General features: G+C 43.1%; 1 protein-coding gene across 2 annotated transcripts; it reads right to left on the bottom strand.

Moving 5' to 3' along the window:
* Window positions 1–47,214: 47,214 nt before the first annotated feature.
* On the bottom strand, window positions 47,215–139,927 carry PTPDC1 (protein tyrosine phosphatase domain containing 1). 2 transcript variants are annotated; one of them, XM_030206051.1, is made up of 10 exons: window positions 139,903–139,927; window positions 113,807–113,899; window positions 94,154–94,325; window positions 87,731–87,811; window positions 87,415–87,533; window positions 80,701–80,838; window positions 61,904–63,162; window positions 57,999–58,184; window positions 50,921–51,031; window positions 47,215–48,238 (listed from the first exon to the last, which is right to left on the bottom strand). In XM_030206051.1, exons 2-10 carry the CDS (start codon window positions 113,889–113,891, stop codon window positions 48,125–48,127), a joined length of 2,265 nt encoding a protein of 754 aa, XP_030061911.1. In that variant the 5' UTR covers window positions 113,892–113,899; window positions 139,903–139,927; the 3' UTR covers window positions 47,215–48,124. The 2 variants fall into 2 exon arrangements, with proteins under 2 accessions (XP_030061911.1, XP_030061910.1); XM_030206050.1 differs by lacking the exon at window positions 139,903–139,927 and adding an exon at window positions 139,716–139,805.
* Between the last annotated feature and the right edge of the window lie 4,252 nt (window positions 139,928–144,179).

Here is a 144,179-nt window from a genome sequence, read left to right as displayed (position 1 = left end):
CATCTCTTTAACTGCATGCTGTACTGTCGTCCCGTTTTTGGCGCCATCAATTTCTATGGGGACAAACTTCGGTTTAGCACACCACTGATAACAGCAAGATTCGCTTATATGCATGGTTTTAAGACCACTCCTCTGCAGGAAAGACTCCACATAAGCGCACGCATGGAATATGGACGCTGATTGGCACATGAGAAAGGGGTAGTAAATTTGAAATCTCATTGGTTAACTGCCACAGGCAGAAGAAGAAAAAGAATGTTGTTAGAGTGTACACTGGAGTCATCGTCGCGCAACTATAAGACTAACACTAGCTGAACGAATAGAAGTTCTTAAAAAATTAGAAAATAAAGTCAAGCATCTATTGCTAAAGAATATGGTGTCAATCCCAGTCAAATTTCACGTATCTTGAAGCAGAAAGATCAGCTTCTAGAAGACTGGCAAAACAATACAAATCCACACAGGAAACGTAAATGGGTGGGAAAAGCTGCTCTTCGGTGGTTTTCTCAAGTCAGGAGCAGACAGTTTCCTGCTTATGGAGAAAGCTAATCAGCTAGCTGAAAGTCTTGGATTAACTGAATTCAAAGCCACTGTTGGATGGTTGGAAAGATGGAAGGAGAGGAACAACATAAAAGTCAAGAAACAGCATGGTGAAAAACAAGACGCTGATGACTTTGGTGCTGAAAATTGGGTTGTTTCAGTTCTTCCTACCATCTTGAACGAGTTTGCAACTCGTGACATTTTCAATGCTGACGAAAACGGTCTCTACTGGCGAGCGACTCCTGATGGAACACTTGCATTCAAACAAGCCGAAACTACAGGAAGTAACATTGAAGGACCGACTGAAGATCTTCCTTTGCTGCAATATGGACGGGAGAAGTTGGAACCACTCGTCATTGGAAAGAGCAAACAGCCCAGTTGCTTCAAGAATGTTAAGTGACTTCCTGTGTCATATGAGGCTAACGCAAATTCATGGATGACTGGGGAAATTTGGAAGCAGTGGCTAAAGAAGTTAGACACTAGAATGCGGGTACAAAAGCGTCAGATTTTGTTGCTTTGGGATAATTGTCAGGTTCTCAGGTTCAGAGCCCGCGGGGCTGGGCTCTGGATCAAACGTGAGCCCTTGGGCTGCTGACGAGGAGTGACAGCAGCAGGCAAAACCCACCAACCAACGCTGGGCAAGCACACCGACACCGGCAGGGACTGCAGGCACCGCCCAGCGAGCCGGAACACACGGACTGGAACACTGGACTGGAATTCCCCGGACTGGAGGACAAAGGACTGGAACCCCCCGAACTGGAACACTGGACTGGAATCCCCCGGACTGGAACACTGGACTGGAGCACACCGGACTGGTCCACACAGCTTCACCTGCACTTAGCTACTAAGCCCCCCAGGAGTTGAGCTCCTGGGTTCGAGTAGCCGGCAGGACTTACTGGATACCGGATGACACAGGGACCAGGACTGGAAACAGAAGTACTCCTAAACCTAAACTGATCTACGTGCTCCCAAGCCCTAAACCAGCAGGAGTGTTCCTAACAGTAAACTGACAAAAGGACTTCCTAAGCCCTATACTAAACAAGAGCTCCTAAGCCCTGCTCAAGAAAGGGACTTCCTAAGCCCTAAACTAACAGAGCAGGGAACTAAACACAAAGCTAACACAGGTGCTACTAAACACTAAACACACAGCAGAAGTGCTACCACACACTACAAAGGAAAGCAGGGAAGCTACACACCTACGCAGATCAGGTGCTTCCTAAGCACTACACTAACAAGCTAAACACAAAACCAACAAGCTTCCTAAGCACTACTCTAGCAAGCTAGCTACAAAACTAACAAGGTGCTTCCCAAGCACTACCCTAGCAAGCTAGACACAAAACTAACAAGGTGCTTCCTACAGCACCAAAACCCAAACAGCAAAGACTGCAATGCTCCCAAAAGCACAAACACCAGAAGTACTTCTAACAGCAAAATCTGTAGTGTTCCTAATAACACCAAACCCTGAAGTACTTCTAATAGTAACAGAGCTTCCAAAGCCCTACACACAGCAATGCTTCCAAAACCAAGAGGGAAAAGCAGGAAAGCTAAATACACAGACACCAGTGCACACTGCACTAACACTAACCTGGACCTTAGCAAAAGCAAGCAGGGAAACTAGACACAAAGTCAAAAGTGCACACTGCACCACCCTACCTAAAGCAAACACCACCGTTGCAAAGGCCCTGAAGGAAACACCACCACTTCCTTATCAAGGCCCTCCCTGATGATGTCACACTCCCTAGCCCCAGGCAACAGCACACTGACCCAGAGAGGCCCAACCCACACCAATGCAAAACCGTGAAGCACTTGAAGCCAGTACACCCAAAGACAGGTAGAGCTAACTCAGTCCACCCACACAGCTGTGGTAAAGTGAAACAATTAGAGTCATGCTGCTGGAAGCTGCCAGCACAGAGAGAGCCAGCTAGCTGCTCAGAAAGGACAGACAAAAGAAACAGAAGCCAGCTAAGTTGACCACCAGGAAAGAGGTAAGTTTGAGAGGGGTTATGACCACAATCATAACAATTGTGCTGCACACAGTGATGTCAGGCTGTCTAACGTCAAGGTGGTCTTCCTGCCACCAAACACTACCTCTCTGATCCAACCTATGGATCAGGGCATAATAGCCAATTTCAAACAACATTATTGGGCTCTTGTGCTACGTCGTCTGATGAGCGTTATGGATGACTGGACTGGCAAAGATAAACATGCTGTTTAACTGGCTCGTAATCTATCACTGTTGGAGTCCCTACATATGCAGAAAGAAGCCTGGAATCGTGTTACACAGGCAACCATTGTGAACTGCTACAAGCAGGCAAGCTTTAAGGATGTGGAAAGGGATGAAACAGATGCAGCTGTTGCAAACGTGTCAGATGAACAGGCTATTGACATCCCAGCCGGTGTTATTGAAGAGAAGTTTCATCAATACGTAGCTGTTGATTACGATCTACAAACAGCTGACGACAGCACTTATGTCCAGATATGCGCCTACACACACGCCACAGCTGATGATGAAACAGATGATGAAATGAGCAGCGAGGCACATGCTGACGAAATTCAACAACCTCCTGTGACTTTTGCAAGAGCGCTTGAGAGTCTCAACACCGTGCAGGCCTATCTGGAGGTCACTGGATGTCAGTGCTGACAGTTTTTACCGTCTGGAAGACGTAGTCTATGGAACTCACAGACACAAGAGTGTAAAGAGGACTATGACCGATTACTTCAAGTAAGCCTAACGTCAGTTAACGGAGACTTATACTGTACGTATAATAAACAGTACTGTACATATGTTTATTAGATGTCAAGCTTCTTTGGAACACAACAGTTAAGTGCACGCTCCGGTTAACTGCATGTATTTCTTTGGTCCCAGACCCTTGCACTCGGTTTGCGCTGTATTTCCATGTAATTTGTGTGTCCCCTTTTTGAAAGGGTGAAAAATCAGATTTTGAAAACTTCAGCTTGGAAGAGAGACGGCTGTGGGTATATGATTGAAGAGCCCTAACCTGGACTGGCCACTGTTGGAAACAAGATACTGGGCTTCATGGCAATGCTTATGAATGTTATGCAAGGACCTTAAATTGCATACTATCATGGATAGGAAGCCAATGAAGGTGAAGTAGTAGTAGAGCAAACAATCAATTTTGTTTCACAACAAAAAATCCCGAATGATGCATTCTGAACAGATGTAGGCAGCAGCAATTTGAGTACCTGATATATTTTAATAGTCTTTTTGTGAAGCCACTACGGCATAAAGTAGAGTTAACTAGGAAACATGTTCAAGTTCCGCTAGTGTGTTTAACTCACCATTTGAAATCAAAAACACAAAAGTTATATCTATAATCCAGCAATAAAAAGGATTCCAGAGACCTACAGCGACCCTACTTACATCAGACAGGACTAAGGACATGTGAGTAACAAATCTTCCAATAATTAGGTCAACAAATTGCACCATATACATGTAATCTATTTTACATAGAATATTATTGAAACTAAGATATCCAGGTTAGGTTTGACAGCTTCCATGTGTAGCTGTTCCATTTTACAAACCTAGATGTGTAATCTGTCAATTAAATATTGAAATGTAATATTCTTCATAACATGGGTAAGGATTACTCAACAGATTCCCCCATGTAAAACTCTGGCTGAAACAAGCACTTCTTAAAGATCTGTGCATGCCTTTAAGATGGTGTAAAATCCAACAGAGAATTTTTTTCCTTAGTGTACATTCCTTGTAAAATGGAGAACACCAATGTTAATTTCTGTCCCACACAAGGCAAGCTCAAGCCACACATCTTTGAAATCTTTGCATCATGTAGTTCTCCACATGTAAAACAGCAACGCCATTTACACAAAAAAAATCAAAATAGCTGAACCAGTGATCACTAGGAAGCGAAGGGTTGTGGTAATTGTAAATTCTTTTCTGAGAGGTACAGTCACCCCCATCTTTTGGCCAGACATGATGTCCACAGAGATGTGCTGTTTGCCTGATGTCAAGATTCAAGACATTATAGAATGCTTACCGAGACTCCTCAAGACTATTGAACATTATCCCATGTTGTTCACCCATGTTAGCACAAATGATACTGCTAGGTACCCCTCCGAACGTATCAAAAGTGACTTCATGGCTCTAGGAGGGAGTCTGAAGCAGGTGATGTTCTCATCGATCCTCCCTGTTGAAGTTCTAGTGGCTCCGCTGGCTGTTTTCAATGCTTCTCTAGAGTCAGGAGTGGTCCTAGAAAACTAGAGAAGAGCAGATTTTTTATTTTTGTTACATTTGTACCCCGCGCTTTCCCATTCATGGCAGGCTCAATGCGGCTTACATGGGGCAATGGAGGGTTAAGTGACTTGCCCAGAGTCACAAGGAGCTGCCTGTGCCTGAAGTGGGAATCAAACTCAGTTCCTCAGGACCAAAGTCCACCACACTAACCACTAGGCCACTCCGATGTGGTTCCTCTCCACAAAAGTGGAAGTATGGAAGAGGTCTGGAACTACAGGCCAGTACGTCTGACTTCTCTGGTAAGTAAATTAATGGAAATGCTTTTAGAACAGAGGATAGAGAGGTCTCTGGAATCAAATGGATTGCAGGACCCGAGGCAGCATGGTTTTACTAGAAGGTGGTCTTGTCAGACTAATCTGATTAACTTCTTTGACTGAATGACCAAACAGCTGAATTTAGGGGGAGCACTAGATGTGGTGTACTTACTATCAGTAAAGCCTTTCACACAGTTCCACTAAGGCAACTGATAAATAAACTAAGCGCCTTCGATCTAGACCGAAAAATCATTAACTGGGTTAGGAACTGGTTATGTGGTAGAAAAGAAGGTGGTAAATGGAGTTTACTCAAAGGAAAAGGATGCTACCAGTGGTGTACCACAGGGATTTGTCCTTGGTCCAGAAATGTTGCGGAAGGGCTGTTGGGGAAGATTTGGCTCTCTGTGGAAGACACAAAACTGTAATATGATACACACCCCTGATGGTGTGGATATCATGAAAAAGGATCTAGCTGAGCTAGAATAATAATCGAGAAATTGACAATTAAGATTTAATACTAAAAAAATGTAGTCGTGCAGCTGGGCTACAGAAACCCAAGGAAACAGTACCATTTAGGAGGAGCAGTACTTCTATGCTGAAAAAAGAGATTTGGGGGGGGGGGGGGGGGTGATCATTTCTGATGACCTTAAAGTGGTCAACCGGGTAGAACGGCGATAGCCAAAGCCAAAGCCAGAAGAGTGCTAGGGTGCACAGGAAGAGAAATGGCCAGCAGGAAAAAAAAAAGAGGCGATATACAGTGTCCCTGTATAAGGCTCTGGTGAGGCCCCTACTGTGTGTAATTCTGAAGACTGCACCTTCAAAAAGATATAACCAGGATGGAGTCAGTCTACAGGGTGGCTATTAAGATGGTCAGCAGTCTTCATTATAAAGCATATCGAAAGAGACATCAATATGTATACTTTTGACGAAAGATGGGAGATAGAAGATATGAACTGAGACATTTAAATATATCCACAGCATAAATGCACAGGAGAGAGGTCTCTTTCAACTGAAAGGAAGATCTGGAACGAGAGGGCATAAGATGAAGTTGAAGGGGGATAGACTTATAAGTAATCTAAGAAAATATTTCTTTACAGACATGGTGGTGGATGCATGGAACTACCTCCTGGTGGAAGTAGTAGAGACAAGGACTGTATCTGAATTCAAGAAAACGTGGGACAAACATGTGAGATCTCTCAGGAAAAGGAAGAGATATCAGATAATACGGCTGGGCAGACTGGATAAGCCATATGGCCTTTATCTGCCATAATTTTCTCAGTTTCTATGTGATCTCCACATATAAACAGTGGCAATTACATGTGTAGATGCTTCTAAAATAAACCCCCATAGGGGCTTCACCATTTCGGTCCTGAGTGCCTATCATCTCCACCCCTACCCTCCAGTCTACTTGGTAGCAAATATGAAAAAACAGAGCGGAGGTCCCTCTTCAATGTAAGTTAATATACAAGCTTAAATGTAACGTTTATTATTCAGCCCTGGAAACTAATGCTACCTGTTTGGAGTATGTCTGTTTTAAATAATTATAATGCCTGCTTAGCTATATATTTTGCTCCATTCATATGTGAGTACGGTATTTTTTTTTATTCTCTGCCCCAATCTGTGTCAGCTACATAGAAATAATGGACCACAAAGCCTAAAAAAAAAAAATGGCTAAAAATATCATCACTATCAGAGATTACATTTACCACAAACTTAACATTATCTGTAACAGTTCCGCGAGGCTCAATTAGAATTTCTCTTTACCGGTTCACTACCAGCCCCTCTTGAAGCCCAACTTATCTTTCACAATTTATTGCTCCCTATAGCAACATATTTCTACAACAAACAGAAACAGTCAGAGGCTCCCAGATGTTTTACAACCCACCCAAGTAAGCATGAAACAGATATCTTACTCTTTAGAAAGGCTGTATTCATCCTTTTAGCAGATCAACCCGTTATTTCCCGCTCTCCCTTCCCGTGTACTGGCCGAGCTTTTGCCGCTATCTCCGGGGTGCACGCTTCTACCACCCAACCCCCAAGGCCAAGGTCTCCCCTTCCAACAAACATGATAGCGGAAGTGACGACGACCAGAGAACTGACGGCTCCCTTAACCAACCAAATTACCAGCGTGACACTCACTCAACAACCAGACAGAAGCCGGGGGCGGGCAGAATTGACACTGATATGTTCGAATTAAAGAAAAAAAAAAGGGGGGGGGGAGAGGAGCCTAAAACCCCAAGAAAAGCTGCTGCTGCAGAGTGTACGTAGCGTCCATCTCGATGAGGCAGTCCCTCCAAAAATAAAGGTCGGGTAGAAAGGCGGACTCGGAGCCATAGAGCCTGCACCCCCCCCTCCCCCCGCCATTTCACCAGCTTCCCGCCACACGCCACCCCAACTCAGCCTGCAATTCAACCGTCCCGCTCACGTCCCCTCCGGTCTACCATAACTACCACCAGGCAGCGAACCCGGTGGCACGGCTGGGAAACTTTTCCACCCCTCGCAGAGAGAAAATGGCGGTTTCGGTCTCCCGGGTGAGGAGGAACAACAGAGACCAGGGTGGACCGTCGATACAACAGACAGCACGCTGCTTCCGAAGCTCTATCACCTTTCTCTACGCGCCGCCGACGACGACTCGGCCACCGCCCTTCTCACCTGCAGCAGCTCTGTAGTACAGAGTAAAGTAACCCGGAGCAGGAAGAACCCGGATGTAGCTGTCAGTGGAGCCCCCTAGGGCTGACTGAGTTCACGGGAACTCCAGCCCCGCCCGTTAAGAGAAGAAGGGGCCGAACCGGGGATATTGTGTTCCAGCCTTCTACCAGGCTGTAAGACAGTTGTAATACGTGCTGGAATACAGTATTTTTCAGACTTGCTTTTTTTTCGGGATCAGCTGGAAGAATAAGCCTCTTCTGAGGCCGGCCTGGCCCAACCATTAGTTAGACTAGGCAGTTGCCTAGGGCAGTCTTCTGGGGGCTGGTAAAGAGGAACTATCAGTAAAGAAAAATGTCCTGTTAGACAACTCGAAGAACATCAGTATATTTTATCTTCAGGAAGAATGGGAAAGCCATCAAATAGGAACATAAAAATTACCTCTCTCACAATGTCATTCATAAGTTTAAAAAATAAACTCCTACTTCTATAGAATATACACGTTTCTATATTTTCTGCCTGCTTTCTTTTTTAACTACTTTTTAGGATTTGTTTACTAAAGTGTGTTAAGCGCTTAGGGCCCCTTTTACCAAGCTGCATCAAAAGGGGGCCAGCGCTGGTATCTGTGCATGTTTTACATACACGCCAAGGCCTCCTTTTACCGCAGCTGGTAAAAGGGAAGTTTAATCTTCCTACAGGAAATGGGCGGGCGGCAATTAAATTACCGCCATTCATTTGAGGTGGCACGCGGCAGTGCCTGATTGTACGTTTGGGAAGCTCGCCAGGTGCCCTTGGCCTGGATTGACCGCTGTCGTGGACAGGATGCCGGGCTCGATGGACCCTTGGTCTTTTCCCAGTGTGGCATTATTTATGTACTTATGGGTACACTCCAGCACTACAAAAATAAATACATTTTTGTAGCGGCAGAAATGACAGTGCGCTTGGGGTAGGAAGTACTGCCTGGCTGCTGCGGTACACCGGTGGTACTTCCTGTACAATGAGCGGTAAGCCCGTGTTGGGCTTACCGCCACTTAGTAAAAGGAGCTCTTAATGCATATTTAGCACATGCTATCAGAAAAAATGTTAAACATTTTGCAGTAGTTTACGTTTGCTAGCCTGCATGTTTATTGTTTCAAAATATTTTTTGGAGGGGGCATGGCCTAGAAGAGGATGTTCACTTCAAATAGTGACAAAGCTGGAGTCAACAAAAAGAATCTGATGCGTATAACTCATGAAGATTCGTGTGTAGTTGTTTGTTTACACTTTCAAACAACAATAGAACCAGGGGACACAAGATGTAGCTAGAATATGGCAGATTTAAAACAAACAGGAGAAAGTTTTTCTTTCCTCAGTGTGTAGTTGGACTCTGGAACTCGTTAACCGGAAAATGTAGTGACAGCAGCTGACCTTACGGAGTTTAAAGGGGGTTTGGACAGATTCCTGAGGGAAAAGTCCATTGAACATTATTAAAAATTATTTTTTTAATGTGTTTTGCCGGGTTCTTGAAACCTGGATTGGCCACTGTCGGAGACAGGATGCTGGGCTTGATGGACCCTTGGTCTTTTCCCAGTATTTGCGGGGCTTATGTTCTTATGCTGATGTTCAAATTTTCAAAGTCATCAGTTACTAGTTTAGGTGAAACGATGGAGCAGAATGAGGTGGAATTTATAGTCAGAGGGTGGGCATTCCTGCATTAGCGTGTGCTAATAACACACAAGCTAAGTAACTGGATAATGCAGAGCTAATGCTAGAGCACTTAGCGCCTCCTAAATAGTAGGGGTAAGCACTCCTGTGTTAATTCTTTGCAGGTGCAGTATGCTAATGGGAACATTAGCACACGGCCTGCAATTAAAATGCCCTAAAAAAATGCTGTGTTTAATCTGGGTTTAGCTGTAGGAAAGTCCCACATTAACCAGTGTTAAATCCAGATTTTGCCGCAGCTTTGTAAATTGACCCCTTTATAATCTATCAAAAATATCTTCTTTATTTAGAAATGTGTACTCATCGTATGACGAAACATTTTGACTAAGCCCCATGGCTGATAAATTGCACTATTAATATTCCCTTTAAGGACCAGATTGACATAAGCAAACATTTTCAGGTACATTGCCCTCTTAGAACTACATACTATTATGTAATATAGTAACCTATTTATGTAATGAGCTGAAATTTTATGCATTACAGAACACATTTGAAAATGTTTTCATGGAATGTTTAAACTACAGTGCCATCAATCCCCTTAATCACTTTTGACACCTCCACCCCCAACACTGAGCCTGCAAATAGGTGGGAAAATGTGGGATACAAATGTAACAAATAAATAAACATACATATCCTCTCCACTTTGCCCATATCATAGTAATATAGTAAATGGCAGACACTCTGCACAGGTTCCACTTCTTCATGATTAAACACTGGTATACGTAATTTCTATGTATCCAATTTTGGGGCACAGACTGTAGAAGTCTGAACAGCATTGGTTCTACTTCCCAACTACTGGATTTGCTGTCGAAACTCAGTCCAGCCTTGATCCTGATCTGCCTTTGCCATTTATGAGATCCAGACCATAGAAGTCTGCCCAGCATTGGTCTTACTTCCCAACCATTGAAGCTGCCATCAAAGCTCATTCCAGCTATGAGGTCATTTGAGTTTTGCTCTAATTAGATTCCATCCTTTTTCTATACAGTGATCCTCTATGTTTATCCCATGCATTCTTGAATTCCATCACTGTTTTTGTCTTCACACTCTCTCGCAGGAAGGCATTCCAGGTATCCACCACCCTTTCTGTGAAAAAGTATGTCCTGATGTTGCTCCTAAGCCTTCCACCCTGCAACCTCAACTCATGACCTCTAATTCTACCACTTCCCCATCTCTGAAAAAGATTAGTTTGCATATTAATACCTTTTTAAGTATTTAAACATCTCTGTCGTATCGCTCCTCCCTCATCACTCATCCAACCAGAAACATTACCAGATCATCTTGAACATACCTAAACCTCCACTACCCAAACTGCAAAGGACTTAAATACAAAGCAGCCTATGCATCCAGCTTCTCCTACATAAGCACACAACTATGGAACGCATTGCCAAAAGCTGGGAAAACAACATACGACCATCTAAACTTCAGGAAATCATTAAGAACCAACCTGTTCAAAAAGCATACCCCACCGACCCAACATAACCACCTACACACTGCAACACAGCAAAACCAAAGATCGTAATGGACACTATACAACCTTCCTCTCCTCGATCCCCACTGCACCTGAAACACATGTCCCTCTATTCGACTATATCACCTTGTATTTGTTTCTCTACCGGACTTGGCGAATGCCTTTACAGTATTATGTAAGCCACATTGAGCCTGCAAATAGGTGGGAAAATGTGGGATACAAATGTAACAAATAAATAAATATGCTAAAGAATTTGTGTGCTAAGGTTATAGAATACTGACTAAGCGCTTTGATTTAGTGCCAATTAACATTGATTATCACCAATAATTGGTGCTAATTAGTCAATTAAGTTACAAACAACCTTTGATATTCTGTAACTTGTACACACAGGTTTGCGCACTGACTAAATTCTATACATGGCATCTGAAAAATCAGCGCCAAAAATATTTCCACATCAATAAAATGGCCTTATTTCAGGAGGACCGGTAAATGGCTGTTTGCTAAGCAAAATATTGTTGCGCAGCCATTTACAGCTGGAGCTTTTATCTCCTTCTATTTAGGAGGTGGTAAGGTTTCCGGTGCTAAGCTGATGGTATTTGGGCAGTACGCAGCACTGGCCGATTATTGTCAGGCAATCTCCCCAGCACTAGAAAATAAAAATGTATTTTCTAGCGCCAAAGTGGCGGGCTACTGCTGGGCCTCTGTGTGAGCACAGTTTTAGATCTGATTTGCCACGCATCAATCCCACACTACCCATTCCGCCTTTTAGGAAAAGGGCCCCTTAATACTTCAGTAGGCCAAACCTTATTTTTCAGTCACACATGATCTGATGGAACCAAAAACAGCAAGATGCACCTATAAGTTTAATGTTCTTTATTGCAGAAAACAAGAGAAACCAAACATGGTGCTAGCAACATTTTGCCCTATGGGTTGCTTCAGGGGTGCAGACCAAACTATAACACAAATATATAAATACAGATGAATCAATGATAAGAAAATTAATAGTCAAAGAGATGACTAACATTCAAATAAAAGAATAAGTCAAATAAAACTCACATCTTAACAAAGTATAGTAAAAGTTGATACATATGTGAAATTCACAATACTAAAAACAAAGGGGATCTTTTGCTAAAGAGCAGTGTGTGTTGTCTGCCATAGGACCCATTTTATTCCTATGGGCTAAAATTTGCAGTTAGCACGTTTTAACAAGGGATTTTACCTTGTGCTACCTGCAAATTTTACGCAGCACTTCACGTTTCTTATTCATATTTATTTTGCAGGTTGTGCTCTTAATGTTATCATTGGCGTGTAGTACCTGATTAGAGTATAATGAACTTGCTGGCTAAAGTGTCTGTGTTCACGCTCGCTCTGCTACAAAACTCTGACACATTTTTGCGGTAGCCTGTTCGCACATAATTGCACGCTAAGGGCTTAAAACCCTTTAGTAAAAGGGCCCCATAGTAAATATACCCGACATAATTTTTACAACATACCTGACATAATTTTTACAACAGCTATTCTTATATCACAGTACTCTAACAATAAAATAACTTTTTAAAAGCTCAATAAAAACCTTTATCGCGACAGCTTCAAATTGACTGCAATGCAAAAGCTACATATTTATACAATTTCAAATAAAATATGTCACAAAGATTTTTCAAAACAAAACCTAATTCAGATCTTATTCAAAATGGCTCAATCTGACTCCAACCCTGAGCTCTTAATACAGTGTGCAGTGCCATTCTCTATCTGAACATATTCAATCAAAAATAACAATTTCTCGACAAACCTTTTTATGTGCTAGTCACTAAACCATCAGCATTACATCCTGGAGCATTAGCGTTTCTCCAAGGTCTTCCAGCAGGTCACTGCTCCGGTTTTATCCAACCCAGATTTTTTTGTGTGTAATTGCTCCTATACTAGGCTAAACTCTGCAGGACAGGGGCAACTCCATATTGAGTTTGTCTCTCTTCCCAAGTGTGAGTCCTCCAATGGGAGGGGTGGGGTGAATAATCTGTCTGAAGCCAAGACATAAACTGATTTTATGTAAAGTAATGAATCACAGCTGGAGGCTGAAGTGGTCTTTCAGCATGTATTCAGTGATACAATATGAGGTGACTATAGCAGTGCAAGATAAGTGATAATACTCAGTTTTAGTTACAACCAGTCCAGTATATGAAAAGCTTAACTTTTAAATGTTTTCTGCATGTGGTTCTTTTTGTCTGAGACTTCTCAGGCTCTGTAAGTGAATCTCTTTTGTCCCTTAGATGTAGTGCTTCACTAATTCCACTTTCTCATTCTATTCTTTACTTTTGCATCTCATAGAAGCTTCCTCCAATTTCTTTTCCAGGAGAGCCCATTTTAGGAAGCTCTGAGTCATCCTCTCTCTTTTAGGTACTACTTTAAAAAAATACATATTCTTTTACCTTTAGGCATATAGGGATCCACCCTGGAAGGTGTGGAAAATATAAGAAGTGATCTGGCAAAGCCTGAAAAATGACCTATAGTTTGGCTGCTAAGATTTAATACTAAAAAAATGCAGGGGCAAGCATTTGAGCTGCAAAACCCAAGGAGAGTGATTCAGCATAGGGGGGTGAGGTTGCTCTGTGCAGGATCTGGAGTTGATCATATCTGATGATCTTATGGGGACTAGGTAGATAAGGTAACAACAACTACAAAACAAAGAGATGCTTGCACTTCATCAAACAAGTTTTCTTCAGGAAGGGAGGGGTAAGCAAAAATTCTTTTTTTTTTCCATTACATAAGTAAAATGAAGGTTTCTTAAACTGTAATTCTGATTGTATTAATCTCTACTGCTTTCATGCTCTAAGCAAAAGTTTAGAATTTAGGCAAGCACATAGGCCAATTCTCAAAACAGCAGCAAAAAAATAAAAATGAAACAGGACTTGGTGGACTGCAAGATATCTCAGGATTAGGCCTCCAAAGTTGCACTGCCTGTGGTCTCTGTTGGCCACTTAAATTGCTCAGGAATGTTGCACAACTATCTGGAGAAATGTGTCAGTTTTCTGGAGGTTTAATTCTGTGCATCATTTTTTTCACACCTCCTGTATTTTGCACAACATGTCTCTGTATTAATATATTCAAGGAACCGGATGCAATGCAGTTGTTTTATCTTAACAAAAATCTCTAAATGCACAAGATTACAAGCTGAAAAGGAAAGTTAATTTCTGTGGTGTTGAGAGTAAATGAACAAAACAAACTGCACTGGCTGACATATAAGTGGTCTCTGGGCCAGTTCACAATGTAGGATGTGAGATTTTCTGCTGCGTTTGTACATTTATTTAAACACAGAAACTGATGAAATTCATTATCAGCTTCAATACAATATGTGAATCTCATCCCTGTTTGTATGTGCAGTTGCTTTTCTATGGGGCCCTTTTACAAAGCTGCACTAGTAAATGGCTTTGTGCACCCTTTCTAGTATGACTGTAAAACAGCCTTTTTTGTCCATTTGTTTCATTTCTGTTTGTGTGCTAATGTTACCATTAGTACCAGCCATTTGAAAAAAATTAACGTGGGAGCCTTACCGCTTCCTATTTAGGATGCGGTAAGGGATCATGTGTTAAAAGGTCTGCATTAATCAGTGCAGTGGTTCCCAAACCTGGTCCTGGAGGCACCCCAGCCAGTCAGGTTCTTGGGATATCCACAATAAGTTATTTGCAGGGCTTTTTTTGAGGGGGTACTGAGTACCGGCACCTTTTCCATTGTCTGCTACAATTGACCCATGGACCCCAAGTTTTAATGAAAGAGCTCGGGTTCTACACACCAATTCTGCCTTGTCATAGATTCTGTGACTGGTTGCAGGGGGCCTGGCTATTGTGGGGTGGGTTCCTCAGTGATTACCCAACCCCTGAAGGGTGGCCTAGCACTTGAGTACCGGCACCTTTTTGCTAGAAAAAATGCACTGATTATTTGCATGCACCTTCTCTACTATATGCAGATCTCTTTCATGAATATTCATTGTGCATATCCTGAAGACCTGACTGGCTGGGGTGCCTCCAGGATCAAGGAACCACTGAGAGAGTGAATGGTAATGTCAGCACATTAGCCGGTTAACACTTCCATGCTCTCTCTCTCCATTCATTTTCTGCTCCAACAGACCCACTCAAAAAACTAAATACCATAAGCTGAGTGCACACAGATGACAAAATTGATGCAGAAAGTTTTAACGTGTCCCACATTAGACATTTTTGCTATGTTAGGTGTACATTAGCAGCTTATTAAAAGAGCCACTTTATCACTATATGGAAAACTGGGTTAAGGAAGCACACTGAACACAATTTGATTGGGGTATGATGCCTAACACAATTGTCCATATTTCAGGTTACACACTTGGGCTCATTTTCGAAACAGAAGGACGCCCATCTTTCGACATAAATCAGAAGATGGACGTCCTTCTCACAGGGTCGTCCAAATCAGTATAATCAAAACCCGATTTTGGACGTCCCCAACTGCTTTCCGTCGCAGGGACGGCCAAAGTTCAAGGGGGCGTATCAGAGGTGTAGTGAAGGCGGGACTTGGGCGTGCCTAACACTAGGACGTCCTCGATCCATAATCGAAAGAAACAAGGATGTCCCTGATGAACACTTGGACGACTTTACCTGGTTGTGTTTTTCTTACGACCAAGACACAAAAAGGTGCCTGAAATGACCAGATGACCACCGGAGAGAATTGGGGATGACCTCCCCTTACTCCCCCAGTGGTCAATAACCCCCCCTCCCACCCTCAAAAAACATCTTTAAAATATTGATTGCCAGCTTCAGATGTCATACTCAGCTCCATCACAGCAGTATGCAGGTCTCTGGAGCAGTTTTAGTGGGCACAGTGCACTTCAGGCAGGCGGACCCAGGCCCATCCCCCCCCCCCTACCTGTTACATTTGTGGAGGAAACAGCAAGCCCTCCAAAACCCACCAGAAACCCACTGTACCCACATCTAGGTGCCCCCCCTCACCCGTAAGGGCTATGGTAGTGGTGTACAGTAGTGGGTTTTGCGGGGCTCAGCACACAAGGTAAGGGAGCTATGTACCTGGGAGTAATTTATGAGGTCCACTGCAGTGCCTCCTAGGGTGCCCGGTTGGTGTCCTGGCATGTCAGGGGGACCAGTGCACTACAAATGCCGGCTCCTTCCACAACCAAATGGCTTGCATTTGGTCATTTCTGAGATGGATGTCCTTGGTTTCGATTATCGCTGAAAATCAGAAACGACCAAGTCTAGGGATAACCATCTCTAAGGACGACCACATTTCAGGATTTGGGCGTCCCTGGCCGTATTATCGAAATGAAAGATGGACATCCATCTTGTTTCGAAAATACGGGTTTCCCCGCCCCTGGATGGGAACGTTTTGTGAGGGCGTCCCTTTCGATTATGCCCCTCCACGTCTCATTTAAATATACTCAAAAACATTTGTGTGACCCATCCTAAGAAAACAAGGAAAAATGGATAAATATACTCAAAAACATTTGTTTGACCAATCGTCCTAAGAAAACATAAGGTTAAAAAAGGATAAATAAGAAAAAAATGTATCTTGATTGTTCCTTACAATTTCCCTTATTAGCTATATATGACTATGGTCTATAACAGAAAGGCTTCCAGATTACCTGTCCATTGAAATACTTTTATCAAGTGCCCTAAAGGACTATTATACTTTATTGGCTTGATTATGATTATAGGGAAATATAGCTGCAGATTTAGGGGAGAAGTTATCAGCATGGGCTACTGTTAAGATGGGTTATTTTACTGTTAACCCCAATTATAATTAATTAGGTCTCACTGCATCAAATGGGACGCTATAGAGTAGTTACTTACCTGTAACAGGTGTTCTCCGAAGACAGCAGGCTGCATATTCTCACAAGTGGGTGACGCCACGTCGGCCCCGGAGGATTTTAAAGCAAAATCTAAAAATCTCTTCTACGGCGTTCTGTCGCGCGAGCGATCGCACTGCGCATGTGCGCACACCTCTTCCCGCTCGCTGTGCGGACACGCCCCTCAGTTAAATCCAAAAGATGGAGGAGACAACTCCAAAAGGGGAGGTGGGAGGGTTTGTGAGAATATGCAGCCTGCTGTCTTCGGAGAACACCTGTTACAGGTAAGTAACTACTCTTTCTCCAAAGACAAGCAGGCTGATATTCTCACAAGTGGGGTATCCCTAGCTTCCAGGCTTACACAACACAACAAACAGTGGTCAATTGGGTCTCGCAACGGCGAGGCCAGAATAAAAATTGACCTGAAAAGAAGAAACATCTAAATGAGTGTAGCCTGGAACAGAACAAAAATGGGCTTAGGAGGGTTGGAGTTGGATTCTAAACCCCAAAGAAGTTCTGCAGCCCCGACTGCCCAAACCGACTGACGAGTCGGCTATCCTGCTGAAAGCAGTAGTGAGATGTGAATGTGTGGACTGATGACCACGCCGCAGCTTTGCAGATCTCTTCAATAGTGACTGATCTTAGATGAGCCACCGACTCAGCCATGGCTCTAATTTTGTGAGCTGTGACATGGTCCTCTAGAGTCAGTCCAGCTTGGACAAAAATGAAGGAGATGCAATCTGCTAGCCAAGAAGAAATGATGCGGTTTCCGACAGCAACTGGCATTAAAAGAAATAAACAACTGGGCGGACCGTCCGAGGGAGCTCGTCTGCTCCACGCAAAAAGTGCGCAGCTTGCTTTCGCCAGGGCTTGTAAGATGAGGGAGAAAGAATGTTGGCAAGACAACTGACTGGATCAGCTGGTACTCTGATACCAGCGCCAGTAAGAACTTTGTCTGCATGCGGAGAACTACTCTGTTAAGATGAGAAGTAAGGTAAGGCGCTTGAGCTACTAGAGACTGAAGCTCACCGACCTTACGAGTTGAAGGAACAGCCACTAAGGAAAACGACCTTCCAGGTCCAATACTTCAGATGGCAGGAATCCAGTGGCCCGAATTCAGCTTGCAACAGCTGGATGAAAACGACATTGGAACCCCAAGATACTGGATAAGGAGTGATAGGAACTCTGACCGAAGCATAAGAGCCAACTGTCAAAATTATTGGGGGTGCTAAGCCCAACAGAAATAATCTCCCCTAGACACATACAAGGAATTCTCTCAATATTGGGGGAGAAATAAACCTCTCGTGAAGTGGACAGCTAAAGGCTGACCTTTCACACGTTGATGATAAGCTCTTATTGCACGAAGATGAATACTGACAGAGTTGGTCTTGAGACCAGACTCAGACAGGTGTAGAAAGAACTCAAGCAAGGTCTGTATAAGACGAGGCAGGATCTAGGGCCTTGCTGTCACACCAGACGGCAAACCTCTTCCATGAAAAAGAATAACACCTCTTTGTGAAATCTTTTCTGGAAGCAAGCAAGAGTTGGGAGACACTCTGGAAAACTCAACGAAACCCACACTCTCAACATCCAGACCGTGTGAGCCAGAGATTGGAGGTTGGGATGTAGAAGTGCCCCCTCGTTCTGCGTAATGAGAGCTGGAAAACATTCCAACTCTAGAAGAAGAGGGAATCCTATCTGACGCAGCTAGAAAGGAGCAATCAGAATCATGGCTCCACAATCTTGCTTGAGAATCAGCAAAGTCTTTTCCACCAGATGTATGGGAGGATACGCATACAGAAAACCTGTCTCCCAAAGAAGGAGAAAGGCATCCGATGGTAGCCTGCCGTGAACCTGCAGCCTGGAACAGAACTGAGGGACTTTGCGATTGGACTAAGTAGCAAAAAGATCCACTGAGGGGGTATCTCACTTTCGGAAGATCTTTCGAACTATAGGCATGCTCAACAACCATGACTGTAGCATTATCCTGCTCAGCCTGTCGGCCAGACTGCTGTTTACGCCAATTAGATAAGTGGCTTGGAGAAAACATGCCGCGTTGCGGGCCCACCGCTACATCTGCATGGCATCCTGACTCAGAGGGCAAGATCCAGTACTCCTTTGTTATCGAGTGCATCACAACCCGATTGTTTGGTTGAATTAAAATAATTTGGTTGGATAGCCAGGAGGGATGCAACCTTCGTCAGCAGCTTTTGACTGAGTAAGGTGGACGGGACGCCTCAGAATCAAAATGGAGAGAATTAACCACCTCTGAGGCGAATTCCGAAGACTGGCGAACAGTTGGGTTACATCCTCTAGATACCCTAAACTTGATACCACTGGGAAGCTAGGATGCACTGAGCGGATGTCATGTGCAAAAGTGCCATGGGAGTTACATGAACTGTGGAAGCCATGTGTCTAGAAGTCTCAATATGTACTGTGCTGTAATCTGTTGAGACGGGCAATCATCGTGTTAAGGGAACACATGCACTCCCAGTCCATGAAGATACGCTGCAACAACAGCCAGGCACTAGGAAAAAACATACTCTGGATGCAAAGAGAGTATAAGTATACTGTAAATCCAGAGAGCATAACCAATCGTTTTCCTGAAGTATGGGAAGAAGGATGCCCAGGGAAAGCATCCTGAACCAAAATCTGTTTAGGCCCCTTATGTCTATGACGGGACGCAACCCACAAGGAAGGACCTGGAATAGAATCTCAACCCTTCTTGCCCTGGTGGAAGGGGTCGACTGCATTGGCGCTGAGAAAAGCAGAGAGTTCCTCTGCAAGTACTCACTTTTGATGGAAGCTAAAGGATTAAGCTTCCAATGAACAATGTGGAGGGTTTGATTCCAGATTGAGAATGTATCCTAACCGGACTATTTGAAAAAACCCACCGGTTGGAGGATAAAAGAAGTCACCTTTGGTGGAGAAAATTTAAACTTCCCCCCCGACAGGCAGATTGGCCGGTACGGACATTTTTTTTTTTTTTTTTTTTTTATAGTGGCTATGCTGAATTGGAGCCAGTCAAAACCCCTCTCTGGTTCTTGGGGAATAGCTGCAGGGGCCTGATTAGGTGCACGCCGCTGACTAGAACGAGCGTGCTGAGGCATAGCCTGAACCGGCTGTCGAGAAGTAGGAGTATAGGTACGACCCCTTAAGGCACAAGGAAAACTACTCTTCTCTCTAAAGAACTTCCAAGATGAGGAAATGTATGCACAGCATATCTACAATTTTCTGCTGAGTCTCCTCCTCCAGGTGAGAGGCACACAGTCATGAGAGTCTGCGCATCACTGTACCTAGAGCAGAAATCTAGGTGTTACATTACAAGTGTCGAAAATGCCCTTGGACAGGAACCTGCGACACACCGTGTGCTACCTGACCACTTGGTGAAAAGGTTTAGCCTACTCCGGTGGGAATGCTCGTAAAGATCTGACAGGACTTGATTTTGGACGCGATCATGCCAGCCTGGTATGCCATTCTCCAAAAGAGGCTAAGGATGTATGCTCTGGCCCCGGGGGTGCCGAAGTAAGTTCTTAGAACTCCTACCTGTTCTGAGTGGCAGAAGACTCAGGTGAAGATGGTAGTCCAGGACCTCGAGCATCTGGACATTGGGATTCACAATCTCCACCTACTACGGGGTCGAGAAGTTGCCCCAGTAGGGTGCGAACACCCATACCAGAGGCAGCATCGGTGAAGGAGACCAGGTGAAAAGCTAGATGCCGCAGGAGGCGGTAGCACCCATGGCATCCAATGGTACCCATGGTCCCGAAGTCAAGGACAAAGTCTGGAAATGCAAGGGAATCGAAACCAGACTGCTAGACCATGGCACCGACGGTACCGATGATACACATGGTACCGATGGCCCCCGGTACCAATGGTACCCATGGTACTTGGTACCGATGATAGTCATGATATCTGGTATCGATGGTACCCATGATACCTGGTACCGATGGTACCCATGACATGTGGTACCGATGGTACCCATGATATCCGGCACCAACAGCACCGACGGTACCGATGGTACACATGGCACCGACGGTGCTCATGACACCTGGTACCAATGGCACCCATGGCACTGATGGTACCTGGTCATGATATCTGGTATCGATGGTACTCATGTGCCGACGGCATCCATGATACCTGATACCAATGTATCCACGGTACCGACGATACCTGATACTATGGTACCGATGGTACTCATGATACTCGGTACCGATGGGCGATGATACCTGGTACCGATAGTCGATGGTGCCCATGATACCTGGTGCCGATGGTGCCCATGATACCCGGTACCGACAGCACCCATGGCACCGATGACACTCGGTATCGACGGCACCCATGGTACCGATGATACCCGGTGCCGACGGGACCCATGGTACCGATGATACCCGGTACCGACGGGACCCATGGCACCGACCATGGTACCAATGTTCCTGGTACCGATACTCCTCGGTACCGACGCACCGATGATATTCGGTACCGACAGTACCCATGGCACCGATGATACTCGGTACCGACGGCACCCATGGTACCGAAGATACTTGGTACCCGACAGTACCGAAGATACTCGGTACCGACGGTACCCATGACACCCGGTACCGATGATACCCAGTACCGATGGTATCCACGGCACCGATGATACCCGGTACCGATGGCACTGATGATACCTGGTACCGGTGTATCGACGTCCAATGCCAGGATACCTCCATAACAGAGGGAGCAACGCTCTCGGCACCGACTGATGTCTGAAGCCTGGATACCTCCATAACAGAGGGAGCAAAGCTCTGGGCATCTCCTTTGGGCATCCCTGGCAGAGTAGAATACGTCTCGTCTTTGAGACACTACTTGCGCTTCACAGGGAGATGATCCGGCCCAAGACACATCTGCCGATGCGCCCGAATGACCTGCCAAGCAGGAGGCGCCGAGGCAGGTGGAGACCTATTCGATGCATAACTATACCCAGCGTGCATCGGTCTCTGTCGGACTCCAGAATGATCTCCTTTGGGCATCCCTGGCAAAGTAGAATACGTCTCGTCTTTGAGACACTACTTGCGCTTCACAGGGAGATGATCCGGCCCAAGACACATCCTCCGATGCGCCCGAATGACCTGCAGAGCAGGAGGCGCCGAGGCGGGTGGAGACTCACTTCAAAGGTTACACCACTGATATTGTGTCACCAGGTTGCCCATTCAGTGGCTGACCAGGGATGCACCTGCTTATAGACAGTGGTGTGCAGGAGCAGGCTCTCACAGCTCTGGAGAGCCATTTGTAAAGTTTTAATAAATGGATCCTAAAAATGTGGGCTTGTTTAGTTTGCTGGCGAGAGAGAGCCCACAGATAACAATATACCAGCACTTTTATAAGAAAAAAGAAAAAGAGAAGCTTATATGCTTTGTTTTCCTTTCAGGCACAGCCCCTTGTGACTCTGGCAACTACTTAACTTTTCCTTGCACCAGGTACAAAAAAGTACCTGTATATATAAGCCACAATGAGCCTGCCATGAAAGAATACAAATGAAAAAATAAAGAACACCCAAAAGGTAAAATAAAAAAAGAGATTTTACTCCGAGGACCTGAAGAAAACACGAAGCACTAACGAACTCCGTGTCTCCTCAGACGCGGAAAAAGAAAAACTGAGGGGCGTGTCCGCACAGCGAGCGGGAAGAGGTGTGCGCACATGCGCAGTGCGATCGCTCGCGCGACAGAACGCCATAGAAGAGATTTTTAGATTTTGCTTTAAAATCCTCCGGGGCCGACGTGGCGTCACCCACTTGTGAGAATATCAGCCTGCTTGTCTTTGGAGAAACTAAAATAACACGACTTGTGATGAAATAACCCATCTTAACAGCAGTACAATGTTGATAACTTTCCCCCTAAGTCTTCACTTTGCAAAGTTAGGACCTCTTTTACCAAACCACACTAACAATTCCCATATGGCAATGTCGACAAAGCCCATTCAAAGGGAATCGGCTTGGTCGGCACTGCTGAACCGGGAATCGATAGCGTGGTTTTGTAAAAGAGGCCCTTAGTTTGGGGAAACGAAACAGGTATACATTTTTTGCCATGATTTTATATACATAGATCAGCAAAAAAATAACTGAAATTTAGTCATATAAGCCTCTACTTACCAACACTTAGCATGCAATAATGGTGTTATGTGTTATCTATTACAAAACCTATTTTTTACAGTGGGTTTTGTATCAAATAATATGCAACTATGCTATCATTGTGCTTTAAATGTTGGTAAATAAGGATCATAAGTTCTGAAATCATGGTGGCCATGCTGTTTAATACTAGGGTTTTACTGTTTTTAGGTAATTAAATTGAATGTTTTGCAAGATAATTTGATCTTTTTTAGCAGTTACATTTTTTAAAATATAATTACTGGATTGCACTGCATACATTACAACTTAGGGCCTCTTTTACTAACCCTCACTAGTGATTCCTGGTGCAGCAAATGCACCACATCCCATTCAATTTGAATGGGCTGCATTGCATTTACCACCTTAGTGAAGGGGCATGATTAGTGGCGTGGATCTAGGGATCTGGGTGAGGGTAAACTTTTATTTAGGTATTTATTTTATTTTTATTTCAGATCTTTGTTTTCAGGCTTTATCAGTTTAGAGTTTCAAACGTAGCTGAATGAAGAAAAATTGGTTAATTTAAATTGTTTGGGTATTTTGCACTAAGATATAAACTATATGGGATGACACCTGAAAGAAAACAAAAAAAAAAAAGTCTTATGCAGATGACCATTATTAACAAATACATTTTGTCCAAAAAGAGTTTAACACCACTTTTCAGCACTGTATGCTCATTGGATGTACTTCAACCTAACTAGCTTCTGAAGTCAGTTAAGTTGAAGTGCTCTTATAAGCCTAATCTTGGAGTTTTCCTTTGCTGATAATTATCATTTTAATCCTCAGAGCAGTTTAATGATGATAGACTGCAGCTAAACTTTGATTTTTAATAAAAATTATATTTCCAGATCCTTTTAGTTTCATACAACTGATTCTTCTTTTAAGCTGTCTTCCTTAGAAGCATCATTGGTATCACTGACTGAGATACAGGCTGGTAAAGACAGAGTTTTATGATTATCTGTTACTACTTCATTTGATTTCCAAAGCAATCCTAGTACAGTTTTGCAGAAAACCTCATCAAGAATTTCTGATGAAGAGTTACTTGAAGGAGGGGAGCCAGATCGCCAGGCATCATACATTTCAGCAGTTTTTGAGAACAGTTTATCTGTTTCCGATGAGACAAAATCTCGAATGTGGATTCCCTTGATCAACTCTTCCAAATAGTGATGAGATGAAATGCCATCATTTTTAGGAATTTGGGGGAGAAAGCTGTTTTTAGTAAGTTTTTCCATCTTTGCCCTCAGTTTTTTGTCTTCCTTCAGAAACTGCACTGAATTTGCATGCTGATCCAAGAGAGCTTTCATTTGCTGATAAAGCTTTTTTGGAGCTTCAAGTTCATTCACAGCTAGCTTCAGTTTTCTTAATTTTGAAGAATGTTCACAGTCTAATTTTATCTTCAGTGCAACAATTCTATACTTGATCTCATTGAGTAAACTAATCCCAATGGTGTCTATCATAGTTTTAGTGTCTTCAGTGGTGGATGTTAATTCATTAATTAGTTTTTCTGTTTCCTGTTAAAAAGAAAGTAGTATTGATTTTTAAGAATCATTAAGACATATCTCGTTCAGAAGTATGTTGTATTTATTTACAAATACTTTATATGCTTTTATCTTGCTGCACCATATGCCTGGAATAGACTTCCTGAGCTGGTACGTCAAGCTCCATCTCTGGCCGTCTTCAAATCTAGGCCAAAAGCTCACCTTTTTGATGCTGCTTTTAACTCCTAACCCTTACTCACTTGTTCAGTACCCATGTTTTTTCATTTCCACCTTAGTAATTCCCTTATCCCTTGTTTGTTCTGTTTGTGTGTCCTGATTAGATTGTAAGCTCTGTCGAGCAGGGACTGTCTCTTCAAGTTCAAGTGTATAGCGCTGTGTACGTCTAGTAGCGCTATAGAAATGATAAGTAGTATATGCATTGTATTGCATATTGCTGACTAAAGGATGGGATGGGATTGCTGGTAAATGAGGGATGTAAAACTGTAGCTTTCTATGGTGACTTCTAAACTGTCTTGCAAATTAAGGGCTGTTTTACTAAGCTGTGGTAAAAAGTGGCCTTAGTGCACGCTTATGCAAGCTTTTCCTGCGTGCTAAGGCCATTTTTACCGCAGCCATAAAAATGGCCATTTTGTATGTTTTGTATTAATGGCCATGCATTAATGTTTAAACCTTACAAAAGTTTTGCTAAAACTGGTCGAACAGAGGGCATCACATCAATAAATAAATCCTCTACTGCCCGGGGGTAGTTATCAAACAACCTTAAACACCCCCTACAGGGCTACTATCACAGATTTTTTTTAACTCCAGTAAAAAGAAGCAGCAGAAAACAACTCCAGGAGATGGAGAAAAAAACTGCTACTTCAAAAAACCCGAAGTATTTATTCACAAATTTGCAATAATGAGATCCATCCCAGTGAACCAAAAATAATGTAAAGGCTTCCAGTGTAATATGTAAAAAAGTGAGAATATTGCACTTAGTTGTAGTGCGAAGTTCTGCTTTCAGATAAGTTCTTAGATTTACATGCTGTGCACAGCTTTTTTGTTACATTGGAAGCCTCTACGTTATTTTGGTTCAAGGTGGTGGATGCTGGGCAGACTTATACGGTCTGTGCCGGGGCTGGTGGTTGGGCGGCGGGGATAGTGCTGGGCAGACTTATACGGTCTGTGCCAGAGCCGGTGGTGGGAGGCAGGGATAGTGCTGGGCAGACTTATACGGTCTGTGCCAGAGCTGGTGGTTGGGAGGCGGGGTTGGTGTTTGGGAGGCGGGGCTAGGGCTGGCCAGACTTATACGGTCTGTGCACTGAAGAGGACAGTACAAATAAAAAAGTAGCACATATGAATTTATCTTCTTGGGCAGACTGGATGGACCGTGCAGGTCTTTTTCTGCCGTCATCTACTATGTTACTATGTCATTATTGCAAATTTGTGACTAAGTACTTCAGGTTTTTTGAAGTAGCAGTTTTTTCTGTCTCCTGGAGTTGTTTTCTACTGCTTTTTTTTTTTTTTTTACCAGAGTTTAAAAACCTGTGATAGTAGCCCTGTAGCGGGAGTTTAAGGTTGTTTGATAACCGCCTCGGGACAGTTGAGGTTTTATTTATTTATTGATCAATTCAGTTGCATATATGTGATCCCCTCTGTTCGACCAGTTTTAGCAAAACTTTTGTAGAGGTTTAAATTTTGGTTGTTTTGCTTACCACTATACAGATATTGTTTAACCAAAAGCATGCACTAATGTTGCCATTAGCACATGGCCATTAAAAAAATTACTGCATGAGCACTTACCGCCACTCATTTTGTAGGCAGAGTAAGGGCTCATGAGGTATTCGTGCATAACCAAATAGTATATACTAATGTAGCTGCGCTAATTGGTTAGCACAGAAACACCCACTCCCCCCCCCCCCCCGAGACACACTCCCACCGCTTTGGTGCCTTTGGGTGTAAATGCGGTATATCAAGTCAATAAAGCAAATCAAATTTTAAAATATTAAAAATATTTGGTAGCATGCAAATTTGGCAGTTACTGCAGGACAGCTGAGTGCATCCTATGGTGTGGCATTTTAAGCTGTGTTAGGCTCGCGTTAATGTAGTTTCGTAAAAGTGCCCCTAAATTATTTGGGGTTCGATTCAATCCAATTCCATCAAAACTCTGCTTGCCAACAAGCAGTTTAGAAACAACATATCTTTTGGATGAACTAAATAGACCTGCTTTATGCAGTATTTTAGACCAGCATCTGCATCAGTTCTGTTTCAGTATGCGTAGCCTTCGTTACCCCTTTATTTGAAGAAAAGAAATTAACATTTCTAAAGCTGAAGCTGTGTGTATAAAAATCTGCTAATTATTTACTACAAATAATCCAACAAAAAGGGTTATGGGCCCAGCCCAGGAATTGAAAAAGGGAGAAATATTACCAGGCAGTGAAAAAGCCAAATTTTTCTCTTAAGTTTTAAAAGAAAGATTCAGTCTGTCTCTCTCTCCCCCCACACACTAAACAGCAGACAGAAGGCTAAAATGGCTGAGGGAGGAAATTCACCATTTTTCCACTCTCTCAAGGTGCCTAAATTAACTGCATATAATTATCTGCAATGGGAGCTAAGATTCAAATGTCTCCTTCAAACAAAGAAATTAAGTATATGTTTAGACCAAAACAGAACAGCTGAAAATATGGCTGAATGGGACAATGCAAACTATTATGTGAAGTGCATGTTTTTTGAAGCTCTCTCAGAGAAACAAGCCATATTGGTGGAGGCAAAAGATACAGCAAAGGAAATTTTAGAAAAACTGAGAACTATGTATGCAACTACATATGCAAAACAGCAACCAATTTGGTTGGCAGAGTTGAATGAAACCAAATTAAAGGATAAAAGTAAGTGTAATGATCACATTATGCATCTTATGTCTTCATTTCAAAAGCTAGAACTTTCTGGAATTCCCATGTGTGATGCATTGAAAAGAGCATTTCTTTTTACCTCACTATCAAAGAAGTTTGATGTTTTTAGGTCTGTAAATGAAGCCATTGAAGGGCAATCTTTTGAACAGGCAGCATCAAAACTGAGGCAGGAATGCATAATTAATGATTTTGAGGAGATGTGTTCTCAAAGACAGTCAGAGAGAAATGAAACAAATTTCTTGGCAAAGAATAGAGGAAGGCGGAGCTATGGGAAAACTCCACCCAAGGGCAAGCTGATTTGCTACTCATGTGGAAAGGAGGGACATGTATCTAAATGGTGTAAGGAAACACAAAACACTCCCTCTAGCTCACCTAAGCCAATGGAACAAAAGAATTTTCCAAGCAGAAAATGTATGAAAGACAATGATAAACATAAGAGCTTTCTAATGGCAGAAAAATCTTTGACTATGGTAAATAATAATTCAAATGAAAGTACTTGGATTTTGGATTCGGGGAGCACATGCCATTTAACCAATTGTAAGGATTTCTTTCAGGAAATGTGTCCAGAAGAAGGTATTCTTAATACTGCAAATGCAGGGACTGCTCAGATCCAAGCAAAAGGCATTGGATTCTTAAAATGCAAAGTGTCTAATGAAGTTAAAGAAATTCCTGTAAGTGATGTCTTGTATATTCCCCAAGCAGTTTGCAATATGCTTAGTATATCTACATTAGATAAGAAGGGATTTGTGATTCATTTTGAAAACAGTAAGTGCACAATCTCTAAAAATGATGAAGTGTATGCTGAAGCTTTTATGCATAATGATGTTTATAAACTGAGCATTTCAGGTGAAGCCTCACATATGGCACAAGTAAGGAAGAATGATGGTAAATGTAGTCTGGAAATCTGGCACCGCCGCCTGGGACATCGTGATTTTAAGGTGATCCAGGATCTTTACAGTAAGCAACTTGCTACAGGCATTGAAATAAGTGCAGATACTGGTAAAATGGAGAAATGCATAGACTGTGTTACTCAAAAAGGTGTAAGACCCTCATTTCCTGCATACACAGGAAATAGGAGTAATAAAGTACTGGACTTAATACACAGTGACTTATGTGGACCGTTTAATATCCCATCATTGGGAAATAACAGATTTGTGCTAATATTCTTGGATGATTTCTCTAGATATTGTGTGGCCTATTTGCTGAATGAAAAAAGTCAAGTCACAGACATGCTGAAGAAATACGTAGCCATGGTGAGCAATAAATTTGAAAGAAAACCAAAGGTTCTTCAGACCGACAATGGTGGTGAGTTCACTTCACAAAGCATGCGCACATTTCTAGAACAAGAAGGCATTCAGCATATCACAACAGTAGCTTATACACCAGAGCAAAATTCTGTTGCAGAGAGAAAATTTAGGTCACTTGTGGAAATGACCAGGTGTATGCTGTCAGATAGCAATCTCCCTAAAAGACTATGGGGGGAAGCCATTCTCACAGCAGTGTACCTACAAAACAGAATGCCAACTAAAGGCGCTGAGCGCACACCACATGAGACATGGCATGGTAGGAAGCCAAACCTGTCACACATAAGAACATTTGGAAGTACAGCATATGCTCATGTACCAAAGCAAAGAAGGCATAAGCTGGATTCCACAACAGAAAGGGGCATTTTAGTTGGCTATGCTCCAGGACACAAAGGATATAGAATTTTGAATTTGAAAACTGGCATTGTTGGAATAAGACATGTTACATATTTTGATGAAAACAAAAGGGCTGATAAAGGCTGGATTATCCCAGATGAGCCTTATCATCCAGAATATGAAACTAGAACCATAATAGACATGCCAGTGTATATAAATGCCATACCAAGGCAGATGTCTGAAAGCAACTCATATGTATCTAACGAGGAACAGGCAGAGGAAGCAGACACAGAAAGGATCATTGCAGGAGACAGTACAGTTGGAGAAGGGGAATCAATTGGAGAAGGACTCTCAGATTTAGAGGATGCGGAAAGGTCAGACCAACCTGTTGTCAGACGCTCATCCAGGGAAAACAAAGGTGTTCCACCCCCAAGACTGTCTTACCTAACAAAGTCAGCAGAAGCTCAAGAGCCCTTAACATGGGATGAGATTGAGAAAATGCCAGCAGAAGAAGCTGCTGAATGGCGTAAAGCTGCACAAGAAGAAATTGATGCATTGCATAAAAATAATACTTGGATTCTTACAAAATTACCTCCTGGCAAGAAAGCTATAGGATGCAAATGGGTATTCAAGTTAAAAAGGAATGCACAAGGAAAAGTGGAAAGGTATAAAGCCAGATTAGTCACAAAGGGATATCTTCAAAAATATGGAGAAGATTTTGATGAAGTGTTTGCACCTGTAGTGAAACACACAACAATTAGAACACTTCTGAGCATTGCAGTCTCAAAAGGCATGCAAGTCAACCACATTGATGTGAAAACAGCATTTCTTCATGGAGATATAACTGAAGACTTTTACATGGAACAGCCAACAGGTTTCATAAATACAAAACAAAGACAGCTAGTGTGTAAATTAAACAAAGGTCTTTATGGATTAAAGCAAAGTGCAAAATGTTGGAATGACAAATTGCATGAAATATTGACAAATTTAGGATTTAAGCAAGGTGAAGCAGATAAATGCTTGTACACTAGGTGCAGAAATGGACAATATGCATACATTTTAGCTTTTGTTGATGATCTGCTCATTGCAAGCGAAAGTGAGCAAGAGTACAAGGACATTGTAAAATATTTAAACCTGAATGTTGAGATAAAAGAACTTGGTAATGTGTCATACTATCTTGGTATAGAAATTGAGAAACAAAATGATGGTTCTTATCTTCTAAGCCAGAAGCAGAAAATAAATGAGCTTATTGAAAGTTTAGGTATGCAAGATGCCCAAGTTGTAAGCACTCCCATGATCACTGATTTTCTGAAGGATGAAACAGTAAGAGAACCTTTACCAGATAACATCCAATATAGATCAGCCATAGGTAAGCTTTTATATCTGACTACCACATACAGGGCTGATATAGCAAATGCAGTAGGAATTTTGAGCAGAAGGGTCAGCTCACCTACCAAATCAGATTGGACTGCAGTTAAAAGGATGGTAAGGTATTTAAAAGGTACCATTGATTGTAAATTAAAGATTTCAGCCAATAGTAATCCAAAACTAATATGTTACTGTGATTCAGATTGGGCAGGGGATCATTCTGATTATAAATCCACAAGTGGATATGTGTTTATGTATGGAAATGTACAAATTTCTTGGGCCAGTCATAAACAAAGTATTGTGAGTCTGTCTTCTACAGAAGCTGAATATGTGGCTGTATCAGAAGCATGCAGAGAACTGATGTGGATTGAAAAACTTTTGCTGGATTTTGGAATAGCTGAACAGAGACCAATCCAGATAATGGAAGATAATCAGAGCTGCATCAGACTGTCACAGAATGACAAGGTTCAGTCAAGCACCAAGCACATCGCAACGAAATATCACAACGTGCGAGAGCTGGCGAAAGAAGGGGTCATCAGTCTACACTATTGTCACACCAGTGAGATGACAGCTGACATCATGACCAAACCGTTACCCAGAGAACATTTTGTGAATCTGCGAATAAAGCTTGGACTTTGTATGAATTAATAATTGCATGACAGTTATGCATGAGAAGGGGTTTGTTGGAATAATGTATTGTATTTTACATGCATTGTCTGTCACCAATTTTTCTCTGTGATTACTCTGTGACCTCTGATGTGAATTTCCTAGAGAGGTCACACCCATGCAACTTCCTGTGGGGGTTAGACACAGCACATGGAGCTCATGGTCTCTCCTAGCCTGAGGATCTATGGTGTGAGCATCCATTACAATCTAAGCACATGGAAAGAGCTGATAAACCAAATGTATTATATTATGTATATATAAGCCTGTCTGAATATAATCTAACTACAAACTGTGAGTAAACAGATGTTTTGTTACTTCAACTTTAAAGTGACTCAGCAGTGAATTATTCTGGGGTGTATGTGAGAGAGATGAAGAAAAGAAATTAACATTTCTAAAGCTGAAGCTGTGTGTATAAAAATCTGCTAATTATTTACTACAAATAATCCAACATTATTGAAACACAGTCAGGATTGGATTTAAAATTTTGATGCCCCTAAAGTATGGGGAGGTCCACTACAAAAATCATCAGAAGCTCATGGAGGGTGGGGGATAATCCCTGGACACTCCAGCCCAGATCCTCCATTCTCGGATGTTTTCTATAGTACATCCCTCCTCACTTCAAGAGACCTTGAATTGGTACCAGCAGCAGTACCATCATTAAAGAAAAAAAAAAGATAAGCTCTATGAAACAGCACATATTCATGACCAAGACCCCTTCTACCACACAAGCTTTCTGGTACCACGTAAAACTGTGTGAGAGGTGAGGCTGCCTTAGAGCCTGTGAGTGCACACTGGCTTCCAGGCTCTTTGAGTTGCTTCTGTAGGTGCTGTCTTGAGAGGATAGCCAGCCTTAAGCTTAAATGTTGGCATGATACCTATGAAAATTTGGCACCATAAGCAATTGCAGTATAGCCTATGCAAGATCTGATCTGCGCCTGCATACAGAATTGCTCTTATCTTCTACTGTGACCATGAAGGAAGGGTGAAAAGCAATAAATACATGCCCACATTTCAGTCACCAAACTGCCTTATGATATATGGGGAAAAAAGTGGCTTGTCCTCAGGAATCCGTGAAGAAAAAGGGAACAAAAATATAAATCTCAAAAATATAATTAGAGAAACAACATTTCTGTTTGTAATGATTTTAACAGCAAGTGTTTTATTTATGTGTTCTTATATCCCACATTATCCGAAAATTAATTTCAGTTCAGTGTGGCTTACGTTTAATGAAACTCAATTACACTAACAGTATACTGAATAAAGTTACAATTAACAAGAATCAGTCATAAATTTATAATTCCCCAATTTTACAATTCAATCTTAAAGAATTTCTTTAAACGATTTCTTGCAAAATAGTAAGTATTTATACCTCTTATTTCCATGGGAATTTGATTCCACTATTTGGATGTAACTTAAGAGTTGTTGAGTGAGCTGACTTATAGGTTAAGTTTTTGCAATAGGGGAAGCGGAGAAGTAGATAGTCTCTTGTAATTGGGTCTGCATTCCTCCTAGATAGATCAATTAAATCCACCATCTAACCTGGTGCCATTCCAACCCCCCCCCCCCCCCTTTACAAAGCTGTGCTAGTGGCTGCCGGTGCGGTAATGCCGACACAGCCCATTCACTTTGAATGGGCTGTGTTGGCATTGCTGCGTGGCAGCCGCTAGTGCAGCTTTGCAAAGGGGGGGGGGGGGTTAGTATATGAGTATAATGGTTTTTAACATCAATCATGTATTCAGTTCTGGTCACTGTACCTCAAAAAAAGATATAGCGGAATTAGGAAAGGTTCAAAGAAGAGCGACCAAAATGATGGAACTCCTCTCGTATGAGGAAAGGCTAAAGAGGTTAGGTTTCTTCAGCTTGGAAAAGAGACGGATGAGGGGGAGATACGATTGAGGTCTACAAAATCCTGAGTGGTGTAGAATGAGTAGAAATAAATCGATTTTTTTACTCATTCCAAAAGTACAAAGACAAAGGGACACTCAAGGAAGTTAAATGGAAATACTTTTAAAACAAATAGGAGGAAATATTTTTTCACTCAACAAATAATTAAGCTCTGGAACTCTTTGCTGGAGGATGTGGTAACAGTAGTTAGCTTATATGGGTTTAAAAAAGGTTTGGACAAGTTCCTAGAGGAAAAGTCCATAGTCTGTTATTTAGATGGACATGAGGGAAGTAACTGCTTGCCCTGGGAGTTGTAGCATGGAATGTTGCCACGATTTGGGTTTCTGCCAGGTACTTGTGACCTGGCTTGGCCACTGTTGGAAACAGGATACTGGGCTAGATGGACCATTGGTCTGACCCAGTATGGCTACTCTTATGTTCTTATGTTAATTGGAAACCAGTGTAAGTTGAGGAATAACGGGTTTACTCTGTTGTACTTTGATACTCTGAAAATCAAGTAGGCTGCTGTGTTTTGAACTGTCTGTAGCATTTTGATCACAGCTTCCTTACTACCCACATACATTATAGTAATCAATTTGTGATAGTAACATTGTACTAAGAGTCAAAAAGATTGATTTGTGAAATAGTATCTAATCCTTCTCCAAAGGATCTTAAAAATTTTGGCTACGACAACAGAGGCTTGAGTTTCAAAAGATAAGTGCTGATTAAAGATTACTCCTAAAAGTTTTAGCTGGGTTTTGATCAGGTAGTTAATTTGGTTAATTATGAAATCTGGATAGGAAATGTGGGAGTGAGATTGATATAGCTAAACATTTTGTTATATCTCTGTTAAGTTTAAAAGTTGTGGCACATCCATCATGTCTAGGCCTAGTTTAATTGCATCCAATATTTCTGATGTCATTAACATCACCTGCGTAAATGAAAGGATTGAATCCCGTCATTGCTAATTTCATTCCCAATAGAGCCATCATGACGTTGAACAAAATTGGGAAGACAGTAGAACCCTGGGGTACTCCAAATAGCCATGGACTCGAGATTACATTATTCATTTTGATCTGGTATTATCTATTCTTTAAGAAACCATTGAACCATGTATACATAGCACCACTAATCCCAAAATGATCTAATAAGCTCAATAATACAATGTAATCCATTACATCAAATGCACTAGACATATCAAATTATAACACAAAATTTTATGTCCCTTGCTGACTATACTTCTGAATCTTGTGACAAGTGTAGCTAAAACAGTCATGGTGCTAAATTGGGCCTAAAGCCAGATTGTGAGTCGTGCAAGATAGAGTGACATGACACGTGCTCTATTAGTTGTTGAGCTACCAAACCCTCCATAGTTTTACAGAAGTTAAGGAAAATTTATATGAATGTATAAAGGGGGGAAAAAAATCTTATTTCATTCCTGTTAACACACTTTGCTTTGTCCTTACAAGCAACACGTTTCACCATTTCCTAATAATGAAGCTTTTTTCTGTACTACACCCTCTTCCTAGATATCATTCACTGATAGTGATAGCTGTACACAACACAATAGCGAAAAACCTAGCAGAGAGGGGCCTGGTATCAAGCACATTATCCTGCTTATAATAGAAAGAGAAAAACGCCTATATTGCGACCCAAATCGGGAGATGGGCGTCTTTCTCCCATGGGCGCCCAAATCGGTATAATCGAAAGCTGATTTTGGGCGTTTCCAACTGCAATCCGTCACAGAAATGGGTAAAGTTGAAGGGGGCATGTCGGAGGCGTGGTGAAAGTGGAACTGGGGCGTGGTTATCGGCCAAGGAGAGATGGGCGTCTTTAGCTGATAATTGAAAAAAAAAAGGCGTTTTTACCACGATTTTGGGTCACTTTTTTTGGACCCTTTTTTTTCACGAACAAGTCCCAAAAAAGTGCCTCAACTGACCAGATGACCACTGGAGGGAATCGGGGATGACCTCCCCGGACTCCCCCAGTGGTCACTAACCCCCTCCCACCAAAAAAATCCCACTTTACAAACTTTTTTTCCAGCCTGTATGCCAGCCTCAAATGCCGTACCCACCTCCATGACAGCAGAATGTGTTCTATCCTGTGACAGCCTTTCCCTGGTTCTGATGTGGCTCTCGGGTGAGTGTGACACCTTTTCTGTTAAGGGCACTGCAGAGTCAAATCAGCAATGCATTGTGGTGGGTGTAGGGTATTGGGCTCCGTGATTCCACTAGCTTGTGCCACATGCTCACAATGTTGGTAGTTGGTAGGCTCTACTCCCATGGTGCTTTTCCCCCTGCTTACTGGGTCAGAGTGTGCCCTGTTTTGTTTCCGGTAGTCCATGAGGTAGTGGCCATTTTTGTAAGCCAGTTTTAGATCCCTTTCACGTGTTAGCCACGTTACAGAACTTAGTTCTTCCCTTGAATGTGGCTGAAAGAGGGCATTGTACAGCATTCTGCCAGCTCTGACCTACTGCTAATCTCAGTACCAGGGAGACTCGTTGCCAGTAGGGCACAACCTCTGATCTGCAGTTAACTGTAAGCGTGCTTATTCCAATAAAGGACGTTTTTGGAGCGATTAGTCTTCAGGTGTCAACTGGTGTGCCAATGTTATATAGCAGCAACAAGTCCTAGAGGCCTGCGTGTATGCAGGGCCCTGGAGCACTTTTAGTGGGTACCGCAGTGCACTTCAGCCAGGTGGACCCAGGCCCATCCCCCCTACCTGTAACACTTGTGCTGGTAAATGGGAGGTCTCCAAAACCCACTGTACCCACATGTAGGTGCCCCTTCACCCCTAAGAGCTATGGTAGTGTTGTACATTTGTGGGTAGTGGGTTTTGGGGGAGGGGGGTTGGGTGCTCAGCACCCGTGGTAAGGGAGCTATGCATGTGGGAGCGTTGTCTGAAGTCCACCGCACTGACCTCTAGGGTGCCCAGATGGTGTCCTGGCATGTCAGGGGGGCGAGTGTACTATGACTCGTGGCCCCTCCCACGACCAAATGGCTCGGATTAGGACGTTTTTGAGCTGGGCGTTTTTAGTTTCCATTATCGCTAAAAAAAAAACAAACGCCCAGCTGAAAAACATCCATTTTTTCGAAAATACGGTCTGTCCCGCCTCTTCACGTACCCGTTTTCGGACATAGACGCCCATGGAGATAGGCGTTCGTGTTCGATTATGCCCCTCCACGTGTTTTTCTGGGTTTTTTAAAATTCTTTTTATTTTATTGAGAAAGATAAAAGCGCTGAAAAACAAAATCATGTACTAGTACAGCTAAAAACCGGTCACTTAAAAAATGAGCAATACCAAAGACTAGTACATAACTCACTTACATCCACCTCTACCCCATCCACCATCCCCCCCCCAACAAAAGAACCTCTCCTACCCCCCCACCCCAATTAATGGGTAAGCAGAGAAGAGTCAGAATGCGAGCTCCACCGCAAATATGGGCCCCTGATCTTATGATATGTCAGTAAATGTCCTGTACGTAAAGCTGTTAATTTAGACATCAAATGGATACAGTCCAACTTGCGCAGAATCATTCGAATGCCATCCTTGTGTTTTTCCACAGATTTTAGCAATCACAGCCCACCCACTATGTTATCCCTCGGCCTCTGCAGCTCAAGGCATTTGGTCTTCCTAAAGAGGCTCTTCATCCAGTTACTGGCCAGGGTTAAGCCTGTTTGCTTCAAAGGTATATTTGTTTGGATTTGGATCTGGATTTGCTCGCACTTTTCACTGGTAGTTCCAAGTGAGTTACATTTCAGGTTCAGTAGGTATTTATTTCCCCGAGGCAATGAAGAGTGAAATAACTCACTCAAGGTCATTAGGAACATTCATTCAGATTTGAACTCTGCTGGGTCTCAGCCCACTGCTCTAAACACTAAACTTCCATTTGAAGAAGCAGCCTAGGAAGGGTGTAATCAAGATTTATTTTTAGTAAACGGTGAAATGTGTTGCTTGTGAGGACAGAGAAAATAAAATTTTGTTCGCCTTTATACATGCAGACAAACTTTGCCTAACTTCTGTAAAACACTTTCAGAACATTACAAAATAAAACACAAATCCTACTGATGCTCCTTCTGACCTTGGGCAACTCATTTAACCATCTATTGCCTCAGTAACAACCTTAAGGGCCCTTTTACTAAGCTGTTGTAAGTGCTAGTATGTGCTTACCGCAGCTTAAAAGGGCTTACTACGGGATGTGCTCAAGCACCTGTGGTAAGATCCCAATCTGTGCGTGCAAACCATGCGCTAAAAAAATACATTTTTTATGGAGGGGGTGAAGAATGGGCATTTCTGCGCTAATTGATTGTTTCAAATTAAGTTATCCCGATTTTTATTATAAGATGAACTTTCCTTTCTGAATACTTACTCCATTCTGTCTCCTCTACATTAACTATGTATTTCTATTTTTTCCGGAACTAGTAATCACCATTACGGAAATATGTAAGCCACATTGGGCCTGCAAATAGGTGTGAAAATGTGGGATACAAATGTTGTAAATAAATAAATTAGTAGGGTTGCACCAAATATTCATATTTGATTTGGCCCTGAATAATGATTTGTATTCAGCCAAATAGTGATTTAAATTCAAATATGAATAATCCAGGGCTGTACTTTGCTAAATCCTACTGAAATAAACACCTGATCTCTGAATTCATGTTTCTTCTTTTATTATTTATGTTGACACTCAATGCCCATTATTCGTATTTGGCTGAATAATATTTTTCATTATTCGTATTTGGCCGAATAGTAAAATATGCTATTCAGTACAGCTCTACTAATCAGCGCATCTACATTACCGTGTGCTGATTAGCGCATGAGCCCTTACTGCCTACAACATAGGTGTTGGTAAGTGCTCACAAACTAATTTTTTTTAATGCCGTGCACTATTGGCAACATTAGTGCATGAGAACTAATATGGCAAATACTTTGCTGCTTAGAATGCTCAAATAATCAGTGGAAGCAAGAATGAAGAATTGTGTTTATTATTCAATCAAATAGGGTTTTTTAAATTTTCAAAATCAATTCGTTAAGGAGGAGGAAAAGACCTCAGATGATTGGCTTGTTGTCGAGATAATAACAACTCGACAACAAGCTGAGCATCTGAGGTCTTTTCCTCCTTCATAACAAACTGACTTTGAAAATTTAAAAATCCTATTTGATTGAATAATAAGTACAATTCTTCATTCTTCCTTCCACTGATTGTTTGAACATTAGTGCATGGCCATTAATTTGAATAATGGAAAATTGGCCATTTTACTGTTATGGTAAAAATGGCCTTAGGCAAGAGCATGCTAAGGCCACTTTTTTCCGCAGCTTAGCGAAAGGGCCCCTTAGATTGTAAGCCCTCTAGGGACAGGGAAATACCTACTCTATCTGAACCTAACTCTTTGAACTGTTACTGAAGAGTATAAACTAAATCCAAAAATAAGTAACTGAAAGGAATGATATCATAATGCTATTCATCCAAAGAAAATTAGCCTCATACACCATACCTTTGTAGCTAGTATTGTACTTTCAGACTTCTGAAGCACCAACTGTAAATCTTCGGTAAGGCAAATTTTTCTAGCTGCATAAGTATCAGAAATTTTTGCAACCTTATGAGGTTCATGGTCTCCAAAGATTTTGCAGGAAGCACATATTGGTTCATCATCATTCAGACACATCTGATAGAGAAAAGAAATAAAATCATTCTCCCATCCATGGCCAGCCATTAAATTGTATTTGTTCTGTGCTAAGTTAATGCCTGATCATGGCCCTGTTTTACTAAGCTTTTTTTTTTTAACCCATAGACACAAAAAATGAAAAGTCAGGCCCTGTATTTACTATTTTATTTATTAACTCAAACTTGATATTCTACCACAATTGTGTTCTTTTTCAGAGCCTAAAGTATTAAAGAAGTTGGTGTGGTCACCAGTTATTGTACACCTGGACTATCGTAATGCTTTATATATGGGTTTTCTCATGTGATTAGTAAAAAGGTTACTAGGAATGAGTTGCCCAAAAATATTCATTTCATTTTGGGCATATAGGCGCCTACATGCGCCCAATGTGCGTCAAAATGGACTTACCGCCTGACTGCCGCATGGTTCTTGCAGTAATTTAATTTTTGGTGCACGTCCGCTAAGCGTGTCTGAAAAATATTTTTTATTTTCTGGCACACGCAGGGATGCAAGCCAAGTGGCATCTGACATGTGTAGGTCATTACCGCCCAAATTCTTTACCACTAGGTCTATGCCTGGCGGTAAGGTCTGAGACCCAAAATGGATGCGCATCAATTTTGATTTTGTTGCAGGTCCATTTTCGGGGGAAAAAAGAGGCCTTTTTTACAGATGCGCTGAAAAATCATTCTGCGCACACCCAAAACCCACACCTACACTACTGTAAGCCATTTTTCAGCGTTGGGAGTCATGGACCGAGAAAGGGATCTAGGTGTCGTCGTTGATGATACGTTGAAACTTCTGCTCAATGTGCTGCTGCGGCTAGGAAAGCAAATAGAATGTTGGGTATCATTAGGAAAGGGAAGGAAAACAAAATTAAGGATATTATTCTGCCGTTGTATCGCTCCATGGTGCGACCGCACCTCGAGTACTGTGTTCAAGTCTGGTCGCCGCACCTCAAAAAAGACATAGTGGAATTGGAAAAGGTGCAGAGAAGGGCGACAAAGATGATACTGGGGATGGGACGACTTCCCTATCAGAATAAGCTGAAGAGGTTGGGGCTCTTCAGCTTGGAGAAAAGGCAGCTGAGGGGAGATATGATAGAAGTCTATAAGATAATGAGTGGAATGGAATGGGTCGATGTGGAGCGTCTGTTTACGCTTTCCAAAAATACTAGGACAAGGGGGCATGCGATGAAGCTGCAGTGTGGTAAATTTAAAATGAATCGGAGGAAATTTTTCTTCACTCAACGCGTAGTTAAACTCTGGAATTCGCTGCCGGAAAAGGTGGTTAAGGCGGTTAACTTAGCAGACTTCAAGAAAGGGTTGGACAGCTTCCTGGAGGAAAAAGCGATAGAATGTTATTGAATGGACCAGGGAATACAGTATTTCTAGGATGGGCGGGACAAATCACTTGTTCTTTTGGCCGCTGTCGATGACAGGATGCTGGGCTCGATGGACCCTTGGTCTGTCCCTGCATGGCGATGCTTATATACTTATGTACCTTTGTAAAAGGACCCCTTTGTTTCTTGTGTAATTTGTTGCATTGTTCATTTTGTCTTCACTTTCATTTCAGGAGGAATGTCATCAGTGTGTTTTTTCTAGCAAAAAAGGTGCCGGTACTCAAATGCCAGGCCACCCTTCAGGGGTGGGGTGATCACTGAGGGACCCACCACACAATAGCCAGGCCCCCTGCAACCAGTCACAGAATCTATGACAAGGCGGAATTGGTGTGTAGAGCCTGAGCTCTTTCATTAAAACTTGAGGACCTTGGGTCAATTTTACCAGATAATAGAAAAGGTTCCGGTACTCAGTACCCCCAAGTACCACCTCAAAAAAAGCCCTGAATGTCATTAAGAGTGCGCTCTCTTTGCAAATTGTGCACACTGTGGGGTAGATTCAATAAATAGCACTCAAAGTTAGGCACCAGGATGATCTGAGCTGATCTTACTCAAAGTTAGTATTTGTCTCAATTTGAATATCTAATTGCATATGATGCCATAAAATCAGAGCCACTACTGATAATGCCCAGGACATACTGCACATCAGCTGGATCTCCCACTGTGATGGGATTTTGGGGAAAGTATTCTAGCTGGAATATAGCACATACACAGGTATGTGCCATTCTAGCTTATGTAGTGTGGTCCAAAGTCTTTTAAAGCATTATAGATCAAAATCGAGAGCCAATAAAGTTATCAAAGCAACGGACCCATACGTGTAAAATGAGACCTACTAGTTATCATACTAGCTGTTAACAATTTGCAGCACTTGGAACTTATGAATACACTTGACATTTTAAGCTCTTCTGTAGGCATTACAATAGTCAATCTATGATGTTACTTATGCATACGAGTGATTTAAAAGCCCTGTATGTCAACAACAGCCATAGATGTCTACGTAGAACACCAAACATGAATATACTAGCCGTTAAGCCAGTAACAACGGGCTAGTTTTTTGTTTTCCTATGGCCTCCCCCGTCCACCAACCCTGCTGTCTCCCCTGCCCTCCCCACAGCGTCTGTTTCCCTCAGTACCGCCCCCTCCTTCCCTCCCTGCTCCCTCCTCCTCCTATTTCCACGCCCATGTCCAAGCCCTCCTCCCTATTGGGCTGTACTGCTGGTGGAGGCGGGGTTTGGACTCTACACTCTCAGAGTTCCGACTCTACTGCGCATTTGCAGGTGAGTCGGTCACTTGCCGTTTATATGTTTGATGAATCTCCAGGTCACCTTCCCCAGAAGGCTGAACCACTGTCTTGTTCACCTTTAAAGGTAGCTTCATTCCAGCAGGTTTAGGGATAGCTATAATATTTCTACTTTGGAAGATATGGAAAACATGAGAAGTGATCTAGCAAAGCCTGAGAAATGACCTAGAGTTTAGCAGCTAAGATTTAATAATAACAAATGCAGGGGCATGCATTTGGCCAGCAAAAACCCAATAGAGTGATTCAGTGAAGGGAGGTGAGGTTGTTCTATGAAGGCGGTTAGCTTGGCAGAGTTTAAAAAGGGGTTGGACGGTTTCCTAAAGGACAAGTCCATAGACTGCTACTAAATGGACTTGGGGAAAAATCCACAATTTCGGGAATAACTTGTATAAAATATTTGTATGTTTGGGTAGCTTGCCAGGTGCCCTTGACCTGGATTGGCCGCTGTCGGGGACAGGATGCTGGGCTCGATGGACCTTTGGTCTTTTCCCAGTATGGCATTACTTATGTACTTATGTAAGAGAACAGTAGGATGATCATATCTGATCATCTTATGGTGATTAAATAGATAAGTTGAAGCAAACACCAGAAGGATGCTTGGAAGAGGAATGGTCAGCTGTAAAAAGAAAGTAATATTGTCTCTGTATAAGTCTTTGGTAAGACCTCATTTAGAATGCTGTGTACAATTTTGAAGACCACACCTTCAAAAGGACATAAACTGGATGGAGTTGGTCCACAGGGTCGCTACTAAAATGGTCAACCGTATACTCTATTAAGCATACAGAGACAGTCTTAAAGATCAAAATATGTATACCCCAGAGGAAAGGTTGGATAGGAAGATATGCTAGATGCATTTAAATACCTCCTAGGTATAACTTAGATTGCAGAAGATGTGGTTGCTGTGTTTTTCAGAAACTGCACCTGCCCTTGGGAATACACTTCCTCTAGGACTGAATGAACTGCGTGATTATATGACTTTTTGAAAATAATTGAAAATCTGGCTTTTTACAGAATATTATAGCACCTTTGGTTTACAAATAGGGGGAGAGATGTATATTTTGAAAAATGTAGATTACAATATTAAAAACAAAGATAATTACAATCTGGACTGAGTGGGGGGGGGGAGGGCGGGAAGGGAAGGAGAATTTGTAGTTTAGGGAGAGGGGGAAAGCTAGTGATTTCCCTTAAAATCTTGTTCATTGTCCTTTTACTATGCCGCGGCAAAAAGTGGCCTGTGGCAGTGCGAGCATATCTTTTGGGCACGCGCTGGGCCAGTTTTTACTGCATCCTGGAAAAAATGGCCTTTTTTTAAGGGGCCAGAAAATGGATGTGAAGCAAACTAAAAACCTGCGAGCATCCATTTTTGTGCTAAGACCTTACCGCCACCCATTGACTTAGAAGTAAGGTCTCATGCGCTACCCGGGCAATAGGCATGCAGTGCGTGCCCACTGCTGGTGCCATGCTGTAGAAAATAGAAAATATTTTCTACTGTGTATTTTCAGCACATGCCAAATTCAGAATTACTGCCCAGGGCACGCAGTAGCTGGGTAGTAATGCCAATTTGCCACGCACTGCCCACTCATAGGCCCTTACATGCCTTTATAAAAGGGCCCCAAAATGTCATCAATACTTTGAACCCACAGATCTTGTAAGTAATTTTCAAAGGGAAACTGCCCTGATAGTTTGCCTTTGAAAATTAGCTATGTGATTTGCAGTTAGTTAGCTAGGTAGGCTATTTGAATATTGTCTCCAAAATGGGGGGGGGGGGGGGGGGGGGGGGGGGAGGGGGGACCTTTTAAATGCATCTAGGCTAAAGGTAAGGTAAATAGATCTGTGGAGTTGAACAGAATGACTTAGCAGACAGAAAAGCTTCAATACACATTAGGCTCACTGGTTTCTGATGCTAAAATAATGATTTGCACTATAGACATTTGTTTTGGGACCCAACAGTTTCTACTCCTTTGGGCTTCATCCCAAAAAGCCTTTATTTATAATTGCCCGGGGATTTCCTCTTTTTAAAAAATTATACCCACATTGAATTCACTTAGCCTAGTCATTACAATAATAATCCTCAGCTGCTGGTGGAAAGGGGCACTTATGTATCTGGTATCCTAGAATCCTGCATTCATGAACCTTAATTTGGATACTAGGCATCATTACATCATCACTAGGACCCCCCTCTCTTCAGGAACCATGAACGTTGCCTCTACAGCATCCCGGGCTCCATTCAGCATGAGGAGCAGAAGATGTAGGCCGAAATCCATAAATACAAGTTGTCTGAATGATACGTCCTGCTCCTGAACTGTGGGGCATGTCCTACGGCCAATAACATAACAAGACTCCACATAACAAAAATGTAAATGATATTTAAGTATACATTAATACCAGATTCATGATTTCACCATGTTTCTCACAGGTTTGTAACAGCTGGTTCTCTTCTTTAGCATGAATACGTGCAAGTTCATCCTTAAACTTTTCCAATATATTTTCAGCCAAAATATTCCTCTGTAATCCATTTGTTCCTTTCCCTCTCAAGTAAATTACCTAGAAGAAAAAGAAATTAAAAGTATAACAACAGAATATTACGTGTGGTACATTTCATCTGTTAACCTGTGTGGACATTATTAGCAGATCCTGTGACTACTGAACCATTGAAAATATTGCTGTCAAGAAACAGCTGTGAATTTATAACCTGTATTCTGTTGCAGCTACAAAGTGGAAAAAGTGTATGTTAGCAGATGAATAGCAGCGAGTTCTGCTACCTGAGGTTCCCAATTAAAAATGCTGTTTCCCTATATATATTTGAAAATCACTCTTGCTAATATAAACCTCACACCAATATTTTTGAAATAAAGTATACAAAATGTGGATGAGTAGCCTAATGGTAGAGCAGTGAGCTAAGAACCAGGGAAGCCAGGGCTCAAATCCCACTGATGCTGCTTGTGAATTAACCCTCTATTAGCTCTGGTAGAAAATTAGATTGTAAGCCCTCTGGGGATAGGGAAATATCTAATACAGCTTTCACTCCATGACAATCACTGACCACTTCAGCTTTTACTGATGGTGGTGTTTACCCATTATCTAAGCTAGGTCAAACTATAACATTGATAAACATCTTTGTGTTTGGTAGTTATTATTCATACTCCTTCTGACGGATATCACTCAACATTTTCTTGTCAAGCTGAGGTGCAAAATCAATAATCATGCTACAATGCTTGCTCATTTCAGATTTAAAGCTTTCCCGATTGTGTATGAACCTTCCATGTAATTATTATTTATTATTTACAAGGCTCCTATGCTTCCAGCTTAGTCAGAACTAGGTCTGCTATCCTGGTAGAAGCTAGAAGCTTTCATTTCCAAATACTTGGGGATTTGTTTTCCTTTCCCTCGCGATTAGATATCATTTTCTCATTCCATCCTGCTGGTAAGGCAGGAGTGACTAAGAAGGCAACATAGGTAGCTGTATAGGGCAGCAAATACAAGAATGATTTAATTCATCTTGTCAAATACACCTGTTCTTCCTCCTTGCCCCTTTCGTGGGATGTGAAAATTCAAAAATTGGTGGCAGAGGCTCCAGCTCTACATCTGTGATGGAGAGTTGATGTCTGTACTGTATTATGAATCGAGGGAGACAAACTCTAGTAAAGCAATAGCCAGCGAGCAGGTGAAAGTTGAACCCTGTGCTCCAAAACCTCTGCACTCTTTTTCCCCTCCCCCCTCATTGTGGCCACTTGAGTACAACAGCAATCTCTGCCTCACTGTTGGCAATGTTCTAGATTACTCTATAGTATGGATGTGCACAGGCTAAAAATCGTTGGTTCAGTTGTCACCCCCCCCCCCCCCCAATGTTTTTGTGAATTTTTGAGTTGAGCTCTGTGCTCGTCTTTACCTGTAGCTGCCACTCCAAAACCTTTGCACCCTTCTCTCTTTTCTCCTCACCTCAACCCTCATTGTGGCCACTCTTGAGCACAACAGCAATCTCTGCCTCACTATTGGCAATATTCTAGATTACTCTATAGTATGGATGTGCACAGGGTAAAAATTGTCTGTTCATTTCCCCCCCACCTTTTGGTGAATTTTTGGTTTGTTTCGCACTTACAATTTAATGGAAAATTTTAAACACTCACTAAAGCTTTTTAATGTGTATTACTTGATTTAGCTTGTGTTTGATTAGTATGCATTAAATCAATTAGTGTGCACTACAATTTTTAAGTCACACTAATGAATCAAATGCACATCCCTACTCTATAAGCCCCCTTGGCTTTGGGATACTCTATATAACCCCTTTATGCCTCGCCACTACTGCCTCATTCCTGTGACTATTCTCTGTTAGTCTGAATCCTCCCTCCTTCCTTTCTTTGACTTCTCTATAACCCTTTCCACTTCTAATTTATTTATTTAAACTTGATATATATCCTTCCTTCTAAACAGAGACCCAGGACAGACTCCATCCCAGTCCCATCCTTTGCATTCTGAACTCCTCCATGCACCCACTTGCTTCCACTACTGCTCTGGGACTTTTCTTCTGCTACCCCTACTCCAAGCTCCTCTATGCCAACTTCTGCCATCAGCAATATCCTGGGCTCTATATCGGTCTGTTATACCACCATTTCTCCAGCTGTTATTAATGTTCAAGTCTCTTCATTGTTACCATCAATGCAATTGTTTTTTTCTTGCCACCAGTATTTAATCTGGGATCATCATGCCCCTTCCTTCTGCTTTCACCACTTTCGCTACTTCAAGCTCCTCTGTATCCCATTCTTAGCTGCCACTCCTAAGGTTGGCTAAAACCTTGGGTTGTGGAAGCCTGTCTCATCCTTGTCCTGTTTTTTTGTTTTAATTATTTGTGCATTATCTGTAAATTTAGTTTGCAATTTAACTTTTTTTTTTGTTTGCTCTTCTTTTCTGAATGTTTATCATCTCAAAACAGAGGGCCTCAGTTCAGTCCTATTTTCCTGAAGATCATTTGTACCATCTGGTTGTCACCTTAGAATACATTGCTTGCTCCCCTTACTTTTCTGCAAACAGGGCAGAAGAAGGAGCCATTGACGTGGGTGCAGTTCTGGGAGAGAAGGATTTGCTTCACACATTGCTTGCAGAAGTTGTGAGAACATGACAAGACAAGCACCGGAGGGGTGAAGAATTCCAGGCATACTGGGCAGGACAGTACCTTACCCAAAGCCTCCATTACAGCTAAGAACACTAAAGAGTCTCCCTAGCAACCACTTCAACAATCAGTGCCAGTCAGCCAATCACAGAGGCCCTGGGGTAGTTAATTCCAGAACACTTGTTTTCAAGGGAGGGACTTGTCCTCATGTGATCTCTCCCATTTGTTGTAGTGAAATTAGTTCAATTGCTGATCCAGGGCCGACATGTGTAACCATTATTGATTGCATAACATCTTTCTGGAATAGGACTGAATGTTCAATAATCTGCTCTGGTCCCCTGGGCTGGTTTTACAATTTTTCACCATCCCAAATGGTTGCAAATTTGGTGCTCGCAGAGATGGAGGCATGGCATAAGGGTGAAGGAATGGGGAAAGGGCCCCTTAATGATTTAAGTGGTCTGGTGGTATCGGTATAATTTAATGAAATATATGGATTAGGAAGTTACACATTGGTCACCTGGCACCCAGCAAATAAATCCCACTGAATATCAGTTGAATAGAAAAGAACAGCGAGCTGGCATTGGAATACTACCAAAAAAGAAAGCTGTATAACAAACACAGGTTAAGGTGGTAATTTAAGGTACTAGGGTTTTAATAAATATAATTCTGAACATATTTAGTTACACTGGAGTGGAAAAGTAACCTACTAGAGCAGCAAGCTATGAATCAGGGGTGCCTGGTTCAAATCCCACTGCTGCTACTTGTGAGCTCAGGCAAATCACTTAACCCTCCATTTTCAGGTACAAGCTTAGATTGTGATCCCTCTAGGGATAAGGAAACACCTACTTCACCTGAATGTAACTTGCCTTGAGCTATAACTGAAAAAGGTGTCAGCAAAATCCAAATAAATATTGAAGGTATGTGAATTTTATTATGTTAACGTTAAGATGTGTTACTGTAAACATGAGCTTGACATATAGCAAATAATAATACACATTGTAGATGAGTTCTCTTATATAACTTGAGATCAAAAATATATATTTTGATTACAAGCATTTTGCGAAGACCAACAAATTTATTTATAGAATGTATGGAAAAATATTGCTTGAACATCAAACCTCATTCAAACATGTTAAAATTCAGTGTTACACACACTGAAATTTTTGTTTTGGGGAGGGTTCAATAAGTTTACCACAAAAATCAAAGCCATAATCCAAAGTCCCTTTCATAGTTTTATGTCTTCATGAGAAATCCTGCAAAATATATAAAACATCTTTAAAAGTTTGACCAAATTTGTCAAAAGCATTAGCATATTTGTTTCAGAAGATTAGACTTTTAGGCAGAAACATATCACACTATGATCTAGTAATATACTATGAACTATATGCTGCATGCTCTTCTCGAACTCTCCTTTTACTAATAATATTAGTATCTATTTGACAATTTCTAAAGGAAAGAATCCAATAGGAAATTTATCTATCCTATTACAGTACTAAACTCTCAATGCAAAAAATAAATTAATGTAAACATTACACATCAAATGTGTTAATACAATAAGTAGCACATGATAAAAAAATGGCACATAAAGTACTTTATGGCAATTGTTTACACAAAAATGTACCTCACTGATGACGGTAATTCCTAACTCAATAAATATAGCTATGAAACACTGAGGACTACAATGTAAAACCATATGCAACAGTTCAATCACACAACAGTAGCAAGTTATATACATTTCTTATTATATAGATAGATATGTCTGCCATTTTTACTTTTATGAAAGTTCTAGATCTTAATATATTTTAACACAAACATAACCGGCAAACAATGTTGCAAGGATAGAATTTCATGGATCCATTGTGTGCAGTTTAGATCACAAATTTTCTGTGTTTTCCTTTGTCTGATTTCTTTTTTCCTCCAGGATATGCTGAAATATTCTTTTTAGGGTGCTGTAAAACATGGGTCCATTTTCAGAGTCCAAATTAATCTAAAAAGAAACAGAGATATTTATGGAGCTAAACTTAGGACCAAATTTAAATCTTTGCCATGGATAGAAATCTCCTTCCCAGAAGAGATTACACATTCAAGAAAAGGGACCCTCATCCTGTCACCCCTTTCCCCAGCCTACCCACCCCCGCAAATTGTCTCTCTCACCCACTCCCAGTGCATCCCCCATCAGACTCTCCACTTATCTCTCCCCTTGCCATATCCACTAGTCCCTCTCATCCCAGTACATCTTCAGTAGTTTGTCTCCAGCTCCAACCCCTTCAACACTATATCACTCTCACCCCCTTTAATTCCTCTCCACCTCAATATTTCTTTCCCCAAACCCTCCCTACTAATCTTCCTGTCTCACACAAGCTTTCATTTACTAAACACCTTTCTCTATGTTGACAAACTAGCAGTCTTTCTTCCTCTTTCCCACACAGCCCTTCCTACTTCTGCCTGAATTCTGTGTTGACTGCGGAGTGCAGAATTCTGCAGCCATGCAGAATTCCACATTATTGCACAGAATCTACATTCCAAGGGGAATTGACTGATTGGCTGGCTGGCCTCCCAAGAATGCAGTAAAGGCTTGCTGGCTTCTTTGCCGCCGCCCCCTCCCTCAAGCCTTGGTTGGCCCTCCCTGGTGGTCTAGAGGCCTCATCGGGGGCAGGAAAGAACTCCACTCTTTCCTGAAGTGCTGCTGTGGGCCAGTGCCACCGCTTTTTCAAAATGGCCACCAAGACTTCAAGTGACAATCTCATGAGACTGCCACAGGAAGTCCCGACGGCAGCGGCTCAGAGCATTGGCAGCAAAGAATGGAGTTCTTTCCTGCCCTGAAGTACTCCCATGCAGCTCCTTCTGCTCCTACCTCATGGGTGAGTGCAGGGGACCTGAAAAAAAATATGGATGGCGTGTGGGTGCAGGGAAGGAAGGAGCTGTAAAAAAAAAAAAAAAAAAAAAAAGTGGCTGCTATATGTGTATGTGTGTGTGTGTGGGGGGGGGGGGGGGTTAGTTCTGTCACAGTGGTATTCATAGTACGCTACTAAACAATTATTGAGGTGGAAGAGTGGCCTAATGATTAGTGCAGCAGGCTTTGATCCTGGCAACCTGGGTTCAATTCCCACTGCAGCTCCTTGTTACTTTGGGCAAGTCACTGATCTACCAGATTAAAAATAAAAAACAAAAAAAATTGATTTTAATTTCAAATGGGGGGGAGGGGGCTCAGAAGTATGGGAAAAGAAGTAGTTAAAAAAAATAAAAGGTTGTTTCCTCAGCAGTTAGACCACTGTTTCCCAAACCTGGTCCTGGAGGCACCCCAGCCATTCAGGTTTTCAGGATATCCACTATTAGTATACAAGAGAGAGATTTGCATGCAGTAGAGGCTGTGCATGCAAATCTCTCTCATAAATATTAATTGTGAATATCCTGAAAACCTGACTGGCTGGGGTGCCTCCAGGACCAGGTTTGGGAACACTTAGACAATTTTTTGAGAGGTGACACATCCAGTTGACAGTACAGATTGCCATAGGCTGAAGAGACTTGAGACAGCAGCCATACGGAAACTCCCGTGAATACCTTTGTTGTGTCTCAGTGCCATTTGGATGACATCACTCACTTTTGTGGCCGCTTCATTCTGCTTGCTGGAGACTAGAGAATGACATGGGGACAGGGACCCACAGGGATGGGGATAAAGCTCGTGAGGGCTGGGACAAATTTGTCCCCCTGTCACTTTCTATTTTGAAGACTGTTAATGAAAAACAAGCAAGCATGCTGGCCACAGCTAGCAAAATTTTATGAGGGATCCTATACATCCTGCTACCAGCACATCTTCTAAAAAGACATCTTCTATTGCAGGAGGGACTGTGGAAGACAGGAGAGCTAGACTGAATCCTGAGATTGTTGATGACTTCTTATTCATCCACAGATTTAAAAAAATCATAACAGTGCTTCATAGGGCATATTTCTCCCCTCTAGGGCATACAGAATGGGTTATATTTTGTACCCCTGGACATTTTAACAGGGTGGATTAGGATTCCTTGGGGTAGTAGAAGTCAGTTATTGTTGGGGTTGGAAAAGTAGAGGGTGGTGGTGGGAGGGTTTACTATAGCTGCTCATTGTTATTGTTTTCTATTTGTAATTTATACACAACAGTTGCACAGCATATTGTTCCATTTTATACTTTAATAAAAAGATTTAAATATAAAATCATAAATGTTCAAGGCTTTTGCTGATAAGCCCACAGGGAGGGAAGGGGACCGAACCTGCAGGGATGGGACGGGGCCTGCGGGGATGGGATAGGGATGAAGACAGGGCCTGTGGGGATGGGGTGGGGATGGAGACAGAACCCACGGGGACAGGGGCAAATTTTATCCCCGTGTCATTCTCTACTGGATACTTCAAGAGATTATCTAGTCTACCCCCTATCTGCAGGCATGATTTACCACTCTTACACTATCCCAGACATCGTTTTGATCAACTTTTTAAAATTTCCAGTGACTCCAGGTAAATTACCCCAGTGCTTAAACAACTAAAAGCCCTTTCTAGTCTACAATGCATTTTCCCTTCACTTCTTGTTCTAATTTTAATGAAGACTAACAATTGACAACTATCCTCTCAACCTCCTCGTCACCTTCCTTTCTGTATTTGAAATCAGCACTGCTTTTACTACCAAAGTGCTACTTGCCTTAGTGAAAGCACTAATTGCACGAGTAAGCAAGGCATCTTCCACATCAGCTGGTATTGTCTGCAGACTTACTATACAATGTAAAATACAAAGAATAGTTTGATGTTGGCCCTGTTAAGCAAAAACAAACAATGTAAAGCAAATAGTTCTCTTTAAAAAGTACCATGAATCAACATCCATATGCATGTTTATTAAGGAGATACCTAATAAAATGTTAGCATAATGTAAAGAATGATCAATCAGATTGAACACAGCTTGCAAATTGTTTCTTATCCATTGTATCCTTTATTGTAATAAAAATATATCAAAGCATAACTATCACACATTCAAACTGGATTTCTAAGCATGGTTTTAATAACATTTTTCATATATTTTTTTGTTGTTACATTTGTACCCCGCGCTTTCCCACTCATAGCAGGTTCAATGCGGCTTATATATTTGTACCTGGGGCAATGGAAGGTTAAGTGACTTGCCCAGAGTCACAAGGAGCTGCCTGTGCCTGCAGTGGGAATTGAACCCAGTTCCCCAGGACCAAAGTCCACCACACTAACCACTAGGCCACTCCTCCACTGGTTCAGTCCCTCAGAGCTGGCCTGTATTGTCCCACATACTTTTGACTTTTTATGATATGACTGGTCAGAAACATTTCAGCTTGAAATCATTTGCTGTTCTAAAAGAACCTAATATTCCACAAAATAGTCATTCTCAACCTCTTCCCCAGGATTCACCTAGCCACTCTTTGTTTCAGGGCACCCACAATAAGTACATAAGTAATGCCATACTGGGAAAAGACCAAAGGTCCATTGAGCCCAGCATCCTGTCCACGACAGCGGCAAATCCAGGTCAAGGGCACCTGGCAAGCCACCCAAACTTACAAACATTTTATACAAGTTATTTCCGAAATTGTGGATTTTTCCCAAGTCCATTTAGTAGCGGTCTATGGACTTGTCCTTTAGAAACTGTCCAACCCCTTTTTAAACTCTACCAAACTAACCGCCTTCACTACGTTCTCCGGCAACGAATTCCAGAGTTTAATTATGCGTTGGGTGAAGAAAAATGTTCTCCTGTTTTAAATTTACTACACTGTAGTTTCATCGCATGCCCCCTAGTCCTAGTATTTTTGGAAAGCGTGAACAGACGCTTCACATCCACCTGTTCCACTCCACTCATTATTTTATATACCTCTATCATGTCTTCCCTCAGCCGTCTCTTCTCCAAGCTGAAAAGCCCTAGCTAGCCTCCTTAGTCTTTCCTCATAGGGAAGTCGTCCCATCCCCGCTATCATTTTTGTCGCCCTTCGCTGCACCTTTTCCAGTTCTACTATATCTTTCTTGAGAAACGGCGATCAGAATTGAACACAATACTCAAGGTGCGGTCGCACCCTGGAGCGATACAACAATAAAAATGCATCAAATGTATTTCCATATACTTTCTCCATTGTATCTTAGGCATATTTATTATGGGTAGCCTGGACAACAGACTGGATGGGTGGGTTCTGAAGACCAGGTTGAGAACCTCTGGCCTAGAAATTAATGACTGCTTGAAAGGAATTCTGACCCAGTCATTTCAAAACCTGATTAAATTTATAGGTATATACCCCCAGATTCTGTATAGGTCACTCAACGTTGGGAATGCAAACTTATTAACTAATTAGGCAATAACAATCAATTAGTGTTAACAAGCACTTAATTGCCAGTAATTAGGAGTTACGTGATCTGCCTTACTCTCTATTCTATTTCATAGCGTGCAGCTCCAATGGGGGCATGGCCAAACGAGGGGCATGGACGGGTCAAAGGGCGTTTCCAGAAATTAAGCATGATGTCACAGAATATTGGCATTTGTGCACCTAACTGCCATCAGTTATTAAGCTTTCTATACCGCAATATACCATTTGTGTCTAAGCGGTTTACAATAAAAGAAAAAAAACGCACATCATACAAAATACAATACAAATTCCAAATTATATTCAAATAAAATACTTCATCTAGTACATATACACCAAATGATCCCTCCACAGTGGTATAACTAAAAGAATAACATAGTAAATGACGGCAGATAAAGCTTCTAAAATTGCCTAATCATCATACGGTCTAAAATCAACTATAATATGGCTCATTAACATGGGTGATAAACTAAAAAAAGCAATTCTAGAACTGGTTGCCAGCATTTACATGCTATTTGAGTGCATGAATGTACAGAATATGGTCACATGTGCAACTGACAGCAAAGCAGCTAAGTGCTATTCTGTAAGGGTATGCTTAGTGGCATAAATGCAAGGGGAGGGCCTGGGCGGTGCTGCCACTTACAGAATACTGTCACTTATGTGTATGCTTTCCCCATTTCAGTGCCTACAGTTACACCAGTTCTATATCTGGTGTAACTGTGGGTGCCTAAATACTATTCTAGAACAGAATCCGGGCACCCAGAGCCCATTATACAATAGGTTCTCACCTAAAAGGAGGCAGTGACAGACATAACTTACAGTATTCAGTAAGTTATGTGCATAAGTGGGAGCCCCGCTTATATCCCACTCATGATCTGCAAAAACAAGAGAGTAGGGAAGGGACATAAGCCAACCAATTAACCAATGTAGTTCAGAGGTTGATTGCAGCAAATGTATTAAACAGATTTCAAATACATGCAGACTTGACATGGAACCGTGTTTCGGCAACAAAATACCTGCCTCAGGAGTCAATGTATCTCATGTAGAATATCTGTATATTATAAAGGTGCTAGGACTTTAAAAAGCCCAAATAGAGCTTTCATGTGAACCAAAACTCTGCCCATGTGTATGCCCCCCCTTACAAATACATACGATGCAAGGAAAGATACAATACAGTAGCTTATATACTGCAAGTTCCAGTTAACAATAAGGTAATAGCCAGGTAGATCATGGGAAGATATACTTATCAAAATAAATCATTAAAAAATGATTAAAAACACAGCGAGAATTAATCCGTCTAGAAAACAGCACTTAGAATGCTGGCAAGTACACGTGTGAACATATAGGAGTGCATATGCTAGTATTCTAAACACGCTTGTAGCATGAACATAAGCATTAAATGCCTAGTTTATAGAACTGCCTCGTAAGAGGATAACTCTACAAGGAGCAGTCTGGATTTAGGAGGCAAGAATATGCATAAAAATGCCAGTTTTCTAGTCATATATGTGTGTAAATTACCCTTTTCCGACCATGCACTATTCTGTAAGTACATGCCAAAATTTGATGGCATGTACTTTAGAGGCAGGCGGGCAGTCTCATGGGCAGAATGCACACACATATACTGTAAGTTAGGCGTGAGTATTTACATCAGTTCTATGGCTAGTGTAAATGCTTGTATCTGTAATATAAATACATATTTGGCATGTTACACTAGTGTTCTATAAAGAAAAGTTCACCTCTACTTTTATTTATATAGTCCAAGTAGGTGTGTTCTTGGCATCTATAAATAGGCTCTCCTTTACAGAATTATCCTCTAAGTAAATAGGCCCCAATGAAAATAACAGGACTTGTCCTAAATAATAATTTGCACCATGAACGTTCCATGAAGCTGCCTGAATCCGTGCCTCCATTCTGATTGGCTGTGCCTGGGACTGAAGCCTCGGATGACGTCAACAGCAGTGCGGGCACAGGCAGCTTCATCGAACGTACAGGGAAAATAAAAGCAAAGAAAAAGAAAGGGCAAAAAACAGAGGAAAACTCCCTGGCTCACAAGCCGCTCTCTCCTGTGCCACCTCGAATCCTTCACGCGCCAATGGCCATCGCCACTGCTACTGCCCCGCACGTCCTACAGCATGCAGCCCAGGGTCCCCGGCTCAGCGCCCACATCTCCCTCTAGGCAGCGTGATACAGCACGCCAACGCCAGCCCGCCCGCACAGGAACACGCATGCAAACGCCAGCCCGCCGACCCAGGAGCGCGAGACAATCTGCAGCCCGCACTGAAAAAAAACCCAAACCTAAATAAACCGCCAGATTGCCCGCCCAACCGCTGCAAGTCAAAAGCAGCAAGGGAGGGAGGGAGGGGGGGTCTGGAACTCGGAGGGGGAAGGGAGGGGGTCTGGAACTCGGAGGGGGGAGAGGGATGGGGGAAGGAGGGAGGGGGGCCTGGAACTCAAGGAGAGGGGGGAATGCACCACCTGTTAAAAAAAAAATAAAACAGGCCCGTACAGAACACCTGGAAACTTATGGACAAAGTGGTGAGTTGCAGGGGAGTGGGAGAGGGGAGGGAGGATGGCATGGAAATCGGAGGGGAGGAAAGGGGGCCGTGGGCCTTGGAGGGGACAGAGAGAGAGAGAGAGAGAGAGAGAGAGTGAGGGAGGGGTGGGATAACCTTGCTAGTGCCCGTTTCATTTCATACAGAAACGGGCCTTTTTTACTAGTATTTAGTAAATTCATTAAGGGGTGAAGTGATCAACGTGGGCTGCTGTTAAGAAAGGTTATTTTACCAGTCTCATTGCACAAAATGGGACTCTTGTGTTAAAATAACTTGACTTATGGTAAAACTAGTGCCCGTTTCTGAGACAAATGAAATGGGCGCTAGCAAGGGTTTCCTCGGAGTGTGTATGTTTAAGAGAGTGTGTGTCACAGTGACTGTGTGAGAGAGAGTGAATGTGCGAGTGTGTGTGTGACAGAGTGAGACTGGGTGGGAGTGTGTGTGTTGTGGTTTGGCCGTGGGTGTGTGGCAGTGTGGTGGCAAGTTTAGGGGATACACCTGTTTAGTTTTGATATCCACCGAGTCCCCTCCCCCACCTGTTCTATTCTCTCTAGCTTTTGCAGCTGCGTGACCTTCTTCAGAAAATTGAGTTATGAGAAAAAGAAACCAATACTGGCCTTTGCTGTGGTGGAGTTCCAGTTTCTCAGTGCGTGTTACCTTTGTGGGAGAGTGAGGCGGCTCCAGCTTCTGCCTGTTTACCTTTGCTCCTTCCGGGGTTTTTTTTTGTTTTTTGGTTCCCCTTGTTACTCCGTTGCAGCGTCGGTTTTTGTTTGTTTTTTAATGGTGGCATAATTGGTGAAGCATTGCTGCCGCTGTGGGAGGTGGAGAACAGCGTGTGATGTTTGTCGGGAAGGGTGTTCGATGGCTGATGTGCCTGGTGTTGCTGGCGGAGAGGTTGAGGCTGTGTGTTCAGGCACGCAGGAATGGCGGTGTGCTGCGATTTTGGAGGAGCTGCCAGCCATGTGGGATGCATCCTCCGCAGTTAGCAGACAGTGGCCTCGGTTCTCTGAGGCTCTGACTTTTGCTGCTGTGCCGGCTAGAGAGGGTGACGTTAGTCGTAGGGTGCTGCTCGCGGCATCGCATTGCATTCATGTGCCTCTTCTCAGTCGGGTGAGCGATGGGATTGGGTGAGTGTCAGTGCTCCGCCTTCGACGCAATAACGTTGTGACGCGAGGGCGGGGCAGACACTATGGGGATCTACACAACTACGGAAGTTGGAGTTTTTGGGTTTCCAGCTTCATTAGAACGTTGGGGTTGCAAATTATGTCTGGATGGGGCGTGGCTGAGGGCGGGCCTATGACTGAGGGTGAGTGGTGCTGACAGCCTAGCCTAGGAACAGTACAGGGCTTCAGTGCTTCCCTGCCACGGAGTGAGCTTCAGAACGTTGGAGGTGGGAATTATTTATATAGATAACCTGACTTAACAATAGCTCACATTGATAACTTTGTACATTTAATGATCACAATTCAGAAATGCATCTGGCTGAATAAATGGCAGCCAGAAAGACTGCCTACAAGGTCAAATCCTTTAGAGAAGCATGCTTCAAACATCTGAAATGGTGGACCTACCTGGGCATTCAGGACTCATTTGAAAGCAGGATTCAAATGCATTCAAAGTAAAATTAATTATGGACTGCACTTGATATTGTCTCCAATCAAATTTCTTTAGTGGATGATTGAAGAACAGTGGCACCTTCTCTAAAGAAATGATGGCCAAGCTTGAAGAACTGGTTCTCAAATTGAGTATTGTGGATAAATGCATTGCTCTGATGGAACCTCAGGTTGTCACATTCCAAACTGCTAGTGTCGCTGAGATTAAGGATAGTCTCAGCATGCATTCTAAATGAGGGGCTCTCTAGAGAATACACCATGGCAAGAAACGTAAGGCTCTTGAATTTTCCTTCTATTTATTAACTGTTTCCTGATATCACAGTGAAAGTCTACCTTAAGGATGTACTGAAAATTCCTTGTTCTGATCAAATTGTGGTGTCAAAATGTTATTCATTTTTATCCTGTTAGACCAGGCCAGTCCAATTGATTGTGCTCCCCCCCCTCTCCGCAGATGGAGGAAGAGGAGTTGACTCTTCCAATGACATCACCAGTATAAAGACTGATGTAGCCTAGAACTTGTCAGTAGATCTCTATCTCCACCAGATGGTGGTGTAGGATGGTTTGGCGCTTCTTTGGGATAGGCCCCAACTCCCCGTGGGGCAAACCATGGCCCGCATTCCTTGAGGGTGAGTCCAATGGCTGGTTTCAGCTGCTATGGTTCAATCCATGGACCTTACCCTAGTAGAGTTTGTTGGGGTTCAAGTCTATGCTCATTAATGCAGTTGAAAATCTACACTAAGGAAGTTTAATGCAGACTATAATGCAGTAGTGGATTTAACACTCTATCTGTCTCTATACATTAGGATAATCACCTGCCATCAGATCTGCTAGGGATGTCAACCCTTCAAAGCTATAGCTACCAAATGGGGTTTCCTGATTATCCAAAATCACAAGTTGCTATAGCCCTGAAGAGTTCCCTGCTCTTTTCTCCCACTAGTCAGCCTATATAAAATAAGGCCATGATCATGCAGGACCACCATTTCCATGGGGGTACAGCCACTGCCCACAGGAAGTAGCCTACTTTGATTATTGGAAGGTCTGCCACTGCTGTAATGTTGTGCATTCTTAGATGCACACTACCTTCTCCAAACTTTGCCAATTATCTGAATATCTGCACAAGTTTTAGCTGCAGCACAGCTGGACAGGGACAAATTTATTACATACATATGTTATTGCCTCAGGAAATAAAACAAGCAGACTGGATGGGTTCTACGGTCTTTATTTGCCACCATATTCTCTGCTTTTATAATTACCTTTTCTAGGAGGTTCAGTGCACCCTGAGGTTCTGTGCACTTGTTTGCCAACGTGGTAATGTTCTCTTTTGTTATCATAGGCTCCTTTAGTTGCTCAATCCAAGACCACATCAAACTGCAAAGTATAAAAGGATCTCGCTCCATGCATATCTTATCCCACGCTCCTTCTCGAGAGTTTAGTTCTTTCTAAGGGAATCAGAAATATTTTTTTAAAAACACCCATAGAATATTTTGTTTAAAATGGAGACCTGAGATGCATTCAAAGGAAAATGTACTATAAATCATTTCTATGCTATTTGTATAATATTATATTTCCTGAATTGTTCAGTCTCTTTTTCTTTTGTAACCCACATTGAATCGTGAGGTATTGTGAGCTATAATAATAAATGTTATGTTATGTTGAGAATTATATTGTCGGTGCACATAATTCTTTTTGTTTTTTTATTTTGTTTGATTTCCATGGGTTATGCAGAGAACTTCTATCCATTACACACTGTGGTGAGTTATACGGATAAAAACTATCCGTATACTGGGGGCAGTGCAAAAGTTATTTAGAGAACAGCAACATTCCAGTACTCTTTGGATGACAAATTAGGCTAGTTAACAGCAAATAGGAAAACCAGAGAATCCAACCCATTAGCAAAATCTTTAAAAAAAAACCCCACAGCTATTGAGACAATAAATTCACACAAAAAGTGGGACAAATACCAAAAACTTGAATTAAGGACCATCAATCAATTTTATACTGGTATAGTGATCAAACAAATGATCATACCTCCGAATTGTTTACTTTAAGAAAAAAAAAAGGGGGACATCACTTGATCCTTAGCCCAACTTTAAATATGCTCCATTAACTAAAAATATCAGTGTCCAAAACTACCCAAAATTACTTGTCTACTGTGCCAAAAATCAAAGTTTCATAACAGATCATTTATCTGTACAATCCAATTAGTCAGATGCGATGTAACAAACGCCAACTGCATCTTATGATTCCATGGGTGTAAATTTATATACTGGCTTGTCCTTGTTCTATTAGATTGTAAGCTCTTTGAGCAGGGACTGTCTCTCTTTGTTAAATTGTACAGCGCTGCGTAACCCTAGTAGCGCTCTAGAAATGTTAAGTAGTAGTAGTAAAATGTATGTTGGGCACACTTCATGTCATGTGAAAAACAGATTGGCAGAACACCATAACCGTCTTTCAATATATGCACTGCAGGCACCTATTACACATTGTGTTTTGTCAGATTTTTCATTGTGTATTGTGGAACAAGTTTGGGTCAGGGGGAGGGGAGATCTATGCTATGCTATCTTCACAGAATATTTTGGATTTAACCATCACATCTTTCCAACAAGTTTCTCCTCTATAAATTTAGGGTTCTTTGTTTACTCTTGGCCCTACTCTGTGAAACAAGCTTCCTGCGGCCCAACGTTTAGGGTCGTCACACCAGAAATTCAACTTTGCTGAAGACATATTTCTTTCAAAAGGCATTTGAAGATTAATTTGATCTTGAATCCTTCTATGGTCAGCCTTAAGGACCTGCAGGCAGGGGGAGGGGGGACGCAGAGTGCTGTAGGCACAGTGACAGAGTGACTGATCTTTCCTATCTCTTTTCTATATAGTAGTTATATTTCCACTTTTTCTATTTCTGATTACATTTTCTACTTAAACCACCTGAATGTTTTGACTTTTGAGCAGTATATCAAATAAAATGAAACTTGATTTTTCCATTTAAATGTAGTTGTCCTTGTTGGTCTTAATACTGAGAGTGAGCGGAATTCTTTATTATAAAGGTAAATACATTTTGCATTTAAATTTAAAATTCATTTTGATTGGTGAAGGAAGACATCATGTGACCCGCTCTTCTTTTATTTTAGAACACACTGATATTTTATCACACCTCTGAGATAATGGTGCTTTTACATTATGGATTACCTCCTGAAACAGAGGCTTTTCGAAATATGGACCATGTTGGGGACTTTTTGAAGAAATTTTGAATACAAGTCCAGCTGGGTTTTTTGACATTTGAAAACAGAATTTAAGTTTTGCAGCTGGCATTTGTTACAAGGATCCGAATGGCTTGTACAGATAAATGATCCGTTATGTCTATTGTGCCAAACATAAATGTTTCAAGTAATTTTGGCTAGTTTTGGATACTGATATTTTTAGGTAATGGTGCCTATTTAAAGGGGAGTTAAGGACCAAGTGATGACCCTGTTTGCTTAAATAATTTGGCAAAGTGGTCATTTTTTCAATCACCATACCGGTATGAGATTGCTGATGATCCTCAATTCAATTTATTGTTATTTGTCCCCTTTTTTTGTGTGGGTTTAATGTCCTAATAGCTGTGTTTTTTCCAGTTATACAGTAGGCCTAATAGATACATAAATGTATATTCATCAGTGCTACGCAAACGCATAGCCCCACTGAATACATATATATATATATATATAGGGCTTCTTTTACAAAGCCGCAGAGCAAATAAGAGGAAGCCCATAGGAAATGAATGGGCTTCTTCTCATTTGCCGTACTGTGGCTTTGTAAAAGAAGCCCATAATAAGATGCTAACTTACTTTATGCTTCAGCTGCATAACAGCTTTTTTTTTTGTAAGAAAAAGAACGAACAGGTAGTTCAAGAACTGAGTAGGCTAGAAGCTAGAGTGGTTAATATGTTACATTACGTCTCTTATATTCCCTCCATACCATACAGTTCAAAGCGGATCACAGTAATCACACTAATGCCCATAGAAAAGTGTTAAGCTTTCCCTGTACCTAATGAAAATGACTGTCGAGCAGGGACTATCTCTTCATGTTCAAGTGTACAGCGCTACGTATGTCTATTAGTGCTATAGAAATGATAAGTAGTAGTAGTATTCCTACTAATATCTGCTTATAATATAGTGGAGCAAATAAAGAAAATATTCACTATAACTGATTTATATCTTCTACCAACAAATGCATGACAGAGATCCAAGTGACAACTGCCATGTGAAATTAAGACAGTGTTTCCCATACTTGTCCTGGATGCATACCTAACTGGGCTGGTTTTCAGTATACCTACAATTAATGCTCATTAGATCTGCATACAATATATCTCCAATGTGTGCAAATCTAGCTCATATATATTTGCTGTGGCTGTCCAGAAAACCAGGCTGGTATTTTGTGCCTTCAAAACTGGGAAGAGAAACAAGGCACAAAGCAATTATTACTAAAAACAAGTTTCAGCAGTGGTTTTCACACTTGTCCTGGTGGGGGGGGGGGGGGGAATGTCAAAATGTCCAGACAACCTTTTCAATTTTTGCATGTATCACGCCATTCAAATAAAGCATTTTTGGGTAGTTTGTCTGTTACCACGCATTACTGTATTTTTCAGAATTTTCTATGCGGGGGCCCTGGCATGGGCAGGGGGGGGGCTGGGTGTGGAAAACGTTAGCTACCCACCACACTATACTTACTGCATGCTAATTTGGCTAACACACAGTTAACGTGGGAGAATTTACTCAGGAGGCACTAAGTGCTCCTGCTTTAACATTGGGAGGTAATGCACACTAATGGGAATATTAGTGCACAACCTGCAATAAAAAGTGGGAAAGCCTCAAAAAGTGCCACGTAAAAGTTGCAGTTATTGCGTGGTAAAATCGTCCCTAATAGTGCTTGCCAATTGATAATACAAAGAGAATTAAGATATACTGATTTTTTTTAACTAAAAAAGAGATAAGTGGAAGAATGAGCATCTCATGCAAAAAAAGCTACTGATTTTTTCCAGTTTTGTTTTTCACCTCTGATATATTGAAACGTCAAACTTTTACATTTAAAGGGATGGGAGGACTACTTAATAGACATGCTGCCCAGGGCCTCACAGTATCTTGCTGTTGTTCGGTGTTCATAAATATGTACAAAAAAGTACCTGCCACATTTTAACCTTTTCTTTTCTTTCTTCCTCATGAGCAAATTCATTTTTTTCTGCAAGTGCTTTAGCTGCTAACATTCTTCTGTCCTCAATGCTTAATTCTGAGTGCAAAACAGTATGTGGATTTTCTTCAAATTTCTCTTGACTTTCACATCCAACATAAAATTTTGCCTTTGTAGTGTTAGACCCACTGTCTTGAAATGCATATTCTGTTATGCCATAAACTGAAATTCTCTCTTTGATGTCACCATCTCCACATGTGTCTTTTTGAGCAACTTTTTTTGGCAGTACATTGCCTCCAAAATCATAATTTAGTATATCTGGCTTTCCAGAGTTTGAGGAAGATGATCCTGCAGAAAATGTTCTGCTCCGTTGAATTTCCTTTAAGAGTTTTCTTCTGTGGAAAAGTGGGGACCCATCCCTCTGCCCTTCTAAACTGTTCATTTTATTTACAGTAGAGAAAGAAAAAGTGTTGTGCACCAAGGTCTCTTTACGAAAATCCTTTGGAGGAGGTGTTTGTTGTACAGGTTCATCAGCACTTGAAACAAAACACTGTTTCACAGTTTTCTGCTGCTGAAGTATGCCAAGGTAAGGTATTTGTGCTGGTACCGTCCAGGGAGTTTCCCCTTGTTCGAGGAGAAATTCAGCTCGTTTTAAATCACTGTCACTATAACTTAAGCGCTTTTTTAAGTGTGATAAAGGCTGAAGACATTCAACATTTCGCCTCTTCCACAGAGGGTCAAATTCTTGTTCACCAGTTAGTACAGAATCAGGGGCAACAAAAGATTTTGTCATTACTATTGAATGGTCCAATGAATCTGTTCTATTAATTTCCTCTCCCAATGCTTTGTCCATCTGCATTGTGGCCAACTGAGAAACGGTTTTTTCAATTTCAGCTGAGAGATCTGGGATCTCCAAGACTTCCTCTTCAATCACATGCTTATTTTCAACCATGCCCAACAGTAGTTTGCAAACCAGGTGAACAAGTTTTGGCACATATTTGAGTTGGCGGGCCTCATAACCATGGAGTAGATGTCGCTGTCGAATTAGATACTGTGACAAAGTAACCGAATGCACCTTTGGTTCACAGCAAGCAAATACATTTCGTAGAGGAATCAAGAACTGGGTAAACTCTTGTACACACAATAATTGTACTCTGGTTTGAATGGAATTAGGTCTTTTTGCTCGAACAAAAAGGATTGCTTGATCTGCTGTCATTCTTGTCGCAAAAATTAAGTAACAGGCTATTAAAACACCTAAAAGAGTAAAATACAATGTTAATATCCAATTTTTATTTTTATTCAGTAAACATACTAATTAAGATTACCGTATATTATCCTGTTAGTCTAATTTTTATGAATGTTATGTTGTAAACAGCTTTGAACAAACATGTTGGTGTTTGCAATACATAAATTTTAAGTAAAGATTAAGATTATAAACCTGATTTAGAAAGCTTTTTGTCCCATCTGGGAGCAATTTTCAATAGCCATATTGAGGATAAATTTTAGAACAAGATGCCTATGTGTGAAATCGAAAAAGACACCTATTTTAAGCCTATTTTATAATGCAACATAGGTGACTATGGGGCTCATTTTCAGCGCACTTAGACTTACAAAGTTATATAGGTTACTATGTAGCTTTGTAAGTCTAAGTGCTTTGAAAATATTCCTCTATGTGCCTTTATAAACAAGCGCCTAGCTATAACAGCACACAAATGCCCACTCACCAGTTTACACCTACTCTGAAAACGTATAAAATGTGTGAGTATTTTATGCATGGTACCCACATATTGTGTAATATGCGCCCCATAAAAAGGCAACCTTATTTAGAAGCCCTTTCACAAAGCTGTGGTAAGCACTTACGTGATCTAACCGCAGCAAAAAATGGCATACTGCGGGGTGCGCTGAGGTGTCCTACGGTCATTTTTCCATGTGCACACTTCTCACACGGAGAGTGGGCATATTCTACACTGCCACATGCTGATTAACACAGGTCTAGCATGTCTACAAAACAGGTGGTGGTAGGGGCTCACATGCTAATGTGAACATTAGCACTTGGCCATTATTGAAAAATTCAGAAAATCAATCATTGTACCCCAGTAGTATAAAAGGTCTTAGCAAGCGGGAATAACCCACGTAAGGAAGGCTACTTTTTACTGCTCTTTGGAGGATAGCACACAAATAACACATATTTTCAGCTTTATAACAGAAAAAGCGTTTCTGAAAGCTTATTATTTAGTAGGGAATTTATATTACATTGCTTATAGTCTGGCAGATTCAGGTTACTCAAAACAAAGCTTTACAGCTTACAGCGATATAGCCCAAATTCTATATATAGTAACATAGTAACATAGTAGATGACGGCAGAAAAAGACCTGCACGGTCCATCCAGTCTGCCCAACAAGATAACTCATATTTGCTGCTTTTTGTGTATACCCTACTTTGATTTGTACCTATGCTCTTCAGGGCACAGACCGTATAAGTCTGCCCCGCACTATCCCCGCCTCCCAACCACCAGCCCCACCTCCCAACCACCGGCTCTGGCACAGGCACAGACCGTATAAGTCTGCCCAGCACTATCCTCACCTCCCCAGCCCTGCCTCCCAACCCCGGCTCTGGCACAGACCGTACAAGTCTGTCCAGCACTATCCCTGCCTCCCAACCACCAGTCCCGCTTCTCACCACCGGCTCTGGCACAGACCGTATAAGTCTGCCCAGCCCTATCCCCGCCTCCCAACCTCCAGCCCCGCCTCCCGATCTTGACTAAGCTCCTGAGGATCCATTCCTTCGGCACAGGATTCCTTTATGCTTATCCCACGCATGTTTGAATTCCGTTACCGTTTTCATTTCCACCACCTCCAAAATTGCACGCAGAAATTTAGGCATGCGCTCAATTTCTGTGAGCAATGGAATTAATTAGTGCTGATAATTGGCGTTAATATTATTGGTGCTAACTGGCACCAATTCTAACTGCTATTCTATAAAGATGCATGCATAAATTCTTACACGTGGATCGAAAAAGAGGGCATGGCCATGGGAGAGGCATGGGCGTTCCAGAAGAGGTGGAGTGTGATTATTCTCTCCTCCCTGCTCTCTGACATTGCCTTCAGTGCTGCCGCAGGAAGTCTCTCTCTGTAGCATCCCACCGGGAAACAGGAAGTTCTGTCAGAGGTGGAAGGACGCTACAGAGGCTTCAGGCGGTTGAAAAATTCCTTCACTGCTGCAGCGCTGAAGACAAGTTGGAAGGCCAAGAGGAGCAGGTATAAGGAAAGAGAGAAAGCAAAATGCAGACCACAGGGGAGCAGGGATGAGGGTTCAGAAGCAAAAGATTCGGGAGAAAGAGAAGAGAGAGAGGGAATGGGGGGGGGAGGGTTCAGAAGCACAGGAAGAGTTGCTGGGAGAAAGGGGGAAAGAAAGAGAATGGGGATCACGAAGGAGGAGGGTTCAGAAGCACAGGATGATCTGTTGAGAGAAACAGAGAGTGAGAGAGAAAGAGATGTGTTTGAGAGGGACAGATGCTGGAAATAGGTGATGGAAAAAACAAGGGAGATGGTGATCATGGAGTGGAGGGAAGAGACAGTGTCCATGGAGTGGAGGGGAGGGAAAAGACGGTGCCCATGGAGGGAAAGGGAAGGAGAGAAGAGATGGTGCCTGTGGAGGGGAAGGGGAGAGAAAAGAGACAGAAGGAGATGGTGCCCATGGAGAGGAACAGAAGGGAAGGGAAGAGAGAAAGGAGGGAACAGTGCCCATAGAGGGGGAAGGGAGGGGAGAGAAGAGAGACAGGAGGAGACGGTACCCAGGGAAGGGAAAAGAGAACGGAGGAGATGGTACCCATGAATGGAAGGGAAGGGAAGAGAACAGATGGAAACTAGATAGAATTGAAAAGGAGGAAAAAAATGGATGAAAGTTGAATGTGAAAGATGGATATAAGGCAGGATGAGAAAGAGAAAAAAAGAAATAGGAGCCCTGGAAGCAGAGTTCAGAGCACAAGGAAGCAGAATCTGAGATAGGGAACGAGATGATTGGAAAGATAAAATCACCAGACGACGGTAACATAAATGATTTTATTTTTAGTTTAGTAATTGAAATATATCAGTTTTGAGAATTTACATCTGCTATCTATATATTGCACTGTACAGGAGGAAATGTGAGAGAGCCGCTTTATGTGATAAATTGTGCAATTAAAATTTTTAATTGATGGACAGACCTAGTGCTATTCTCTTTTTAATGCCAATGGGGCCCAATTACTAAAGTGTGTATAACTTTTCTTGCTAAGTAAATTACATTGTGAACATTATTAGCACATGGCCATTATTGAAAAATTCAGAAAATCGACCATTTTACCCCAGCTGTATAAAAGGTCTTAGCGAGCGGGAATGACCCGTGTAAGGAAGGCTATTTTTTTCTGCTCTTTGGTAAAAGGGCCCCTTAGGCTTTTAAAAGAGGATAGTAAATCCCACTGATCCCCCTCCTGGCCTCCTAACAAAGCCTCCCCTTCCTCCCTCCCCCCCCCCCCAGCTCATTGTTATGAATAGGTCACCCCATCCTACTGCCTCAACCCCCTGTGGGGGTTGTTGGGGGCTGGAGCAAAGCTCCCTCACGCCTTCCCTTTGCAGCTGCTAATCAATTAGGGGTCCTTTTACTAAGCCACAGTAAAAAGTGACCTGCGGTAGTGAGGACATGTGTTTTTGGTATCCACTGGGCCATTTTTTTACCACAGATGGGAAAAGGTGCTTTTTTTAATGGGCAGTAAATGACTGTGCGCTAAAATTAAAAGTAGCGCGTGGCTATTTACTGCCTGAGCCCTTATCGTCACCCACTGACCTAGCAGTAAGGGTCACGCGTTACTTAAGAAGCGTGTACCAATGTAGCCACGCATCGGTGACACCTCCCCATTGTAGAAAATAGAAAAATATTTTCTACTGCGGAAAACAGTGTGCGTCAACTTCATAATTACTGCCAGGTGTGCGTGCTACCCAGGCAGTACTGTCGATTTGGTGCGCCCTAACGCCTCTTTATAAAAGGCCCCCTTAAATTGTGTACACATCTAGGGCACATGCCCAAATTTCTGTATGCAACTCTAGGTGTGACATCTAGAATCTGAGGGATAGTGCCTACATTCTCTAGGGCGCAAAATACTAATCACTTGCACACCCAACTACCAACTTTAGGCACCAGCATTTACACTAGTCTTTGACACGGCTCACGCCCAAAGTTAACTGCATGCATACCAACTTATGCCCTATTCTATAACAGCAATTTCGTGCGCAATTGCCATTACAAAATTGGGGCTTAGTGCCAATATTTTTGGCGCCTTTTGTAGCACCTACCCCTATGTCTTTATTATAACCTCATTTCACTATCAGTTTGTCTCCCTTCTTTCCTTTCTGCATGATAGTGTGACTGGGAACAATCTCTTCCTCACCCTTGCCCTAAATCAGTGTAGCCTGGAGCAGCTTGCTTCTCATCCCTCCACCCCAAAAGGAACACAGCATAACCTAAAGCTAAATTTTCATCACTTCTGCCACTGGGACATATTTAGTGTCACCTTTCTCATATCCTTCTCCCTTTGTTCAGACTTGGCACAGCACAGAAATCAGTTCTTTTCTCTCCTCACTGGTGCAAGCCAGCTGGTTCATGTCAATACTTGCCCTGCTAATCTACGTCTGACATTTATAGTTTGTAGGACACAGTATGAGCAAACACTGCTATTTCAACAAAGTAGGATACATTAGGGCTTCTATTCTGAGGTGTTTATAAACTAAAGTTTAGGTGCTCATTTTCCAACTAGCTAGGGATTTTTTCAGAGTGCAAAAAATAAATCAATGTTTATTGATATTTTCAGGACACAGGTGCCATTGCTGGGTGTCTTCTCCAGTGGAATCAGATAAATTTGTTCAGCTGAGAAGTCATTAGCATGGAAAATCATAAAAGCAGAACAGAGGATCCAAGGGAAGAAGTGAAAGTTCTAGGGAAGTGGGCTTTCTGGTATTTATCCAAGAAATACTTATTTGACTTTTTTTTTTTTTACACCGGGGATGGTTTATCAGTATTTATCAATGTTTTCAGGGCACAGGTGCCATTTGTTGGGTATCTTTTTCTGGCAGAATCAGATAAGTTTGTCGAGCTGAGAAGTTGTTAGCATGGAAAGGCATAAAAGAACATAGTAACGTAGTAGGTGGCAGCAGAAAAAGCGAAGATACTTGCCTGTAGCAGGTATTCTCCGAGGACAGCAGGCTGATTGTTCTCACATGTGGGTCGACGTCCGCGTCGGCCCAGGAATCGGTATTTTGCAAGCAAAATATAAAAAAAGTTTTGCCACAGCCTTCTGACATGCGTGCAGCGCGCACCGTGCATGCGCGGACTGATTTCCCGCTCGTCGCGTAAGCACGTTCCCTCAGTTAAATCAAAAAGCATAAAAAGAAGCAAATAACTCCATAGGGGAGGTGGGCGGGTTTGTGAGAACAATAAGCCTGCTGTCCTCGGAGAATACCTGCTACAGGTAAGTATCTTCGCTTTCTCCGAGGACAAGCAGGCCGCTTGTTCTCACATGTGGGGTATCCCTAGCAACCAGGCTCACTCAAAACAATGAACATTGGTCAATTGGGCCTCGCAACGGCGAGGACATAACTTAGATTGACCTGAAACCATAAACAACTAACTGAGAGTGCAGCCTGGAATAGAACAAAAATGGGTCTAGGGGGGTGGAGTTGGATTCTAAACCCTGAACAGATTCTGCAGCACTGACTGCCCAAACCGACTGTCGCGTCAGGTATTCTGCTGAAGGTAGTAGTAAGATGTGAATGTGTGGACTGATGACCACGTTGCAGCCTTGCAAATCTCTTCAATGGAGGCTGTCTTTAAGTAAGCCACTGACGCAGCCATGGCTCTAACATTATGAGCCGTGACATGGCCCTGTAGAGTCAGCCCAGCTTGGGCGTAAGTGAAAGAAATGCAATCTGCTAGCCAATTTGAGATTGTGTGTTTTCCGATGACGACTCCCCTCCTATTGGGATCGAAAGAAACAAACAACCGGGCGGGTGGACTGTCTGAAGAGCTTTGTCCGCTCCACATAAAAGGCCAATGCTCTCTTGCAGTCCAAGGTATGCAAACTGCTTTCGCCAGGGTGGGTATGAGGACGGGGAAAAAGTGTTGGCAAGACAATTGACTGGTTCAGATGGAACTCCGACACCACCTTTGGCAGGAACTTAGGCTGCGTGCGGAGGACTACTCTGTTGTGATGAAACTTGATATAAGGTGCATGCACTATCAAGGCCTGAAGCTCACTGACCCTACGAGCTGAAGTAACAGCCACCAAGAAAACGACCTTCCAGGTCAAATACTTCAGATGGCAGGAATTCAGTGGCTCAAAAGGAGCTTTCATCAGCTGGGTGAGAACGACGTTGAGATTCTATGACACTGGTGGAGGTTTGACTGGGGGCTTTGACAAAAGCAAACCTCTCATGAAGCGAACAACTAAAGGCTGTCCAGAGATAGGCTTACCCTCTACACAGCGATGAAAAGCACTAATCATACTAAGGTGACCTCTTACGGAGTTGGTCTTGAGACCAGACTCCAACAAGTGTAGAAGGTATTCAAGCAGGGTCTGTGTAGGACAGACCAGACGGCAAACCTCCTCCATTTGACAGAGTAACACCTCTTTGTGGAATCTTTTCTGGAAGCAAGCAAGACTCAGGAGACACCTGAAAAACCCAAGGAGGCAAATTCTAAGCTCTCACATCCAAGCCATGAGAGCCAGAAACTGGAGGTTGGAATGCAGAACCGACTCCTCGTTCTGAGTGATGAGGGTTGGAAAACCCTCCAATCTCCACAGTTCTTCGGAGGACAACTCCAGAAGAAGAGGGAACCAAATCTGACGCGGCCAGAAGGGAGCAATCAGGATCATGGTTCCACAGTCTTGCTTGAGTTTCAGTAAAGTCTTCCCTACTAGAGGTATGGGAGGATACGCATACAGAAGGCCTGTCCCCCAATGTAGGAGAAAGGCATCTGATGCTAGTCTGTCATGGGCCTGAAGCCTGGAACAGAACTGAGGGACCTTTGATCTGAGTGGCAAAAAGATCCACCAAGGGGGTGCCCCACGTTCGGAAGAACGTGCGGACAACACCCATGTTCAGTGACCACTCATGAGGTTGCATTATGCTGCTCAACCTGTTGGCCAGACTGTTGTTTACGCCTGCTAGATAAGTGGCTTGGAGAAACATGCCGTGTCGGTGAGCCCAAAGCCACAATTGGACGGCTTCCTGACACAAAGGGTGAGATCCGGTGCCCCTGTGCTTGTTGGTGTAAAACATGGCAACCTGATTGTCTGTCTGAATTAAGATTACTTGGTTGGACAGCCGATCTCTGAAAGCCTTTATAACGTTCCAGATCACTCTTAATTCCAGGAGGTTGATCTGCAGACCTTTTTCCTGAAAGGGCCAGGCTCCCTGAGTGTGGAGCCCATCTACATGAGCTCCTCACCCCAGGAGAGATGCATCCATCGTCAGCACTTTTCGTGGCTGAGGAACTTGGAATGGTTGCCCCATGGTCAAATTGGATCGAATCGTCCACCACTGAAGAGAATTCCGAAAGTCGGTGGACAGTTGGATGACATCCTCTAGATCCCACGCAGCTTGAAACCACTGGGAAGCTACGGTCCATTGAGCTGATCTCATATGTAAACGTGCCATGGGCGTTACATGAACTGTGGAGGCCATGTGTCCCAGAAGTCTCAACATTTGCCGAGCTGTGACCTGCTGAGACGCTCGAACCATGGACACCAGGGACAGAAAGTTGTCCGCACTTGCCTCGGGGAGATAAGCTCGAGCTGTCTGAGTGTTCAACAGGGCTCCAATGAATTCCAATTTTTGGACTGGGGTGAGATGGGACTTGGGATAATTTATGACAAACCCCAGTAGCTCCAGCACCTGAATAGTCATTCACATGGACTCTAGAGCACCTTCCTTCGAGGTGGTCTTCACTAGCCAATCGTCGAGATAAGGAAACACATGCACTCCCAGTCTGCGTAGCGATGCTGTGACTACAGCTAGGCATTTTGTAAACACTCTGGACGCAGACGCCAGGCCAAAAGGCAGTACACGGTACTGAAAGTGCTGTGTTCCCAGCAGAAATCGAAGATACTTCCTGTGAGCTGGAAGTATCGAGATGTGTGTGTAAGCATTCTTTTAAGTCCAGAGAGCATAGCCAATCGTTTTCCTGAATCATGGGAAGAAGGGTCAATAGGGAAACCATCCTGAACTTTTCTCTGATAAGAAATTTGTTCAGCGCCCTCAGGTCTAGGATGGGAAGCATCCCTCCTGTTTTCTTTTGCACAAGGAAGTACCTGGAATAGAATCCCAGCCCCTCTTCCCCTGGTGGAACGGGTTTGACCGCTTGGGCCTGTAGAAGGGCGGAGAGTTCCTCTGCAAGTACCTGCTTGTGCTGGGAGCTGTAGGACTGAGCTCCCAGTGGACAATTTGGAGGCTTGGATTCTAGACTGAGGGTGTATCCTAACCAGACAATTTGAAGAACCCACCAGTCGGAGGTTATAAGAGGCCACCTTTGGTGAGAATGTGTTCGGACACGTTTACTGAGGCTATGCTGAACTGGAGCCAGTCAAAAGCCCGTCCCTTGCTTTTGCTGGGGAGCCGCTGTGGCCTTAGGCGCACGCTGTTGATGAGAACGTGCGCGCTGGGACTAAGCCTGAGCAGGCTGCCGAGAAGCAGGAGTGTACCTATGCCTAGCATAGGAATAGGGAGCATTCCTCTTCCCTCCAAAAAACCTATTAGATGAGGACATAGTAGCAGAAGACGCCAAGCGGGAGAGAGAATCCATAGCATCATAGATCCTCTACTTTCTCACCAAAAATGTTATTCCCCCCCCCCCCCCCCCCGGCAAGGAACATCTGCCACCCGCTGCTGGACCGAATGATCCAGGTCAGTGACATGCAGCCATGAGAGTCTGTGCATCACTATACCTTGGGCAGCGATCCTGGATGCTACATCAAAAGTGTCAAACATACCCCTGGCCAGGAATTTTCAACACGCCTTCTGCTGCCTGACCATCTGGCGAAAAGGCTCAGCCTGCTCCAGAGGGAGTGCATCAACCAAGCTGGACAGTTGCCTCACCGAGTTCCACAATTGGACACTCGTGAAGAGCTGGTATGTCTGAATCTTGGCAGCGAGACCTCATACGTCTTCCTCCCAAAAGAGTCCAAGGTTCTAGATTCTCTGCCTGGGGGCGCCGAGGCATAGTCCATAGTGCTCTTGGCTCTTTTGAGGGCAGAGTCCACCACTATGGAACTGTGAGGTAGCTGAAACCTCATCAATCCAGGTTCACCATTGAGCCGATAATGGGATTCAGCTTTTTTGGGGATCACAGGATTAGACAGAGGGAACGACCAGTTTCGCATAAGGACTTCCTTCAGTACATTATGCAAAGGAGCCGTTGCAGCCTCTCTAGGCGGAGAAGGATAATCCAGGACCTCGAGCATCTCAGCTCTGGGCTCATCCTCAACATCCATAGGGAAGGGAATAGCCTCAGCCATTTCCTGGACAAAGGAGGTAAAGGATAGACTCTCCGGAGGAGAAAGTCTCCTTTCTGGAGGAGAGGAAGGTTCAGAGGGAATCCCATAGGACTTGTCAGAAAAAAAATACCTGGGATCTTCCTCTTCCTCCCATGAACGCTCATCGTCAGTATCGGACAAGATATCCCTCTGAGCAGTCCGACACTGAGCCTGCCTCGAGGCCGAGAAGCGAAGTCCTCTATAGCGGTGCCGAGAAGTCGACGCCCACATGGACTGTGGTGAAGCTTCCTCCACGGACGTCGAAGGGGAGTCGACCTGAGTGGCAGGTGGCACCGAGGTCGAGGACCTCACCACAGGCGAAGGGCCAGATGCCGCAGCAGCAGATGGTACGGAAGGCGCAAGCACCCCCGACACCGAAGCAGACTGGCGCAGCAATCCTTCCAGAAGCTCTGGAAGCAGGGCCCTGATGCGCTCGTTGAGAGCCGCCGTCGGACAAAGCTAAGGGGTTGGTAAAGGATGGCAGAATCTGTCGAGGCTCGGGAGCAGGCACCAGGCTGCCAGAAGACCAACGCATCGGCACCTCCTGAATAGAGGGGGAGTAATACTCTCGGCGCCAACGCTTCTCGGGTGCCGATTCCCTTGATGCCCCGCAGCTCCCGGCACCGTGTGTCAAAGGAGAACGATGACAGTGCTTCTTCGCCTTCGCTAGACGCCTGTCATCGAGACTCCTCGGTACCGAGGACGTGGAATCCTCACGCTTCCTAGGGCCGGGTCCGACGAAGGTCGGTCCTGGGGGGCCTGCACAACAGGAGGCAGGTGGAGACCCAATCGATGCCTCACTGCTCCCAGCGTGAACTGGTCTTTCAGCAGCCATTACCTCCGCTCCCGACGTCGATGCTTCCGTCGATGTCGCCGACCTCGGTACCAATGTCGATGTACCGGACCGCGCCCCAAAAACCTTTCTCGTTGGGCTTCTCGAGACACTTGGTTCCATTTCTTCATACGAAGACACAGACTACAAGCGGCTGGGCTATGGTCAGGCCCAAGGAACTGGATACACCAGGCGTGGGTATCGGTACCTGAGATGGTACAACGTTTGAAGCCGCTAGGTGTGTTCGATGACATGGAAGGAAAAACAGCTTCGGCGAAATCAAAAGACGCAATTGTGCCTGTTAACCGAAAAACGGCACAAAAAAGAAAGGGGATAACCCAAACATGGGTCGAAAAACAAAGAAAGCTTAAAAAGGTGAAGAAATGTAAAAGACACTACGGGAACTTTTTTTTTAAAAAACTGACAATTGTAAAATAAAATAACGAAAAAATCGAAGACTCTTTTCCTGGGCCTGAGAGGAGCAGAGATCAAAACCTACCGCACCTCAATGCAGAAAAAAGAAAACTCAGGGAATGCGCTCACGTGACATGTGGGAAACCAGTCCGCACATGTGCGCCAGAAGGCTCTGGCAAAACATTTTTTATACTTTGCTTGCAAAATGCTGATTCCTGGGTCGACGCAGACATCGACCCACATGTGAGAACAAGCAGCCTGCTTGTCCTCGGAGAAAGACCTGTACAGTCCATCCAGTCTGCCCAGTAAGATAAACTCATATGCGCTACTTTACACATATACCTGACCTTGATTTGTATCTACCATTTTCAGGGCACAGACCATAGAAGTCTGCCCAGTACTAGCCCCGCCTCCCAACCACCGGTGCTGCCACCCAATCTCCGCTAAGCTTCTGAGGATCCATTCCTTCTGAACAGAATTCCTTTATGTTTATCCCACGCATTTTTGAATTCTGTTACCGTTTTTATCTCCACCACCTCCCGCGGGAGGGCATTCCAAACACCCATCATTCTCTCTTTGAAAAAATACTTCCTGACATTTTTCCTGAGTCTGCCCCCATTCAACCTCATTTCATGTCCTCTAGTTCTACCGCCTTTCCATCTCAGGAACAGGTTCATTTGCGGATTAATACCTTTCAAATATTTGAACGTCTGTATCATATCACCCTTGTTTCTCCTTTCCTCCAGGGTATACATGTTCAGGTCAACAAGTTTCTCATACGTTTTGTAACGCAAATCCCATACCATTTTTGTAGCTTTTCTTTGCACCGCTTCAATTTTTTTACATCCTTAGCAAGATACAGCCTCCAAAACTGAACACAATACTCCAGGTGGGGCCTCACCAACAACCTGTACAGGGGCATCAACACCTCCTTTCTTCTGCTGGTCACACCTCTGTCTATACAGCCTAGCAACCTTCTGGCTACGGCCACCGCCTTGTCACACTGTTTCGTCGCTTTCAAATCCTCAGATACTATCACCCCAAGAGAATCTAAAGCAGGCACAGAAGAGGTGAAAGTTCTAGGGGAATAGGGTTTTCTGGCATTTATTAAAAAAATACCTATTTGATTTTTTTTTTATTTTTACACCAGGTTTTATCAGTTAAACCTAAAATAGGAATCTATATTAATAATTCTCACCTGTAACATTCTGAAGCTCACTCTGTGGGAGGGAAACACTGAAGGCTAGGCTGTCAGCAACACTCACTCTCACTCATACACCACTCACTGTCACTCATATACCCGCCCCCAGCCACGCCCCTTCCGGACATAATTCGCAACCCCAACGTTCTAAATGAAGCCTCAACCGGAAGTGTGAGGCGCCAGAGATATCCATTTTGGCCCATTACTGTCAACCGGAAGTGTGAGGCGCTGTAAAGGTCTATCCATTTTCCCCATTACTATGTGCCCTGCCCTCGCGTCAGTACGTCATGACGATGAGGGTGGAGCACTGCTCCAGAACACGCGACCGCAACCCGCACTCCTCGATACGCCAACAGCTGAGCGGAGCTCAGGGTGCTCGAACGTGACGCCAGCAACCCGCGCGACCGCATCCCACACCACAAGGTGGTGGAACATCAATGCACCAACCCACTGAACAACAGAGAGGGCGGTTCCGTTCAGCGCATCGGCTGCCTCTCTCCTTCACAACCTCCCACCTGAGGGTACCGCAACATGACGGCTGCAACCCGCGCGACCGCATCCCACAGCAGAAGGTGGTGGAACATGAAGGCAGCAACCCATTGCAGAACGAAGAGGGCAGTTGCGTTCAGCGCATCTGCCACCTCTCTCCTTCACAACCTCCCACCTGCCCTGCCATGCCGAATATACGAACTCCGCTCAGAACACAGCACTGCCGGAAACAGCAACTCTCCTGACAATACAGCACTGCATCCTCCATGCAGGACAATTGACGCCACATACAACTCCTCTCCACAACAGCTTCAAATCGGAAGGTGCGTGTCCAGGAAGGGAGGGAGAAAGGGAGACCCTAAAACTGGGAGGGGGGACCCTGAAACTGGGAGGGAGGGAAGGGAGGGAGGCTCCTGAAACTGGAAGGGAGGCAGGCTCCTGAAACAGGAAAGGGAGGGAGGCTGGGCCCTGAAACTGGGGGGGGGGGGGGGGGGCAGCCAGCCCCTGAAACTGGGGGGAGGGGGGCAGGGAGCAAGGGAAGGAGGACCCTCCCTCCGGGGACAACCTTGCTAGCGCCCGTTTCATTTTGATCAGAAATGGGCCTTTTTTACTAGTCTTTAAATAAAAGTCAAATGATATCACTAGTTAAACCAGGCCTCGACAATTCCCAGTGCCAGGTCACCATGGCAACTAAAATATCGAACCTGGCACCTAGGTTTTGCAGCCTGAACATGCGCAACTTTGTCAGGCTGTGAAAAGTAGCTGCTCTTAGTGGCAGGCTCTCTCTCTTCCCTCCCTCCCAATCCAAAGCTGCACCTCCGATGCATACACGACCACGCACACACCCTCCCTCCCTCCCACCCCACCCCCTTGCCAGGCAAGGATCAGAGCTGAAAGAAAAGAGTGGCTGCACATCAAGCCAAGCTTCCTCTTCCATCGCCTGGTACTGAATGCAACATCGAACTATGTGGTTCAAATTTTGGATTTAGCACCAAAGCAGCAGAGGAGGAATATGTGACCCATTAAAGTAACAAATTCAGGCATGCTACGTTTGATACAACGAACTTGGTTGAAGGATAGAGATTACATTTCTGTGCCATTCGGCAGGAAAGTTTTGGTTTCACATCCCTAACACACACGACCCCTGAGGAAGGTAACAGTGCCAAAACACAGCACATGTCGGGTCATTCATCTTTAGCAAACAACAACAAAGACAGCCTTAAATTCTAACATTCCAGAAACATTTAAAAGCCAACTTCTCCAGAAAATTCTCTACTGACGAAACCACATAATTAATCTACCTTCATCCGGCACACCATGAGAATTCATCTCTAGCAAACATTAACAAGAATAGCCTTAACCTCCAACAACTATGTAACATTTCCAAATACAGAAACCTGTAAGACACATTGAACTGATCACCTGATTGAAAAATATGAGGTACAATAGCAGAAAATAAATACAATAAAATTATGTGATACATCTATGCTGTACAATTAAAGATCATTGTCCCATGTATTAGAGACTCTTGGTGCTTTTCTTGCTGTGAAGCCCTGAGTTAAGCCATCTGACCTTGTTAGCTGGCATATTAGTATGGCATAAAGTCTTGAAAAGATAAAGCAATTTTAATTTGATTGCATGCCTATGTTTAATATTGATCTCATAGTAGTGAAGTAATGAACAAATTGTTTTAATGCTTTTTAATTTATTATTGTATCCTGCTTTGTGAGCTTTGATGGAACTGATCGGCTATAAAAATGATTACATAAATAAGAGAAATCAAAAGGTGCACAAAAACAGAAGCATTAGTAATAGAAAAAAGACATTGGCAAGACCTCATCTGGACTACTATGCCAAATTCTGGAGGCTATACTTCCATAAACATATGAGTGGAGAAGTAGCCTAACAATTATTTACATTTAAGTCAAAAGTAAGTAAAAAAACACTGTGCACAACATTAAAAAGTAAACAGTCACTTATCTGCATTCAAAATATCCCTCGACAAGTATAAATCAACTCCGTTGGGTATGAAGCAGTCCTGTACTTGCTAAAAGAAAGAATCATATTCTCTGACAAAAAATGCAAGGGCCTCCTTGTTTCACAATAGCTGTGTCAGAAGGGGAAAAAAAAAACTTGCTCGCTCATTTACTTTTTAATGCTGTGCACATTGTTTTTTTTTTTAATTGCTTCTGACTTAGATGTAAAAAAAATTTTTTTAAAGCCTTTAAAATAAAGTGGTTGGTTCACCGGAGTGGATACAATCAATACCTGTATTGTAAGTGTTATTTCCGAGTTTTTTGGAACAGCAGCTGTTTGATTGAGGTCTGCAGAATCCTGGGTGCTGTGGAGCAAGTAGAGGTGGATCGATTTTTTTGCTCATTCCAGGAGTGCAAGGACTGGGAGATGTTCGGGGAAGTTGAAGCAGGTGGGAGGAGGTATTTTTCCACTCGGTGGATGGCTTGGCTCTGGGCCTCTTTGCTGGAGGATGTGGTGGCAGCAGTTGGGGTGTCTGGGTTTTAGGAGGATTTGGACGGCTTCCTGGAGGAGGAGTCCGTGGTCTCCACATAAGACAGTCATGGGGAAGCAACTGATTGCCCTGGAATTGGCAGAACGGAATGTTGCCACGATTTGGGGTTCTGCCAGGTGCTTGTGACCCGGCTTGGCCATAGTTGGAAACAAGATACTGGGATAGATGGACCATTGGTCTGATCCAGTATGGCTACTCTTATGTTCTCCACAAGGTGGAGTTGCTTTCTGCTGTCCCTTTTTACCAGATTTGGGAAACCTGTGATAGAAGCCTATTAGGGGGATATATGGTTATGTTGGAACCTCCCCTAGACAGTTGAGGCTTCATTTTGTTAATAAAAGGAGTAACTGCAAAATGTTATTTACATTTTTGGACATTTTGCTATTTGTCTTTTTGAGGTGCTAAAAGTATTAGGTTTCTACATCATCCACAATTCACATGATGGTCGTTTGTGCTGAAACAGTTTGTCTTCAAGTCTCCATCTTAAGGTTCTTGGCTTGTCTATATATGCTGCTAACCAGAATATTAAACATAATGGGGAATGCAATGTGGACAGCTATCCACTAAAAATGGGTTGAAAAGACCAATTCAAACCATCAGTTGTTAAGGGTTTTTGTTTAATGTTAACAAGAGACAGAATTGAACTGGTATCATAGGAGCAAAACGATCTTACTTTTTATAATTCTGCCATTCAAATAAAATACCCAGTTCTCAATGCACGGATCATATAAAAATGAAATAATAATGCAAAACAAAACAACTGAATTTTTTCACAAAAAGAAATGCATTCCATTACCCTAAATTACTTAAACTGGATAAAAAGATATATAGGGTATAAGATTTAAAAAAGTAAAGGTAGCTCCTGTACCCAAATACCAAGTTGCAAACGATTCATGATGGCTGCCACTTAAGAGATGACAGGATCCACGGCTCTACCAACATTTTTCCCAACAAATCGGCAACTAAACAGCTTGGGCGGGGCCCAAGATTTTGGTTGGAGAGACCAAAATTGGGTGGAGATACATCCCACTATTACATTGAGCCGTGTATATATATACTAGTGAAAAAGGCCCGTTTCTGACAGAAATGAAACGGACGCTAGCAAGGTTTTCCTCGAAGTGTGTATGTTTGAGAGAGTGTGTGTGAGATTGACTGTGTGAGAGAGAGTGAATGTGCGAGTGTGTGTGTGTGACAGAGAGAGAGTGAGACTGGGTGTGAGTGTGTCCGTGAGAGGGAGAGTGTGTGTGTGAGAATTAGAGTGTGTGCCAGGGGCCCCTCCCTCCTCCCTCCCAGTTCCAAGGTCACCCCTCCATCCCTCCCTCCGAGTTCCAGGGTCATTCCCCCTCCCTCCGAGTAACAGGGTCCCTTCCAGTTTCAGGGTCCCCCGCACCCTCCCCTCTTAGTTTGAGGGTCCCCACCCTCCCAGTTCCAGGGTCACCTTCCCTCCCTCCCTCCCAGTTCCATAGTCCCCCTCCCAGTTCAACGGTCCTGTCCCCTCCCTTCCTCCCTCCCTCTGAGGTGCTGGTGGGGGGGTTGCTATTTGCTTTCAACCTAAGGAGAGACTGCTTCTGGCGTCCAGCAGCTAAGTCCTGTTGTGACCCACAGGCAGCTGGAGCTCCCTCATACTCTGACACACATTGACAGGCAACGGCGGGGCTGACGCAACTACGGGCGCTTACCTGGATAAAGTTTGTATTGTTGACAAATGATCTGACAATACAGAGTTTAAAATTGCTGTTTCTACCAGGCAGAATATTTTTTAAAGCTGTTTTAGTGATATTTAATTTAGATTTCATGATATTCATATGTACAGATGGGTAGCTTTCAAATAAATTAAAAAGGTGTGCAGTAAGAAACCAAAAACAAAAACCTTTTGTCCTTTACGTTTTAAGGTACAGTTTATCCAGTAGAAACAGCTTTAGACGTGTTTCAGATGGAAGAAGAAAAAAAAAAAGACAATGTGGATCAGCAGCTCCTAGGTGTGCTTAATTTTGAGTGTATGGGAATGACGGCTGTGTTGGGGAGTGGAAACAGAGACTAACCAATGGGCTTCCTTGCTTACAGTGTAGTTGATTGGGTCACTTTCACTCGTGTGTAGTAATCGTCCTACTGCATGGCCAGAGTCGGAGAGGAGAGGGGGTGCAGCGGCAATTCTGTTTGGTTTTGAGTGTTTGGAAATGACGACAGCGTTGTGGAGTGGAAACAGAGATTAACCAATGGGCTTCTTTGATTTGTTGAGTGTCAGTGCTCCGCCCTCGACGTCATCACGTTTGACGCGAGGGCGGGGAAGACACTCATGGGCAAAAGCGGTCTACACAACTACAACTTCCGGCTTCATTAGAACGTTGGAGGTGCGTTTTATATAGAGATATATATATATATTTTTTTTAATTATTATTATTATTTTTTTAAGTACATGCTTTGTCACCCAATAAGAAAAAACAAATTTCCACTGAAAACTATGGAGTATTATCTTTCAAACCAGTGCTTCTCAACCCAGTCCTTGGGGCACACCCAGACTCTCAGCCAGTTGAGTTTTCAGGATATCTATAATGAATATGCACAAGATAGATTTGCATTCACTGCTTCCTGAGTGTGCTCCAAGGACTGGGTTGACAAGCATCAATTTAAATAATTGCAAGTCTGACACACTGACACAACCAAATGTGAAAAACATTCAAGGGGGCACAGACTTCCTATAGCTACTGCACACTTGAAATTACAATACATGAAATGAAAAAAATTCACAGATAGAAAAAACAGTATACCTGTTCGACCAAGCCCAGCGTGACAATGAATAGCAAGTTTCCCTTCTTGTAGTGCAAATGTCATCACTTTCACCATATCAAGTAGAGTAGTGAGAGATGCTACACCAAAATCCTTCCATCCAAAATTATAAAAGTAAACTAAAAAAAAATTAGCAAAAATATGCATTACTATAGTGCTACATGCAAGAAAAAAAAAAAGAACTTAATAAAACTTTAAGAAATGAAAAGTTATGTATTAGAAAATACATCTGAAAAATGAACAGTCATAACTCGCAATGTTCTAAAATTATATTCACGTCCTAGATTAGGGTCTAATTAGACATTCTAGTTTAAAAGACAATATAATTTAGGGAAAGTGAAATGGGGCTTGATATACTGCCTTTCTGTGGTATTTTGCAACTACATTCAAAGCGGTTTACATATATACAGGTACTTATTTTGTACCTGGGGCAATGGAGGGTTAAGTGACTTGCCCACAGTCACAAGGAGCTGCAGTGGGAATCGAACCCAGTTCCCAAGGATCAAAGTCTGTTGCACTAACCACTAAGCTTACTCCTCCACTCCTTGTTGTACTATAGCACTTGTCCTAGGAATGTTATGATATTGCACACTAAGGGGGTCTTTCACTAAGCCGCGGTAGCTCGCTGTAGAAATCAGCTGGCAGTAAACGCCAAGACACTCATAGGAATATAATGGGCATCTCAGCGTTTACTGCCAGCTGATTTCTACCATGAGCTAAAAACGCTACCATGTCTTAGTTAAAGATCCTCTTAAGGGTTTTTTTAAACATATGGTCCATATTCAAAGGACTTGCCCGACTAACATTTGTAGTTAAGTCAGACAAAGCCTGTTGGCTCACATTTCCCCCACCCCTCCTTCTACTCAGCAGATAAATTTTGTCTTTATCCAACCAAAAAAAGGCAGTATTGGGGAGTGGTTTCACTTTGACTAGTCAGTATTGACACAGTGTTGGCCAGCCAAAGTTGTCTAGATAAGGAGTAGCCTAATGGTTAGTGCAGTGGGTTAAGAACCTGGGGGAATGGGTTAATTTCCCACTGCAGTTCCTTGTAACTCTGGGCAAGTCACTTTACCCTCCATTGCCCCAGGAACAAAAGCAGATTGTGAGCCCAATAGGGACAGAGAAAGGACCTGCATATAATATATGTAAATCCGTTTGGTTGTACCCACAGAAAGGCGGTATATCAAATTCATGAATCCCCCTAGATAAGTATATGATTGCTGTTTTCGTGGTCTGAGTTAACTGTACAATGTGGTCTGGTTAATTTTAGATATTCAGTCTGTAAAGATGTGAGCTGAACATTTGGATAAAGCTAACTAGACAAAGCTGCCCAGTTAATCTTACTCAAACATGGCTGAATGATGGCCTCTAAAGAAGTTTTTTCTAAAGGCACATAATAAGGAAAAGATCTTTGAGAACATGGCTCTAAGCTACCAGAAATGGCAGTACAGCCTTTATAAGTTATTAACACAAGAGAGATTCATTCCAAAACCACTGCACTCCAAGAAAAAAAGAGATAATCTTCCATTGTAAGTACTATACTATGCCATACTTTGTATTGTTATTTGAATATTTTTACTACTGTAATTGACTATTGCTCATGTTTGATTTATTCTTACTGCACACCACCTTGAGTGAATGCCTTAAAAAAGGCAGTAAAAAATCCAAATAAATAAATACATTTTGGCTTATAATGCAGAGGAAACTGCACAGTTCAGTAGAAACTGAAGATACTACTTGATGCTATTCTCTAAGAAAAGATTGCATGCACCTATTATTCTAATTTCAGAAGTGGGAGAAACTATGAAAACACTATGTTGGATCAAATAGACTACACCAGCAACAGGGTTTCACAAAGGAATGGTCCTGCAACATAAATCTGATTGAGTTCTTTAGATGAAGTGACAAAAGTAATGGACTATATGTCAGTAAAGCTAGATGGTAGAGGACGAGGACAAAATTGTAAATTGGCTAAAAAACAAAACAAAAAAAACTGCAATCCCAATAGTGGAAGCAAAGCCAAGAAGGTTTCAGATTAAAAAGGTCACGGGCTTTATTGAATAGTGCAGAAAATCCCTGATCTGGCTAAGTTTTGGTACTAAAGCTTGCATCAGGGGCCAATTCACATAAAATCACCAGAGTTTCTGCAAGCAAAGGAAACGTGCAGAAATGCTGGTGGTATTATGTGAATTAGCCCTGGAGCAGGCTTTAGTGCTAAAACTTGGCCAGGTCAGGTGGTTTTTAGATTATTCAATAAGGGCTGTGACTTTTTAAAATCTGACTCATGGCAGTAGATTTGTGCCAGGGCTCTAAATGAAAATAGAAACACAAAGATTGGAAGGATTCAAGGAAACCACTAGATCAAAAATAAAAGTGAACAAGCATCATGAGCTAATTTGGAGGGAAGAATGTTCCGATAAAAAAAAAGAGTGGTAATTGCTAGGGCTGTACAAGGAAAATGATTTGCTTTATTTCGCTCTTTTGAACTTTCACTTCATCTTTGATATACTACTTTGTTGCATTTTGTTTTGTTTTCTGTTTTATTTCATTCATTTGGCTTGTACAGCAAAGCTATTTTTACAACACATACTTCTACAAATATGAACATCGCAGAACAAAAACACACACTGTAAAATGCAGTACACATTAGAATGACACAAAAACATTTTGCTAGGTCTCTGTGGGTTTCAGATGAGAAATGACAAAAAAAACATCATTTGTTTTTTTTGTCATTTTAAAATGATGGCTCATCCTGGTAGATTGTGGAAATAGTCCAACTACAGAGGTGGCAGCAGTCAAAATTATAACAGAAATCCATGTATACTTGCAGGAGATCTACAAGACAATGGTTGGAACAAGGCTAGAAGATGTTAAGTAACCCCCTTCTCACTCCCTTGACAGCAGAGGCATGCAAGAAGTGTTAAAAAGAAAGAAAAAAGAATTTCAACTAACAAAAACTGCCATCAGGTAGTTGGTTCAAACCAACAGGCTACAAATCCCTAGGACACGGTGACATCTGTGAGTGGATGTTAAGGCAACAGTCTTTTGGTAGCCTATTAGATCTTTCCATTTGGATTTGACCATCACCACTGAAAATCTGCAAGTTATAAAACTTCAGTTCCTGATGGCCTATAGAAGTATGGCTCAGAAGAGGCCGTAAAATGCCTTCTTTGATCTCAGAAGATAAAATTGGTCCTTACCTGATCATTTTCTTTCCATTAGTCCCAACATATCAATCCAGAGACTTGTGGGTTATGCCCCTCTGTCAGCAGGGGGAGATAGAGAGAACTTCAGAGGTTTGCTACATGTGGTCATGTGCAGCTGCCTCAGTATTATTGATACCAAAGCAGTGGAAGATATAAGAAATCCAACCAGAAATGCCTCTCCTGCCTCTATAAAGTCCATGTAGGTGCCTTGACTGCTAATGCGGGAGGAATCGCATGACACGCTGTTTGCGCCATTATGGTTTTCTTATTGCTTTTTTTTTTTTAATAAAAAAACAGACGAAAGAACCTGATGTGCAACAATGGAACAGAACAAATGACCAAAAACGCTTAGCAGAGAATCTCAAAGGGTGGGCCTCTGGATTGATCTGTTGGGACTAATGGAAAGAAAATTATCAGGTAAGGACTAATTTTACCTTCCATAGCATCCCACAGATCACGATGGAGGATGCCTGCACCCTGGTGGAATGTACTGGTATCTGCGATGATGGGGACTTCCCCATAGCAAGATAAGCCAAAGAAATCACTTCTCTTAACCAGCATGCCACCATGGCTTTCAAAGCCAGACCACCTTTCTTGCGATCAGCAAAGAGGATGAAGAGATGATTGAACAACGGAAATCATTAGTGACCTCAAAGTATCAGATAAGAATCCACTGAACATCCAGGCAGCGCAATGCCCTGAATACAGAAGGATGGTCCACCTGGCGAAAGGCTGGGAGAAAGAATGGCTGATTCAAGTGAAAACGTGACAGCACCTTAGGCAGGAAGGAATACAGACCTCAGTAAAATGGAGGAAGGGATCCCTGCGGACAAAGCCTGCAGCTCCGACACTCGCCTAGCTGAGACGATGGCCACAAAATGACCACCTTCAATGTGAGATCTTTCAAGGACAAACGTACCAGGTTTAGATTCCAAGCCAGAAGAATGGGCAGACGTGGTGGTTGTAGGTGGTTAACTCCCCAAAAGAAGCGCAAAATGTCCGGGTGAGAGGCCAGAGAGAAGCCCTGAAGGTGGCCCCAAAAGCAGGACGTCACCACTTGAAACTTCAAAGAGCTCAAAGAAAAGGACTTATCAAGGTCATCCTGTAAGAATGCCAAAAATTGACATCACCGAGGCGAAAGCCTCCGAAAGGCCAGCTGCTGAGCACCATACCTCCAAGGTGCGTCATACTCACACATAGGCCATGGAGCGTTTCCGTGCCTGCAGCAACGTAGAAATAACCTTATCTGGGTAACCCTTCCTTCTCAAGCGCGCCCTCTCAATAGCCAGGCCGTAAGGCCAAAGGGGGAGGGATCCTCCATTGCAATGGGCCCCTGCACCAGCAGCTACTGTTGAGTGGGCAGGCGCAGAGGCTGTCAACCAGCAGGTGTATCCGATTCGTGTACCATGGGCGCCTGGTCCAGTCTGGTGCCATCAGGCTCTACTCTACCAGAGGACAACAGACTCTAAGGAAATGTGGGGCTGTTCTGATCCCCACTGCCCCACTAGCACATCAGAGGCTGCACGCTGTGTGAGGGAAAAAAACGGCAACAGCAGAAGCAAGTGCCATAGACAGGCCCGATATCCCCACCAAAATAGGTTTCGACACCGCCGCAGTCGCTCCCAAAGCAGGCCCCCCAGCTGATTCTGGCGGCAGTGGGCCCTGCGCACTTAGCTACAAACAGGCATCCCAAACCCCCCCCCCCCCCCCCCCGATGCTGCCTTCCGGTTCCCACACTGGGAGCAGCACTTAGAGGACTCAGACGGGTTCGACATGCTGTCCCACTAAGGTCTGCCTGAGCCGGACCCACCCTCCCTCAAACCAAATCAGGCTGTTCCCTGCCACTGCAAACCGGGCCTCCCTTTGCTTCCCCCACACACACTTGTGCTCCACAGCTGCCGCTTACCTTGTTTTTAAAAAAAAAATTTTAATCTAAGAGGCAGGATAGGAAGCTGGCGCCAAGAACCCAAGGCCCAACAGCCAAGGGAGACTGAGGGGTCGACAGGGAGAAGAAAGGGAGGGACCCAGCACCACCGGGTGTACTCTATCAGTCCCAACACAGGGAGACCTCAACCCCAAAACCAGGCTCTACTAGATCCAGAGGACAGGACAGGAGCCAGATCAATCCAGAGCTGCTCAAGTATGACCCTCCACCTGTTAGATAGAAAGAATACTGAGGATAAGGCAGCTGCATATGACCAAGTATAGCAAACCTCTGAAGTTCTCTCTATCTTCACCTGCTGAAAGAGGGACATAACCTACAAGCCTTGGATTATCCTTGGGACGCTATAGAATTTGTAATTTAGATCAACACCTTTGGAACTATTTCTTTTTTTCAGGAAAGCTTTTTATGATTCATTTTACTTATATATATTTATTTTATGCTGTAAACTTCCTTGAGACAGACATGGGGAAGTCACTGCTTGCCCTGTGACTGGTAGCATCTATTTGGGATTCTGCCAGGTACTTGTGATCTGGATTGGCTACTGTTAGAAGCAGGATACTGGGCTAGATGGACCATTGGTCTGACGCAGTAAGACCATTCTTATGTTTTTATAAAATGTCATATTACATCATTACAAAGCTTGATAAGACATGTGATGTAGGAGGGACTGGGTGATGGATTAAATAAGGGAACCTGTATGCTCATGCATCAGGTTTGTAGAGATCCAGAGAGGACTATACCGATTAGAAGTCCTAGCAAAAACACAAGTGTATATAGCTGCATCTGTCTTGCAGATGGTAAGGACAATAATGAGTATACATCCTGGCAGAAATGCAGATATTGTGTAGCTGAAATGGTCTCAACAAGTCAACTTGAGTCAGATTTATCTGACAGACTGTTGTATGAGTCGGGAAAGTGACTGTCAACTTTTTACATACTGTGTAACACAAAACCACAAAGGGACAAAGATTCAATTTTGTCACATTTCAAAAGCCTAACTAAGGTACTGAGTGAGACCTTACAAGTGGTGAAGCTTCTGTGGTTGGCAGTTTGCAGTACAGACAGGAAATAAAAACTGGGTAGACAAGAGGGGTCAAATTGGTCACTTACTTTGTTACAATGAAAATAAAAACCTATATCTGCTTGCAAAGCATGTATTATACAGGTGAATTAATTGTATGTTGTTTTATGTTATATGTTAATAATGTACTGTATAGTAAGTAGAATTTTTGTTTATTATTTAAAATGATTAAGCATACTCCTCCAATGAGCATTATTCACTGGAATCTTTACCTCGTTTATTTGATAATTCCCCCTCTTCTAACACAAGTCAAAATAATGCATAAAAGTGCTGGTTGAAAATATCAATATTTATAATGGAACAGAAAGGGCACGGTGTATTATGCAGGTGACTTTTCATTTTTGATGAGTTCTGTACAGCAGCACTTATATAACCAGCTCTTGATATAAGAGCTTAGAAGCAGAGGCAGAGATTCTGAAAGTACTTGATAATTAATGAGGAAAAGCAGCAGGACAGAACTTACTTCCAGCCTCCATAAAAGCTTCAGGAAGATAGGTGAAACCACTTTCTTGTTCCAGCGGATTCCCACAGCTAGCATGCTCTCCAGGACGCTGAAGGTTAATTACTGTTTTTATGCCACAGCTTTAATAGGGAACAAATTGACCACATTACTTAGTCTATTAATTCACTGTTCTCTCCCTTTACTATATTAGAAAAATATTTTCTTATCTAAACAGAAACACTGTTAAAATAAGCAGCACATCATTCACAGTCAAATAAATATGACAACTGAAGGATTACATAAATAGCATCTATTGCAAATAAATAAAATACTTTACCTTTGAAACTGTTCAATAATATTATATTTTTGAACAATTTCAGTTGATGGACGTGCCATTGCAAGTATGTTGTCTGTGATCCTGAAAAATACAAGAAGAGATTGAGATGGAACATAGGGAATTAGCAATGCAGATAAACAGTAGGGAACACCTGAATAAAAGGCCTTATGTGCCAGCATTAAGATTTTAAACCTGATCCCATAAGGGAAACGGAGTCAATGTGACATGGAGGCATATTTTCAAAGCACTTAGACTTATAAAGATCCAGATCCATAGTAACCTATGGGACTTTGTAAGTCTAAGTGCTTTGAAAATGAGCCCCATAGTCAAACTTCCACGCACTGCACAGAACTTTGAGCAAGATGGGTTTTTTTGTTGTTACATTTGTACCTCGCGCTTTCCCACTCATGGCGGGCTCAATGCGGCTTTTTGGAGTCATCTGATTTCAGAAGTTGTAATTCTGCAGAAAACAGAATTTCAGTAATCCAGCTGAGAAACAGCCATGCAATGAAGCAAGGTCTGTAAAGCAGAAGAGTCAAGGTGGTGTTTAATGGACTGGATACACCTAAGTTCATTGAAAGATGGCTTCACATCAGAGACCCGAGATCTCGGCCCCAGATCCTGATCGCAATAACGATGACAGAGAAGGACCTGCCAGTAATCTACACAGGGTCGATATACAAAGCGATTTAACCAGCCAGAAATGGCTCCTGGCCGGTTAAATTGCATGTGCAGGGTTATCCGCTGATACTTCCGTGTAGCGTGCTTAGGTTGCTGAAAATTAGTCATGTGATCAGGTGGGTTCAGATCACTAGCATTGGAGATAGTAATAAGCTGGCTAAGGAGGAACAAATAAAAACTGAATATGAACAAGTGAAAGGCTCTGTGGATTGGTATGGGTAAGCCTGAATGCTGCTGCAAAAGCTGTTGTCTCGATTTGAAAAGCTTCTTAATCAGTTAGGAATTTGGGAATGTGGTTGGACATTGGTTCTATCCTTTGAGGTGCATATTTCAAAGCTTACGGCAGACTGGATGGACCGTTCAGGTCTTTTTCTGCCGTCATTTACTATGTTACTATGTATATTCAGCAGTTCTAAACCGGTTAGTGCCACAGAATATCACCATTGACCACAAAGCTAGCTATTTTGTGGACAGTCTAGGGCAGAGTTGGCACTTATGCAGTTAAGAGCTGATACTCACCGCTTAACTGCTTAAATTTAGCGGTCAATTCGACCGCATAAAATTTAGTCCTATCATTATGCAGTGTCACTTATGTGGTTAAGTGCTGAATATTGCATAAACTCAGACTTCAATGCTAGTGCCTGGACATGGCCTGCCATTAAATATCTGGGAATAACGCTGACAGCAGCTTTTAAAAAATGCTCACCGCCGCCAGCTGACTATCAGCCCAACAGTGGTCAACTTGGGAAGTGTTGAGCTTTAATCTATGCCAGTGAGCTACAGTATTAAGATATAAATTTAGAGCAATGTCACTGAGTGCAGTGGGATTGATGTAGGCTACTAACTGGATGTCATCTGTGTAGTAGTAGCTACTAAGTGGAGCTTTAACAATATTTTGTGTGAAAGGGTATTTTATGTCTATGAAGATAACCTACCCTGTTTAAAGTCCTTTTCACACAGTTAGATTCTTTATATGGGTGGAGGCGAGGGTGCTGAGGCTTTTCCCCCTTTCGTATGATTTGTACTCCACAAGGGTGAACATCTACTATAATAAAACTCACCCTCAACGTTCTGAGGACACTGACGTCAGTGAAGCCAAGCCCTGACTGCCTTCAAAAAGGTTCGAAGGTTCGTGGTGGTGAAGCCACCAAAATCGCTCCGGGCACCGCCCTCGAGGGCGGAGCTATGGCAGAACAACGAAGGGGTTGGCAGGGAGGGAGGGAGGGGGGAAATGGCTCCGGGCCCCGCCCTCGCGTCAAACATCATGACATTGGGGGCAGAGCAATGGCAGAACAACGAAAACCTTGCTAGCGCCCGTTTCAATCGTGCCAAACGAACCTCATTGAGTTCTTTGATTGGGTGACAGGAGAACTGAATCAGGACGCGCTATGGACGTATTCTACTTAGATTTCAGCAAAGCTTTTGACACGGTTCCCCACAGGAGGCTCTTAAATAAACTGGAGGGGCTGAAGATAGGACCCGAAGTGGTGAACTGGATTAGGAACTGGTTGACGGACAGACGCCACAGGGTGGTGGTGAATGGAATTCGCTCGGAGGAGCGAAAGGTAAGTAGTGGAGTGCCTCAAGGATCGGTGCTGGGGCCGATTCTGTTCAATATATTTGTGAGTGACATTGCCGAAAGGTTAGAAGGTAAAGTTTGCCTATTTGCGGATGATACTAAGATCTGTAACAGAGTGGACACCCCGGAGGGAGTGGGAAAACATGAAAAAGGACATACGGAAGCTAGAAGAATGGTCTAAGGTTTGGCAATTAAAATTCAATGTGAAGAAATGCAAAGTGATGCACTTAGGAAGTAGAAATCCACGGGAGACATATGTGTTAGGTGGGGAGAGTCTGATAGGTACGGGCGGAGAGAGGGATCTTGGGGTGATAGTATCTGAGGATCTGAAGGCGACGAAACAGTGTGATAAGGCGGTGGCAGTAGCTAGAAGGTTGTTAGGCTGTATAAAGAGAGGTGTGACCAGCAGAAGAAAGGGGGTGTTGATGCCCCTGTATAAGTCGTTGGTGAGACCCCACCTGGAGTATTGTGTTCAGTTTTGGAGGCCGTATCTTGTTAAGGATGTAAAAAGAATTGAAGCGGTGCAAAGAAAAGCTACGAGAATGGTATGGGATTTGCGTTACAAGACGTATGAGGAGAGACTTGCTGAACTAAACATGTATACTCTGGAGGAAAGGAGAAACAGGGGTGATATGATACAGACGTTCAAATATTTGAAAGGTATTAATCCGCAAACGAATCTTTTCCGGAGATGGGAAGGTGGTAGAACGAGAGGACATGAAATGAGATTGAAGGGGGGCAGACTCAAGAAAAATGTCAGGAAGTATTTTTTCACGGAGAGAGTAGTGGATGCTTGGAATGCCCTCCCGCGGGAGGTGGTGGAAATGAAAATGGTAACGGAATTCAAACATGCGTGGGATAAGCATAAAGGAATCCTGTGCCGAAGGAATGGATCCTCAGGAGCTTAGTCAAGATCGGGAGGCGGGGCTGGAGGTTGGGAGGCGGGGATAGGGCTGGGCAGACTTATATGGTCTGTGCCAGAGCCGGTGGTGGGAAGCGGGACTGGTGGTTGGGAGGCGGGGATAGTGCTGGACAGACTTGTACGGTCTGTGCCAGAGCCGGGGTTGGGAGGCAGGACAGACTTGTACGGTCTGTGCCAGAGCCGGGGTTGGGAGGCAGGGCTGGGGAGGTGAGGATAGTGCTGGGCAGACTTATACGGTCTGTGCCCGTGCCAGAGCCGGTGGGTGGGAGGTGGGGCTGGTGGATGGGAGGCGGGGATAGTGCGGGGCAGACTTATACGGTCTGTGCCCTGAAGAGCATAGGTACAAATCAAAGTAGAGTATACACAAAAAGCAGCAAATATGAGTTATCTTGTTGGGCAGACTGGATGGACCGTGCAGGTCTTTTTCTGCCGTTATCTACTATGTTACTATGTTACTATGTTTCATTTGCTCAGAAACGGGCCTCTTTTACTAGTAATATATAAAGTACTTTTGCATAGTATATAAGAGAGGACTTGGCTGGGATTTGTTGTAGACATGCGCTATCATCCTCCTTTTTGTCTGAACAATTGTAGTAACTGCTTATGCCATGATCTTGCACCACCTTAGGCAATGAACTCATGAAGAGATTAAAAAGCAATGGAGTGATTACTGAACTTTACTGGACACCGCACTCATGCTATCTAGAGGAAGGCCTATCCACAGAAAACTTTTTCAGCAGTTCTACCCTAGAAGGCAATACCAGCCATACTTCAGACTACCCCTCAACTACAGTCTGCTCCTACATATTCTCAAAGACAAAGACCAAAGGACAGAAAGCAGCAGCCTACTTCCATTTGCTCCTGCTTTCAAACCCTCTGTCTTTTTGACTATCTTCCAGTTGGAGGCAGAATTCAGTTTATCAAGAAGGCATGGCACGCCATGCTACTACCAAGGACAGAGGGGTTCTCCAGATCATTAATTATGGCTACAGGATAAATGTAATCTCTATTCTCCCACCACCAGGACATTTATGTTTCCAGATCACTATATTCCTGTCCTGGAGAGGGAGTCAGATGTCCTCATAAGGAACAATGCTGTAGCCAATGTCCATTAGATTAGAGGGGGAAGAGGATTCTACTCCAGCTTTTTCCTCTTTCACAAAAAATCAGGAGGTCTAAGACCCATTCTGGACCTGAGAACTCTAAATCTCTATGATCCTTTTGCTCCTATGATAAAATGACCGGTTAGTCTCCCTAGATCTCGGGGATGCACACTCCCATATCCCCATACAATCAAGTCTTTGGGAGTTCATCTTTTTGGACTGACATCATCAGTATTCATATTCAGTTAAATAGTAAAATGTGCTATTTGGTACAGCTCTACTACACACCCACCCTAAATTTCTTCTTAAGATTTTATCGGATTTCAATCCATTGATCTCCCAGAGTATTTTCCTATACCTTACTCGAGTAAGGCAGAACGTTCTTCATACACTGAATTGCTGTCTGGTTTGCAGATCACAACTTTTCATAGCATTCAATCCAAACAATCTAAGACTCATGGATCCATCCATACCTCATATAGTTGGATTACAGACTCCATCAACTTTTGATGTGCTAAATGCAACCTCAACTGTCTCCAGGCAATAACAACCTTGACAGCTAATCTACATTCTGCTTCCATCACAGAATCTGTAAGACGGTGACTTGGACGTCAGTTCATACCTTACAAAGCATTACTATTATCTAGATGTCTCTTTGAATCAAGATGCTGTAGTTGGGCAGTTTGTCCTCAGAAATTTATTTGCTTTGTACATCATTCTACCACACGTTTTCTCTTGGTCCACCCCACTATGCTAGTCATACCATTAGGTGGACCTCAGCTTTGGAGTCACTAGCAAATTTGCCTGCATCTCTCCTGCTTGTTGATGGAGAAAGCGTAGTTGCTTACCTGTAACAGGGGCTCTCCATAGACAGTAGACTAATGCAGCCACACTTTTCCAGCCTGCCTTTCCTGCTATTTCCTTTATCGTATGTGCTAAGATATGGACTGGGCGGCAGAGGGAGGAGTCACGTTTAGCACACAGTACTCTTGCATACTCAAGGGCCCTTCAAACAAAAAGTTCTCTGAACAGGAAGAGAACATTCCACATGAATCTGTTTCGAGGACATTACCAGTCAAGACCTCTACTTTCTATGGAGAGCCCCCATTACATGTAGGCAACTATGCTTTCCTTGTGCAACACGTTAACTTATAGCTCACCACTCAAATATTTTCCCCCGGGATACACAGGATCTCTGAATTGCATTTTGTTTAAATCACAGGATGTGTTTATTTTGCTTAATGAAGACAATGAATGATACTCTGCCAGAAATGTTTCTAAGGCTGAATTTGAATGAACTGAACCCAAAGGGGTCAGAGGAAGTAATATCCACAATTATCTAGTTGTGGATATTACTTCCTCTGACAGCTCTGAACTATCTAGTTCAGAACTTTCCAAACTGTGGATCAAGACCCCAGATAGGGTCACAAAACCTAAATTTGGGATCATGAACTGAGTGGGATCTCCACAGGTGCATCATTATTCTGCATTTCCAGGGGCTCACATGATTTTATTTGGCCACAATCATGGTGTCATGGGCACAAAAAGATAGATAAGCACCGATCTAGTTTATCAGATGTAAGGAGATGAACATTTTTCAGTCATTTTTTATAGTGAAACATGAAGCAGGAAAGATATCAGAAAGTATTTTTTCACGGAGAGGGTGGTGGACGCTTGGAATGCCCTACCGCGGGAGGTGGTGGAGATGAAAACGGTAACGGAGTTCAAACATGCGTGGGATATGAATAGAGGAATCCTGTGCAGAAGGAATGGATCCTCAGAAGCTTAGCTGAATTTGGGTGGTGGAGCAGTTGGGGGGAAGAGGGGGTGGTGGTTGGGAGGCGAGGATAGGGGAGGGCAGACTTATACAGTCTGTACCAGAGCCGGTGATGGGAGGCAGGAAATACTGCTGGGCAGACTTATATGGTCTGTGCCCTGAAAAGGACAGGTACAAATTCAAGGTAAGGTATACACATATGAGTTTGTCTTGGGCAGACTGGATGGATCATGCAGGTCTTTTTCTGCCGTCATCTACTATGTATGTTACTATTTAAGAAAAGTAAGAAGAGTTGTCATTCTAAACTATTAATTCCATGTGGAACATAAATGGTGTAAAGTAAATCAACATTTCATATTACCATGAGGAATACAATCCTTTAATAGCTTGTTCCTGGTTACTCCATCGAGCTGGGTTTTCATATTTGCAAGCACGACCACCACATGTGATGGAACACTGCATATGTCCAGGGATGACATGTCGCAAGCGTTCCCCTACTTTGGTGTACTTTGCTGTTGGACGTCTTCCACGTGCTAAAACAAATACAAATCCCATGGATTAGTAAAGGGAAACTTTCATCTTAAAATTAAAGCAGATCATTCTATAACACAATATTTTGTAAGGCTGAAGCAATAAGGGTGTGCTGAAAAACATGTTTTACATTTTTAATGCAGTTGTTTTTACTTCCATCTTATTTTTTAAACTTTACTTTGAATATAATGAAGTAATAAGATGCACAGTGCCCAACATTAAGTTAAAACTGCGAGCTAAATCCAAAGTAAAGCAAAAAAGTGTGTTGAAATGGCAATACTGAACTCTAAATAGTTAATTTTGCTTTCATTTTATTTTCAACAGTTATTTTGTACATTGCCTTGGATAGAAACTTCTGGATTTGAAAAGATGATTAACAACTTTGTATAACTAACAAATAAATAAAGACAGGAAGATAAGTTTAACTACTCTTAACTACCGCCAATTGGAGGCTCTCTTGTACAGTTTTGAATGACCCGAGACCCCTGAGTCAGGGAGATTCTGTACCATCCCCTGAAGCAAGGAGACCTGCCCTTGGAACCAGAGAGATCCACTCCCCTCCCCCAAGTTTTATTTCCTAATACTTCCTACTCCCCTATCCTCCAACACATACCTACTTAACCTCTACCTACTCACTACTCCAACCTCACTGATCTATCAAAACCCCTAGGTAGGTAGATGAGTGGGGGCTGGGTTGGTGGCTGTTTGAATGTGTAGTGTATGTGGGTGGGTAGTTAGGTAGGTGAGCTAGTGGGTAGCTGAAAGGGTAGGAATGGTAGGTGTGGGGTGGATGTGCTAGTAGGGGGGTAAGGAAGGGGGCAGAAGAATGCAGGAAGTCCCAGTCTGCGGACACTCAGGAACTATTAATCCTTGAATCAGGACTTTGAGGGCCTTAGATCAAATAGTCCTAGGTTAAATCACAAATTGGGAATCCTGCCCACAATTTGACAACCTTGTGTCTTTGTTGACCAGTTTTCTAACTTCCAATTGATTTTCCCTGAAGTAAAGTTTCAAGACTACATTGAAAGAAAAAAATAAAAAAGTACAAATGCAGGTCATTATAAATCATTATGCAAAAGTATGATAAAATTAGCTCACTCATATATTGTACCCCCAATACACACATATCGTCCAATAGCAGTTTACAGTAAAATATTTAACATTTACATTGTAAAACTCACAAAAAGTAAAAATAGCCCAAACCACCCTCACAGAAACTGCATTTTACTCCCTCATCCTAGCAGCAAAAATCCTGGTCCTTCTGTTCTTCCTCCCACATATCAAACCTCTACCACCTTTTTACTATTCATTCCTAACCTCCTTAAATAACCATGTTTTATTTGGGGGTGGGGGTGGGGAGGAGGGTCAGAAACTTAAACTTTTCCTCAAATGAAAGGGAACACTTCTTGCACAGCTCAGGACCTCTAACCCAACCTGCTGTTTCTCATCACCCCAACTTGAAGAACCTGGGCTGAAAGCAAGGTTCTGGCTCACTGATACTCGAACACCAGGCTAGCTGGAAAAGTCAGCCTGCATCCCCGTAAAGCTCAAAACAATATTAACAATCTGAATTGCACTGGTTTCTCAATTGGTAACCAGTCTAAAAATTAACCATGCTGCCATATTTTATACTTAAGTCAGACCACGTCCTGGTAGCCCCATCTAAAGATTATTGTAGCAATCTAACAGAGGTAACATGTATGCCCGATTCAGTTGTCTAAAATGTTCTGTGCCAAAAATAGCCTCAGTTTTTAACTTCTTGTAAATTCAGAAAACAACCCTGGACCACTCTTGACACTTGAGATTCTAAATCCCCCAATCCATCCACTTTGTCAACCACATGTACTTCATGTCCCTTCAAATCGTGGCACCTGTTTCTGCCTTAATCAGAACAACTCGCTCCCCAAGGTCCACTGGACTATCTCATCCAAACTCCTATTAACTTCTTCAAATTTCAAGTTTATTAAAAGATTTTCTATTCCACCAATCTACAGTATGTCTAGGTGGCATACAGGCTAAAAGTGGGGAAAGAGAATACATATAGCAAACTAAGACATGACAGTACCGATACAGAAAGGAATTGGGGAAACTACAATTTTAGACAGAAAAGAAGAGAGGGTAAACACAAGAAGAAAGGCTGACGAGTAGTGCTTCTAGGGCAAACCGTGCAGTGACCAAAGGCTTCTTGAAAAAGTTAAGGTTGCAGGGTTTTCAAGTGTAGTGGTAGCTGGTTCCAAAGCTGAGAACACGGAACAGAAAAGACTGAACGGAGTACAGCAGTGGCGAAGATATTGGAAATGGGAGGGACTATCGGAAGTTAATTCCTGATGTGAGGAGCGGAGGGAACGAGGCAGAGTGGGAACGTTGCCAGTGGCGCTGGGGGGGGGGGGGGGGGGGGGGGGAGAAACACGGGTATCAACAGGAGGGTTGTTGTTGTCAGATCTGGTGAGAACTTCCAGTGTATGGCCACCAATATGGGCTGGGCCAGAAGTACACTGCTCGAGCATTAGGTCGTCAAGTAAAGTGAGAAAATCGCAGGGGTCTAAAGAAGTGGGGTCATCGAGATGTAAGTTGAAGTCTCCTAGGATTAGAGGGTGCTCAGTATTCACACAGTGATCTGTCACTGTAACATGGAGAACATGAGGAGAAGAGGCTGTACCTGGGGCGAATGATAGAGCATGCATAGGTCCAGTGGGGGTTGGGAGTTTATCTGGCATGATTTACCCTACTACCCTACTACATATATTCTTCCAAGGGATACCGAGTACCAGCATCTTTTCCACTGTTTGCTAAAATTGGCCCATTGTTCCCAAGAATTAATGAAAAATCCAGGCTTTGCACACTAACGTTGTCTTTTCACAGACTGGTTTGCAGGGGGCCTGGCTACTGTGGAGTGAGTCCCTCACGGCTTCTTTTACAAAGCCACGCTACTGATTCCCGGTGCAGCAAATGAGAAGAAGCCCATTCAATTCTTATGGGTTTCCTCTCATTTGTTGCACGGAAATTGTTAGCACAGCTTTGTAAAAGAAGTCCTCAGTGATTACACCACCCCTAGAGGATGGCCTGGCATTTTAGTTCCAGCACCATTTTTGCTAGGAACCCCCCCCCCCCCCCCCCCCACACACACACACACACACACATACACACTGTATTTTTCCCACAAGGAATGAAAATCTGTACAGAAACGATAGCAACCCTAAAGATTAAATCAATGCCCCCAATGGGTGCAGAAAATATTGTATTTTAGCATTTAAAAAATCTGCACTAAATTGGCAGTAATAAGCCGCCCTAAGCCTAGTCCCTTAAAGCAGTCCAGTATTCTTAAAACTCCAGAAGAAATATTCAGAATCGCACACAATGATCCCAGTGCACAGATACATTCAATAGTCTTAATTTTAATATCGTAGTTTGCTGTATAAACACAGCTAAAAACCCCCCCAAATACTTTTGGACTATCAGAGCTGGCTATCAAAACTCGATACTCCTACTCAGGGGCTTATTGCTCACCATATTTCTTCATTGGCCCATGTTTTCAAATACTCTTAACCTTGCTTAACATAATTTAACTTATTATATTGCCTTCTGAAATCTTCAACATGATGGGTTAGAGTGTCTTATAAATGTCAAATAAAAGAAACACAATACTGGTGTGTTAAAAATAAGTGGATCAATGGTGGTGGCAAGCATTTTTTTTCCATAATGCCAACCAAGGCATATAAAAAAATTACACACATATTCAGGAATAAGAACAGGGATAGATAGCAGTGCAAAATATATGCGCACTGCGCTCACTGGTGCTGGCTATAGTCTGCAGTTTATGTTAGGACAGTATTTTTTCTGAACAGCGGCTGAATGTTACCACTATCTGTATAAGCAGGTGGAACACTTTCATTCTTGCCCAGCATTATATAGCTAGTGCTAGAGTGGTCAGAGGAAACTTTCACAGGCATTGTTCAAACTACATAAGAACGTAAGTATTGTCATATTGGGGACAAACCGAAGGTCCATCAAGCCCAGTATCCTGTTTCCAACAGTGGCCAATCCAGGTCACAAGTACCTGGCAAAATCCCAGAACAGTAAAACAGAATTTATGCTGCTTATCCTAGAAATAAGCAGTGAAGTTTCCGAAGTCCATTTTAATAATGGCTAATGGACTTTTCTTTTAGGAAATTATCCAAACCTTTTTTAAACCCTGCAAAGCTAACTTGTTTTACCACATTCTCTGGCAACAAATTCCAGAGTTTAATTACATGTTGAGTGAAAAAATATTTTCTCTGGTTTGTTTTAAATTTACTTCTTAGTAGCTTCATTGCATGCCCTATAGTCCTAGCATTTTTGGAAAGAGTAAACAAGCAATTCACATCTACGCACTCCATTCCACTCGGTATTTTATAGATCTCTATCATATCTCCCCTCAGCCAACTCTTCTTCAAGCAGAAGAGCCCTAGCCACTTTAGCGTTTCCTTATAAGGGAAGTCACCCCATCCCCTTTATCAATTTTGTAGCCCTTCTCTTTACCTTTTCTAATTCCGCTATATCTTTTTTGAGATGCGGTGACCAGAATTGCACAGAGTATTTGAGGTGCAGTCGCATCATGGAGTGATACAAAGGCATTACAACATTCTCATTTTTGTTTTCCATTCCTTTCCTAATAATTCCTAACATTCTATTTACTTACTTAAACTGGTCATGGACTTGATATACTGCCTTTTTGTAGTAATACCAAAGTGGTTTTACATATTCTATGTAGGTACTTTCTCTAGTCCTCCTGGGCTCACAATCTGTTTTTGTACCTGGGACAATAGAGGGTTAAGGTTAAGGGCCCCTCTCACCAAGCTCCAGTAAAAGGGTGCCTGTGCTGGCATCAGTGCGTGGATTTGCCGTGCACCAAGGCCCCCCTTTTATCACAGCGAGTAAAAGGTTGTTGTTAGACTAACCAAACCCTGGAAAGCAACATGAGATTGTGATTTTGTCAACCTAAGATTAACATATTTAATCATTAAATAAAAGTAAATATTTATAAAAGCACTGTCAAAGAAAATCATAATACAATAAAGCAAACGAGGAATGTATCAAATATATTCGTATCTTCAGACTTACCCCCTGTTTACAAAGCCGTGCTGAAATGCTGACACTGCCCAGGGAGGTTGTTATGCTACAAAAAAAGATTTTTCTATCTCGTATTTAGTGACAAAATCAAAATGCTTGGATTATATTTAAGTGACCAGACATTATACATCTTTACATTTTAAATCTTCTCTAGAAAATCAATGTGCTACGAATCTGTAGAAGCACTAACACCTCTTACAATGTTTTTACATAGTTGCTTAAATCAGTTAGAAAAAGGATTTTACTTTGTTTCTCCACGATCTCGGAGGTCACCTCTACAGAGTAGGCTGACGACAGGGCCACCATAACCCGTTGAGAGGAAGAGGAAAGTTCCTTTATTACTGAGCTCCTACGTGTTTGCACTATTCGGTGCAGGGTATCTGAGGCAGAATATCTCCGACCCTCTAAAAAGTTGCCCAAGAAATTCACTGCTGAGATTCTTCTGGGTGAACCCTGCATAATGAGGAACTTCAGTCACTGCTGGTTAATCCGACAGAATACAGCGGAGGAGAAATGTGAAATCCCGCTTGCAGCAGTCAATTTATGCAGAGATGTGCGGTGGTATCTGTATGACCTGACAGCTCTTTAGGATATGCTGTCAAGTTTCTATAGTAACCAATCATACAGCCAGTGATGTTGAGTCTGCTAAATTCTACATGAAGGGCTTCAGATTGGGTTAACCTGTGATTTAGTTACAGAGAAGGCTAAATATTCTGAAACTATACTAGAATGCCAAAATTTCCATGAAAAAAGTAACTTATTTATACAGGTTTATACAAAAGGAACTAAGAAAAACTAACATAACTGGAAATAGATTTCAGTGACAAAACATCTGTAACTTGCTGAAACAGTCCTGTATGCCGGCTGAGGAATAAATCATTTAGGGGGTCTTGTACTAGCGCTTTTAGTGTGCGCTAATAATTTAATTAGGAAGCACTAAAGGCTAGAGATGCCCATTTATTCCTATGAGCGTCTCTAGTGTTTAGCGCGTCCTAATCATTAACGTGCACTAAAAACACTAGTGTGTCTTAGTAAAAGACCCCCTTAGTAATGGAATCAAATTCTGATAGGAAGTCTAGGTTGGAGTTTAGTGAGCAACAACGAAGTCAAGGTGAACAAGTGAAAACGATGATTGACAATGCACTGCTTGCCATTTCCATCATTTCTTCAACACTCTCTCTTCAAAATATCCATGATCACATGGCAAAATGTTATACACTTTTAGAAATTTGGTGCAGCAAAAATTATGGATTTGAATTTGTTGAGTCATTTTACAAAATGTGTTGAATGATATCCGCAATGCCTCTTATCACACGTTAATTATTGATGAAATTAATATTTCAGTTAATAAAATGTTGATTCTTTATCAAGTTTTTTTCCTCTAAAACCAAGACTACTACTACTACTTATCATTTCTATAGCGCTACTAGACATACACAGCGCTGTACACTTGAACATGAAGAGACAGTCCCTGCTCGACAGAGCTTACAATCTAATTAGGACAGACAAACAGGACAAACAAGAGAGTTACAAAACAATGTTTGCTGGAATGATACAGCTATCAGCATGCAATAGTGAGTCAATTCTTACGGCAATTTAAACATACTATATTGATTACCATATTTTGCAGATCGTATTGGTTATGTTCATGTCAGATGGTGCTGGAATACAGATTCTCAGATGATGAAGTGAAAAAGTGGGTTGTATTTGAAATTATAACAATGACAAGACTATGTTTTTGGTAATGAAGAAATTCAGAACCTTGTGTGTAAGTATACAAACATTCTGAAATTACCACTCAGGAGTGGGACTCAATCAAATTTCTGATGACGAGAGAGATTTACTAAAAGTGAAAAGATATAATGAAAAAGACAATGACTGCAAAATACAATGTTTTTGTTGTAATGGAAAAGATAAAAACTGGTACTCTGAAAACGTTTAACGACACTGAGGGGCATAATCGAACGTCGCCGGTGAAATAGATCGCCGGCGATCTATGTTGGCAGCGGCGCTACAGCTGGCCGGAACCGTATTATCGAAAAAGATGGCCGGCCGTCTTTTTTTCCGATAATACGGTTTAACCCGGCCAAATGCCACAGTTCGCCGGGTTTGAGATGGCCGGTTTTGTTTTTCAGTGATAATGGAAAAAAATGCCGGCCATCTCAAACCCGGCGAAATGCAAGGCATTTGTAGTGCACTGGTCCCCCTCACATGCCAGGACACCAACTGCGCACCCTAGGGGCCAGTGCGGTGGACTTCAGAAAAAGGTCCCACATGCATAGCTCCCTTACTTAGGGTGCTGAGCCCCCCACCCCCCCCCCCCCCCCAAAACCCACTACCCACAAATGTACAACACTACCGTAGCTCTTAGGGGTGAAGGGGCATCTACATGTGGGTACAGTGGGTTTTGGAGGGCTCCCATTACCAGCACAAGTGTTACAGGTGGGGGGGGGGGGATGGTCTGGGTCCACCTGCCTTGTGCACTGCGGTACCCACTAAATGTGCTCCAGGGACCTGCATACACGCAGGCCTCTAGGACTTGTTGCTGCTGTATAACCTTGGCACACCAGTTGACATCTGAAGACTAATCTCTTTGAAAAAGTACTTTATTTGAATAAGCACGTTTACTCACAGTTAACTGCAGATCAGAGGTTGTGCCCCACTGGCAAAGAGTCTCCCTGGTACTGAGATTAGCAGTAGGTCAGCGCTGGCAGAATGGTGTACAATGCCCTCTTTCAGCCACATTCAAGGTAATAACTAAGTTCTCTAACGTGGGTAACACATGAAAGGGATCTAAAACTGGCTTACAAAAATGGCCACTACCTCATGGATTACCGGAAACAAAACAGGGCACACTCTGACCCAGTTAGCAGGGCAAAAAGCACCATGGGAGTAGAGCCCACTACCCTACACAATGCATTGCTGATGTGACTCTGCAGTACACCTAACAGAAAAGGTGTCACACTCACCTAAGAGCCACATCACAACCAGGGAAAGACTGTCAGAGGATACAACATATTCTGCTGTCATGGAGGTGGGTACGGCATTTGAGGCTGGCATACAGGCTGGCAAAAAAGGTTTTTAGTTTTATTTGTTTATTATGGGAGGGGGTTGGTGACCACTGGGGAAGTATGGGGAGGTCATCCCCCATTCCATCCAGTGGTCATCTGGTGAGTTGGGGCACCTTTTGAGGCTTGGTCGTGAAAATAAAAGGAACAAGTAAACCTGGCGAAATACTACTTAACACCGCTTTTTTTTTTCCATTATCGGCGAAAGCCGGCCATCTGGTAGCCATGCCCATGCCCACCCATGTCCCACCTTCGCTTCGCCGCCGACACGCCCCTTTGAACTTTCGCCGGCGAGGTGATGGGAAAGCGGCGATGCTGTCAAAAAAGCAGCTTTCGATTATAGCGATTTCGCCGCTTTTCCGAGATTGCCGGCAATCTCCCGATTTATGTCAGGAAATGGCCCGCGATCACTTTCGAAAATAAGCTTGACTGTGATCTATATCACAAATGATGCAAAGTTCACATTTCTTTTCCAGTTACTAGATGCGTGTGCCACATTTCAGGCATCCGCTGCAGATGCTGATCAAGGTTTCAGTTTAATGAACAATATTAAGACAAAGTCTCGTAACAAATTGGAGGTTTATCATCTAGGAATGTTAATACATATCAAATCATATCCAGCTGATGGATTTGAAGTTGACCTTGGCTCTGTTTATTCCATCTGGAAAAGCAATAAGATCAGACAACAAAAACTAAGAGGAACTGACAGTTATTCATCATGTTAAGAAACTTGTCAAGAGAGTTAAGTAGGCACTGCAAAGTTACTACAAGAATGCTATGCCACAATCAAAGGAAATTCCATGAGAAAAAGCTTTGTTGAAATATATCAGTCTGGAAGGGGTTATAAAGTCATTGCAATTTGTAAATCTCTGGGACTCCACCGAATAACAGTACACTGTCAATCAATATTTTTACTTGTTCGTTGTTCTAGGTAACAGAGTGTATCTCCTTTGCTAACTAGGCTGCACTGGCTGCCGGTTCAAGCCAGGATTCATTTTAAAGTTATATGTCTTATTTTTAAGTTTTTATATGGTACATGCTCTGCAGACTTTCTGGACAGTTTTAAGATTTGAAAAATTCTGTTCTCTCTAGATCTTGTAACTTTTTGCTTTTGACTTTTCCATCTGTTAAATTTATTCGTTTCAAAGCGTTATTTTCTGGTTCATTTTGGTTTTCTTCTAATAGTCTTTGGAATAAGTTACCTATTCAGATACGTGCATTAATGAATCTTTTTGCTTTCTGAAAGGCGTTGAAAACATATATTTTCTGGAAATGGAAATTGAAGTATTTAGTTTATTTTTCCCTTTTACTTAATCTGATATTTTGTTATATCCTGATTTATGTTTCAGTATTACTCATTTTGTTACCTCACCTTGAATTCCATTTGGAAGATTTGGCGGGTTATAAGACCCTTGATAACATAACATCACTGTGAACAATGATGAATCTTGCCAAGAGTGAGCAGCCTGCCAAAATTACTCCAAGGGTGCAGCGAGGACAACTCATTTGGGAAGTCACAAAACCTCCCAGACTTGCAGGTAAAAAGTGGTGCAACCAGTTATTAAGTTTAAGGGGGCAGTAACTTTTTCATGTGACGTGGGTGATGGGAAAATTAGGTTCTTACCATGATAATTTTCTTTCCTTTAGTCATAGCAAATGAAGCCATTACGTATGGGTTGTGTCCATCAACCAGCAGGGGGAGATAGAGAGCACTCAACTTTTCTCAGTGCCTCATGGCCTGCTAGCTCCACTGCCTCTTCAGTATTTGAAGCTTCCAAAGCAGTATGGCAAACCGTAATGGGAATAACATGAACTTTCCTCACAGCGAACGATGGCCCCTTAACAAGAGCATGAACTCAAAAAAGAAGGGAATGAACTCGTCCTCCACTTTGTATAAACGGAGGGAATACTTGCATCCTCCTGGAGGGAATAAACTCATCCACCCAAAACATGAACTGGAGGGAATGAACTCATCCTCCTATAACTGTAACAAGAATCCTGAAGACTGTTTTCCGACTCTCCAAGGAAGGAATATAACTTCAGGAAACAAGAACAGCACCTAAAATCAGAATCACTGCAATACAGACAATCATACAGGGAGGGCTCATGGCTTCATCTGCTATGACTAAAGGAAAGAAAATTATCATGGTAAGAACCTAATTTTCCCTTCCTTGTCATCAAGCAGATGAAGCCATGACGTATGAGATGTAACAAAGCAATCCCTAAATAGGGTGGGAACAAGCCACACCACGCGCTAGCACCTGTGCTCCAAAACACGTATCCCTCCTGGCAGCCACATCCAGCCTGTAATGTCGGGCGAAAGAGAGCTTAGAAGCCCATGTTGCAGCACTGCAAATCTCATGAAGAGATAGTGCTCCAGTTTCCGCCCAGGAAGAGGAAATCGCTCTTGAGGAATGTGCCTTAAAGGCTTCAAGCGGAGCCCGGCCAGACAGCAGATATGCTGAAAAGATAGCTTCTTTGAGCCAACGGGCAATAGTGGCTTTAGACGCTGAAGACCCTCTGCGAGGACCTGCAAACAGCACAAAAAGATGATCAGAGGTCCTGAAAGAATTTATAATTCGCAGATACTGCAACAGAGTCCTGCGCACATCCAAAAGGTGCAACTGCCCAAATGAACCTGGAAACTCCTCCTCAACAAAGGAGGGAAGAAAAACAGGCTGGTTTAGGTGAAACGCTGAAACCACCTTAGGCATGAAGGAAGGCACGGTCCGAACCATGACCCCTGACTCTGAGAATTGCAGAAAAGGGTCTCTACAGGACAGCGCCTGGAGCTCTGACACCCGTCTCGCCGAGGTAATGGCCACTAAAAAGACGGCCTTCAGTGTCAAACCTTTCTCTGAAGCACGCCGAAGCAGTTCAAAAGGAGCCCCCTGAAGGGCCTTCAATACTAACCCCAGGTTCCAAGCTGGACAAGGTGCCCGCACGGGAGGACGGAGCCGAAGCACCCCTCTAAGAAACCGTGCCACATCTGGATGAGCAGCTAAGGACACGCCTTCAACCTTGCCACGCAGGGAGGCCAATGCTGCCACTTGCACCCGCAGGGAATTATAGGCCAAGCCTTTGTGTACACCATCCTGCAAAAAGTCCAGAATCGGCAAGACAGGAGCCCGCAACGGAGAAAACGCTCTTGAAACACACCAGACTTCAAACTGGCGCCAAATCCTGGCATAAGCCACGGAAGTGGAGCGCTTACGGGCCTGCAGGAGAGTGGAAATTACCTTATTTAAGTAGCCTTTATCTCTCAATTGCGCCCTCTCAATCGCCATGCCATAAGACCAAAGCAGCAGGCGACCTCCATGGCCACCGGACCCTGTGACAACAGGTGCGGAACCAGAGGTAACGGAAAGGGAGCCTCCAACAGCATCTGTCGGAGGTCCGCATACTAAGGCCTCCTGGGCCAAACCGGGGCGATGAGCACCACTTCTCCTGGATGCAGCCGAATCCGTAGGAGCACTCGCCCTTTCAAGGGCCACGGAGGGAAGACATACAGCAAGCCCAGGGACAAGGGTTGAGCCAAGGCATCCAACCCAGCAGCGCGAGGATCCCTCCGTCTGCTGAAGAAGCCCGGGACTTTGGCATTGGAACTGGTCGCCATAAGATCCATCACTGGCCTGCCCCATCTGGCACATATCTGCAGGAATACATCGTCTGCTAGTTCCCACTCCGCTGGATCGATCTGATGCCTGCTTAGATAGTCGGCTTGCACGTTGCTCTGACCTGCAATGTGAGCTGCTGACAGTGACTGTAGATGCAGCTTGGCCCAGTGGCAAATTTGTTCAGCCTGCGCGGCTAGAGCTCTGCACTAAGTGCCGCCTTGTCGATTTATGTAGGCCACTGCTGTCGTGTTGTCCAACATCACTCGGACAGCCAATCCTTCCAGGGTCACTTGAAAGGCCAGAAGAGCCAGAAACACCGCTTTCAACTCCAGGCGGTTGATAGACCACTCCGACTCGTCGGGCGTCCACAGACCCTGGGCATGCTTCCCCTGGCAATGTGCGCCCCAGCCCTTCAGGCTGGCATCTGTCACCACTAGACACCAATCGGGGAGCGCCAGCCACCACTCCATACTGAGGCGGGCCGCAGGGAGCCAAGAAAGTCTGCACTGATAATCCTGAGATACTGGAGACCATCGTTGAAGTAGAGAATACTGTAGAGGTCTCAGGTGCGCTCTCGCCCATGGCATCACTTCCAAGGTGGCCGTTATCGATCCCAACAGCTGGACGATGTCCCAAGCTCACGGGCAGGGCATCCTCAGGAGCAGATGGACCTGATTCTGAAGCTTGCACCGCCTTTGTTCGGGAAGAAACACATAGCCCGAGGATGTCAAACCTGGCCCCCAAATATTCTAGAGATTGCGAGGGGGTCAGGTAACTTTTGGCCATATTGACGACCCAGCCCAGAGATTGAAGGACTGAAACCACTCTGGCTGTAGCTAGATGACTCTCTTTTTCTGAGTCTGCTCTGATGAGCCAGTTGTCTAGGTACGAGTGAACCCGGATACCCTCTCGCCTGAGAAAGGCAGCTACTACCACCATTACCTTGGAGAAGGTTCGGGGAGCTGTGGCGAGGCCAAAAGGCAAGGCCCGAAACTGGAAATGTTTTCCCAACATCGCAAACCGCAGAAACTTCTGGTGCGGGGGCCAAATTGGTATGTGCAAGTAAGCTTCTTTCAGGTCCAGAGAACGAGAAACTCTCCTGGCTGTACCGCCACAATGACGGAGCGCAGGGTTTCCATGTGAAAATGCCGCACTCTTAAGGACTTGTTTAGCTCTTTTAAGTCCAGGATCGGGCGAAAAGACCCGCCTTTTCGTGGCACCACAAAGTAAATGGAGTAGCGGCCTAGACCTTGTTCGGCGGGAGGCACCGGAGTCACAGCCCCTATCTGGCACAGACTGTGCAGCGTCTCCTCTACCGCCGCCCGTTTGGCAGCAGAACCGCATCGGGACTCCACAAACACGTCTCTCACCGGGGCATCGAATTCTATTCGGTATCCGTCTCTGATCAGGTCCAAGACCCACTGATCTGCGGAGATTTTAGCCCACTCCTCGAAAAAGAGGGAAAGTCTTCCTCCGATGACAGGAAATGAGGAGAGGGCCGGCGCACCATCATTGAGAGGGTCGCCCCTGAACTCCAGGCCTTGAACGGGCAGCTGCAGAATGTTTGTCCAAGCGAAAGGAGTTTCTCTGCTGAAAGCGGGCACACGAAGTGAACCCAGCAGCACGCCCCGGGCGGTACCTTCTAGCTTCACGGAAGCGAGGTCTGTAAGAGGAGCGGACCGCCTGACCCTTAGAGGAAGGCTTCGGCCTATCTTCAGGCAAGCGCTGAGGTTTGGATTCCCCCAGGCCTTTAACAATGTTTTCCAGCTCCTCACCAAACAGAAGAAGGCCTTGAAAGGGCAACTTCACCAACCTTTGCTTAGAGGCCATGTCCGCCGCCCAATGTCGTAGCCAAAGAGTGCGGCGAGCCGCCACTGCTACAGCCATTTGCTTAGCCGAAGCTCTGACCATATCATAAAGGGCATCAGCCAAAAAGGACAAGGCCGACTCCATCCACCGAGCCACTTCAGATAAGGTCTCCGCTCCATCACCGGGCTGTTCCACTGCCTGCTGGAACCAAGCCAGGCAGGCTCTAGCAGCATAACAACTACATGCCGACGCCCGAACAGCGAGACCTGCCAAATCAAAGGACCGCTTCAGAGCTGAATCAAGCCTGCGGTCTTGAATATCCTTGAGGGCAACACCTCCTTCAACAGGGAGGGTAGTTCTCTTTGTCACAGCCGTGACCAGGGCATCCACTTTAGGCATTGCAAAGCGAGCCAAATGTTCCTCACTCAGAGGGTATAATTGCCCCATAGCCCTGGCAACCTTCAAAGGTCCCTCGGGGTCAGCCCATTGAGCCAAAATAAGCTCTTGGATGGAGTCATGCAAAGGAAAGGCTCGAGCAGGCTTTCTGGTACTAGCCATCCTTGGATTAACCGAGGAGGCTGTGCCACTCCCAGGATCTTCAATCGAGAGGGCTTGCAAGGCATCTGAAATAAGCGCTGGCAGCTCCTCGTGGTGGAAAATCCAACCCACTTTGCCAGCACAGCACAGCACATCCCCCAACCCCCAAGCAAAAAACAAAACAAAACAAAAAAAAGACACACATCAACAACCTGCACACACACCGCACCCTCACACACTCACACACAAAATAACTCTGTGACACATACACACACACACACAAAAAAAAACCACATGCTAGCGCCCGTTTCATTGGTTTCGGAAACGGGCCTTTTTTACTAGTGTTCTATAAGATCAAAAACCCATTCAATGCAGTGTGACATACTGTAGGGGAAATCAGAATGTTAGGGGTTAAAACTTTTCATATCACTGTGTATTGCTATTTAAGTTACTTTTCAATATTGTTTTGACTTATTTTATATTTTCTTTTCAGTTCAATAGAAATAATTTAAGTTCTCAATTTTTAAAATATATTTTGGCATAATTTTTCAAAAAAAAAAAAATCATTTGATATCCCAGTACCCCAGGCCCAAGGATGCCCAGCCCAAACCAACTACTACTCAGAACACATCATGACTTGCACGTTTGCTTCCCTGGCTTAGAGGGAACATTGATTCAGGCACTTAAATCACTTTGGAAATCATCCAGGGATGACTCTTTAAATTTTAGGACAGTCATCTAGGGTGGGGAAAAATTTAAGGGCCCCTTTTACCAAGCTGCAGTAAAATCTTATCTTCCCTATCCCACTACAACATTTTGTACTTATCCCGTACCGGACTTGGCGAATGCCTTCACGGTATTATGTAAGCCATATTGAGCCTGCAAATATGTGGGAAAATGTGGGATACAAATATAACAAATAATAATAATAAAAATAGGCCCTGCGGTAGTGTGGGTGCATGATCTACCACTTGCTGAGGCACCTTTTATTGCAGCAGGTAAAAGGCAAAAAGGCAAAAAAAGCAAATGGCTGTGCGGTAAGTGCATACTTGCTGCACAGCCATTTCTGGGGAGAACCCTTACTGTCACCTATTTAGGAGACGGGAAGGGCTCCCGTGCTAACCTGGCTGGGTAAGCCCCTGACGAAAATAAAAATGTTTTCTATCATGCGCTGGAGGCAGCACTACTGACGGCTCCTGGATTGCCGCATGCCGTGACGTTGTAAAAGTGCTTAAAACCTCATTTTTCTTCCATCCAGAATTTATCTATTTCATGGTTATATGGGCAAAAATAAAAATAGCAGAACAAAAAAACAAACAACTTGCTGCATGACAAATTACATATTTCAGGACCCCTCTATGTTCCCACTGCAATATCGATCAAGACTTCTGCTAGAATTTTAAAAGCTAGTTATGGCATTCCGCCATAACGGCTTCATATGTTCTTGTTAAAGACGACATTTTTCCACATATATTGATTTAACCCCAAGTTGTTATGCTAATTATTTATTGTCAATTTTACAGCTAAAGACAGGAAAATATGCATCATGGCAGGGACATTTTATCAACGATTGGCTGATTTTTAGAGAACATGGTGATTTCATTAGTGGCTCTCTTAATATTATATAACAACTGAAGGCTATGATAGTAAAATTACATTTGTGACAAAAGTGCCTATCTGGGTTAAGTATGACCAGTATATATTAGGAAGATTATTATGCTGTGATAGTAGGGGGTCTCTTATGTAAATATTCTCATACTCCCAATCTAACATCCAGCATCACCCCATTTCTTTCTCTTTCCTCCCCACTTTACCCCCTAATCACTCCCTCCCTGGCATCTCCACCTTCCTGTGTCTATGGTGGCAACAAGAAACAGAAATTGCAATCTTCCCCTCCCTGCCGCCTACCCTTTTCACTCACCTGGTGCCTCCCCGACGCCATGGTTGCAAACAAACCAAAACTAAGCTTGGACCATAGCCCTTTGCAGCACACCACTAGCTGCTCACTGGCAAGAGTCACCAGTGGCACGCATAGGGCTGTGGTCCTGCAACTGTTTTCAGTTTGTTGCCAGCCATGGAGTCAGGGAGGCAGCGGGAAGTGAATGAGTAGGCTGCAGGGAGAGGAAGGTTGAGGTTTCTATTTCTTGTTGCCACCAAGAACATAGGAAGACAGTGGCCTGCCATGCAGGCAAGTGGTGGCAGAGAGTGGTATGTAGTGACTGGGACTGGGGAGGCTTAGCCTCCCTATGCCTCTTATACAGAGCGCCAGTGGAGAGATGCCAGACTCATGGAAGTGAGGAGAAGGAGGGAAAGGAAAAGAGACAGATGACGACTGTAGGAGGGAGGAACTGGGAGTGACCAGCAACTGCATAAAACCAGCACTTACACTGCCTGTTTTTCTCTCTTGCCAGGCACCACATACTCCCTTGCTGATGTCTCACATACCCCTTGGGGTACGCATACCACATTTTGGGAACCTATGGTTTATAGGACCTAAACACCTGCCTTTTTGAAGAGAAGAATCTGGGGGTGGGCTGTCTTTCTTTTTCAGGTGTTAAGAGGAGGATAGCAGAGGCATGGAACATCCTGTTGGTTGGATAGGCTGAACAAGCCAATACCATGCCCTGGCTAAAAGCTCTCTATAGTTCTAGATGCTGTTTTGGGCCAATTATAATGGAAGCCATAGCCCCTATGGCCAACCCCTTCCACTGCCTACGTAGGATAAGAGTGCATTGCTGTCTTTAGAGAAAGGGATGTTATTGCTGCCTTTGAAGAGCGAGATCAGAAGGGTCAGAACTACAAATAGTTTAGGACTTTTTTTAGTAAGCTGAGGTAAGCGCTAGCGCATGCTTACCGCAGCTTACAAGGGCTTACCGTGGAATGTGGAGGCATCCTGTGGTAAAAGCCCAATGTGCATGCGCAATTTCTCAGAGGCAGGCATGTCTGGAGGAAGAGAGTGGGTGTGACAGTGCGATTCAGTTAGTGAAGCCACATTACTGTGTGCTGATTAGCGCACGAACCTTTACCACCTACAAAATAGGTAGCGGTAAGGACTCACACACTAATTTTTGGTAATGGCCGCACAATAATACCTAAACTACATGCTCCAACAAGGTCTTTTCCCTGAAGAACATGGCAACATTCTACTCACTCCTTTACCGAAGGACACAAAGAAAAAAACAAACGATCTCACCAACTACCACCCAGTCGCATCTATCGCACTAGTAGTCAAACTGATGAAGAGCATGGTGACCAAACAGCTCTTTGACTATATGGATAAGTTCTCACTACTACATGAAACTCAACCAGGATTCCACCCATCCCATAGCACCGAAACTGTACTGGTCACTCTCCTGGCCAAATTCAAGCATGAAATAGCCATAGGTAAAAGCATACTTCTCATCCAATTCGACATGTCGAGTGCATTCGATATGGTAAACCACAATATACTTCTTCGACTTCTAGACCACTTCGGGATCGGTGGAAATATACTTAGATGGATCAAAAGTTTTCTAACCACCAGAACATACCAAGTAAAATCTAACACAAACATATCACCAATGTGGAAATCAGAATGCAGAGTACCTCAAGGTTCACCATTGTCACCAATACTCTTCAATATATTGATGATCCCATTGGCCAAGTCCTTATCCAACCAAGGCTTCCACCCATTTATCTATGCTGATGATGTCACAATCTACATCCCTTTCAGACACGATCTACTAGAAATCACCAATGACATCAAGCATGGCTTGAACACCATGGACTCGTGGGCAAACTCATTTGAATTGAAACTGAACACTGATAAAACACACTGCCTTATCCTCTCATCCCAGCACAATATTTACAAACCCACAACCATAATCACCTCAGATCATACCCTCCCCATTTCAGATAGTCTCAAAATCCTAGGCGTTACAATTGACCACAATCTTACACTTGAGATCCACGTAAACTCCACTGTAAAGAAAATGTTTCATTCAATGTGGAAACTTAAACGTGTAAAACCTTCGAGGGATATATTCCGTAACCTAATTCAATCAATGGTACTAAGCCACGCTGATTACTGTAATGGAATTTATGCGGGATGTATAGAACTCACAAAAACTCCAGACAGCCCAAAACACAGCAGCCAGGTTGATATTTGGTAAAACACGATTCCAAAGTGCCACACCCCTCCGTGAAAAACTGCACTGGCTCCCGATCAAAGAATGTATCACCTTCAAAACCTGCACCCTGGTCCACAAGATCATTTACGATGAAGTCCCAGGTTACATGATTGACTTGATTGATCTCCCAACCAGAAATAGAACCAGTTCATCATGGACTTACCTGAATCTCCACTACCCAAATTGCAAAGGACTCAAATACAAAATAACCTATGCGTCCAACTTCTCCTACATAAGCACATGACTATGGAACGCACTGCCAAAAGCTGTGAAAACAATCTACGACCATCTAAAATTCAGAAAATGACTAAAGACCTACCTGTTCAGTAAGGCATACCCTACCGACCCAACATAAATGCCTCAACTCTGCAACACATCAACACCTAAGATTGTATTGGACATTATCTAACCCTTCCTATCTTCAACCCCTAATGTGCCTGAATCTTACCTACCCTATTCCACCCTAACATCTAATTGTATTTGTTCCTCTACCGGACTTGATGAATGCCTTTACGGTGCTATGTAAGCCACATTGAGCCTGCAAATAGGTGGGAAAATGCAGGATACAAATGTAACAAATAAATAAATAATGGCAACATTAGCGCATGCATGAATTTCGAAAATGGAAAACTCAGACATTCTCTGACTGCAGTGAAAACAGTTTTAGCGCATGAGAAAAACCAGCGTAAGGGCACGCTAAGGCCACTTTTTGCCTTAGCATGCCCTTACGCTTAGTAAAAGGACTCCTTAGTAAGGCAAGAGTGTTTGGGCCCCAAAGGTACAAGTCAGTATGGTGTACTACAGGTGAAAAATCAACTAAACCTCTTGGCAAACAGATACGCGTAAATGCACAGTAAATATATGCATTAACCCAAATGTCTTTAGCATATGAACCCCTTTGTGCATAAATTGATTTAGTTCACTTAAATTTGATAATTTTGAATAACCTTGAGAGACAAAATGCTCCTGAAAAGGCAAAAAGAGAACAACGCGAGGTCTGAGGTCTGCTATCTTAGAAAACAATGCCCTCTCTATAGGATAGAAGTCTAGTTTTATATGCTTCAGTTATAACATAAGAGAGCTAACAGTTTACCTGTTTCTAGGAAAACTAACAATTTTATTTAAAAAATGCAATACAGATCAAAATTAAGACAAGCCAATGAAACAAAATTACCTGAACTCATAGTGGGAAGACGTGGATTGCTGTTTACAAGTGAGGAGTAAGGTACTTCATTTTGCATCAAGACCCCAGCAGCCATGGCAGTACCTGATTAAAAAAAGCAGTGACATTAGTGGCATTTTTCTTTTGTTGGGTCTTCACCTTTCTCAACAGTCATACAAGGGATATAACTACTGTCCAGAGACTATAAGGAAGGTTTCTTGTGTGATGTACCCAGTGTGTTTATCCTAGCAAAAAAGGCGCCGGTGCTCAAATACCAGGCCACCCTTCAGGGGTGGGGTGATCACTGATGGACCCACCCCACAATAGCCAGGCCCCCTGCAACCGGTCACAGAATCTATGACAAGGTAGAAATGGTGTGTAGAGTCTGAGCTCATTCATTAAAACTTGGGGACCATGGGTCAAATTTAGCAGACAATGGAAGAGGTGCCGGTACTCAGTACCCCCTCAAAGCTGAAGTTTAATGGATAAAACGTTTGAAGCCAAGTCTGCAGATTAGCAGTGCCAAACTGAGGTATTCTGGCACCCAGGGCATATAACAGTAACCACACCTTCCAACCACTACTATAAACTTCTCCTACCACCCCCCCATACCCCCACCACAGAAACACACACATTATCACTGGAAGCTCCTTTTAAAATAATGTGCCCGTCAGTTGCCCTGTCCTAGTTCTGACCTTCATGATTAGCACCATCCAACACGACCCTAAAATGCAGATAATTAATTACTCAAAGGAAAACCTCAATTTCTAGTAGGTTGTTGGTTGGTTAAATATTTTATCAAATGTAACATTTTAACATTTGAGCTTTAATTTGTTTGGTTTACAAAGGGAATTCAATGTTGTGTTCTCTGCATCAAAAGAGAGAAATGTTGCCCTCTGGTGATTCCAAATGACTACTTACAGAGCTGTTTACATGTAATAAATATTTTTTTACTAGCTGGAAAGTCCTGTGCATAGCCTCTGCTTCACCACATTCAAATCTGACCTCAAGTGTCTGCTGAGATTCTTATAGAGAGAGAGGAACTGAACTTGACCTGGGGTCCTTTTACTAAGTTGCGCTAATGGATTTAGTACGTGCTAATGATTACTGTGCACTAAATGATAAGACGCCCAGTATATTCCTATGGGTGTCTTATTTAGTGCGTGCAAATCTTTAGCACACCTTAATAAAAGGACTTCTAAGTTTTAAGAGGCTCCCTATGTTTACTAATAAATAGAGAATCTATTTTTTTTTTTTTTAAAGACAGCGTTCTAACTTAATATATCTGGGGTAATTTTATAATAGGATGTCTATGTGGGATGTCTAAAATAACACCTAATCTTAGCCTGTTTTATAACGGTAACCATAGGTGTCCAAGTTCCTTTTTAACCGGATGGTATTCATCCTAGAGTACTGATAGAACTGAAAAATGAGCTTGCGGAGCTACTGCTAGTGATATGTAACTTATCCTTAAAATCGAGCGTGGTACCGGAAGATTGGAGGGTGGCCAATGTAACGCCCATTTTTTAAAAAGGCTCCAGGGGAGATCCGGGAAATTATAGACCGGTGAGTCTGACGTCGGTGCCGGGGAAAATGGTAGAGGCTATTATTAAAAACAAAATTACAGAGCACATCCGAGGACATGGATTACTGAGACCGAGTCAGCACGGCTTTTGTGTGGGGAAATCTTGCCTGACCAATTTACTTCAGTTCTTTGAAGGAGTAAACAACCATGTGGACAAAGGGGAGCCGGTTGATATTGTGTATCTGGATTTTCAAAAGGCGTTTGACAAGGTACCTCATGAATGGCTACAGAGGAAATTGGAGGGTCATGGGATAGGAGGAAATGTCCTATTGTGGATTAAAAACTGGTTGAAGGATAGGAAACAGAGAGTGGAGTTAAATGGGCAGTATTCACAATGGAGAAGGGTAGTTAGTGGGGTTCCTCAGGGATCTGTGCTAGGACCGCTGCTTTTTAATATATTTATAAATGATTTAGAGATGGGAGTAACTAGCGAGGTAATTAAATTTGCTGATGATACAAAGTTATTCAAAGTCGTTAACTCGCGACAGGATTGTGAAAAATTACAAGAGGACCTTACGAGACTGGAAGACTGGGCGGCTAAATGGCAGATGACGTTTAATGTGAGCAAGTGCAAGGTGATGCATGTGGGAAAAAAGAACCCGAATTATAGCTACGTCATGCAAGGTTCCACGTTAGGAGTTACGGACCAAGAAAGGGATCTGGGTGTCATCGTCGATAACACACTGAAACCTTCTGCTCAGTGTGCTGCTGCGGCTAGGAAAGCGAATAGAATGTTGGGTATTATTAGGAAAGGTATGGAAAACAGGTGTGAGGATGTTATAATGCCGTTATATCGCTCCATGGTGCGACCGCACCTTGAGTATTGTGTTCAATTCTGGTCGTCGCATCTCAAGAAAGATATAGAATTGGAAAAGGTGCAGCGAAGGGCGACTAAAATGATAGCGGGGATGGGACGACTTCCCTATGAAGAAAGACTAAGGAGGCTAGGGCTATTCAGCTTGGAGAAGAGACGGCTGAGGGGAGACATGATAGAGGTATATAAAATAATGAGTGGAGTGGAACAGGTGGATGTGAAGCGTCTGTTCTCGCTTTCCAAAAATACTAGGACTAGGGGGCATGCGATTAAACTACAGTGTAGTAAATTTAAAACAAATCGGAAAAAATATTTCTTCACCCAACGTGTAATTAAACTCTGGAATTCATTGCCAGAAAATGTGGTGAAGGCGGTTAGCTTAGCAGAGTTTAAAAAGGGGTTGGACGGTTTCCTAAAGGACAAGTCCACAAACCGCTACTAAACAAACTTGGAAAAATCCAAAATCCCAGGAATAACATGTGTAGAATGTTTGTACGTTTGGGAAGCTTGCCAGGTGCCCTTGGCCTGGATTGGCCGGTCATGGACAAGATGCTGGGCTCGATGGACCCTTGGTCTTTTCCCAGTATGGCATTACTTATGTACTTATGACTCTAAAACCAATCCCAACAACGTGTAAATTCTCATGCACTAATTTAAACCTGCCTCAAATATGGTCTAAATTTGTGCATATACTCAATGCATGTAATTTGTCGTAAGATATATGCATACATTCCCATGATGACTGCTGTAGTGAGTACAACAGTACATGCACACTTTGTCATTATATCGCTTAGAGAAAACTGAATGCATCTCAAGAAAGAATAAATGCATTTGTTATCAATTTGCTCATTGTCCATTAGTTCCAGGACTAGTTCTAGTGACTGTTGGTTCTGGCAAAGGCACTAGATTAAAACAGAAAAGGACATTGCATAAAATCACATTTAGATATATTTTTCTTTTTTTTTTAAATCTGCATCATACATTACACATGGGGATTTCAAAAAGTTTGTGCACATTGTCTACTAGTTTCTCCTGCCCACTCCCAGGCTCACCCCTTTGTAGTGCAGGTAAAAATACCCCCTCCCCATAGTGGGGGAGGGCAATTTAACCAGATAAAATCTTTGGAAAATTATCCTCATGTAAGGCCAGAGCTTGTTTTCTGTGGAAGAAAATAAAGGTCCATAAAAATATGAAATGAGACCTTTTTAATGGACAAAAAAAGCTTCTCCAAATTAACTGCTGGGAGATGTGGAGGGGCATAATCGAACAGGGGTGCCCATCTCTAAGGATGGCCCCGTAATGGGGCGTCCCCGACCGTATTATCGACACAAGATGGGCGGCCATCTTTCGTTTCGATAATACGGTCGGGGACGCCCAAATCTCAACATTTTGGTCGACCTTAGAGATGGCTGACCTTGGTTTTTGCCGATAATGGAATCCAAAAACATCCATCTCAAAAATGGCCAAATCCAAGCCATTTGGTCATGGGAGGAGCCAGCATTTGTAGTGCACTGGTCCCCCTCACATGCCAGGACACCAACCGGGCACCCTAGGGAGCACTGCAGTGGACTTCAGCTCCCTTACCGTGGGTGCTAAGCCCCCCCCCCCCCCCCCAAGGTCTGCCTGCCTGAAGTACACTGCACCCACTACAACTGCTCCAGGGACCTGTATACTCCTGCGATGGACCTGAGTATGGCATTTGAGGCTGGCATAGAGGCTGGCAAAAAAGTATTTTAGCCTGTTTTTTTTATGTGGGAGGGGGTTAGTGACCACTGGGGGAGTAAGGGGAGGTCATCCCCGATTCCCTCTGGTGGTCATCTGCTCAGTTTGGGCATCTTTTCATGGCTTGGTCATGAAAACAAATGGACCAAGTAAAGTCGGCCAAGTGCTCGTCAGGGACGCTCTTCTTTTTTCCATTATTGGCCGAGGATGCCCATCTCCTAATCATGCCCCAGTCCAACCCCAGTCCCGCATTCGCTACCCTGCCGACACGCCCCCGTGAACTTTGGTCGTCCCCACGACGGAAAGCCGTCAAGGGTGTCAAAAATTGGCTTTCGATTATGTCGATTTGGGTGGCCTTGCAAGAACTGCGCCCATCTCCCGATTTGTGTCGAAAGATGGGTGCCCTTCTCTTTCGAAAATAAGCGTGATAATCTTTTCACAGGTCAAAAGAAAAATTAGCCTAGTGGAACACATTTCTCAACTATCATTTGGGAGCTACACCGCCTTCAAAACAAAGGGCCCTGTTTACTAAGCCACGGTAAAATTAGCTCTTACCTGATAATTTTCTTTCCATTAGTCCCAACAGATCAATCCAGAGACTTGTGGGTTATATCCCTCTACCAGCAGGTGGAGATAGAAAGAACTTCAGAGGTTCACTATATGTGGTCATGTGCAGTCACCTTAACTTCAGTATTGTCGATACCAAAGCAGTGGAAGACGAAAGAGGAAGTCCTCTCCTGCCTGCATAAAGCCCATGTAAGCTCCTCAACCGCTCCTGCAGGAGGGTAACAGAAGGTTTCCTTTATGTTTTGATTTGTTTTGAGTTTTTTTTTTTTTAGCCAAAAATCAAATGAAGGAATCTGATGAAACTGAGACAACTAGAAGAAAACACTCAACCCAGAACAACAAAGGGTGGGCCTCTGGATTGATCTTTTGGGACTAATGGAAAGAAAGTTATCAGGTAAGAACTAATTTTACCTTCCATAGCTTCCATAGCGTCCCACAGATCAATCCAGAGACTTATGGGATGAACCAAAGCAGTCCTCAAGTGGGGCGGGGTACTACAACCTCAGCAGACTGAAGCAATGATCCACAGGCCACGGTTACATGCGCTGCCAAGTCAAATCTGGAATGACTAGCGCTGCCATGCCAAGCCTGCAAAGCCTGGCAAGGGAAGGACAACAGATCAAGTGGGTGATCTGCAAAAAAAGTCATCCACGGCAGGACAGAGGACCAAGTGGCCGAACTGCAAAGAGCAGCCACAGAAGCCAGACGGGACATGGAAAAGGAAGTCAACTGTGCTCTGGAAGAAAGTGCTGCCACCCACAATGGGAGAGACTGTCCCATACAGAGGCCAGCTGAAGAAATTGCCTCTGTCAGCCAACGGCCACTGCGGCTCTTGAAACCTGATCCCCTTTCTTGTGACCAGCCAGAGGACAACATGACGGTATGCCGGGAGGTATTTCTGCTCAGCAGGTCAGGAATCTGATGATCCTACCGCAGTGTGGGTGTTTTGTAAGGAGTCTCCACCTTCCTATATACCTAGGGCTCTTCAGGTTCTGAATATGTCTGCTTCTGATCCTGCCACAGCTACATCTGCTAATCTTAAAATGGTGAGCACTAGAAGACCGCTACAGTCTTTAGCAGTGCATAAGGCTATGTAGGAAGTCACTTTTGCTCAGTGGGTCATCCCAGGCACTGCCCCACTAAGCAGAGGCATAGCTAGGTGGGGTGCAAGGGGAGCAGCTGCTCCCCTAAAAGGATTTTGAATAAAATGGCACTTATGCAGAACAGCTCTTCAGTGCTCCTTGCTGCAGAGGGATCTTAGCGATTTATGACCATGTCATTCAGCCTTTCATGTTGCCGAGGACATTTTTGCAAGGTCATGGTGGTAGTGGCAGCTTTCCTTTGTGAGGATGGATTGTAGGTTCATCCATACCTCGTGACTGGCTGATTTGTGGCTCTCTCTATCAAGAGACTCTGCAAACTTCATCCAAGATACCTACTCGACTTCAGTCCTTAAGATTGGTAATCAGTGTAACCAAGAGTCAGTTGTTTCCCTCACAGATCTTGGCTTTTCGGGGAGCGCTGTTCCATATAGGCTTGGGAAGTCCTTTCTTTCTTTTGCTCCTCAGCAACAGATGCCAACCCAAGTCAGGTTTTACTTTTCCTACCAGGTCCAGGATATGGGAATAGGTTCAAGTTATGGGCACAAGGTTCTCTTTCTTGGACATTTCCCCATGGGCCTGAGTCCATATCAGACCACTTCAGGGGTTCCTTCTCTGCTTTGGTCCCCATCTCTATGGTTCCCTTCAAGCCAACTTAGTCTCAATGGGTGATTTCTGCTGATATTTCAGTTCTCTCTCCCTAGAGGTGGCTATCTGCAGCTTGTAGGCTGCTAGGATGTGCCATAGCTGGTGGTAGCAGATTTCAGATCCCTTCCAGAAGGCAGACAGTCGACCGCCTCCTCACTTGCCAGATGTAGAGTCGAGGCCGGCTTAATTGCCAGTTTTCTTCTATGATTTGTTTTGGGCGTCAAATAAACAGACACTTTTGGCTGTCACAGCCTGTCATTTGATGTGGTTGCGCTGCTGGGTGGTGAATACGGCTTCTAATGATGGCTTTTCAGGGCAACTTTTGTTTGAGGACTCCATGAAGTTGGTGGAAGACCTGGGTGACTTATAGATGCAGTGTCTTCCTAAGGACATGTCTACAAGTTCTTTTCGGTCAGGTCAGGCTCGCCCTTATCTTTACAACACCAGGACTATCGTCCTGGGCAGCCTAGTTTTCTTTAGCAATCTAGTCCAGGCAGGTTCTCAGAACTCCCGACTTCATCCGTTTGAGATCCTCTGGATTTCTACTGGTGACGGGCGCACAGTCCTGTCTTTTCTGCATACGGTGGTTTCTGCCTTCCATCCCATTCCACCTTTTTCTCTTCCGTATACAATTTGAAAGTGACCAGCGAGTTCCGTTGATCAACTCTTTGCTTCTTGCTTTGCTCGGGACCAAAGAAGGTACCATAGGAAGGCTCACCATTTTTAGATTGGCAAATGTGGGCATAGTGGTTTTGATGTCAGGAGGAGCAGACCTTTTGTAGTGCCTGGGTCATCCCAGGCACTGCCCCACTAAGCCACACTAAGCAGAGGCATAGCTAGGTGGGGTGCAAGGGGAGCAGCTGCTCCCCTAAAAGGATATTGAATAAAATGGCACTTATGCAGAACAGTTCTTCAGCATCACACTGACGCCTATTCTACAAACCTCGGGCTAAATTTTTAAGCCTCAAGTCTTATCAAAGAAAGTTCTTCACAAACAGAAATATAATTGTTCTCACGGACTAAACTTTTAAGCCTATTAAACAGTTCAGCATAAAGAAAAAGAAAAAGCACTTAGCTTTCGCTAGAATCAAGCACTCTTCATTATCCGTTCTACGGAGATCACCGTTTCACCTAAAGACATGGCTTCATCAAGAACGGAGTGCTTACATGATATGCTGAAAATCTGAAACAAGAAAATATCATGAATCTGCTGTCACAAAGCGAATATTCTTGGAATTGCAGCTCACCCCACGGACAGGCATACTTAGATTGAAGGCATTAAATTTTCAAAATTGGCGCCTCAGCGTTCACGTACAAACAGCTGGTAAAATACTGGCATGAACGTGACGTAACAGGTGTTAATAAAAATTGAACCAATCGAGTTGTTCAACCCATTGAGCTCTAAAGTGCCCAATTCAAAAATCCACCTGGCCTCTCTCCTCGCTAGTCTGAGCTTGCCGTTTCCACCCCTATGGGACGGTTCTATCCAATCAATGACAGTGCATTGCAAATCTTCAAATTTATGTTTATATGTGATACAGTGTTCCACTATAGGTTCCTTGAGTGCTGACCTCCTGAGGTTGGATCTATGTTCTAAGATCCTAACCTTCAATGGTCTTGTTGTCATCCCTATGTATGTTTTATTGCAAGGGCAACTTAAAGAATACACTACGTGATCAGAAAGGCAGTTGGTGAAGTGTGTCAATTTATATATTTTCTTGGTCTTTGGGTTAACGAATTGTTTAGTCTGTATAGTGATGTTGCATATTTGACAGCGGCCGCATTTAAAATGCCCACAAATCTTGTTCAGATGTTTACTGGTGGATAATCTGACATCGGCTGGACTGACGATCTCTTTGATATTCCTAGTCCTGGCGAAAGCAATCCGTAGATCAGTATTTTCAAGTGTGTGTACCGTTTTCATAATCTCCCATCTCTTCTTGATCATGTTTGCAAGATGTTGACTATACTCATTATATTGCATGACCATGGTGAGTTTATTGTCTTCTTCTTGATGTTTCACAGTCTTGGACAGGAGCAAGTTTCTATCATTATATTTTGCCCTCTGATACGCTTTCTTGAGAACAGACCTGGAATAACCTCTGTCAGATAAATTGGACATCAGGTCGTTAGCTTGGACTTCAAAAGTGGTGAGGTCAGTGCAGATGCGTCTCAGCCTAAGCATTTGCGAAAAGGGAAGGCTGTTTTTTAAATGTATGGGGTGGCAACTGAAGTTATGCAAGAACGTATTCCTGTCTGTGATTTTTTTAAACAGTTTTGTGACAAGCCCATCAGGCGTGATGCTTACCTCTACATCTAAATAGTGGATACATTCAAAAGAGTGGTGTTCAGTAAATTGAATGTCCTGGTTACAACTGTTAAGCCAGATCATGAATCTTTGGAGATCTGCCACTGAGCCTGCCCAGATCATGAAGATATCATCGATATATCTCCACCATTGTAAGATGGCTTTATGAAGTGGGGACTGTGTGATCCACGTTGATTCAAACTGGGACATATAAAGGTTGGCACTGGACGAGGCGAATGTCGCCCCCATCGCCACCCCACTTGTTTGTAGATACAGCTTGTCAAGAAACATAAAATAGTTCTCTTTCATCGCTATTCTCGCGATTGTCAAAAGAAATTCTGTAGGTATGTGATGTGGTCTTATTCTGTTGTCCAGTATCAATTTGATAGTATCCAAGGCTTCATCCTGGGGTATGGACGTGTATAATGAACACACGTCCAAAGTGACCATCAAAACTTTCTTATAATCGAGATCTATTTCTTGAAGTTTTTGAAGAAAATGGGTGGTGTCCCTAATGTAAGAAGGGTATTTGGACACCCCCGCTCGCAAAAAAGTATCGATGAAGGTGGATAGCGGTTCAAGGACGGAATTCCTACCAGAGAGAATCGGTCTCCCTGGGGGATTAGTGAGGCTTTTGTGTACTTTTGGTAAGAAGTACATGACAGGAATGGTTGGTGAACCGCAACATAAAAATTTTTTGTCCTTGGAAGTAATGAAATCTTCATCAAATGCTTTGGCGGTGATTCTATTGATAAGAGATTTTAACCTATTGGTCGGATTGAGCGTCAATCTTTTATATGATTTGGTGTCATTCAGCTGTCTTAATGCCTCATTAATATAATCGCTACGGTTTTGAACGACAATCCCACCGCCCTTGTCCGCTTTCTTGATAGTGATGCCCTCATCGTCTCTTAATGTTTTTAATGCTTTCATCTCTTCTCTGGTGATATTAAAGTTTTTTGAATGTAAAAAGCTCTTATTAATTTTGAACTTTTCCAGGTACTTGAGAATCATGGTTTTAAAGGTGTGTAACGCTGGAATCTGCGGAACCGGCGGTCTCCAAATACTCTTAGGTTTGATGATAGTTCTGTCGTGTAATGCTTCACGACTGTCAAAGAAGAATTTAAGCTCTAACTTTCTGATAAATTTTTCCAAATCAATGTGAAATTGTAAGTTGTTAAAGTGTGTTGAGGGAACATAAGAGAATCCATTAAGTAAAACAGATTCTTCTGCAGGAGTTAATGACCTGCTTGATAAATTAATCACTACGGAATTCACTTCTGAGACCGCGTCCGCGATCTGCTTCGTTGCCCCGTGTTCCCCCTTCTGTTCCCTTTTCCTCGTCGATTCCCTAAAAAAGCTTTCTGTCTGCTGGTGTCACTGGATTCTCCACTGCTACTAGATGATGATGACTCATAAAATGTGGCTCGTTTCTTATTGGTTGAAGACTCTGTGTCATCTGTCTGCATCCAAGGATACACGTTGTTTGTAGAATAATCTTTCTCGTCCCTAGCTAGCTTTTTGAATTTAGATCTTTTAATGTTTTCACGAAATTTATCTATATTGTCCTTCAGAACGAGATGTTATTTGTCAAAATCTGCTAATGCAGTGCTATTCTTTATCTTCACTAAATCAACATCTAATTCTTTCAAAACATCCTCACAAGGGAAAGCTGCCACTACCACCATGACCTTGCAAAAATGTCCTCGGCAACATGGAAAGGCTGAATGACATGGTCATAAATCGCTAAGATCCCTCTGCAGCAAGGAGCACTGGGAATATGAAAGTAAGTTTCCTTGAGGTCCAGGGAAGCTAGAAACTCTCCCCACCAGACAGAACTATTACACACTGCAAGGTTCCCATTGTGAAAAGTTGAACCGTAAACACCCTAGACTCTTATGATGTCCAAACTCAGCTGGAAGGAAGCTCCCTGGTTGGAACTACAAAGCAAAGGGAACAACTTCCCATTTCCCAATTGCAACTGGGGACAGACTCAACTGTGCCTAAAGGAAGAAACGTTGGCAAGGTGCCAAGAACTGCCTGACAATGTTTGAGCTTGCATGTAGACTCCAAGAAAAATCTGTAGTGAAGTCCAGGTTGTAACTGTGTGATAGAAAAACTAAGACACATTTGAGCTGAGGTAATCTTGGTTCACTCCTCCTGAAACCAGTACAGGAGTCCTGCCTGAGGAGTGAAATGAGACTCCATCATTGGAAGATGCAGTTGGAGTTGAAACAGAGCTCATTCTACCAGCAGCCAGGTGGCTAGTCGAAGTGGAAACCCTGAAAGTGGTTTTGCTGGCCCCACAAAACCTACAACAAAACCAAGCAAATTAAAAATAATCCTTAAAGTCATCCCCTGGCAATCTCCGAGACTTGGAAATCCCTCAGGTCTTTACCCTACTGCCCTAGATCTTCTCCAGTACCAAGATTACTTCCAAAAGGCAGGTTGCCAAATGTGACTTGGAAGCCACATCAGTGGTCTGATGCCTAAGCCAATGCTAACTTTTTGCAGATAGGGACAAGAATTGGCTGGTGTGACTGTGCACTATAACTGCTGCGCATTAGAGCTAACAAGTGCAGATGAGAACCAGAGACAGATGGCGTAGCAGAATATGGCTGTTGCACCATTATGCACTACAGATAGCAAGCTGCAGTGGGTCGTGAAGCAGCACCCCTAGCGCTCTGTGCTTACTCTTAGCTGATTGCAACAACTATTAAGCTACCTCTACACTGAAGTAGCTCCTGGACCACTCCTCATGAAATGTAGGTACCCCATACCATGAAAAGAAGAGAGAATGAAATAAAATATGCCCCACTGGAAACCTAGCTGAGCCCACAGTTTCTAATAAGATGGATAAAACCAGCCTTGAACCTGAACCTTCAGGCTGAAAGGCCAGCCACCTTCCTGAATAAAACCAGTTTGGTGTAAACAGTACACACAGAGCAAATGTCACCAGAGCAGCACAGAGGGTGCAGGATTACCATGGAAACCGAGAGAAACCTGAGAGGCCTGCACTTGCCTCAAAATGTAACATTTCTCACAGAAACATGGAGTCAACAGCCCTAAGCCTGACTAACTAAACAAACTGTACTGCCATGCTCTGAGAAAGGGGAAGAGTGAAAGAGTGGAAAACCTAGAGTATGATCCCTAATCCTGATCCCTTTCTCACTTCCATTAATGATGTACACACACCCTGAACTCCTTAAGGAGGGTCCAGAAATATTCTTAGTGTAAATCACCTAGTGAAGCACAGGCATCTCTACCTGAAGACTTTCAGATAGTCAATACTTTCCAAGCTGCAGCTTAAGGCTCTCGCTGCAGGGGTCTAATGGGTCTCGACCTCACCCCTGGAAAGCTGTGGGAGACCCGAGAACTCCCACAGGAGTCTGCAAACCTCCCCAGGCCTCCTTTCTTAGAAGCCCTTAAATATCAAATATGAAGAAACTGGGAGTGATCCACCCCTGCTCCCCAGTCACATTTCTGAAAAGCCTACATATAAAACTGCCTGAATTGCAAGCAAATCAGACCCCAGGGGAGTGCCGGCATTTCAGCATTGCCATGTGGCGCGGCAAGAAAGATGGTGCCCTCAAGCGTGCACGCACACTCAAGAAAACAACTGCCCTGTGCCTGCCAAAATGAGCCGGGAAGGAGAACACCGCTCCACAGAGTCGGGCTGTACAGTGGATCTCCAGCATGGGAAACTGCAGCAGCCTAGTGGCTCCCACACTGGCAGCTGCTTTTGCTCTGCCCCACCGGCGCAGATAGGATAATGGCTACTCACCCCCTCGGGAATCGCTGTCGCATGCCAAGTCGGCCCTCACACCATTCAGATGGTACTGCAAACCGGCATATGCTTGCCACACTGGACAAATCAGACTGAGGAGATTTTTTTTTTAAACAGTGCTCAAACTGCATTTTTTTTTAAGGCAGGAGAGGACGCCGGAGCAAAAGAAACCTCAGACACATTGAGCCTGCAAATTGGTGGGAAAATGTGGGATACAAATGCTACAAATAAATAAATAAAGTCAGGAGAGTGAGAATCACAAAACCCAGTCAGGCAGAGAGGAGGGGTTGATGGGGGAGGAAGGGAGGGATCTGGCACCACCAGGTGTGCACCAAAGTCCCAGGACCGGGACACCTCAGAGCCCAGAAGCTTGACTAGCCCCAGGGGACCAGGCCAGGAACAAATCAATCCAGAGCTCAACAGACATGACCATCCACCTGCTAGATAGAGACAATACTGAAGTTAAGGTGACTGCACATGACCACATACAGTAAACCTCTGAAGTTCTCTATCTCCACCTGCTGGTAGAGGGACATAACACACAAGTTTCGGATTGATCTGTGGGACGCTATGGAAGCTAGCATTTTTAGCGCATGCTAAACGCTAGAGACACCCATAGGAATATATGAGTGTCTCTAGCGTACATTTTCAAAAAAGAAAAAAATCCACGAGCAGCATGTCCCCCTTTCCTTTCCCTCCCATCCACGAACAATATGTGCTCCTCTCTTCTTCTCTCCATCTCCTTCTATCCCATATGCTCTATTTCCCTCCCCCCTCCATGTACGTCCCAGTTACCAATCTTTTTTTCCAGCCCCACACTCCTTCCACTCTTTTTACAGCCCTCTCCCACCCACCCACGAATCCATCCATCCATCCACCTCCCTCCCCTTCAGCACTGAGTCAGGGTGCCCTACCTGAATGTACCTCAATGCACCCTGGTGGTCTAGTGGCCTCTTCGGGGCAGGTAAGATCCCTACTCTTTCTTGCCCACTGCTGCTGATCCACTCACTGCTGCCACTTCTTTAAAATGGCTGTCGAGACTTCAAGCGGTGGCCTCACAAGACTTCAAGCGGAAGTCTCGCCAGCCATTCTGATGAAGCGGCAGCAGCAAGCAGATCAGCGGCAGCGGGCAGGAATGGAGATCTTTCCTGCCCCGAAGACGCCACTAGACCACCAGGGTGCACTGAGGTACGTTCGGGGAGGGCACCCTGAAGCTCGGGAAGGGAGGAGAGAAGGCTCGCCTACAATTCTGTGGGAACCTTGCAGGACCTGGGTCCATTCCTGCGGGATCCCTGCGGTAACTGTGGGATTCCTGCTAACTCTGTTCCCGTGCAGATCTCTAGTCCAGACATTGTTTACACATTAAGGCACCCTATTACTATGCCCTGGTAGGCTGACCGCTGGCCTACTGCGTAGTAAAAGGGTACTACTGTGGGATGCACCGAGGAGTCCCGCGGTAGTTTGGGCAGCAGCAAACGCTGCTCCTAAGGTAAAAAATATTTGGTATTTTTTGCCATGGGAGGTGTGTCTGGGAGGTGGACATTAAGCATGCCTGTGCTAATTGGGTAATACGGGTACATTACTGTATGCTACCCAATTAGTACAGGAGTAGAGTGGGAGCCCTTACTATCTCCTAAATAGGTGGCAGTAATGGCCATGCGCTAATGAGAAAATTAGCACGTGGCCATTACAAAAACAAAAAAGGCAAACCACGCTATTTTTCTTCAGTGCTAGAAAGTGGCCGGAGTGAGCACCAAACCCACGCGCTAACCACAGCGCCAGCCGCTTCCTAGGACCCCTAAGATATTCACATTTAGCCAGTGATATAAATTATTTATAAATACTGGAACATATTGGAAAGTCATGAATGTTTTAAAGATTAAAAAAAAACTTGTAGTAGCTTACTCTAGGGAGTACAATCTGAAAGACCAGTTTGTACCCTCTGTTCTCCCGAATATTTTATCTCCAGCACAGACTGAACAGCTGATGGGTCATTCCAAGTGTGGTTCCTATACCGTTTGCAATCATTCTTTGAATATCACTGCATTTACACACCCCAAGACTGGATAAATCTTTGTTAAAACACACTTCTAACTGTAATACATCTCATGTGATCTATATCATTATATGCCCCTGCTCTCTTCTTTATGTAGGAAACATACAACAAAACAAACAGTTGATAAAAACCAGAATTATAGAACATGTAGCTGCATTAGTAGAAATATTCTTTCAGCGCCTCTAGTGGAACATTGGAATGACCTAGGGCATTCAATAAACTTTGTTGATTTTAAAACATTTTGACAACATTGGAAAGGTGGTGATTTTGATTTGTATCTTCTTTGTGAAGAACAAAAGTGGATTGTTTTTACTCAATACTGTCTCTCCCAGTGGTCTAAATTTACATATTGATTACAAACCTTTTTTTCTGATTCTCCTTTTCTCTTTTACTCTCCCCTCCCCGCTTTTTATCTTTCCTCGTCCCCCTCCCTCTTTCTCCCTTCCACCTCCCTGCCTTTTTTTCTTTTCTTCCTAGGCGTATTCTCTAAAGTACATATACATTTTATAGAATAGGCTTAAATTTCTGTGAGGTATAACAGAATACGTCCAGTGCCTCTCCAAGCGACCAAATTTAGTCACAGCCATTTATACCATGTTTTACTTGGCATAAATCCTGACATTTAAATTAGGCGCAGAGCGGCTGTCAACGCGCATAGATTTTAGAAAGGCCCACGCCCCTCCTTTTCAACTATGCGATTTAGAATATATGCACACCATGTTACAGAATATGCTTAGCGAGTTATGAATGTAAATCTTAATGCCAATTAGTGCTAATTGCTTGTTAACATCCAGTTAACAGTGCTGATTAGCTAGTTAAACAATTAAGTGCATTGTTATAGAATACACTTCGATTTCTGCACAGATATTAAATGATATATAGAATCCTGGGGTTTAAGTATGGTGCAAAACAGAAGCAGGAGTCCTTGTCTGCTTTTTTGATATTGCTGACGTTTGACATGTTATTGCTTTCAGAGAGTGACGTGTGTTTTTGTTGTCACATAATATATACTTTCATCTGCAGTCTGACATATTTCCTTTACCTGACTATATTTAAATACAAAAGTTCCCAAGACAATTTTAAGCAACGAGTACGGTAATACATCGGGGGTCTCCCTTTATTTTTCCATACACCTCAACACTAAAAACAAAATTTTTAAACCAGAGATATTAACAGTTCTTTATGTTTGGTATATTGCTTCACCATCAGAATTCTGTTTATTATAATTGCCTTTGTGTATTCTATAGATCTCCACAGAGAACTGCTACTCACTCCCTTAGTAAATTGTTCTTCAGTAAATTACTTAAGGGACCAACTAAAGAGCTCCTGAGATGCTGAACCTCATCAGTTCCTCCCTAGCATTCAAGGAGTCATAACCCATAATTGGAACTATATGTTGTTAAAACCTGAATCATTTCCTGGCTTTTGATTAGTTGAGAACAGATTTTTCTTTTGTGAAACTTATATTTGCCAAAGAAAATTCATGTTTTAAATAACAACATTTCTGAAGTGTTTTCTATGTAGGTTCTGCAGGACAATGGACACCTGCAGATTTCATTCACTACCATAAGAAACCACAATAAAATTCAACAGCAACAGTAGCAACAATAATTTTCAGATGCTGACGCTATACAGTGGAGAGCATTCAGACACAGACACCTGAACACCCTACAGTTCTAGAATCCAATTTTTGAGAGAGAGTCGCCTCTAGTAAGTGGAAATCCAGTTTCTGCCACAAGGAGTCAGAGAAGCAACAAATGACTATGCTTACCATTTAAAAAGTACAAGATTGGCTGACTTGTGGCACAGTAGCAGCAGCACTATAGGGTAAATTCAATAAAGATCACTCACAGCTAGGCACCAAAAAACATGACACTAAGCTTATACTCTATAATGGCAGCGCTGCACACCAAATCTGTTATAGAACACTGGCATAAGTCCACAGTTGCATGCAAAACTTTAGGCATGCCCAATTACACCATATCTATGGCTGGTGTAAATGGTGGCGCCTAAATGCTGAAGGTGCATGTGCTACAACCCCAAAATAATCTCCAAGAATATTGCCTCCTCCCTCAAAACACCCAGGGAAAATCTGCTACAGTACAAAGAAAAAAAAAAGCCACAGACAGAATCCCCCTTATAGTGACATACAGCCCAGAGCTGGAAAATTTAAGAAAAATCATAAAAGATCTACAGCTTCTACTCCAGGAGGATGAATTACTGAAAGAGATATTCCCATCCCCACCAGTGCTGGCCTTCCGACAGCCACCCAACTTAAAACACAAGCTAATTAGCTCCCAACACAGTAAGCTCCCACATATCATTCAGTGTAAAAAATGCAACGAAGGCCGCTACATTGGAGAAACAAGTCAGATGCTAGAGATTTAATTTACATAGACACCATATGAAAAATGCTAGTACCAATCAGGATGTCACCTCTGTGGGGCAGCACTTTACAAAACCAGAACACTGTACCAGTGATTTCATGGTAAGAATCCTGAAAGGGAACTTTAAAACAATACAGGAACGTAAGACCTTTGAAGTCAGAATGATCAAATATTTTGACACCCACCAGACAGGACTTAACAAAGATCTGGGTTTTCTAGCCCATTATAAACCATAAAATTGTACTGCTTTGTCACCCTCCTATCTCCATGCATATCTCCCTGTCCCTCATCCACCCGACTCTTCCTGTCTCTCACCTATCCACCCTCATCCTGTTAGACTGTCACTGAAATGTTTTGATGTTTCACTTATATATACTAAAGTCCAAACAAAAAAAACAGCACCACGGGCCTTTAAAAATGGAACACAGTTCTTTAATGAATGAGCCTTGACAAAAAGACCCGACACGGGCCATGTTTCGGTGACTAGCACCTGCGTCAGGGGTCACAGTGATGACGTGGAAAACTTGGGGAATAACTCGAATATATTCCTCTACAATATATTATTCCTTACCCCACGTCTCATGTAGTAAAAGCTACAAAGCACCAAGGCACTTTCACTTTGTAGCTTTTACTACATGAGACGTGGGGTAAGGAATAATATATTGTAGAGGAATATATTCGAGTTATTCCCCAAGTTTTCCACGTCATCACTGTGACCCCTGACGCAGGTGCTAGTCACCGAAACACGGCCCGTGTCGGGTCTTTTTGTCAAGGCTCATTCATTAAAGAACTGTGTTCCATTTTTAAAGGCCCGTGGTGCTGTTTTTTTTGTTTGGACTTTAGTTTGTACTTTGTTCCCTCTCTTTTGTTACATCACTTATATATACTGTCATCTACCAACATTTGCTTATTTCCGATCTGACGAAGAAAGGCAACCTTCGAAAGCTAATCAAGAAATGTATTAAGTTATGCCCAATAAAAAAAGGTCTCATCTTATTTTCTTTTCCATGTTTTATTTTGTTTTATTTCTATTGATTACCTTTAAAAGTGGACTAACACGGCTACCACACCTCTCTTTTACCAATATTGATCCCGTTTCAATAGTATCTTTCAAGGAGACTCCACACCGAACCATGCGCTCCTGGGCAACTATCAGCTCCTCCCCACCCCTAATTTAAGTTTAAAAACTCTCCTTTGTAAATGTTAGTGCCAGCAGCCTGGTTTCTACTTCCTAGAAAACTATAAAGCCTTCACTATTTGTGCTTGTTCCTTGGATGAATGTTTATCTGATCGATCTGATGGAGTTCTTTTCCTTATTTTTAATTTTTACTTGTTTTTAATGTATACCACTTAGATCCATTTATGTGGTATACACAGAGGCTCATTTTCAAAGCACATAGACTTACAAAGTTATATATGTTACTACGGAACTTTGTAAGTCTATGTGATTTGAAAATAAGCACCACAGTATACCAAGACAAAATAGACAAACACAGGACCCTCACTGCCTGAAGCCTTCTCCAGCAATAGCACTTCAGAGCTCACTGAGCTGCAACCACACTCTCTCACAGAGGGGACTCAAGTTTGTCACCTGCAGAACCCATCAAGTTTGTACTTCAACCTGATCCACAGGGCCAAATCTCCTACCAACTTTTAAATCCAAAATGTTAGCTATTGTCTGTTTCTGTCACTAGTAATCATTTTCAAGAGATAGAAGATTTACTGATTAACCAACTGACTGCATCAGCATAAACAATATACTTTTAGATTGACAATATGTTTTAAAGCCGCATTGAGCCTGCCATGAGTGGGAAAGTGCGGGGTACAAATGTAACCAAAAAAAAAAAAAACTAGCAAACCTCACCCATTATCTTGTGCAAGTTTCTTAGGCATAAGAGAAGCAGATAGAACTGACAAACCCTTTTACTTGGTAAAGCACTTGTTTTTCTTTCCTTGCATAGAACATTGGCAAGTCTGTTTTCAGTTCAGAGCCAAGACACATTTTTCAAATGGTCGGTTTGCAGGAAATAGGCAAGACTGACTCGTTTTGTTATTCAGAATTATTTTAGCAACAATGTAGCCCAAATATCCTTCTATCCCAGTAAGCTGTAGTCATCCCATCAACAATCGGATACTAGAATGTAATGGTTTCCTGATAGACAGCCAATGTAGTTCTTCCCAAATTTTCTTTTTTGCTGTTCATTATTGGCAAAATACACAAAATATCACATTTCAGGAAAAAATCAGAAACTGGCTTTTTTTTAAAGATCAATTAGATGTAAAATGTGGGGACAGACTGAAAGCAGTAATAAAATAACATAAAATAAAATATCTAGATACACACGTGTGTGTTATATATATATACTGTGTATATACATATATAAAATGCTTTGTTTAAATGAAGGTATTGTATTGAATAAAAAACAAAAATAATGCTCTTTTATTACATGTATTTAATTTTCTATATAGTTACCACCATTTGCCAATGATGGACACGTTTTTGAAAGCCATCGTGAAAGAACTACACACCCTGTCTCTTCAACCAGTTGCTCACAGTCATTTCAACCTCTTCATTCGAATCAAACAGATATCATAAACAACCTACCTGCAGTGGTGAATTCCAATTGGAGAGACTCCTTCAATAGTCAGAAATTCTAGCACAGCACAACCTGCTAAAATTGACCCACAGTCCCCAAGTATTAATGAAAGAGTCCAGGTTCTGCACAGCCAGTGCTGCATTTTCATAGATTTTGTTGCTGGCTGCAGTGGGCCTGACTACTGTAGAACAGGTCCCTTAGGACCCAATGCACAAAACTTACCGGGCTAGCACCGTGCATTTCTGACCGGTTCAAGCCAGTTTAGTGAGCACAGAATCCAGCGAGAAGAGGTTCTAATCTGCGGGCTGTTTTTCACGATAGCAGCCAATGAGAATTGTATGCCGATATATTATAATGAGCTGTTTAGTATTCAAATGTGCATTCCGAGAGATGCACAGCCACTTCCAAGCGATGCACAGAAAGGACTGTCTACTTTTAGCGAAAGAAACTTTACGGGAGGTCTGGAGCAGAAGTAGCATGACGGTAGCTTCTCGGCGGAACAGTCTGCCGAACAGCCTCATGGAGGCTGGGGCAGACTGAGTGAGCAGAAACGCAAAGTGTCCCTGGAGCTGTCGGTTGTGAGAGCTCTGTGTGGGGCTGGGGAGTGGGGTAGGAAAGATCGGGCCCCCTTACTACCCACACAGAAACTCCACCCTGCTCGGTATGAAGGGTGCCCAAGTACAGTAGATGTAAGCGGTTATGAAGCCCAGCACGCTGAGCCACGGTCTGCAGGAGAGCACTGCCATCACTAGTGCCCAAGGCAATGTGCAGACCATGGGGAAGACTCCAAATTAAAAAGAAACTGTCTTGTTCCTCTGTCCTGCATCTCAGCAGCTTGGAAAGCTGGCAGAGTGGCGGAGGCTGGGGTGCCTCTTGCAGCCGCTCCCCCGCCTCCTGTCAATACTCTTTCCTCAGGAAAGGATAAACTCCAAGGTGGCAAATACTTGCAACTAGCCTGTGATGACAGGCTAGTGAAGGAGTGGTCTAGTGGTTAGAGTGGTGGATTTTGGTCCTGGGGAACTGGGTTCAATTCCCACTTCAGGCACAGTCAGCTCCTTGTGACTCTGGGCAAGTCACTTAACCCTCCATTGCCCCAGGTACAAATAAGTACCTGTATATAATATGTAAGCCACATTGAACCTGCTATGAGTGGGAAAGTGCGGGGTATAAATGTATGCATGTATGAAAGCTGTGTGTAGCATATGCTGTGCTGAGCATGTGCAGAGCATCCATGCTTAACGACTGACTGTCCTGCACATGCACAGCTTAGCGGGTGGCTGCCATATGCTATTTTTGCGAACAGCTCGTTTATATGTGATTTCCTTTGGGAATCACTCGCTATTTCCACCTCGGTAATTTTTACCAAGACGGAAATAGCAAGCGGTTGTTTCCAGGGATTTCTGCGCATCAGTGCCTCAATAATCACCCCACCCCAGAAAGGTGGCCTGGCATTTGAGTACTGGCACCTTTTTTTGCCATTTTAAATTCAGGAAAGGGCAATTCAAGATGGACAGCAGCCAGAAGGGAATTCCATAACAGTTACAGTAAAAAGCACAGGAACAGGTTGAGTCCAGACTAGTTCGATATGTAGAGGGGATGTGAGGTCATTGAGCAATCTAAGGGCCTGGGATGGATCATAGGGAATGATCAGATTAGAAAGATATAGAGGACAGCCACTAGATAGTACTTTGTGTGTCAGTGTAAAAATCTTAAAGCATATGCAGTAGTGAACTGGATGCCAGTGATTATGGATTGGGAAGGGGGGAGGGGTCATCGATGCATGATGAGAGGATCAAAATTGCTGTTTTCTGAATGCACTGTAAGTGCTGGAGAAGCAATTGAAGCCAGCCGGCTGGCCGGCCATCACAGATGATACTGCAATAGTCCAGCTGTGAAGCGACTAGAAAGGCAGATTAAAAATCCAAATAGATATGGGATATTCTAACATTTAAAAATAAGGAAATAAATCTGCATGTTGCAAAAATTACTTTTTGTTTGTTTACAAAGACTGCACATTTCCTATTTTGAAAAATCTTTCCTTCTGAGCAGCTGATGCTACACATTTTTAGTTGCTTGCCTTGAGAAAAATAATGTCTGATTCTTTTGGAAAGCTAACCAAGATGCATATGTTTCAGCGGTCATGCTTCCTATTAATCAGAACATGTCACCACTTCCATGACAACAAAGAGGCACTTCCTGATCAGTAAACTTTGATTAATGTCAAAATAGATGAGATGCTATAATTAAAGGTTCAAGCTGTTAGCTTTGCTCTATGACAACCAGATAACACAGTATCATAAGGCTATTCTAAATGAATTTCTTGTTGATAATACAGCTATAGTGCATCACCTCAGCAGTGGAAAACAAATATCCCAGCCATCCACAATAAAATCCAAACTACCCTTCACATCCTGACTTTTTTTTTTAAACCTTAACTTCCAAGCAACTAGTGGTGTATTTTATCTATGCTGTCTGGTTTTAATGTGCTAACACCTGCGCTAGCCTCAAAATTCTATAAATGTATAAACTGGCATGCACCCAATTTGCACATGCAACTGAAATGTACTAGTCAATTAGCGCTGATAACTGGGCCCTATCAATTATCAGTGGTAATTGACATTAATTTACATTTGCACACATATATTTACATGCCCGGATCCACGTGTACATTTTATATGTGGTTCCACAAGGCGGCGCAGCCATGAAAGTGTCAAGGGTGGATCAGGGGCATTCCTGCAATTTATGCGCGCATAGAATAAAGGGGATCAGCGCCTAATTTAGGAACAAGGACATCACCAGGGTTCAGTGGGTGAAAATGGCATGCCTAAAAGTAGTTGCAGATCCCGGCGCTGAGCACTATTCTAAAAACGACACCTAACCTTGAGCACCATTTATAGAATAGTGCTAAATACTATTTTTTTTTTTTGCACCAATCTTTCGGCGCCTTTTTTTTTTGTTACATTTGTACCCCACGCTTTCCCACTCATGGCAGGCTCAATGCGGCTTACATATATAGGCACTTATTTGTACCTGGGGCAATGGAGGGTTAAGTGACTTGCCCAGAGTCACAAGGAGTTGCCTGTGCCTGAAGTGGGAATCGAACTCAGTTCCCCAGGACCAGAGTCCACCACCCTAACCACTAGGCCACTCCTCCACTCCATTTATAGAATTTTGTCCTATATGTTTAGCACAGCATTGTAAATAACCTACTATATCAACTGGATCACCTTTAGCCACATGCTTCAAAATAACCTAATAAATTGGCAAATCAAGACTTGTCTTTGTTTAACCTATGCTGACTCATTCCGATTAAGCCATTATGGGCCCTGTTTACTACACAGCGCTAAGGGCGCATAGCGTTATTAGCACGTGCTAAACGCTATAGACACCCATAGGAATATATATAGGTGTCTCTAGCGTTTAGCGTGCGCTAATTTTAGGCACATGCTAAAAACGCTAGCACGTCTTAGTACACAGGGCCCTACATTTCTCATCTTCCAGTCCTAAGGTACCAAAGCTGTTTTAAACAATAGATTACAGATTACAAGTAACAGGTTAGCAATTTCATTTCTGAGATTTTTTAGAACCCTAGGATGAATAATATCTGGCCCTGTTGACTTGTTACTACAGCTGTACCAAATAGCATATTTTACTATTCAGCCAAATACGAATAGTAATGGGCACTGAGCTTTAGCATAACAAATAATAAAAGAACCAACGTGAAATCAGAGATCAAATGTTTATTTCAGTAGGATTTAGCACAGTACAGCCCTGGATTATTCGCATTTAAATCACTATTCAGACTAAAACAAATAATGTATTCAGGACAGAATCGAATCAAATATGAATATTTGGTACAGCCCTACCTGTTACTCTTTAGTTTTTCAATCTGCTCTATGACATCTTTTAGATTTAAAGTGAGATGCTTTAGTTGCTCCAAATCATTACTGTCAAAAGGTTTCCAGCATCAGTAAAGACTGAAGCAAAGAATTCATTTAGTTTTTTTAAACTATTATTATTTCCTTATCCTACTACATTCACCTTTTACCTTCTGGTAATATAGCAGTCCAGCCATCGTCTTGATGGACTTTTTGTATATCAAATACAATTTAAAAAACCATCAACAATGTAGATGTATAGATACACACCATTATAATTTAGTAACACAGTAACAATAGATGGCAGCAGAAAAGAAGCTGGTCTATCACAATAGCTCTGTATAAGAGCACTATGTGACCATATCTCAAATACTGTGTGTAGTTCTGGTCAACCCATCTCATAAAATATATAGTGGAACTGGAAAAGGCACAGAGAAGGGTAACAATGACGATAAAGGGGATGGAATTGCTCCGTTACTAAGGGGCCCCTTTACACAGCTGCAGTTAAAGAGGCCCTGTGCTAGCAGCAGTGGCCATTTTGCCACACGCCAGGGCCATTTTTACCACAGCGGGTGAAAATAGCCAAAAATGAAATGGCCATGTGCTAGGTTCGTACTTCTCACACAGCCATTTAGAGGGGAGAACTTACCTCCACCCATTGAGGTAACAGTAAGGGCTCCCACGCTAACCTGGCGGTAACTGGGCAGCATGCAACATTACCACCGGGTAACCCCCTGCAGAAATATTTTTTCAATATTTCCACTAGCGCCAGAAATGATGCACACTGGGGGTGGAACTACCTCTGGCTCCCGGTAGTTCTGGGTTCTTTAATAAAAGGGCCCCTAAGGAAGGCTGAACAGATTACGGCTGTTCAGCACAGAAAAGAGATGACTGAAAGGGGGCATGATAAGAAATTCATAAAATCAAGAGTGGAATGGAACAGGTAAATAAGGAACAGCTTTTTATACCTTCACATTGTACCAAGATTAGGGGCCATTCCATGAATTTAACACAAACTGAAGAACACATTTTTTTTCACTCTGGACTAGATTTATTAAAGTGTGCCATTACTTTAGCATGCACTAATACCATTAGCACACAGTATTAGTAGATAATGATATTGTATACAATAGGATCTGATATCATTAACACCTGTTAACAGTGTTAAGCACATGCTAATGTGGTAATGAACAATCCAACTGTGAAATTTGTTGCCAGAGGATTGATCACATAACTGCTCTGTTACATGCTGACCATTGCTTCCCGGTGGCTTATAGGATCCCATTTCAGGTCCTGATAATTACCTATCATGTTTATTAGATTTGTATACACTTTATTCCTTTCTAACCTCCTGTTACCTTATTCACCATCAAGGTCTCTTCGCACTTCCCAGTAAAATCTTCTGACCATTGTTGGGTTTTTTTGCACAAGACCTCTGATGCAGGCGTTTTCACCGAAACATGGACCGTGTCCGTTTTTTAAAAATAAATTTCCTATTTGACGCTCTCCCAATCTTGAAGGCTCCTTGTGCTTTTTTTGCTGCCCAGTTTGGTTGTATTTCAGTTGCCCTCTCATTCACTTACAAGGACACACACACAGGACAGCATTCCTGTCACCAATGTAAACACATTCAAGCTCTCAAATAAACATACTGTCATTTGTTTCTGTATCATGAACAAACATTCCCTCTCAATACACATACACAGCCTCCCCCTCATACAAAAAGCCATCCACAATTCTTCTCTTTCTCGCACACACTGCGCTCCATGTAAAGAATGTCTTTGGTTATTTTGTGCATTTTATAACTTACATCTTTATAATATTAGCTTATAAAAGGGTTTGCAAAAAGGCTGCTATTTCCTTCACTGGCCAAATCTAATAACACATTTGGGATTAGCCATGCAGATTTGATGAAGAAAAGTACAGTTCTCTATTATTAGTCCACTGCCTCTTTGCAGTCTGGATATCTTTATCTGACCTACAAACAATTACTCAAAGATGTTATGGTAGAAGAACTTGTAAAGGCTTCTAGAGTAGCCAAAATGCTAATTAAACTAACACAAAGGTATCATCTTCAATTTATCTAATGACATTTACTGGCACAGATTTCAGCAGACTGGACATCCTTGATGTGAACTACTTCTATCTGGTAAATGCTAGGAAGAAAAACAGGCTCATGCACAGTCCAGGTCTTACACATTTAACCGCGTTAGCACGACTGAACTTAAAAAATTAAAAACTTTTTTTCGTCCAAAAGATACCACTGATACCATGGAATCAGGTGTAAAAAGGCAACACTGCCAGGAGCAGGGAGAGCTGCAAGAGGCGTAATACCAAGTCACACGCATTTGGGCAGCTCTCACACACCGGTCTCCCCTCCCAGTGATCTGCCATCTCTCCCTCTGTCTTCCACTCTCCTCCTTGTCCGCCATCCTGCACCCCTCCCGGTCCTCCGTGTTGTCATACTCATACCTGAGGTCGCCCACCAACAATCCCACAGCTTTCCTTCTCCGGTGCCACATCCCCTAGGCTATAGCAGCAGCACAGCTTCGCTCTTGTCCCTCTGAGGCATCCCGCCTTGCCAGAAACAGGAAGTTGCGTCAGAGGACAGCTAGACTAGACACCAAAAGAACGGAGTCGGATGGAAGCAGGTACCTACCGCTCAAGGAGGTGGACTGGGTTACATCGAGTACAGGAGACGGCATGAGGATGAGCCTATCTAGCCCATGATGGGGACTGAAGCCAGGTAGGCGGAGCTTACCGCCGCTTCAGTTCACCCAAAACAACAATGGCAAACGCTATTGAAAAGAATAGCACAAGCTTATTATTATTAATAATAATGGGTGTGGTCCATCTGTAAAAAGTCTAAAGCTGTTCCAGTTAGAAAGGCAGTACCTTAAAAAGTGGAGAATAAGGGATTTTATTTATTTTTAACAGCTTTTTATTTATTTGAAGGCTTCCCATATCTAGATATAAATATAATGAAATCAAATTGAATGTCACTAAAACAGCTTTAAAATTATTGTAGCTGGTAACCCCCCCCCCCCCCAAAAAAAAAAAATCAGGAATAAACTCTGTATTTTGTGCTCATTTTTCTACACTGTTCTATACTATACCGCATAGGAGCAGACTGTGGGTGCTTGAGTACCACCATCATCAATATTGAGAAAATTCCTTGTATGTGTCTAGGGAGGGGTTATTTCCATTTGCTTAGCACCCCCAATAATTTTGAAAAGTTGGCTTCTATGCAATACAGTAATACATGGCCAAATCTCAGTGAGGATAGCCTGTTTCATGGTAGATTCATGATGACTGTTGTAATTTGCCTTGAGAAGCCAGGTGTTATAAAGATGGCATATATTGAAATTAAATGGAAGTAAAATTAAAACTCTCCTTTCATTGGGGCACATGGAATCACATCTTCACCTCATCTCTTTTATAGAACTTTAAACTTTAGATATACAAATGGATTACTGTGTTTTGAGCATGTTTTAGGGACAAGTGGTTTTATAAGTCAAAATAATAAAATAAATATTTGTTTTCATGCAGATCATTTGTTGAAACATAACTAAATGGACTATAAGCCCCTAATGCAGTCCATTGGTTTTCTTATATTTTATTCTTGTGATGACTTATACAGTGCCAAAACTGAAAACTCTTTCTCTCTGCTATCTGGTCAATAATAAAAGAAGCTCATCGTGAACACTATCCACCCTAAAAGGTTGTTTTATGGATGTACATGAGAAATTATGATATTGCATATATAAGTGTGTGTTTCTGTTCCTAGTCATGCATCCAAAGGTAATATAATCCTTTCAAGAAAGCTAGTTAATCACTTATTAGTGGAACATAACCACAAAGGCATGGAATGGTCGCATTTTCAATATGGTACTAGAGCCCAGCTAAGGAACAAAGTTAGTCTTCACTGAACCAAACTTGCTTTCCTTGTGCCATCACCACCCAGTTGGATAGTAAGTGCCTTAAAGGGTGGAGGATAAATGATTTTTGTTTTAAATTGATATTTATATCCCACATTATTCCAAGCAAACTCGGGTTCAATGTGGCTTACATTTGAAAATACAGTGAGACAGAATAATAGAATTCAGTAACATCATGGGAGCAAGTCAATGGACATGTCTGAAATATTCAACAAAGATGAGATTACTCTGAGGCATATTTTCAAAGCACTTTGGGAGGCTAAGTTCCATAGGTTTCTATGGAACTTTGGGAGGCTAAGTGCTTTGAAAATATGCCTCCATATATACCAAATTGGGCATTTAAAAGTCTATCCTTTAATGATGCCGCATGTTCAGAAATCATGGCAGTTATTCAAACATTATCACAAGCAAACACCAGAACAGGCACCCATACACACACTGCAAAAGTAAACAACTTCTACAGCACAACACAGTTAAACCTTGCATTCTCTACCTCGCCACCTCTCCCTCCACTAGTCCGTTCCCTCTCTCTCCTTCCCCTCATTCCCTTTCCTCCTTTCCTGAAGTTACTATTGAGGAAACTACACTTCTCCTTTCTTCCTCAAAATGTACCACCTGTTACTCTGATCCCATTCCCACCCACCTTCTTAATGCCATCTCTCCTGCTCTTATTCCTTTTATCTGCCATATTCTCAACCTCTCACTTTCCACTGCGACTGTCCCTGCTGCCTTTAAACATGCTGTGGTCACACCTCTCCTTAAGAAGCCTTCACTCGACCCTACTTGTCCCTCTAATTACCGACCCATCTCTCTCCTTCCCTTTCTCTCCAAATTACTTGAGCGTGCTGTTCACCGCCGCTGCCTTGATTTTCTCTCCTCACATGCTATTCTTGACCCACTACAATCTGGTTTTTGCCCTCTCCACTCAACCGAAACTGCGCTTACTAAAGTCTCCAATGACCTATTACTGGCTAAATCCAGAGGTCAAGATTCCATCCTCATTCTTCTTGATCTTTCCGCTGCTTTTGACACTGTCGATCACAGCATACTTGTCGATACCCTGTCCTCACTTGGATTCCAGGGCTCTGTCCTTTCCTGGTTCTCTTCCTACCTCTCCCTCCGCACCATTAGTGTTCACTCTGGTGGATCCACTTCTACTTCTATCCCTCTGCCTGTCGGCATACCTCAGGGTTCTGTTCTGGGACCCCTCCTCTTTTCTATCTACACTTCTTCCCTTGGTTCATTAATCTCATCCCATGGCTTTTCCTACCGTCTCTATGCTGATGACTCCCAAATCTACCTTTCTACCCCTGATATCTCACCTTGCATCCAAACCAAAGTTTCAGCGTGCTTGTCTGACATTGCTGTCTGGATGTCTCAACGCCACCTGAAATTAAATATGACCAAAACCGAGCTTTTCATTTCCCCCCCCCCCCCCCAAACCCACCTCCCCGCTCCCCCCCCCCCCCCATTTTCTATTTCTGTTGATGGCTCTCTCATTCTCCCTGTCTCCTCAGCTCGAAACCTTGGGGCTATCTTTGACTCTTCTCTCTCCTTCTCGGCTCATATCCAGCAGATCGCCAAGACCTGTCGTTTCTTTCTTTACAACATCCGTAAAATCCGCCCCTTTCTTTCTGAGCACTCTACCAAAACCCTCATCCACACCCTTGTCACCTCTCGTTTGGACTACTGCAATCTGCTTCTTGCTGGCCTCCCACTTAGTCACCTCTCCCCTCTCCAGTTGGTTCAAAACTCTGCTGCCCATCTCGTCTTCCACCAAGGTCGCTTTACTCATGCACCCTCTCCTCAAGTCGCTTCACTGGCTCCCTATCCATTTTCGCATCCTGTTCGAACTTCTTCTACTAACCTATAAATGTACTCACTCTGCTGCTCCCCAGTATCTCTCCACACTCGTCCTTCCCTACACCCCTTCCCGTGCACTCCGTTCCCTGGATAAATCCTTCTTATCTGTTCCCTTCTCCGCTACTGCCAACTCCAGACTTCGCTCCTTCTGTCTTGCTGTGCCGTATGCCTGGAATAGACTTCCTGAGCCCCTACGTCTTGCCCCATCCTTGACCATATAGATTGAAAGCCCAGTTAAAGCTTTGGTCTGCCCCGGGCCCAGATGGATTTTCAGGAGAATACTATAAAATTTTGTCAGGGGAGGCCCTAGCATCCTTGCTGGAATATTATCAGGAGGTGGTGGGGAACAAAGAATTTCCGAGGCATGCCAACTCAGCGCTCATAACTTTAATACCCAAGCCAGGGAAGCCTTTGGATAATGTTGAATCTTACCGACCAATTTCTTTGCTAAACGTTGACACTAAAATATTGGCAAAGCTGATGGCTGAGCGTTTGGCAGAATATCTACCATTCCTGATAAGTCAAGAGCAAGTTGGGTTTGTTAGGGGCCGTCAGTCGGTTCATAATATCAGGAAGACCTTGATGGCTATGGCAGCCAGCCAGCAGCTTGGGGCCTCCACCCTGCTCTTGAGTCTAGATGCTGAAAAGGCTTTTGACCAGGTGGGGTGGGAGTTCATGCACCAGACCCTGGCTGCAATGGGTATAGAGGGGTGGTTCACGCATGCAGTTCAGGCATTTTATTGTCAACCTAAGGCTGGAGTGTTTGTAAATGGAGTCAGAGAGCCAGAGTTCCAAATAAGCCGGGGTACACGACAGGGTTGTCCCTTGTCCCTTGTCCCCTTTATTATTTATATTGTCCTTGGAACCGTTACTGCGGAGGGTCTCCTCAGCCCCAGACCTCCAGGGGGTTAATCTGGCAGGAAAGGATATTAGGATTCTAGCTTATGCAGATGATTTATTAGTAATTTTGAGAGAGCCCGCTAAGTCTTTAACAAATTTGCTGTGGTTAATTGAGCAGTATGGGAGATACTCTGGGTTTCATTTAAATTTACATAAATCTATAGCCCTACCAGTGTTGTCAGAAGAACCAATAACCTGGCTGGGGAGCTCCCCCATCCAATGGACACAGACCTCC

Source organism: Microcaecilia unicolor, chromosome 6, assembly GCF_901765095.1.
Source record: "Microcaecilia unicolor chromosome 6, aMicUni1.1, whole genome shotgun sequence".
Lineage (NCBI taxonomy): Eukaryota > Metazoa > Chordata > Amphibia > Gymnophiona > Siphonopidae > Microcaecilia > Microcaecilia unicolor.
This window is presented reverse-complemented; position numbering and strand designations above follow the sequence as displayed.

Excerpts from the sequence above, each read along its gene's own strand:
- PTPDC1 (XM_030206051.1), bottom strand. The coding sequence starts at position 113,891 with ATGGCTGCTGGGGTCTTGATGCAAAATGAAGTACCTTACTCCTCACTT. Across the intron at positions 94,326-113,806 it reads TCTTCCCACTATGAGTTCAG|CACGTGGAAGACGTCCAACA; the intron begins GTAATTTTGTTT and ends TATTTGTTTTAG. Across the intron at positions 51,032-57,998 it reads CACTGAACCTCCTAGAAAAG|GGCCAACATCAAACTATTCT; the intron begins GTAATTATAAAA and ends TTTGCTTAACAG.